Source organism: Ranitomeya imitator, chromosome 2 (assembly GCF_032444005.1).
Source record: "Ranitomeya imitator isolate aRanImi1 chromosome 2, aRanImi1.pri, whole genome shotgun sequence".
Classification (NCBI taxonomy): Eukaryota; Metazoa; Chordata; class Amphibia; order Anura; family Dendrobatidae; genus Ranitomeya; species Ranitomeya imitator.
Window position 1 is genome coordinate 487937354 of NC_091283.1, and position 144179 is coordinate 488081532.

Consider the following 144179-nt stretch of genomic DNA (forward strand, 5'->3'; position numbering starts at 1 on the left):
GTAAATTGCCGCTCTAGTTATGTAGTTATCTGATCGAATGTGGTTGTGGGCTGCAATATGTTGGGCGGACGATACAGGCTATGCATGCAGGGATGAATAAGCACCGTCAGAACATCCGGAATGGGTATTTAATGCATAGTCTGTCAAAACACTTCCTTGCAGTACATAATAGGAACCTAAGTTCACTAAAGCTTACCATCATAGATCAGATACCAAATGATATGCCTGATCGCTTTACCAATTTAGTAAGAAGAGAAAGATATTGGATTTTTAAACTCGGCACACTGGCACCTGAGGGGTTAAATCTCATCATTGAAAAGGTCACATAATGGCTGCATTTTTGCCCCATTCTTTTATTATTTTTATGCATTTTAGTGGTTTTATTTTAGTTGATTTTATATTATGCTATATCCGTTTTTTTAATCTTTTTTGATGTTTTTAAAGTGCGTTTGCGACTTGTATCTTAATCATGTGATTCCATCTAATCATGTGTTCTGAACAATTGCTCCTTAAATCTCATTGGTTGGTGCTCCTTTATATACTCACTCTGGCCCACTCTCTGTATACTGTCACCTGATGAAGACGGAGCTGTTCCGTCGAAACGCGTTGTGGATTTCAATAAACAAAGAAACTTTTAATCCTTTCATCTGTGTCCTGTGCGCTCCCATGTGACCGGAGTATTTTGCAACTCACTGTTTATTCCTCTCCTGAGGCACCCGGCAGGAGCTGCATCGGACCTCTCTCAATCAACTTCTCCCCTGACCGCCAGGCTCCGTTAGCCTGTCTTTTCTGTATCTATTTGCTGATATCAGGCTACACACCCAGGTCAGTATTGGTAATCTTCAACCAGCCTACCCCCACTGGAGTCGGCAGTCATTGGGGCAGTTTAAAACACTCTGAGGAGCCTCCAAACATGGCCCCGTACCTCTTTTCTTCCTCTCATCCCACTTGGCTCAGTCCCTGGAAGGCTTCCTTTGACCTGGCCGTACATGTGGATGCTACTGCTGGTCTCAGGGATCCGGACATCTCCCATGCCCCCTTAAGGAACATGTCTTCCTTCTTATCTACAGGGTGTTTTAGGTTCCCCAGGTGCCAAAAAGGCAACAAGGATTTTTTTTTTGATGCCTTCGCCACTGCTGCATCAAGCTTTGGGGCTTTATCCCAAGTGTTGGCTACAGGATCCCCAAAGAGGTATCTTCTCTTAAATGCCAGAGGAAGAGAGCCCCTCTTCTCCAGCCTCTTCCACTCCCAGCATACCAGAGCCTGCATTTTTACATTCAAGGGGAAGGACCTGCGCTTCCTTTGATCCAGCCCCCCAAACATGCTATCCTGAACAGAACATTCTAGCCTAGACTCCACTATCCCCATAGTGCGCCAGAGTCCTCCTCCGAAGAGGAAGATGATGAGTCAGAAGAGTCCTCATTTCCCATATAATCAAAAGAGGAGTCTGACTTAGCACCCCGTTTTACGTCCTTTCCTTCCCTTTGGGGCATTCTCCCCGAGACATGGACCTCACGGACTCACTTCCGCTCTAATAATCTTTCAGGCTTGAGGCAAAGGTAGGCGTCGTCTCTACTACAGTCTGCTGGATATAGGAGTGAATCTTTTTGAACAGGAGTCCGGCAAGGGGGACCTGCAAAGGGCACATTCCTTGCATTTTGAGTTCCCTGTACACTTCTTCCCTGGCACGAGGACAGGAGAAATAAGGGGAAGACTGCATCACCGATTGAACATTCAATATCACTTACCAGTGTTGCAGTGAGTAGGTACCAGATTATGAGTGGGGCACATCTCAGCCGATGCTGCTGACTCGTCCACTCTTGAGGAGATCCTGCGGCTGGATAGATCACTTGCCCGGCCATTACCTGTATCGTCATGGGTCTTTTGCCAGGCTGTACGGGGTTTCTGAACAGGTTGTATCTGCAACTGTGCAGGGATTACCTGCTCCTGCTGCACACTTGCTTACAATCTCAGAAATGAGCTCAAGCACTGGAGCCTGGACAGCGTTCCGGATATCTGGGGGAGGATAAAGGGGATCAGCAGGTCCTGGCCCAGGCCCCTCTCTCTCCCAGACCTGTCACGCCCCCAGCGCAGCGTAACCATCCCAACACCCCGCAGACCTTGCCACTGGTCCTGGGTGCCCCCCAGACACTGGCCGCAGCCCACCGGCTGTACAGTGTGCGCGACCACAGCACCGTCATCCGGCCGGCATCCCGGACACATTGCTATAGTGATCCCAGCCATGTCACCAGGGATGCCGACCGCATAATAGGGCCCACCCAGGACATGTCACCTGGTACGCCGCCGGCCCCAGGACACCACAGCCCCGGCAGCACGCCTGGCAGCACCATGCTGGAGACAATCTTCAGAGGCACTCACCTTTCAGCGCTGGCCCTCCGAAGTTGGTAATCCACCGGACACTACTCAACCTGCCCCACTCCCTGTCATGCAGTCCACCCTGAACCCACTGTGGCGCTTCCAGGCACCCCCGCTACCTGAACTAACCGGCCGGGCCTGGGATCCGTCAAACCTGACTTCACAGGTATGTCTGTAGGAAAAGGTTCTGGTCAGGGACAGGAAACCAACTGATGCATGGGAGAGATGCCACCCTTTTATATCTATAGGTTTCCTGTCCCTGAAGGGCAGATCCCCACTCTCGTGGTGCAGTCATAGGAGACCGAATAAACAAAAATTTTATAGATTTTATTGACTCCATTTTGAAAGGTTGTTATATCATGAATTTGATCAGACTCTTCAAATTGACAATGCTTCTCAAGGTGTCATCTAGCGCATCAAGAAAGGGGGACAGGGAATAGAATACTTTTGCATCCAGGACTAACTGTTCAAGATTTCCGAGAGGGACATTACTGCAAATGTTTGGAGGAACAGTCTGAAATTCCACCCCCATACCCAATTCCACTATCCCTAGAATACAGCCATTGGCTGAAATTTTTGCCTAGGCAGGGGAGGAATGGGGGAAAAAAAAAAAAAAAAAATGTTTCCCCCTACCTGGGAAATGGCATCATTGGGAAACCTTCCATCCAGAGTCGGCTGTACAAGTCAGATCGCTTTTTTAAGGGCTCCCAGGCACTATATCCAGAGGGTATTTCAGGATGCCTATGTCTTTCAAGAGCAACAGACTTTTTTGAAGATTTGGCTGTTGCTATGTCCATCTTTGGAACTTCATCCCAGGGGGACTTTTTGTCAAAGGGACATCTTATCTGTTTTTTCCCCATTCTTTGATGAGACCTTGAATTCTTATTTATTGGAAATCATCATCTCTTCTGTTTGAACCACCAAACATAATATTCTGTACCGATCTATGATGCCCATGGTAACCCTTACAGCCTTAACCAACTTTATCTTCTACAGGGAAGCATAGTCTTACCATGTACTACATAGTAACAATTAGTAAGGCCGAAAAAAGACATTTGTCCATCCAGTTCAGCCTATATTCCATCATAATAAATCCCCAGATTTACTTCCTTCTACAGAACCTAATAATTGTATGATACAATATTGTTCTGCTCCAGGAAGACATCCAGGCCTCTTGAACCCCTCGACTGAGTTCGCCATCACCATCTCCTCAGGCAAGCAATTCCAGATTCTCACTGCCCTAACAGTAAAGAATCCTCTTCTATGTTGGTGGAAAAATACCGGATTACTCACCGGTAATGCTCTTTTATAGAGCCCACGATAGCACCAACGAGAGAGGGGATCCGCCCCTAGGAACAGGAAACCTACAGAGAAATAAAAGGGGCGGCCCCCCCTCGCTCCTCAGTTGTTTTACAGAGAATAGGAGGAACCGCCGCCAGGTTTTAGTTAATAGGTTCAGAATATTATTATACATATATATACATATATATACACACACATATATACACATATATACACACACACACACACACATATTTACAACCTTACACTATTTTTCTAATATTTACACCTCACCAAAAAGCACCACGTGCAACTATATAAAGAAAAGGGAGGGATGTGAATGGGTGCTGTCGTGGACTCTATAAAAAAAGAGCATTACCTGTGAGTAATCCGGTATTTTCTATTCGCCACGACAGCACCCACGAGAGATTTACAGAGACTATAGATTGGGTGGGTTAACTGAGTCAAGAACCAAAACTCCAAAGGTGAGAAGCAGCAGATAGGTCTAATCTATAGTGCCTATAAAAGGTACCAGGCGAAGCCCAAGTTGCGGCCTTACATATAAGGTCTATTGGCACGTTCCCCCTTTCTGCCCAGGAAGTCGATAAGGCCGTTGTAGAATGCGCCTCCACATGCATTGGAGGATCTCTTCCTTTGGCTCTATATGCCAAGATTATGGCTTCTCTGATCCAGCGAGATAACGTGCTTTTCGTGACTCTGGATCCCTTGGTTTTACCCTGGAAAGACAAAGAGAGCCCTACTCTTCCTCCAGTCCCTAGTTCTCTCTAAATAGGCCAGAATAGTCCTCTACATCTAGGGTATGAAGTCTTACTTCCTCTGGAGTTGAGTGGTCTTTATAAAAAGTAGGCAATAGGATCTCCTGGGATCTATGAAAACTAGTGGCTACCTTAGGCAGATAACATGGGTCTGTTTTCAAAACTATTCTATCAGGTGTTACCGATAGGAATGGAGGATCTATTGACAAGGCCTGTAGGTCGCTCACTCTTCTAGCAGATACCAATGCTACTAATATCGCTTTTAACGAGATGTTCTTTAATGAGGCTGCATGAATAGGCTCAAACGGGCTTTGTGTCAATGCATCCAGGACCAAAGATAGATCCCACTGGGGCACCTGTGGTATATTTATTGGTTTCAACCGTTCACATGCAGATATAAAACGGGATATCCATCTATCACCTGCGACATCATAACTGAAGAGGGCCCCTAACGCCGAAACTTGAACTTTCAACCTATTAACCGAAAGTCCCAATTCTAGTCCTTTTTGCAAAAACTCTAGTATTGAAAATATAGGCACCTCTGAAGAAATTTGTGTGGTATGAAACTCAAGAAATTTTTTCCAGACTATCATAAATTTTGGTAGTAGAAGGCTTTCTACTCTTCATGGGGGTATCTATCAACCCACTGGAAAAACCCCTCCTACTTAGTAACTGCCTCTCAAATTCCAGACAGTTAAGTTCATGCCTTTCACCGGAGGATGGAAAAATGGACCCTGAAACAGCAGGTCCTTGGTCTGAGGCAGAATCCAAGGGTCTGTAATTGACATGGCTCTGAGCTATCAATATCCATCCAGTTCAGCCTATATTCCATCATAATAAATCCCCAGATCTACGTCCTTCTACAGAACCTAATTGTATGATACAATATTGTTCTGCTCCAGGAAGACATCCAGGCCTCTCTTGAACCCCTCGACTGAGTTCGCCATCACCACCTCCTCAGGCAAGCAATTCCAGATTCTCACTGCCCTAACAGTAAAGAATCCTCTTCTATGTTGGTGGAAAAACCTTCTCTCCTCCAGACGCAAAGAATGCCCCCTTGTGCCCGTCACCTTCCTTGGTATAAACAGATCCTCAGCAAGATATTTGTATTGTCCCCTTATATACTTATACATGGTTATTAGATCGCCCCTCAGTCGTCTTTTTTCTAGACTAAATAATCCTAATTTCGCTAATCTGGGTATTGTAGTTCTCCCATCCCCTTTATTAATTTTGTTGCACTCCTTTGTACTCTCTCTAGTTCCATTATATCCTTCCTGAGCACCGGTGCCCAAAACTGGACACAGTACTCCATGTGCGGTCTATCTAGGGATTTGTACAGAGGCAGTATAATGCTCTCATCATGTGTATCCAGACCTCTTTTAATGCACCCCATGATCCTGTTTGCCTTGGCAGCTGCTGCCTGGCACTGGCTGCTCCAGGTAAGTTTATCATTAACTAGGATCCCCAAGTCCTTCTCCCTGTCAGATTTACCCAGTAGTTTCACATTCAGTGTGTAATGGTGATATTGATTCCTTCTTCCCATGTGTATAACCTTACATTTATCATTGTTAAACCTCATCTGCCACCTTTCAGCCCAAGTTTCCAACTTATCCAGATCCATCTGTAGCAGAATACTATCTTCTCTTGTATTAACTGCTTTACATAGTTTTGTATCATCTGCAAATATCGATATTTTACTGTGTAAACCTTCTACCAGATCATTAATGAATATGTTGAAGAGAACAGGTCCCAATACTGACCCCTGCGGTACCCCACTGGTCACAGTGACCCAGTTAGAGACTATACCATTTATAACCACCCTCTGCTTTCTATCACTAAGCCAGTTACTAACCCATTTACACACATTTTCCCCCAGGCCAAGCATTCTCATTTTGTGTACCAACCTCTTGTGCGGCACGGTATCAAACGCTTTGGAAAAATCGAGATATACCACGTCCAATGACTCACCGTGGTCCAGCCTATAGCTTACCTCTTCATAAAAACTGATTAGATTGGTTTGACAGGAGCGATTTCTCATAAACCCATGCTGATATGGAGTTAAACAGTTATTCTCATTGAGATAATCCAGAATAACATCCCTCAGAAACCCTTCAAATATTTTACCAACAATAGGAGGTTAGACTTACTGGCCTATAATTTCCAGGGTCACTTTTAGAGCCCTTTTTGAATATTGGCACCACATTTGCTATGCACCAATCCTGCGGAACAGACCCTGTCGCTATAGAGTCCCTAAAAATAAGAAATAATGGTTTATCTATTACATTACTTAGTTCTCTTAGTACTCGTGGGTGTATGCCATCCGGACCCGGAGATTTATCTATTTTAATCTTATTTAGCCGGTTTCGCACCTCTTCTTGGGTTAGATTGGTGACCCTTAATATAGGGTTTTCATTGTTTCTTGGGATTTCACCTAGCATTTCATTTTCCACCGTGAATACCGTGGAGAAGAAGGTGTTTAATATGTTAGCTTTTTCCTCGTCATCTACAACCATTCTTTCCTCACTATTTTTTAAGGGGCCTACATTTTCAGTTTTTATTCTTTTACTATTGATATAGTTGAAGAACAGTTTGGGATTAGTTTTACTCTCCTTAGCAATGTGCTTCTCCGTTTCCTTTTTGGCAGCTTTAATTAGTTTTTTAGATAAAGTATTTTTCTCCCTATAGTTTTTTAGAGCTTCAATGGTGCCATCCTGCTTTACTAGTGCAAATGCTTTCTTTTTACTGTTAATTGCCTGTCTTACTTCTTTGTTTAGCCACATTGGGTTTTTCCTATTTCTAGTCCTTTTATTCCCATAAGGTATAAACCGCTTACACTGCCTATTTAGGATGTTCTTAAACATTTCCCATTTATTATCTGTATTCTTATTTCTGAGGATATTGTCCCAGTCTACTAGATTAAGGGCATCTCTAAGCTGGTCAAACTTTGCCTTCCTAAAGTTCAGTGTTTTTGTGACTCCCTGACAAGTCCCCCTAGTGAAAGACAGGTGAAACTCCTTGATGAAGAGTGTGACGGCTGAGGAAATCGGCCCGAAAGTTGTCTATGCCTCTTATGTGTACCGCTGACAAGGACAACAGTGGCGCAGGGGTTAGCACAGCAGCCTTGCAGCGCTGGAGTCCTGGGTTCAAACCCCACCAAGGACAACATCTGCAAAGCGTTTGTACGTTCTCTCCGTGTTTGCGTGGGTTTCCTCTGGGTTCTCCGGTTTCCTCCCACATTCCAAAGACATACTGATAGGGAATTTAGATTGTGAGCCCCATCGGGGACAGTGATAATGTGTGCAAAATGTAAAGCACTGCGGAATATGTTAGCGCTATATAAAAATAAAGATTATAAAAATAAAGATTATATTTTCGGCTAACACTATGATGTGTGATGCCACCTCCATGAGTGTCCGACCGTGTACCTCCTTGACGGTTTAGATAGGCCACCGCAGAGATGTTGTCGGAGAGGACCCTTGTGTGAGAGCCTCGCAGCTGAGGAAGTGGAGCAGGGAATAATATATAGCTCTTAATTCTTTAACATTAGAAGAATTATTATACTCTGATCTGGACCAGAGACCTTGAACCATCTGATCCCGAAAATGTGCTCCCCAACCTTCAGGACTAGCATCCGTGGTAACTATATTTGAAGGAGTGATTACCCATAGGACTCCTTTTGACAGATTTTCCCAATCCAACCACCATGTAAGGGAGTGTACCACTTCTGACGGTAGAAAAACTATCTGATCTAAACGTCCCTGATTTTTAGTACTCTCTTGTAACACAAATCTTTGCAGCTGCCTGGTATGGAACTGTGCCCACTCAACTGCAGGAATACAAGAAGTCAAAGACCCCAGCACTGACATGGCACTTCTTAAAGACATACTACGCCTATTAATTGCTAAGCTCACTTTATTAATTATGGAGGTTTTTTTTATTATCTGGCAGCCAACAGACTTGATTAACCGAATCTAAAAGGACACCAAGGAACTTCTGACATGTAACAGGACGGAGCCTGGATTTTTCCCAATTAATAATCCAACCCAGTGATTGTAAAGAAAATACTACTTCCTCTAATCTTTGCTCACACTGTAGAGTCTTTCCGCACTATTAGAAGATCATCTAGATACGGGATGACTAGTGTGTCTTTTAATCGCAAAAATGACATTACCGCAAACAATAATTTAGTGATCACCCTCGGAGCCATTGATAGGCCAAAGGGCATTGCCCTGTATTGTAGATGACAAACCTGACCATCCATTACAACTGCTACCCTAAGAAACTGCTGGTGTAACTGGTGTATAGGCAGATGGTATTAAGCATCCTCAAGATCCAGTACCACCATGTAATAGTTGGGAAATAAATTTTTAATGGCTGACCGAATGGACTCCATCTTAAAGGCTTTAGGTCTTATGAAGGTGTTCAACTTCCTCAAATTTAATATAGTCCTAAAGGACCCATCAGGCTTTGTAATTAGAAATAAGGGAGAATAAAAGCCCTTTCCCATTTCAGATGATGGAACTTTTATTAGAACTCGTTTGGACAAAAGAGATTTGATTTCAGTCTCCAGTGCCTGTTGCTGTAACCTGGATTTTAGGGAGGTGAGAAGAAAAGAATCCGGAGGTGTCCGGATGAAGTCTAAGGTGAGACCTGACCTGACGAAATTAAATCTAAGGCCCATGTATTAGCCGTTATTTCTTTCCACTGTTCAACAAACTGTAGTAGTCTACCGCCCACCGGTGGAATAGGGTTCTCGGGAACTTATCCGATGGTCTGAAGGGACGCTTATTGAACAAATTGCCCTTCTGCCTGAATTCCCTGTTACTCCAGCGGTCTTTAAAGCCTCCTTTCCTTCCAAATGGCGGCTTCCTGAACGCCCTTCTATAGGAAGAAATAAAGGGATTAGGAAACCCCTTTTTCCTTTTGCCCGCCTTAGTGAGTATGTCATCCAGGACAGCTCCAAAGAGGTACTCACCCTGGCAGGGTATGGCACACAACTTAGACCTGGATTGGGCATCTCCGTTCCAGTTCTTTAGCCATAATGTCCGACGAGCCGTATTAGAGAAGTTAGCTGATCTAGCCGCTAGGCGGAGAGAGTCTATTGAGGCATCGGATATATACGCCGCAGCCCCCTTAATCAATGGAATAGAGGCTCTTATCTTCTCTCTGGAAACGCCACTTCTGATGTTTTGATCTAGTTGTTCCAGCCAGACCAACATGGATCTACTATTACATGTGGCCGAGATTGCTGGTTTAAATGCCGTAACACAGGCTTCCCATGATTTTTTAAAAAGCGCATCAGATTTTCTGTCCATTGGGTCGGACAAAGAACCCGCATCCTCTACTGGCAAAGAGGAACGGCAAGCGGTAGCTGCTACAGCTGCATCAACTTTCGGTACTTTAGCACAGGTGGCCAAGTACTCGTCATCAAAGGGGTAGCGTCTTTTACAGGACACTGGCACAAACCCCTTCTGACCTTTTCCCCATTCTTTCTTGACAAGGTCTTTTATAGCCTGGTTTACTGGAAACACATGGCCTTTCTGTTGAGAAAGGCCCGCGAACATCACCTCCTGCTGAGTTTGAGGTTCTTTTGACTCCGAAACCCCCATGGTACTCCTTACTGCTTTAACCAGGTTATTTATGCCATCAGTAGGAAAGCAGACAGTCGTCTTCATCTGATGAACCCGATAATTGAGAGACATCTGACTCGACCTCCCCACTCTCTGCCGATGTGTCAGCTTTAGGCGAGGATACTCTGTTAACTCTCCTCTCAATATTTACGGATGGACCGCTTCCTAAATTCTGAAGCTCCTCCCGAATCATAAGGCGTATTTCATTCATTTTAACTGACTCTTCCTGTTGCAGGGTGTCCTCTATACAAGCCTGACAGTTTTTTACTATACGAGTCAGGCAAGGGCTCGGTACAAACTGCACACTGCTTGTGCTTGGTCTTCCCAGTCCTCTTCGCCTATGAAACATAAGGAGGGGAGACCCATAAGCGTCCATGAGGCTAAATAAACACTCACCCTGAAGTATCCTTATATACCGGGCCTCGGCTCTTTTGCTCGGTCTGGGGTGTGCCACGGGACGACCTCCTTCCTGACTTGTCAGTGGAGTCGCTCACTTTTGATAGTCCACTGCTTCTCTAACATGGTCACTGGGTGCCAGTAACTCCTCCACAGGGCGCTCACAGACTTCCTCATGGGACGGCATGCTGACGCACCTTGTGCCCAGCTGAGCTGTAATTTATAGCGCCAGAGGCACACACCCCTTCCCTTCTTTTTTTTTTTACCTGCGCAAAGACCTTGCTTCAGCAGCGTCAGGGGATGACAACCACCTAGAGGAAACCAATATGGCGGTTCCCCCGGAAATGAAACGCCGACCTCAGAGGTTCAGGGAACTACATCCGGGAACCGCCTGTACTGCGCATGCGCCGGCGTCCCTGCGGCCTGCCGGCAGAAGCGCTACACTGCACCATGCGCCATCATACCTGAGGGACTGGGGAAAGCTCCACATCAATCGGAGGCCACCGCTACCTGACCTAGGTCCGGGTCGGACCAGGTACATGCCGCTCCTTCGGCCGTCCCATACAACGATGTCCCAGCAGGGAGATCGTTGCTAAACTTTAGGCCTCGCAGCAGGCCGCAGCAGAAGAGGGGGGAGCCAGCAGGAACCCCCGACTGTCTACCCGCTCTGGAGCCCCTGTCGCTCAGAGACGCACAGGCGGCATCCAGGCGAGTTCTCCTCTTCTTTAGTAACTCCATGGAGTCTTCTCTGTGGGTTCCCTTCCAGGAACAGGAAACCAACTGAGGAGCAAAGGGGGGCCGCCCCTTTTATTTCTCTGTAGGTTTCCTGTTCCTATGGGCGGATCCCCTCTCTCGTGGGTGCTGTCGTGGCGAATAGAAAACCTCTCCTCCAGACGCAAAAAATGCCCCCTTGTGCCAGTCACCTTCCTTGGTATAAACAGATCCTCAGCGAGATATTTGTATTGTCCCCTTATATACTTATACATGGTTATTAGATCGCCCCTCAGTCGTCTTTTTTCTAGACTAAATAATCCTAATTTTGCTAATCTATCTGGGTATTGTAGTTCTCTCATCCCCTTTATTAATTTTGTTGCCCTCCTTTGTACTCTCTCTAGTTCCATTATATCCTTCCTGAGCACCGGTGCCCAAAACTGGACACAGTACTCCATTTGTGGTCTAACTAGGGATTTGTACAGAGGCAGTATAATGCTCTCATGTGTATCCAGACCTCTTTTAATGCACCCCATGATCCTGTTTGCCTTGGCAGCTGCTGCCTGGCACTGGCTGCTCCAGGTAAGTTTATCATTAACTAGGATCCCCAAGTCCTTCTCCCTGTCAGATTTACCCAGTGGTTTCCCGTTCAGTATGTAATGGTGATATTGATTCCTTCTTCCCATTTGTATAACCTTACATTTATCATTGTTAAACCTCATCTGCCACCTTTCAGCCCAAGTTTCCAACTTATCCAGATCCATCTGTAGCAGAGTACTGCCAGAGTATGAAGAAGAGTCAGATTCACCATCTGACTTCAGAATGTTGTCATCTGATTCAAATTAATCTGGTTTTATTTTGCCTTCTTTATGGATTAGGGTTTTAAGGGAATCTTACTTCTGCCCTAATAACAGATTTTGAAGTCCATGGTGAAATTTGAGGATTCTTTAAATAGTTTTCTGGATACATGAGCAGAGTTTCTTCTGCCATGAGGTGGGAAATGTATGCCTGCAAAGCACACACTCGTTATTTAAGCTTTGTGCTATATTTTAGGCCTAAAAAGGACCTAGTTACCATGGAGAACTTTCACAAAGATCAATCAGTTTAGTAAGGGATTCAGAGGATGGATCAAATCACACAATTGTTCTCTCTGGAGGTGATAGATCCATGATCCACTGTTTCTCTGGCTGGCTTTGCCATCACTTCTGTTAATTGTGCAACTGTCATGCTCACCGACACCGATGTTGCTACTGCAACATAACCACATCCTTCCACATGGATGCCTGCTCTGGACCCCCTGGAAGTGAAGCTACTACTTTTGGGTCAGAAGTCACTAGTGCTTGCCATGAAGCTGCATACAGACACGAGGACAAGGTGGCCAGCAGACACAGAGTCTCCGCTGCTTGCATCTGCACAATTCCCACTAGATATGGTGGTGCTTCCAGGACCTGGCCCAGGAAAGATTTTTCTGTTCCTTTCTACACCTGATACTTCAAATACAAGTTCCATCACTGACAGGAAACCAACTGATGCAGGAAGGGTTGAGGAAACTTTCCTGTCCTTGATTAGCAGGTCCCCTCTCATGTAGCGCTGTCATAGGGGAAAGAAAAATTTAGCTTACAGTGGTCAGCCACGAGAAAAGTTTTGGAGAAATTAAGAGCCAGAAAAGAATAGGAATGTAGCCACAAAGGCACTTTGCTACAAAAGCAGTTTGAAGAAAAAAAAACAGAAGCACACACCCACACCATAATTTTGCATCAATCAGGCAACCAAAAAAAAAGGTAGTGTCTAGTTTCACTCTACAATTCCATAGACGATAAGTCCTGATGTGTAAATGCCTGTAGTGGAAAAAAAAATAAAAATTTTAACTTCAGTGCAGAAAGATTTATAGAACACACACAAGACTTGATGTCCGACAAAGATCTGTACACACACACGTAGCAAAATAGATGAAGCATGAATACAGAGAAAATGCCAATACTCATCCCAATAAGTTTAAAATCGCCATAGTTAAGTTGTAGCAGCAAAATACGTAGGGTTCCCTCCTGTGTGTCCGATTCTTAATTTATTTGGATGTGTATTTAGCATTTTTTACTTTGCATTATTTCTGCTTTTATCCATTAATTTTTTTTTTTTACTAGTGGAGTCATGAGAAAGCAGTTGTAGCTCATGATCTAGTCAATACGTGCATGGACGTCTGTCTGAGGTCCACAGGTTAGAAATAGTTTTTAGTGCTTTGATTAATGGCCTTTTGTACAGTCTTAAAAAATTTCTGACCAATTTAAACTAAGCAGTCTAAAATAGTGCCACATTTATCAAAAATCCTCATGTGCTTTTTCAAATTTGGTGCATCTTTAGACTCAAGTCTATGCCTGGAAATTAGGCAGTATTACCGTATATACTTGAGTATAAGCGGAGATTTTCAGCCCATTTTTTTAGGCTGAAAGTGCCCCTCTCTGCTTATACTTGAATAATTTTCCCAGGGGTTGGAGGGGGAGCAGCAGAAGTGGCAGCTGTCACATCATACTCTCCCTCCCGGCGCGGTCTCTGCACCTCCCTGCTTCTCAGATGGTCTCTGGTGCTTGCAGCTCTTCCTGTGTTCAGCAGTCATGTGGTACCACTCATTAAAGTACATATGGATGCGACTCCCCTCCCATAGATGGAGCGCATATTCATTACTTTAATGAGCGGTACCATGTGACTGCTGAACACAGGAACAAGCTGCCGGCACGCGCCAGAGACCAGAGAAGCAGGGACTTAGAGACCGCACCAGGATAGGGCGAGTAGGACAGTGGAGGGTGAGCCATGCGATATTCACCTGTCCCCGTTCCACTGCCTCGCTGTATCTTCCACGTCCTCTGGCTGTGACGTTCAGGTCAGAGGGTGCGATGATTTGTTTAGTGCGCGCCCTCTGCCTGAACAGTCACTGCAGAGACCCGGAAGACACAGTGGCGCACGGCGGAGCCAAGGACTTGAGCCTGTGGCGACACCAGCACCTGACCCACATAGCGCACCAGTGTCCCCATTTGCTCAGGACCCCGGCACCCAGCGATGAGGCGAGTTTTTTTTTTTTTTTTTTTTATATATAATCGCAGCAGCATATGGGGCATATGCTATGGAGCATCTTATGGCGACATCAACCTTTATGGAGCATTATAAGGGGCATATTATATGGAGAATCTTATGGGGCCATTATTAACCTTTGTGCAGCAATATATGGGGCATTTTTTTTTTTATGGAACATCTTATGGGGTTCCTGATTCAATATGGATATTCGAAAACATTTGACCTACTTATGTCTCAATCAATTTTACTTTTATTGGTATTTATTTTTATTTTTGAAATTTACCAGTAGATTCTGCATTTCCCACCCTAGGCCTATACTTGAGTAAGTTTTCCCAGATTTTTGTGGCAAAATTAGGGGTCTTGGCTTATACTTTAGTATATACGGTAGTTTATCTGCCCATTGTACGTAGCAGAAGCCCCACATTTTCAGTCTGATGCCCACAACGTGCATTATGCTGGCATAACTGGGCATGTTTTGCACAGCTGAAATTGGTTTGTATATGCTACAACATGCCCAGTTGTGGACCGGTTACAGTCAATTTCTAATGTATGGTGTTTGTCCTTGAAATGGAGGGGGTGGGTGAAGCTTTGTTTACATCGCAAAATAAATCACATCATCATTCATTGGTTTAAATACAAAATTTTATTCCAGTGTTCAGATTGCATGATTGGATGTGTTTAGTGCAACGATACAGACAAAAGGAAAATAACCCCTCAAGTTTCTCACAGCCGAGACTTCTGCTCTCTCCATATGAGATCCCACCGCAGACCTTCACTACGACTACACTGTGCTCCATAGTTTAGACATACATGGCCATAAGGACAGCAGTGCAACCTATCAGGACAGCACACACCCTGCAAAAAAACAAACAAAAACACAACATGTGCCAACGTCATGAGAAACGGCTACGTATGATCATCAAGATTGCAGTAATGTTGCCCAAATACTCACATTAGGGAAAGGGCAGCATGCCCAATCTGCATAAGGTCCTCTGCAACAAGTCTGCCCATCAGGGCAATAATGACCTGCGTCACACCACACATAGCCCAATGGTTGGATTGGAGAAGCCTTTTTGAGGGCGTCAGATGGTTTATTGCAGCTGGCCGTTGCCACATCACAGGTGTATCCAGAAGGACAACAGTGGAGGTGGTCTGAACAGCACACCGCCTTACAAGGGTGAGAAGAGTCAGAAGGTCAGTGGGAGCAGTGCACGGATGTAGTCAGAACATGGACCAAGACAAAATGTGGCTTGTACATGTCGCAAGTACTGAACAGATGGTCTTCTCATGGCTCCATAGAAAAAAAGTGAAGACTCCGTTTGTAAGCAAACAGACAATACCAAGATTACAAAGGGAGATTAAAAACCTGCCCCCGCAGGCCAGTAGTGTCAGTACAGGTGAAAAGTGGAAGATTTCATTATGAAGCAAGACAGAGAAGATTAAGGACAAAGTGCAAGATCAGGATACATGTGTGCAGTGGCATGTAGAAGTCTGGGCACCCTTGGTCAAAATTACGGTTATTGTGAACAGTCAAGTTGAAAGCTAAAGGAATCACAAAAAGGACTAACGTTAATGACTCATTTTAGGCAAAAATAATAATTTCACATTTTCATTTTTTACATTTTAAAAAACTACAAAAAGGAATAATGAGGTGATGCAAAAAGCTTGGGGAACCTGCATGGTTAGTACCTAGTAGCACCCCCCTAAGCCTAGCCCGACAAGAGTCTTTCAATCCTTTGAGGGATTTTCATCCATTCCTCCTTTGTTCTGAGAGATTCCTGGGTCGTCTTGCATGCACAGCCATTTTATTCCCTTTCTGACCTTGGATGTACACAGTACATCATGGTAGACTGGTACTTACTGACCTTGGACATACAAGCATGGCCAGGTGAATTTTCATGCACAGAGGCTGTGGCAGCGGATTCTGACAGCTGACACTCCCTGCAGGAATGGTGCATGCCCTGCTCCTGGCACTTTAGCAGGTGTGCAGAGGCAGGGAGGACCCTTTGCACTCTGATCAGCTCCCCCGAGATTTGCACTGTGCCTGAAAAGTAGCTTTTATTTACTTGTAGGATATTGGTGCACTCAGGAGAATTTTAACCTCCTAAGGTACATTTTTTCCCCATTAGCCTTTAGAAAAATGTGAAACTTGGAGCCAAAACATTTTAGTAGTAAAAAGATTATTCTTTCTTCACCACCCAATAGTATAAAAATCTGATGCACATGGTGTCAATATGATCACTGCACCCCTGGATGAATTCACTGGGGAGCGAAGATTATAAAACGAGTTCATATATGGGGAGGGTTCTGTTCGGCATGTGCATGGCACCCTCAATCCATCCTGCAAAATCTGAACTCTATGGTGTTTCTTCCCTTCTGAGCTTTGCATTGTGCCTTTAAAGTAGTATTCCCCCACATATGGTTATCTGCATGCTCATGAGAAATTGCACAAGTTTTGGGCCTCATTTTGTTTTATTACCCTTGTGAAAATAAAAATTTGTGGTCATTTTTTCCTTCCACATTTTAAAAATTCCAGTGAAGCACCTGAAGGGTTAATCAACTTCTTGACTGTGGTTTTGAGCACCTTGAGGTGGTACAGTTTAGAACCCTGACACTCTGGGGGATTTTCTGTCATATAGACCCCCCCCTCAAAGAAACTTTAAATGTAATGTGGCACATTAAAAAAGGGTTTGCAAACATGAGACATGTCATGAAAAAAAAAATTTCAGAATCATAAAGTCATAAAGTGTCACTTGTCTGAACTGTAAAGTTATACCTGGTTTTGAAAGGTGCAAACAGCATTGGGAGGGGTAAAGCACTAGCCATGGATTTTCAAAGATGTCCAGATCATGGGACTGAATGCCATTAGAAAACCTTCAGTTTGCACCTCTTGAGGTAGTGCATTGTGGATTTTTATGTGTTTAGGATCAGTGTCCATTTGTAGAAGCTATCCTCTTTTCTATTTCAGCTTTTTTTGTACAGATTGTGTTTCAGTGAGTATCCCTCACTAATGTTTTGCTTGGTCTTCCACTGTTCCCATTAACTGCCATTCGTTAATTACATTTCAAACTGAGGAAAGGGCAACTTTATAAATTTAATAAAGCTGGGAAATTGTCATCAACTGGTCTATCACAACGATGATTGTGAACAAGCCTTAACTGTTACAGGCTAAGATCTGAAGACTTGGTCAAGGTTATGAGCACACAAACCTCAAAGTATGCTTAAACTTTTACATTGGCTTATTTTTTTGGTAATTTTTAAAGTGCAAAAGATATTTATATGTTTGCCTAATATACAAAGGAAATGTGTCATTTTTAATTTTAGACCAAGTTTAGATTAAATTGATTGTTTACAATAACTAATTTTGACCAATGGGGTTTAAACTTTTACCTGCCACTATAGATTTATATAACAGCTGAACACCCAATCACTGGTCGGTTTAAATATTCACCAATTTAAGAGGCACTAGGTACAATGCCACCTCTTCTGGTCACCTTGGTAAACATTTCAGTGTGCTCACCTCCTCCAGTGGGCAGCATGCCCAGCCTCCACCCTCTGTATGGCAGCATGTGGTCCCCTGGGCACAGCTGTGAGACTTATCACACTTTACCTCAGGGGCATGTGCATTGTTCTTGCCAGGCCATGGGGATGAGAACTGACCTAACACACAGGGAGCCTGTTCAGGACAAGTCAACCCACTGGGACAGCAGGTGGCCTATTTAGGGGAAAGACACATGAACTATAGAAATGCAGAAGACAGAAGCAGAGAAGATTAGTCAGTGTTGGGGGCAGTTTATTACACAACACAGGACATGATACCTGCTCATAGGGGCAGCAACCCCATTCCCCAGATTCAAGTCGGCAACAAGTTGTCCCATCAGGACAAGCGCTTTCATCATCACAATCGACGTCGGTACCTATAAGAGTAGAAGCTTGGTGGTGACTAGTGCACATAACCAAGCTCATAACCTGCATGGTGCTACAGGTGATATTTGCATACATTTGACACAACCATTAGGCCTTTTAACCATAGAAAATAATTGAGAGACAAAAGCTAGCACTCATCTAAAAGTGCTTCTTGACAGAACGTTCAGCTTAGTTCATTAGTAATTAAACTTACTTTTCGCTTTCATTGCTGGAATCTTCTCAGACCAAGGGATTGACAACGCCTCTTGCTGACATTGTCCCTGGATACAGGTGTACCCATTTGGACAGCAGTGCTGATGATCATCACAACACACGCCCTGGGGGTGGGAGGAAAAAACAAAAAAACACTAAAATGTAACTGTTCCTTTACTATCAACTCTGCAAAGATACTGGTAAAAACATGTTCACATGTTACCTTCTCGTAAGGACAACAACCCCATTCTCCAGAGGCCAGACGACAGCAGGTGGCAGTGCCAGGACAGGAGGCTGTATCATCACATTTAACAGTGGCTGCCGAAGAGGTGAGAAGGATGTAAAAAACAAAAATAAAACCATTGTCAACTTGACTTTGCCCATTAGGTATCTCCAGTCTGATCCTAGCTACTGGTCAGTATGATAACCCACATTAACAGTAATTTTTAAGTGTGTTTTGACATATCTGGGACATTGTATATGGGGGAGGGGCACATGTTCTTGAAACAAAAAGGTGACTGTCAAAGTGTCTACAGAATTATATTTGGAATCCAGACTTGCCTTCCTCCTTAATTGCTGGTGTCTTCTCAGACCAAGGGATGGACAGCACCCCTAGCTGACATTCACCATGGACACAGGTGAACCCATTGGGACAGCAGTGCTGATGATCGTCACAGCACACAGCCTACAGAGAAAGAGTTCAAGTGCTCCATAGCGAGTTAAAACTCCCTACCTATCCCCCAAAAGCTACTGGTACAAACCTTCTCGTAAGGACAACAACCCCATTTTCCAGAGGCCAGGCGGCAGCAGGTGGCAGTGCCAGGACAGGCGGATGTATCATCACATTTAACAGTGGCTGCAGAGGTAGAGCATATTAAGACATGTCCATTAAACATCTTTATCAAAAAACTGACCGCCACATCCAAACACTAAATGTGAACAGGTGCTAACCTAGACCAACTCATGTACAATAAAATGAATAAGGCAGCACACTGTAGCACCAAAACTCGCAAAAATGAAATATGAAGAGTGCTGCCTTATACATTTTATTGTACACGAGTTGGTGACTAGGTTAGCACCTGTTCACATTTAGTCTATGTTTGGATGTGACGGTCAGTTTTTTGATGATATTTGTATTCATTAGCCTTCTAACTGAGCACTCCACCTCTTCACTTCAGATGTTTTTAATCAAGACAGGACCCTACCCCTCCACAGAGATGTAGATTTTTAGTCAAAGAGGACAGGTTCCCATACAGATGAAGACTTTTCTAAGTGAGGATGGCATTGCTAGGTCCTTGGTAAACAAGAAACGCCTTACTGTGGCTACCAGCTCCACATGAATTGGCCAGTTTATGCACTAAACTCCATTTTTCATGTTTCCAGTGCAGTAATGCAATTCAATTTTCAAATTTCTTGTTTGCAAGTTTTGGCGCTACCTTATTCATTTCATTAAACATCTTTAGTCTGAACCCCGATTGACTGTCCTGTGACTATACAGAATTTGAGGATAAAGGCTCTAACCCATTGTGCAATTTAGAAACCAGACTTGCCTTCCTCCTTAATTGCAGAAATCTTCTTAGCCCAAGGGATTGACAGCTCCTCTTGCTGACATTGCCCCTGGACACAGGTGTACCCATTGGGACAGCAGTGTTCATGATCACCACAGCACACAGCCTAGAACGAAGAGATCAAATATTCCAGAGCAAGTCCTCAAAACACAATCTACCCAAAAGCTACTGGTACAAACCTTCTCATAAGGACAACAACCCCATTCTCCAGAGGCCAAGCGGCAACAGGTGGCAGTGCCAGGGCAGGAGGCTGTATCATCGCATTTAACAGTGGCTGCAGAGATGGGAAAAGTCACTTTGAATTGTAAATTCAGCACTTTGATATCTGCAGCCAATCCCTGCTAATTGGGATTGGACATTAGACTAGTAAACCCAAAATCAGGCTTAATTTGACCTAGCAGAGATCTCCCTTGTAGAAATCTGCTTTGTGAGTACACAAGCTTCTAGAAAAGAGCAGTCCCAGAGCTAAAACTCAGCTGCAGTAAGTGGAAGATTATTAATAAAATCTGGCTACAAAGAATTGGGGTACAGACATCTATGAGAGGTTCTGAAAATATGTTAATGTGATTTTTTTCAATAACTCCTTGCTATTCTATTCATCAGGAGACAATGTAATTACAGATGTTGGAGGTTGCCATTAATGTGGCATGTTACATATGGAGCACTAATCTCATTATACCAATCTAGTACAATATTCACAGACAGGAGAGTTTATTACCTTCCTCACGTAAAGCTGGGATCTTGCTGTACATTGGAATCTCAAAGATCGCATTCACACACTTCTTATGGAGAACATCACATGTGGTCCCAGAAGGACAGCAGTGGACAAGGTCACTACAGCACACAGCCTGCAACAGTCTGACATGGATTAGCAAAACGAGATCTACCCATTATAGAGATATTTGTAGTAACCACAATTATACTTACAGACAGGAAGGGGCAGCACCCAAAATGCTTATCCTCAGTTTGGCAGCAGGTTGTTCCATCAGGACAAGAAGATCCATCAAGACAATTTATATCTTGGACAATTTCTGTGAAGTCAATTAAGAAAGTTTTAAACATGTCGTTTAGTCAGAGGCTTAGCAAAAAGTGCGCAGCTGTTATTGGAAGTAAAGCAAAAGTTTGGTGTGTAAAAAACAAACAAACCAAAAACGACCATTTATCTCTTCCATGTTGAAGTGGAAACACTTAAAAGGAACCTGTCAGCAGGATTGTGCACAGTAACCTACACAGTGTCAGGTCAGCACCGTTATGCTGATTACAATGATACCTGGGTGATGAAATCAGTCTTGTGGTGGTTTAATCTTTATCAGTTTTCAGTTAATGATATGCCCGTACCCCGGGTGGCCTGTGGTGGGATGGGTGTCTTCATGTGGTGCTCTGCTTAGGTATTCATAATTGAGACTGCCGACAGGTCACTGACCTGCCCCATAGTTTGAAGTGATTCATACGAGAAAAAAAAAAAAAAAAGCTGGGGAAAAGTTCCAGCTCCTTCTTGATAAAAGAAATCTTTAATCCAGAATCATTAAAGTACAAACAGGCTCCTTAGACATCACCATGGCCCTAGTGAGGAAAGCGACGCGTTTCGACTGTTGCTGCGGTCTTTGTCAAAGCTAAACTACCATAGATACAATAGAAATAAATAGGATCTCAGTATTAATCAAATGTCAAAGTCATGTCACATGATCGAACGTCCTAGTGCATATAAAAACATGTATACCATATATACTCGAGTATAAGCCGAGAATTTCCAGCCCATTTTTTTAGGCTGAAATTGCCCCTCTCGGCTTATACTCGAGTCATACCCAGGGGTCGGCAGGGGAGAGGGAGCAGCAGCTGTGTAATCATACTCACCAGCTCCTGGTGTGGTCCCTGCACGTCCCTGGTTCTCCAGGCGCTGACCACTTCTTCCTGTATTGAGCGGTCACATGGTACCGCTCATTACAGTAATGAATATGGACCCGACTCTACTCCTATAGGGGTGGAGCTGCATATTCATTACTGTAATGAGCGATACCATGTGACCGCTCATTACAGGAAGAAGCTGCCAGCGCTGGGAAACAGACGTGCAGGGACGGCGCCAGGAGCAGGAGTGTATAGCGCAGTGCGTGATATTCACCTGTTCCCCATTCCACCGACGGCCGTCACTGCGTCTTCCCCGTCCTCTGCAGTGATGCTCAGGTCAGAGGGCGCGGTGACGCAATTTGTGTGCGTGCCGCCCTCTGCCTGAACAGTCAGTGCAGAGAATGTGGAAGACAGCAGTGGCAGTCGGTGGAATGGGGAACAGGTGAATATAGCAAGTGCTGGGGGCCTGAGGCGAGTAGGTCTTTTTTTTTTAATCGCAGCAACAGTATATGGGGCAAATATCTGTATGGAGCATCTTATGGGGCTATAATCAGCATTTGTGCAGCATTATATGGGGCAAATGTCTGTATGGAGCATCTTATGGGGCCATAATCAACATTTGTGCAGCATTATATGGGGAATATTTTAATATGGAGCATCTTATGGGGCCATCATGAACTGTATGGAGCATTATATGGGGCTCCTGATTCAATATGGATATTCAAAAACACTTAACCTACTGAAGTCTCAATTTTACTTTGATTGGTATCTATTTGTATTTTTGAAATTTACCAGTAGCTGCTGCATTTCCCACCCTAGGCTTATACATGAGTCATTAAGTTTTCCCAGTTTTTGTGGCAAAATTAGGGGCCGGCTTATACTCGGGCCGGCTTATACTCGGGCCGGCTTATACTCGGGCCGGCTTATACTCGGGCCGGCTTATACTCGGGCCGGCTTATACTCGGGCCGGCTTATACTCGGGCCGGCTTATACTCGGGCCGGCTTATACTCGGGCCGGCTTATACTCGGGCCGGCTTATACTCGGGCCGGCTTATACTCGGGCCGGCTTATACTCGGGCCGGCTTATACTCGGGCCGGCTTATACTCGGGCCGGCTTATATAGTTTAGAAGAATTAGACCAAAAAAATTGAAACAAAAAACAATAATGTATAAAAATATACAATACAGGCTGCATTATGTCATTGTTCTCAATGAAACATGATCTCATTTCGTCTATTCAATCCATCAGGGAACCTGGTTCCTAGATTTAAAATCCAATATGCTTCCTGGTTTAACAGGACTACTGATATTGCCACCACAAAGCGATTTTTTTATTTTTTCTAAACCTGTGATTATCAATGAATTGATGTTACGTGAGTGGTGATCTATAAAATATTTGGCTGCGGAAGATATATTACGATTGTGGTTTCTGATATTGGAGTTGTCATAAGTGCTCGGTAATGCGAGTTTTTAATTTCCTAGTGGTGCACCCTACATAGGCTTTATTGAATGTAATACAGTCAATTTTGTATATGACAAGTCGTGTATTACAATTGATAAAATCATGAATCCTGGATGTATTGGTATTAGGATTACTAAATTATTTAGTTACTACAGTTTGTTTGCAAGTAGTGCAATTTGTTGTACCGCATTTGTAACTACCGTTACAGTCTAGCCAAGTTCCTTGATGTTTGTTGGAACTTAGCATGCTGGGAGATCAAACATTCCGGAGCGTGGGTGTGCCCTTCTTGCTACAATATTGCAACCTTTTTGTAAAACTTGCCAGCATAGGATCTTCATATAAAATTGGGATAGATTTGTTGATAATAGTTTTGATTGCATTAAACTGGGGACTATTGTAAACATACAAATGGTTTGTCAGAAATCTCATGTTGTCTTTTGTTCTTGTTGTAACATACCTGTGACGAAATAAGATCCTGCTCATCCTTGATGGAAACTAATGTTGAGCCGTCTATTTCTATTGGATCTATGGTCGTTTAGCTTTGACAAAGACCACAGCAAAGGTCGAAACGCGTCGCTTTCCTCACTAGGGTCATGGTGATGTCTAAGGAGCTTCTTTGTATTTTAAGGATTCTGGATTTAAGGTCTTTTATCAAGAAGGAGCTGGAACATATCCCCTTTTTTTCTCGTATGAATCACGTCTCATCAAGAGGGAGTCCTGGGAGCCTTCATAGGAACGGTGAGCTGGCCATTTCTTTTCAATTTTTGTAGGTTACCTGCTCACAGGTTCACCAAGAAAAAAAAAGTTGGTGATGACAAGATAGTGAGATGGGAATACCTCAAGTGGTGGCCATTACTGCTAGGATACGATATACACTATGAACTATGGGGGTCACACTACATCTTTGACCACTGATACCAAGAATAAAAAATGCACCAGGGAGTCTTGTGCCTGGCCTTTAGTCTCCCACTTTGCAGGGGAACTGAAGCACAATTCCATTTAATGGGGTTTTCCCACCCCTTTCCGACATTGGGCGTAATACGCCAGTGTCGGACACCATTCCTTTGATGTGGGCTCCTGTGGTGAGCCCACATCTTTTCTGGCACATGTCAGGTGTTTGGAACAGCCGACATGTGTCACTAACAGCCACGTGAGGAATTGCGATCCACCCATGGTTGTTAATCCATTTTGACAGTGGCATTTAACGCACTTCCAGCCAGCGCCGGTTTGCTATGAGTGCCGCTCGGTGTTCAGCGCTCATAGCAAGTGAGCAATTCTGCTACATACAGGCAATCTGTTAATCGCCTGTATGTAGCAGATCCGATTGGGTTATGGCAGCTTCTAGTCTCCCATGGAGACTATTGGAGCATGCCAAAAGTTAAAAAAAAAAAAAAAAAAAAAAGTTCAAATCACCCACCTTTTGCCCCATTCACAATAACAAAAAAAAAAAAAAAACACATTTGGTATCGCCGTGTTCAGAATCACCTAACCAATATAAAGAATTCACCCAATCGCTAACTACGTAGCGAGAATTAAAAAAAAAAAAAGTGAAAACACCATAATTACTTTTTTGGTCACAGCGACATTGCATTAAAATGCAATAATGGGCAATCAAAGGATCGCATGCATCAAAATGGTATCCTTAAAAACATCAGCTCATCAGGCAATAAAAGATAAGCCCTCACCCAACCTGAGATCACGAAAATGGAGACACTATGGGCGTTGGAAAATTACGCAATTTTTTAGCCAAGTTTGGATTTTTCTTCACCACTTCGATCAAAAAATAAAGCTAGACATGTTTGGTGTCTATGAACTCATAATGACCTGGAGAATCATAATGGCAGGTCAGTTTTAGCATTTAGTGAACCTAGCAAAAAAGCCACCCAAGAAAAAAAAATATAACTCTGGGATTGCACTTTTTTGCAATTTCACCGCACTTGAATTCCCCTCCCCCATTTTCCAGTACAAAACATGTTAAAACCAATGGTGTCATTTAAAAGTACAACTCATCCCGCAAAAAAAAAGTCAAGCCCTCACATGGTCATATGACCGAAAAATAAAGTTATGGCTCTGGGGAGAAGGGGACCAAAAACCGAAAATGCAAAAGTGAAAATACCTCCTGTCATTAAGGGGTTAATCAACATTTTTATCAATGGATCTTTGAAAAGTAAGTTCCACAACTGTATGTGTTAAAAAAAAGTTCCTGTGCTGAGAGTTTCAGGCTATGTGCACACGATGCGGATTTTGCTGCGGATCCGCATCAGTTTCCCATGCATTTACAGTTCAATGTAAGTGTATGGAAAAAAAAAAAATGCTCTGCACATGCTGCAGAAAAGGCTACTTTCACACTAGCGTCGTACTCGGCCCGTTGCAGTGCGTCAGGCCGACGTACTGATGCTAGCAGTGGATGCATTTTTCCAGTGCATCCGCTGCCCCATTGTGAGGTGCGGGGAGGTGGGGGCGGAGTTCCAGCCGCGCATGCGCAGTCGGAAATGGCGGACTGTCGGCAACAAACAACGTTACATGTAACGTTTTTTGCAGCCGACGGTCCGCCACAACACGGTGCAACCCGTCGCATGACGGTTGCGACGTGTGGCAAAGTATCGCAATGCGACGCTAATGCAAGTCAATTGAGAAAAAAACGCATCCTGCAAGCACTTTTTTGCAGGATGCATTTTTTCTACAAAACGACACATAGCGACGTGCAGTGCACGACGCTAGTGTGAAAGTAGCCAAAAACCGCGCGGAAACAGCGGTTTACATTCCGCAGCATGTCACTTCTTTTGTGCGTTTTCTGCAGCGGATTTACAACTGCCCTTATGGAAAACCGCAGTTGTAAATCCGCAGTGGAAACTGCAGGAAAACCGCGGTAAATGCGTGACAAATCCACAGCGGTTTTCCACTCAAATCTGCTGGAATCCGCTGCAGAAAAATCCGCAGTGGACCCAGACTACGTGTGCACATAGCCTCATACATGTGCCCCCACTGTGTACAGGGGCTAGTGTAGCACTTCTGGCATACAAAATGTTGACATTTGATGGGCACCTGCCATTTTTCTGACAAAAACATTGATGACTTGTCCCATCTAACTCAAGCTACCTCCACCATCAAGTCTGGCTAACAAATGTATACTCAACATGCTAGTAATAGAAGAGAAAATTTAAAAAACAAGTCAGATTGAATGACACTAACTGGCACGGATCAGCTTCACCCTGGCTGGAACCTTCTTCAGCAAAGGAACATCCCCATTCTCAGACACACATCTGCCATGTTCCAAGTCGCACACAGAAGAGTGTGGGCAGCAGTGCAGGTGATCATTACAGCACGTTGCCTACAAATATAAAGTTAGTTAAGCATCCATGTCAGAAGCAAGGTTTGTTATACATACTGGACCTGTTCACAGGTTGTTTCTGCTGCTGATAAACCTCATTTACATCAATGAAGCCAAGATGCAGTGTCAATGAAGCCAAGATGCAGGCATGGCTAGGACATGGGCAAGACTAACACAACCCTTTAAATGGTCTCTCCTAAAATTAATGCACCATTCAAGGCTACATTACTATTCATCTGTGATAAGGATTTTGCTCAAATCAGGCCTATAAAACCAAAGTTTAGGAACAGTAAGTGTTCAGAATATGGCCTTCACATTCTGAAGAATTAGAAGCCCCAACAAAAGTCACCCATCTCCTCACCTGCGGCATAGGGCAACAGCCCCAGGTTTGGTCAGAAATTTGACAGCAGGTTGCATCAATAGGACATTCTGATTTTCCATCAGGACAGACTATGGCTGATATGTTTGAAGCTGAAAGAAGCAGAACATGAGCCAGAGCAGAAAAGCCATGCCGAAACAAGTCATTGAGAGACTTCTCACCTGGGACACAATGATGACCATCTTCAGAGCAATGGCTGCCGGAAGGACAGCAGTGATGTCCATCATGGCAAGATGTTCCCTGGTTATACAGAGAAACTCATTTATAATTGTGGTAGACTAAAGTCAGCAGAAAGAAGCATACATTCACATGAGATTCAGTGGTAACATTTGTGCATTTGCAGTGGAATCCACTAATCATTCTATGCCAATGCTCAGATTTCTGCAGTTTATACTTCCATGGGTCTACACATGGACTTGCCACATTCAATGAAGCCAATTCATGAGCTGCTTACCTATGATCCCAATTAAGTAACATCGCTTAAAGCAGTTTTCAAACCCATCGCTTGCATGGCAATGCAGACTTCCCACTTAACAGTTGGTTGTGTGTCAATCTCAGATTTGTGCACGAACTTAAAATTAGGTTAACTGCACCCTGAGAGTACCTGTTGCCAGGATTTCCCAGTAACCTACAGTGTCAGGTCGACACCATTACACTGATTAAAGTCATACCTTGGTTGATGAAATCAGTCTTGTGGTTGTTTAATCTTTGCTTGAAGTTTTCAGTTAGATTCTTGTGCCTTGGGATGGCCTGTGGGGGGGGGGGGGGGGGGGTTTACATATGCAATCTTAAGGGCTTATTACTGGTCACACTGATCCTTTAGTGACCTGCCCCCCATCCATTTTACATAATATTGCATTGCTGGCTTTAAAGGAAAAAAATGTTTACTTCAGCAAAATGGCGCTGGCGCAGTAGCATCTATCACTTTCCAATAAATGTTACTGCGCAAGCGCCACCATATTTTTTCCTCCCCCCCCAAAAAAAATGGTGCCAGCACTTGTTATGCTTTGCTTATATAGCGCTGTCTTATTCCACAGCGCTTTACATATATCACTAAACGATATTTACATATATCGGCAAACGATGGCAGCGCATGCGCAGTTGCATCTATTTTGCTAAAGTTACTTTTTTTTCCCCAAGCCATTATATTCATTATGTGCAACAGAGGCATGTTAGTGAGGGATCAGTGACCTATAAAGCCAAACAGATGCATATGTAATAAGCACCACATGAAGACCCCCCCCCCCCCCCCCCCCACACACACACACACACACACACACACACACACACACACACACGCCACCCCGAAGCAAGGGAATCTGATTAATCTGTATTTGTAGTTTTCAGTTAAGATTACATCAACCCAGATATTGTAATCAGTATAACGGTGCTGACCCGACAGTGTATGTAGGTTACTGTGCACAATCCTGCTGACAGGATCCCTTTAAAATAACACTACTTGCTACAGATCTCAAGTGCCATCAACTCCTTGGGCAGCACATGCACGGATTAATCATCTGGGTCTAGCTAAGCCCCGCAAGACTTTACTGTGTATGCAGGACAGCAGGGAATGACAGCACCTGCAAGAGATCTCTGCAGGTCCGAAGAGCGACCCCAAACTGAGGCAGAGCCAGAGTCCTGTGATTGCAGGGCCAAGCACCCTGTACTTGCACATCAGTTCCATAACAATTGGAAAAGCAATTAAGGAATGGAATAAAGAATCGAGAAAAAGATTTGGATTTAATCCACATTACAACCTAACAGAATAGATCAGTTGGGGTACTAAAACCTGCTGACTTTAAAATACCATACATTGTCCAATAGGTCACATGTCTACAGTAGCCATGTCTGAACATTGGTGGCCTGATTATTGCCCCTTGTATTAACACAAGGATTATAGCTGCAGAGCATTACCACTGCCTCCTCCATACAGGAATTTTGCAAAATTATTACCTGAGTAAAAGGACAGCAGGCGGATTCTCCCTGCGGAGTGACAACACATGAATATTCGGCAGGACAACCCTCATCATTGGAGCAGGAAACCCCAGATGTGATCATTGGGAGGGAACGAGTCACGACCTGAAAACAATGAGAACCTTTCTGGATTATTACAGATAAAACCAAATGCCGGTCATTAACCTGCAACATGACCAATACTGTCATGTGAACTGTGCCGGGCATACTAGGGAACCCATTTCCCAATGCTGGGGATACTGATTGTGATCTGTTACTCCTGTGAGGTTCTCCACCATGTTTAAGGGTCTAGCATCCATTAAAAGGGTTCTCCAGGCTAGGAATAGGTTCTAGTCACTTGGTTCAGATGCCTGTGATGCCCCTGTATCTGCAGCACAAGTGGGGAACATGACCATATCAGACTTGTGGCCACATACAGATTAGACTCCGGTGCTTCGCAATAGATCATTGAGAGAAGCAGATGAGAATTCAATTCGCACGTACCTCAAGTATGGAAGTCTCAGACGTGGTCATGTGGCTCCACTCGCACGTCACATACCCGGGACTGTGTGCAATGTTCACACTCAATCAGGATTAACAAGTCACATAGTACAGCTGGAGACTTCCGTGCAAATAAAGATGCCAAATCTGATCAAAAACTGGATTGGGTTTTAATACATTGCAGCCATGGCTTTTTCTATGTATGAGAAGTGACAGATCATATGACAGAAGTCTCAGATTTTGCTGCAGACCCAGTGATCATTTTCTGACAATCATTAACCAAGTCAGCCATGTTTTACCCCAAGAGAAGCCTGTTTAAAGCTATGGCAAAGGCACAGGGACAACAAGGCTTCCTCCCGCAGTCTAATCTGATGACTGCCACCCCATCTTACCTCATTCTCTGGACAGCACCCATAGCTCTTCCCATCTGACAGCTCACAGCACAGCGTTTCTTCACCACAGGCTGTCCCATCAGGGCATCGTAATGCAACAGTGGAGGCGACCAACAACAGGAGAGACCAAGGAGGAACCATTCTGCAATAAAAGAAATATGCATAGATAATCTGATCACCATCTGCAGTTACTGCTTTATCTACTTCCTGTTAATTTCACTTTCACTGCTGAGACTTGTCACTTCCCATCCTGGTGACAAACCGCTGCCACCGCTACCAGCAGATTTCTTCCTCTATTATATCACTATCAGCTCGGCCGCTGCGCTGTGGTTTTTAGATTAATTCTCGCAGACAATCACTGCAGCAATAGATGCTATGGCGCCAATATAGTACCTGTTGCCATACACACCATTGTATACTGGGGCTTCTTTTTTGGTCGGAAAGTGGAGAAGGTGGGGACTTAAATATCAGCCTTTAGTTTTCCGCATTTGGAAAAGTAGACGACCACCATGTTTGTTCATTAATATTTTCAGAAGGCAAAACCAGGACATAAAACAGACCTGTATTGCAGGATCTGGATAATATAATAGCCCATAGTGGGCACTGTGAGAATCTGCAGTGGGCATACAGTTCTACCTGAAGCCATTACAGCAGTGCACGACCACACATCCCTCCATTCCCTGTATATTAGCATGGCGCAGTATGTTACATAAGGTCAGATATTGTATAAAGCTCTATATAGCAAGTCAGCGCTGTATAAATCAGACTGACTGCTGGGTTCTCATTTTAGTGGCCATGCAGAAATCTCACATGAGGATTTCTTGAGCAATAGGCTTTGAGTCATTTCCTTTTACTTATATATCCTGAATTGCACAAACCCAATCACTAGTCTCCTCTCCCAACACCATCAGCACTTTCCAAAAATATTCACACAAGCACCAACACTGTCCCAAAGCTCCTTCCTTATATTAAAATGCTTCTCTGGGTAACAATGGTTTCTTCTAATACAGTCCGTGACAAGTTCCCCTTCTACAAATGAACATGAATCATTCATGCCCCTGCCCACCCCCCACAAAATAGACATGATCCACATATGCCGGCCCTCACACCGCCATAGACAGTCTATGTAGTAGAATACAGGTAAATTGATAGGTTTAACATTTGGGAAAAAGAAAAGCTTAACCTGTGCAGGGACCTGGAATGATCATACCACAACTCTGGGCAGGAGAGGAAGCAAAAGAGTATACAGACAGGTCAGCAAGGGATCGCAGCAGATTATGTGGGGAAAGACAGGTCACTGGCTGTTTTTAAGCAAGGTTTTACCTTAAAGAATCCACTGCGACCCCCTTCTGTCCTGTCTGTATCCTCTTTTGCTTCCTCCCCTGCCCAGGGGCTGCGATATGATCAGACTATGTCCCTGCATGGTCAGACACGGCCATTACACAGCAGGGGCACATTTATAAGGTTCTCAGTGCAGGAATATTTTATTTATCCCATTCAACGATGAAACTTCTAACAAGATCCATTAATTAAAATTAACTTTTTTGATAGGAAAACCCCTTTAACTTGCCCACACCAATAAAGTTTCAGCTGTAATTTTTCACATGTCTGCTGGATAATGAAAGTAGCAACCTGGTTGATGTTATCAGCAGCAAGAGCAGATTTTGGATGAAATAAGATCTTTGTGTTTTCCCAAATGAAAATAGATTTTTCCCACATTACCTGGATATTCCCAAAATAAGGACAACATCTGAGGGGAAACCGCTGCGCCGATTACAGACTTGTAGCTTAGCACTGCGTGTTACCAGTACAAACACTAAAATGTGGCCCCGATCCTGACACCGCTGCGCACCAGGAGTCACCTATAGCAATGAGTGTGCAAGTGTTCCAGACCAGACATATGTAGGACCCCCACAACTACAAACTCTGGTGGAGTGTATACCCCATAAGCCATCTACATACAAAAACTTTAAAGCACCACCAAGCTCCTCACCCCTAGCCTACTTACCAGTTGTCATTTTCATCTTTATCGGTCATCTTCTGCAGATTGTGACCTGCTGGATCGCTCCAGTCAACCCCATGTAAGTCAATGAGGGCCAGGACGAGGCTCACAGACTTACCCAGAGTTTGTGACCAGTACCTCTGACTTCTCTGGTTAGTCAGAAGCTGTGGTCACAAGATGGTGGAGATGTACCAGAGCAGGGCCGGGAATAGCTTACTTTAGTGCCACCATTCCAGCACTGACATCCAATAATACCCTGGAGTGGTGCTGTAAGGATGCCCCCTGTGTAAACACTGGTTCTACACTTCAGGTGCCCCCAGGTGTCCTTCCCATTCCCACCTCTGGTTTCTAGTCCTGACTGTCACATTCGTAGCAGCTGCAGCGATTCCTGCTACTGTACAGGCCAGACAGTGACATGTCCATGTTTATCAAGCAAAGTTCTGACAAACTGGAAAAACATTAGCCCATCATTGACGCTACAGAGCAGCCCCCTAACCCATCAGCAGACTGTGCTACCAAATTATAGCAGACAAGCCTAAAAGGCAGCCTGTACTCTGCAGGTCTAAGAAAAACCAAGAAGTGAGGGATCTTGAAGGGTTATTGCTACAATTCAGCTTCCCATGAAATGTTACTGTAACCAGTGCCCCCTCCCTCCATCATACTTTCCTCTTCCCCAAATTCACTTAGCCCCTGTACACGAGCCAGTCAAAATCCCATATTTTTAATATTTAAGCACCATTAATTCCATGGTGCAGCACGTGAGGACAAGAAGCCAGCAGTGACAGACAGGTACACAGGGGAGAGGCCCTGATCTTGCACTTTAGGAATAAGTGACCTGTTTTACAAATGGATGCAGATGACCCATCCACTACTTGGATTATTTAAGGGTTAAAAACCCCAAACACAAACAGCATCTATCTGGCAGTTAAGTTCTTTTTAAGTCCTATTGTACATTACAACTATGAGCCGTGGCCGGCACAGGAGTGGCGCAGTACAAACTCCAGCAAGGCGCCATCTGACCACATTCTGCCCATGGTGCTGAGCAAACAAGGAAGTGAAAGAAAACTTAAAACCAAGTCACCCGTCCTCTCCAGCAGGAAACCCCCCGCCCACAGCCTGATCCGTTTTCATAAAGCAATTAAAACTACAGAACAGCAGACATGAACAGAATGGTCTGTAATTCGGAGAATCTGGAACTTGTAGTTCCTCAAACTGGTAGCATAGAAAGTTTGTTGCCACCCATCTTTCCCAGACTGGGAAATCAGAGGAGAGAGATCATGAAGAATTTGCAAAGTTTAGAGCAGACATCAAGGAGGGTCTGGCAAATACTATGGCTGCTTGAAACAGATAGTAGGAAACTACTAGAAAACCCTACCCAAACCCAACAGCCCCTGTGGGAAGTACTAACGCCAGGAAGAGCGCACACCCACGTCCTGCAGCCGATCCACCCTTTCTTAGGCCAAAGTCACTTCCACATTCACTTTTGAGGAACAGAAACTGAATTCATGTGCAAGATGGATCCTTTGTGTAAATGATGCCGGAGGGGGGCCATTTCATTACGGGGTCAATCTGGATTCAGGACTTAAGAGCCTTCAATCCCAAAAGCTGACAACAGAACCGAGCCAGACCCCCACAAAGAAGAGCCAGACCCCCACAACGAAAAGCCAGACCCCACAACGAAAAGCCAGACCCCACAACGAAAAGCCAGACCCCACAACGAAAAGCCAGACCCCACAACGAAAAGCCAGACCCCACAACGAAAAGCCAGACCCCACAACGAAAAGCCAGACCCCACAACGAAAAGCCAGACCCCACAACGAAAAGCCAGACCCCACAACGAAAAGCCAGACCCCCACAACGAAAAGCCAGACCCCCACAACGAAAAGCCAGACCCCCACAACGAAAAGCCAGACCCCACAACGAAAAGCCAGACCCCCGCAGCAGTTGTGCAACAGATCCTTCTGCACATGAACGGTTTGTTCTTCTAAACAGACAGCTAGGACCCCCAATCATTAAGAACAAGGGGGCCTCAGAGGCAGTTGTATAAATGACCGTGCACCAATCACTTCTATGGGACACCGCAGTCTGGGATTACAGGGTGTCAGCCACTACAGGGCAGGCTCAGCACTGTCAGATTGTAAGAGAACAGCGCCAATTAACCCCTCCCAGGTCACAGTCTGGCCCCAGGCATTCCACAGCACAGGCATGGAATGGGGCGCCCACACGGAAGTCAGAGCGAAAAACAAGACAACAGGCGGCACCTATAGGGCACAAAAGGCTGATCGCTGGGGGGCAACCTAACAGTATGGGGGGGAGCAGTCAACACTGCATGTAGAGGCTCAGCAGCCCCAGTGTCTCCCTACACCCTGCACCCCTCTAACCGCAGGGCACCATGCAGACTGGTCAGTACTGCGACTGCCTGTGCGCTGGGGACAGTCACGGGAAAGCAGCTGCGTGTAAGGAGATTTTCCCTAGAGCAATAGTGCACAGCCCCGGATATCTGCAATACAGAGCCCTGCCTGTCATGGAGGAGACACCCCCAGCTAGAGTAATGGCAGAGGTGAGACACCTGCACTGAGAGGAGCCAAGAGACAAACTCAGCTCTGCTACACCTGGGCCGCACTACACACAGCTCCTCACCTGTCCGCAGCGTCAGAGTCGCAGCCTGCCCTCCGCCAGTGTACGGCCTCTTATAAACCTTGCCCCGCCCACTCCAAACTCCCATTGGCTGATTCTCGTAAGTACGTTTCAGTCACAAGCTTCAGGCGTCACGTGATCAAGCAGTCACATGACTGCACATACACACGTGACTGCTGGGAAGCCGACGGAGGGCTGGGGCTTGGTCTGAGGTCGGCTCTCTCTGTGGCTCGCAGGGCATGATGGGAAATGCGATGTCACGGCAGACTGCGACCCCCCCAAGTATACAGTGTAGGTAATAGGTAATGTGTACTGTCTGCTGCTGTGTAATCAAGTTTATTTAAAGGGGGAGATTGATGAAAGCTGGATAAAATAAAAGCTTATGGAGTCCATAGCAACCAGTCTCCATGCTTGGTTACTGTAGACACCAAAGAGTTTTACTGTGAAGGGTTATTCCTCACTTCACAGATGGGCATTGTTCGATAGTGCACCGCTGTCATTTACTATTTATTACAATTTGCAGCTCTTCTTGAGAAATAATACAGCTCATTGCCTAGGAGACCGACCACCGCTGCGGTTTAACAGCGGTGACCAAATATACACAGTTCTTGAGCCATTATCACTTTGTCTTTCTAGAGAGCTGATTTCTTAGGAGACCGACCACCGCTGCGGTTTATCCGAACGTGCCCAATGCTTACAAGCTCTTTTCCACTGAGCCTGTGTCATGTCGGACACTATTCACACTAGGGCGTCCGACAGACAGCGGTAATTACATTTACGTCCACTATACGCTCAGTGGCGCCGGCTAGACTTTATCCAGGTTTCTCGGGGTTAATTTAGTTGGTAATCGGGTTGGAGGTTGGGTTATGCCCATGGCCTTTAACCCCTTTCTGCCATTAGACGTACTATTGCGTCCATGTGGGGTGGGCTTTACTTCCCAAGGACGCAATAGTACGTCATATGCGATCGGCAGCGCTCACGGGGGGAGCGCCGCCGATCGCGGCCGGGTGTCAGCTGTTTATCGCAGCTGACATCCGGCACTATGTGCCAGGAGCGGTCACGGACCGCCCCCGGCACATTAACCCCCGGCACACCGCGATCAAAGATGATCGCGATGTGCCGGCGGTACAGGGAAGCACCGCGCAGGGAGGGGGCTCCCTGCGGGCTTCCCTGAGCCCCCCGCAGCAACGCGATGTGATCGCGTTGCTGCGAGGGTCTCACCTCCCTCCCTGCTCCCTCCAGCCCCGGATCCAAGATGGCCGCGGATCCGGGTCCTGCAGGGAGGGAGGTGGCTTCACAGAGCCTGCTCAGAGCAGGCACTGTGAAGCAGCCTGCACTCCTATCAGATCAGTGATCTGACAGAGTGCTGTGCAAACTGTCAGATCACTGATCTGTGATGTCCCCCCCTGGGACAAAGTAAAAAAAAAAAAATTTCAAATGTGTAAAAAAAATAAAAAAAAATATTCCAAAATAATGAAAAAAAAAAAAAATATTATTCCCATAAATACATTTCTTTATCTAAATAAAAAAAAAAAACAATAAAAGTACACATATTTAGTATCGCCGCGTCCGTAACGGCCCGACCTATAAAACTGGCCCACTAGTTAACCCCTTCAGTAAACACCGTAAGAAAAAAAAAAAAAAAACGAGGCAAAAAACAACGCTTTATTATCAAACCGCCGAACAAAAAGTGGAATAACACGTGATCAAAAAGACAGATATAACTAACCATGGTACCGCTGAAAGCGTCATCTTGTCCCGCAAAAAACGAGCCGCCATACAGCATCATCAGCAAAAAAATAAAAAAGTTATAGTCCTGAGAATAAAGTGATGCAAAAATAATTATTTTTTCTATAAAATAGTTTTTATCGTATAAAAGCGCCAAAACATAAAAAAATGATATAAATGAGGTATCGCTGTAATCGTACTGACCCGAAGAATAAAACTGCTTCATCAATTTTACCAAACGCGGAACGGTATAAACGCCTCCCCCAAAAGAAATTCATGAATAGCTGGTTTTTGGTCATTCTGCCTCACAAAAATCGGAATAAAAAGCGATTAAAAAATGTCACGTGCCCGAAAATGTTACCAATAAAAACATCAACTCGTCCCGCAAAAAACAAGACCTCACATGACTCTGTGGACCAAAATATGGAAAAATTATAGCTCTCAAAATGTGGTAACGCAAAAAATATTTTTTGCAATAAAAAGCGTCTTTCAGTGTGTGACGGCTGCCAATCATAAAAATCCGCTAAAAAACCCGCTATAAAAGTAAATCAAACCCCCCTTCATCACCCCCTTAGTTAGGGAAAAATTTAAAAAATGTATTTATTTCCATTTTCCCATTAGGGCTAGGGTTAGAGTTAGGGCTAGGGTTAGGGCTAGGGCTAGGGTTAGGGCTAGGGTTAGGGCTAGGGTTAGGGTTAGGGCTAGGGTTAGGGTTAGGGCTAGGGTTAGGGCTAGGGTTAGGGCTAGGGTTAGGGTTAGGGCTAGGGTTAGGGCTAGGGTTAGGGCTAGGGCTAGGGTTAGGGCTAGGGCTACAGTTTGGGTTGGGGCTAAAGTTACAGTTAGGGTTTAGATTACATTTACGGTTGGGAATAGGGTTGGGATTAGGGTTAGGGGTGTGTCAGGGTTAGAGGTGTGGTTAGGGTTACTGTTGGGATTAGGGTTAGGGATGTGTTTGGATTAGGGTTTCAGTTATAATTTGGGGGTTTCCACTGTTTAGGCACATCAGGGGCTCTCCAAACGCGACATGGCGTCCGATCTCAATTCCAGCCAATTCTGCGTTGAAAAAGTAAAACAGTGCTTCTTCCCTTCCGAGCTCTCCCGTGTGCCCAAACGGGTTTACCCCAACATATGGGGTATCAGCGTACTCAGGACAAATAGGACAACAACTTTTGGGGTCCAATTTCTCCTGTTACCCTTGGGAAAATACAAAACTCGGGGCTAAAACATATTTTTTGTGGGAAAAAAAAAGATTTTTTATTTTCACGGCTCTGCGTTATAAACTGTAGTGAAACACTTGGGGGTTCAAAGTTCTCACAACACATCTAGATTAGTTCCCTGGGGGGTCTAGTTTCCAATATGGGGTCACTTGTGGGGGGTTTCTACTGTTTAGGTACATTAGGGGTTCTGCAAACGCAATGTGACGTCTGCAGACCATTCCATCTAAGTCTGCATTCCAAATGGCGCTCCTTCCCTTCCGAGCTCTGCCATGCGCTCAAACGGTGGTTTCCCCCAACATACGGGGTATCAGCGTACTCAGGACAAATTGGACAACAACTTTTGGGGTCGAATTTCTCCTCTTACCCTCGGGAAAATACAAAACTGGGGGCTAAAAAATAATTTTGGGGGGAAAGATTTTTTTTTTTAATTTTCACGGCTCTGCGTTACAAACTGTAGTGAAACACTTGGGGGTTCAAAGCTATCACAACACATCTAGATGAGTTCCTTAGGGGGTCTAGTTTCCAAAATGGTGTCACTTGTGGGAGGTTTCTACTGTTTAGGTACATTAGGGGCTCTGCAAACGCAATGTGACACCTGCAGACCATTCCATCTAAGTCTGCATTCAAATGGCACTCCTTCCCTTCTGAGCCCTCCCATGTGCCCAAACAGTGGTTCCCCCCACATATGGTGTATCATCGCACTCAGGACAAATTGGGCAACAAATTTTGGGGTCCAATTTCTCCTGTTACCCTCAGGAAAATACAAAACTGGGGGCTAAAAAAATAATTTTTGTGGGAAAAAAATTTTGTTTTATTTTTACGGCTCTCCATTATAAACTTCTGTGAAGCCCTTGGTGGGTCAAAGCGCTCAGCACACATCTAGATAAGTTCCTAAGGGGGTCTACTTTCCAAAATGGTGTCACTTGTGGGGGGTTTCTACTGTTTAGGTACATTAGGGGCTCTGCAAACGCAATGTGACACCTGCAGACCATTCCATCTAAGTCTGCATTCAAATGGCACTCCTTCCCTTCTGAGCCCTCCCATGTGCCCAAACAGTGGTTCCCCCCACATATGGTGTATCATCGCACTCAGGACAAATTGGGCAACAAATTTTGGGGTCCAATTTCTCCTGTTACCCTCAGGAAAATACAAAACTGGGGGCTAAAAAAATAATTTTTGTGGGAAAAAAATTTTGTTTTATTTTTACGGCTCTGCATTATAAACTTCTGTGAAGCACTTGGTGGGTCAAAGTGCTCACCACACCTCTAGATAAGTTCCTTAGGGGGTCTACTTTCCAAAATGGTGTCATTTGTGGGGGGTTTCAATGTTTAGGCACATCAGTGGCTCTTCAAACGCAACATGGCGTCCCATCTCAATTCCTGTCAATTTTGCTTTGAAAAGTCAAACGGCGCTCCTTCCCTTCCGAGCTCTCCCATCCACCCAAACAGTGGTTTACCCCCACATATGGGGTATCAGCGTACTCAGGACAAATTGTACAACAACTTTTGGGGTCCAATTTCTTCTCTTACCCTTGGGAAAATAAAAAATTGGGGGCAAAAAGATAATTTTTGTGAAAAAATATGATTTTTTATTTTTACGGTTCTACATTATAAACTTCTGTGAAGCACTTGGTGGGTCAAAGTGCTCACCACACCTCTAGATAAGTTCCTTAGGGGGTCTACTTTCCAAAATGGTGTCACTTGTGGGGGGTTTCAATGTTTAGGCACATCAGTGGCTCTTCAAACGCAACATGAGGTCCCATCTCAATTCCTGTCAATTTTGCATTGAAAAGTCAAACGGCGCTCCTTCCCTTCCGAGCTCTCCCATCCGCCCAAACAGTGGTTTACCCCCACATATGGGCTATCAGCGTACTCAGGACAAATTGTACAACAACTTTTGGGGTCCAATTTCTTCTCTTACCCTTGGGAAAATAAAAAATTGGGGGCGAAAAGATAATTTTTGTGAAAAAATATGATTTTTTATTTTTACGGTTCTACATTATAAACTTCTGTGAAGCACTTGTTGGGTCAAAGTGCTCACCACACCTCTAGATAAGTTCCTTAGGGGGTCTACTTTCCAAAATGGTGTCACTTGTGGGGGGTTTCAATGTTTAGCCACATCAGGGGCTCTCCAAACGAAACATGGCGTCCCATCTCAATTCCAGTCAATTTTGCATTGAAAGTCAAATGGCACTCCTTCGCTTCCAAGCTCTGCCATGCGCCCAAACAGTGGTTTACCCCCACATGTGGGGTATTGGCATACTCAGGACAAATTGTACAACAATGTTTGGGGTCCATTTTCTCCTGTTACCCTTGGTAAAATAAAACAAATTGGAGCTGAATTAAATTTTTTGTGAAAAAAAGTTAAATGTTCATTTTTATTTAAACATTCAAAAAATTCCTGTGAAGCACCAGAAGGGTTAATAAACTTCTTGAATATGGTTTTGAGCACCTTGAGGGGTGTAGTTTTTAGAATGGTGTCACACTTGGGTATTTTCTATCATATAGACCCCTCAAAATGACTTCAAATGAGATGTGGTCCCTAAAATAAAATGGTGTTGTAGAAATGAGAAATTGCTGGTCAACTTTTAACCCTTATAACTCCCTAACAAAAAAAAATTTTGTTTCCAAAATTGTGCTGATGTAAAGTAGACATGTGGGAAATGTTATTTATTAAGTATTTTGTGTGACATATCTCTGTGATTTAATTGCATAAAAATTCAAAGTTGGAAAATTGCGAAATTTTCATAATTTTCGCCAAATTTCCGTTTTTTTCACAAATAAACGCAGGTACTATCAAATAATTTTTACCATTGTCATGAAGTACAATATGTCACGAGAAAACAATGTCAGAATCACCAGGATCCATTGAAGCGTTCCAGAGTTATAACCTCATAAAGGGACAGTGGTCAGAATTGTAAAAATTGGCCCGGTCATTAACGTGCAAACCACCCTTGGGGGTAAAGGGGTTAAATAGTTCTGCTGGACTTTGGGCATCACCGATTATAGCTTGTGCCTCGTGCCTAGTGATTCCGGTCTGGAGTCGTGGTCTAGGAGAAGGAATATCGTATCTGGTGGTGTATTATCCTTTGTCATATTTCTCCTTCCTATATTTGTGTTTATTTTTGCCCTGTGCACATTATAGTGTTTTCCTGTGTGTCTGCGGCGTGGTGCGTTTTTAGTTTTCCCTGTCTGTACTTTCTGTGTAGGTTGGTGTGCGGTCTCTTCACTGGGTGGCGGGAGGTGGTTTCAGCATAGGGCTGAAACAGGAGTTAGGGCCAGGTCTGGCGGCCCAGACAAGCACACCATCAGTGTAAATTCTGGGAGAGGGACAGACAAGGTTTTCCCTAGTCTGAGGAATATCGCAGGGGCCCGGGTAATCAGCTTTAGTCTACCCAATACCCCCGTGACATTATAATCGACCTAAATAAATTTTGGATGCCATGGATCCCATGACTTCCATTACCCGCCAGTTGGAGGCGCTGTCCTTACAGGTCACTGAGTTGAAGGGGGCAGTTCAGCAACAGGGTCTTGTAGTATCTAATGTGCAAGCTGAAACTGCAGGTAGAGTCGCAGAGCCAAAGATCCCTTTACCTGAGAGGTTTGCTTGGGAACGCAGTAAATTTGTTGTTTTCCGTGAAGCTTGCAAATTATATTTTTGTATGCGTCCGGTTTCCTCAGGTAATGAGGCTCAGCGTGTGGGCCTGGTATTGTCATTACTGAACGGAGACCCCCAAGCATGGGCGTTTTCATTACCATCTGATTCAGCTGCATTTAACTCAGTGGAGAGTTTTTTTTCTGCTCTTGGACTCATATATGATGATCCTGACAGACTGGCTCTAGCAGAGTCTAAAATACGCGCTCTCCGCCAGGGGGAGAGAATGGCGGAGGATTACTGTTTTGAATTTCGCCGCTGGGCAGTGGACACACAATGGAATGACCCTGCGCTGCGGAGTCAATTTGTACATGGGGTTTCGAAAAGGGTTAAACAAGCCCTCGTTATGTATGAGACTCCTGCTTCTCTAGAGTCTGCCATGAGTCTTGTGGTCCACATTGATCGCCGCTCCGTTTGCGTCAGGGGGCGCAAGAGACGCCGCCTATGGGGGAGATCGTAGGTGCACGTGTGGTTGCTGCAGGTGAGCCCACGGAGCCTATGCAAATCGCAGGGGTGTCACATCATCTTGCCTCCTCACTCAGGAAGAAGGGAGCCTGTTTTTGCTGTGGTAAAAAGGGGCATTATGTAAATGCTTGTCCTCTGTTTTCTAAGAAAAGCGCAACGGCTGAAAACTTCTAAGCTCAGAGGGTGTGGAGGAGGCCAATCTGAGCTTATGCATATCCTCCATGGTGGTCTCTCAATGTATGCTCCCTGCCAGAGTTATTGTCGCTGGCAGAGAGCTGCCAATCACTGTTTTTGTGGATAGTGGGTCGGCCACTAATCTCATTGATGCGGAGTTTGCGTGCACGGCCGGGTTCACGTCGATAAACTGCCTTATCCTATCCGGGTGGTCACCATCAATGCTACTCCACTCCCACAGGGGGAGATTACTGAGTTTGTGGCTGAGGTTAAACTCCACATTGGGGTCCTACATTCTGAGCAGGTTACATGTAGGGTGCTCAGTAATCTTACTGCACAAATGGTTCTGGGTTTTCCATGGTTGTCTATGCACAACCCGGTGACTGACTGGAAAACTCAGGATATAATTCAGTGGAGCGGATTCTGCCAGGAGAATTGCCTGGCCACATGTGTGTCCGCTGTGTCTCCAAGCATTCCTGAGTCACTGCTGGATTTCGCGGATGTGTTCTCTGAGAAGGGTTGCTCTGAATTGCCACCACATCGCCCCTATGACTGTACTATTAGGTTTAAACCAGGGGCCAAGTTGCCGAAAGCTAGGATGTTTAACATCACTGGTCCTGAGAGGCAAGCCCTAAAGGACTACATTGCTGAGAGTCTGAGCAAAGGGCACATCAGGCCTTCATCCTCGCCGGTGGCAGCTTGGTTCTTCTTCGTTAAGAAGAAAGATGGCGGACTACGCCCGTGTCTTGATTTCAGGGAGTTAAACCAGATTACGGTTAGTGATCCATACCCTATGCCACTGATACCTGAGTTGTTCAACCAGGTGGCTGGTGCTAAGTGGTTTTCCAAGCTTGACCTCAGGGGGGCGTACACCCTCATAAGAGTCCGTCAAGGTGATGAGTGGAAGACGGCTTTTAATACTCCTGAGGGTCATTTTGAAAATTTGGTGATGCCATTTGAGTTGACAAACGTGCCTGCTGTATTCCAACATTTCATAAATGATGTGTTCTCGCATGTACTGGGGAAATTCGTTATTGTGTACCTAGATGACATTCTCATTTATTCATGCGACCATGATACTCATTTAGAGCATGTGAGGCAGGTGTTACAGCTACTCAGAGAAAATAAGCTTTATGCAAAACTTGAGAAATGTGTTTTTTCGGTTCAGGAGTTGCCTTTCTTGGGTTATATTGTGTCTGCTTCAGGGTTTAAAATGGACGCCGCTAAGGTGCAAGCGGTGCTGCATTGGGAACGGCCTGATAACCTAAAAGCACACCTAATACGATCTCCGGGTCCGGATGGCATACACCCACGAGTACTAAGAGAACTAAGTAATGTAATAGATAAACCATTATTTCTTATTTTTAGGGACTCTATAGCGACAGGGTCTGTTCCGCAGGATTGGCGCATAGCAAATGTGGTGCCAATATTCAAAAAGGGCTCTAAAAGTGAACCTGGAAATTATAGGCCAGTAAGTCTAACCTCTATTGTTGGTAAAATATTTGAAGGGTTTCTGAGGGATGTTATTCTGGATTATCTCAATGAGAATAACTGTTTAACTCCATATCAGCATGGGTTTATGAGAAATCGCTCCTGTCAAACCAATCTAATCAGTTTTTATGAAGAGGTAAGCTATAGGCTGGACCACGGTGAGTCATTGGACGTGGTATATCTCGATTTTTCCAAAGCGTTTGATACCGTGCCGCACAAGAGGTTGGTACACAAAATGAGAATGCTTGGTCTGGGGGAAAATGTGTGTAAATGGGTTAGTAACTGGCTTAGTGATAGAAAGCAGAGGGTGGTTATAAATGGTATAGTCTCTAACTGGGTCGCTGTGACCAGTGGGGTACCGCAGGGGTCAGTATTGGGACCTGTTCTCTTCAACATATTCATTAATGATCTGGTAGAAGGTTTACACAGTAAAATATCGATATTTGCAGATGATACAAAACTATGTAAAGCAGTTAATACAAGAGAAGATAGTATTCTGCTACAGATGGATCTGGATAAGTTGGAAACTTGGGCTGAAAGGTGGCAGATGAGGTTTAACAATGATAAATGTAAGGTTATACACATGGGAAGAAGGAATCAATATCACCATTACACACTGAATGGGAAACCACTGGGTAAATCTGACAGGGAGAAGGACTTGGGGATCCTAGTTAATGATAAACTTACCTGGAGCAGCCAGGCAGCAGCTGCCAAGGCAAACAGGATCATGGGGTGCATTAAAAGAGATCTGGATACACATGATGAGAGCATTATACTGCCTCTGTACAAATCCCTAGTTAGACCGCACATGGAGTACTGTGTCCAGTTTTGGGCACCGGTGCTCAGGAAGGATAAGAAGAGAGAGTACAAAGGAGGGCAACAAAATTAATAAAGGGGATGGGAGAACTACAATACCCAGATAGATTAGCGAAATTAGGATTATTTAGTCTAGAAAAAAGACGACTGAGGGGCGATCTAATAACCATGTATAAGTATATAAGGGGACAATACAAATATCTCGCTGAGGATCTGTTTATACCAAGGAAGGTGACGGGCACAAGGGGGCATTCTTTGCGTCTGGAGGAGAGAAGGTTTTTCCACCAACATAGAAGAGGATTCTTTACTGTTAGGGCAGTGAGAATCTGGAATTGCTTGCCTGAGGAGGTGGTGATGGCGAACTCAGTCGAGGGGTTCAAGAGAGGCCTGGATGTCTTCCTGGAGCAGAACAATATTGTATCATACAATTAGGTTCTGTAGAAGGACGTTGATCTGGGGATTTATTATGATGGAATATAGGCTGAACTGGATGGACAAATGTCTTTTTTCGGCCTTACTAACTATGTTACTATGTTACTCCAGCGGTTCTTTGGATTTTCTAATTATTATAGAAAATTTATCAAAGATTTTTCTACCATTGCTAAATCGCTTACTGACATGACGAAAAAGGGTACCGATTTCTCCGCCTGGCCTGAGGCTGCTGTGCGTGCATTCAAATTTCTGAAGAACAGTTTTGCTTCAGCCCCCATTCTGGTGCAACCGGACATATTGAAACCGTTTATCGCGCAAGTCAATGCGTCTGAGGTTGGAGTGGGGGCAGTGTTATCACAAGTCTCATCATTGGGCGAGTTGCGTCCATGCGCCTACTTCTCCAAGAAGCTGTCGCCCGCCGAACGTAACTACGATATCGGCAACAGGGAGTTGTTGGCTATCAAGTTAGCTTTTGAGGAATGGCGTCACTTCTTGGAGGGATCAGTCCACCAGGTTACAGTTTTCACTGACCATAAAAATCTACTTTATTTGGAGTCAGCCAAGCGTCTGTCCCCCAGGCAGGCTCGTTGGGCATTGTTTTTCACACGTTTCTACTTTGTTGTTACTTACCGTCCTGGGTCTAAAAACACTAAGGTGGACGCCTTATCCAGGTGTTTTCCAGGGGGAGAACCTCGGGAAGATCCGGTACCTATCCTCCAAAAGGGTGTAGTGGTCTCGGCTCTCACGACCGAGGTTGAGGCTGAGATTGCCGAGGCTCAGGAGGAGGTACCACCAGGGCTTCCCATTAACAAATCATTTGTACCGCTCCATCTTCGCCTAAAGGTGTTGGGTGAGCATCATGATGCTGTTCTGGCCGGCCATCCGGGGGTGAGGGGTACCTTGGAGTTGGTGTCGCGTCGGTTTTGGTGGCCTAAAATCCGACAAGACGTGGTCTCGTATGTGTCAGCATGCACCACGTGCGCTAGGGCTAAGACGCCCCGTTCCCGTCCTGCTGGCACACTCCATCCTCTCGGGGTACCTAGTAGACCATGGACGGAGATCTCCATGGATTTTATCACAGATTTGCCCTCCTCAGCTGGGAGCACGGTCATTTTGGTGGTTGTTGATCGTTCTCAAAGATGTCGCACTTTGTGTCCTTGCCTTCGTTGCCTAATGCTAAAACTCTGGCTCAGGTATTTGTGCAGGAGGTGGTCAGACTTCACGGGGTCCCGTCTGACATCGTGTCTGATAGGGGTACTCAGTTTGTGGCAAAATTTTGGAAGGCATTTTGCTTACGGTTGGGGATCAAGTTGTCGCATTCTTCGGCGTTTCATCCTCAGTCAAATGGTCAGACCGAGCGTATGAACCAAAAACAGTATTTACGCTGCTTTGTTTCTGACAACCAGGAGGAGTGGTCGACGTTCCTTCCTTTGGCTGAGTTTGCCATAAATAATCACCGCCAGGAATCGTCTGGGGTGTCCCCGTTCTTTTGTGTTTACGTGCACCATCCTCAATTTTGTACTCTACGTCAGGGGGGCTCTGCTGGCGTTCCGGAGGAGGACCAGCTAGGAGCACAACTGTCATCCGTCTGGAGGAGAGTGAAACAGCGCTTGCTAAGCATGAGTGCAAGGTACAAATGTATGGCTGACAGCAGACGTGTGCCAGGTCCGGACCTGAGTGTGGGTGACTGGGTGTGGTTGTCCACAAAAAACATAAAACTCAAAATACCATCTTTGAAATTGGGTCCAAGGTTTATTGGTCCATTTAGGGTCGCCGCCATCATCAACCCGGTAGCCTACCGATTGGAGCTTCCTACGGTATATAAGATACACAACGTGTTTCACAGATCTTTATTAAAAAAGGTGCCGATGCCACCTCCAGTCTTGGTGGATGGCAATTTGGAATTTGAAGTCTCCAAGGTGGTTGACTCTCGAGTAGTGCGTCGCACATTACAGTACCTGGTACACTGGCGTGGTTATGGATCAGAGGAGAGGTCCTGGGTACCAGCCTCGGACATACATGCAGACCGGCTGGTCAGTATGTTTCACCGCCGTCATCCAGACAAGCCGGGTCCTATAAGTCGTGAGGGCCCTGGGGTCCCTCGTAGAAGGCGGGGTACTGTCATGTCGGACGCTATTCACACTAGGGCGTCCGACAGAGAGCGGTAATTCCATTTACAACCACTATACGCTCAGTGGCGCCGGCTAGACTTTATCCAGGTTTCTCGGGGTTAATTTTGTTGGTAATCGGGTTGGAGGTTGGGTTACGCCCATGGCCTTTAAATAGTCTTGCTGGACTTTGGGCGTCGCCAATTATAGCTTGTGCCTCGTGTCTAGCGATTCCAGTCTGGAGTGGTGGTCTCGGAGAAGTAAGGCTACTTTCACACTAGCGTCGGAATCTCCCCGTCGCAATGCGTCGGGCAGAGATTCCGACGCTAGCGTTTGACACACTGCACAACAGGTGCAGCGGATGCATTTCTCCGGCGCATCTGCTGCCCCATTGTGAGGTGCGGGGAGGTGGGGGCGGAGTTCCGGCCGCGCATGCGCGGTCGGAAAAAGCGGTCCGTCAGGAGCAAAAAAACGTTACATTTAACGTTTTTTTGCTCCCGGCGGTCCGCCACAACACGGTGCAACCGTCGCACGACGGTTGCGACGTGTGGCAAAGCGTCGCAATGCGTCGCCAATGTTAATCTATGGGGCAAAAACGCATCCTGCAAACAACTTTGCAGGATGCGTTTTTTGCCATAAATGACGCATTGCGATGTCTGGCAAAAAACGCCAGTGTGAAAGTAGCCTAATATCGTATCTGGTGGTGTATGATCCGTTGTTATATTTCTCCTTCCTATATTTGTATTTGTTTTGCCCTGTGCACATTATTGTATTTTCCTGTGTGCTTGCGGCGTGGAGCGTTTTTAGTTTTCACTGTCTGTGCTTTCTGTGGGGGATTGGTGTGTGGTCTCTTCACTGGGTGGCGGGTGGTGGTTTCAGCATAGGGCTGAAACATGAGTTAGGGCCAGGCCTGGCGGCCCAGACACGCACACCATCAGTGTAAATTCTGGGAGAGGGACAGACAGGGTTTCCCCTAGTCTGAGGGATAACGCAGGGGCCCGGTTAACCAGCCTTAGTCTCTCTTGGCAGCCCCGTGACAGCCTGTAAGCTCTACTTGGGAGCTGGCCAGAATGGCTGGAGCACGCTGTTAACTCCTAAATATGCTAGACTGCAACGGTGGTCGGTTTCCTAGGTAACAACATGTAAACAAAAGGGAAAAAATGTAAATGGGTTGTCCACTTCCAGGAAGCTGCACAAAATGCATGAAAAACTCCGCTTAGGCCTCATTTTTCTGAAAGTTGGCAACCCTTTTAACATGACTTTTTTCTTTTGTAGCCCGTTGACTGAGAGACTGACCACCACTGCTCTCTAGCTTGTAAGCGCTGCACTGAAGCTGGCCAGAATCTGGATGTACCAGGAGCACTCTGGCTATTCTGGTCAGCTTCATTGCAGTGCTTACAAGCTCAATAGAAACGAGCTTGTAAGCACTGCGCATGTTCAGGCAACCGCTGAAAGACAGCAGCAGTGGTCGGTCTCCCAGGCAAAAAGCTCCATAAAAAAGTGTTAATATCTCAAAAACGAAAAAAAAATGTAGTAAACAGTAAATTGCAAAACTTCTTGTTTTCCTAAGCACTATCCAACTATACCAATCTATGAGATGGGACTAAGTCTTCATCCCCTTCCCACCTATTCCAGGTTTACCTTATTGCATTTTTACTTTTTTTTCCTCGTCTTCCAAGAGCCATAACTTTTTTATTTTACCGTCAGTGTAACCGTGTGAGGGCTTATATACATGTCATGTGCTGGAACATGGAGACAAAAAATTCCAACTGTGTTGAAAACTTGAAATTCTGGTATTTTTTGTTTTGTTTAAGTGGCTTTATTTTGTGGTAAACATGCCCCGGCAGCCAGTACAATTACATTATTAGCAAACGTAGGGGTTTTTGTTATCATTTTAGTCGTTATAAAATTCAGAACTTTGGAAAAAAATGGTGTCTTTTCTGAGACTTTAATTAAACGTTTATTTTTTTTTTTTTTCATATATTCATTTTTCCTTTTATTTTTTACTCCTCCAAGAGGACTTGAATTGATGTTCTCATATGACGCCAAACCACGGGCTGAGCTCATAGCAGGACTGAGATTGCAGGTACGGGAGCCTTCGGTAGGCTTCTGGCTGCCAAGGCAACCCACTATAATCTATGATTATCGGTGGTATCTAAATGGTTAAACAGCAGCATAACACAGCGGGCACCTTCACACGGTCACCCTCACTGTGATGGACCGGTATGTCATAGGGCTCAAAAGGGTTAAGGGGGTAGAAAAACATGGCTGCTTTATCCCAAAAATAGCACCAAACCTGTCTGCCGGTCTTTTGGTACTGTTCCTATGCCATTTTTATTTCAGTAAAGCTCAGCTGCAATACCAGACACCACCCATTGGCAGCCGTGGCGCTGTTTTTGTAAGAAAGCTGCCATGTATCCTGTGGAACAAATACCTGTCATTTTCTTCCCCTTTGCATTAGGCAGAACCGTGTAGCATTTTTGCATGGAGTAAATAGTTAAATAAATTCACTACGATTTATCTTGTGAAAAATACATTTGGACATGTCAGAAACCTGCGGCTCTCTAGCTACTTCTCCAGGCTGTCAAGGCATGCTAGGACTTGTAGTTTCAGTGCTGCAGTTTGATGACTCATGGTAGTTGGTTTCACGTTTATTGCAGCAAATAACAGACACAGTGATAGAAAATCTGTCCTGCTGGTGACGTACTGTCCATGTATTTACCTGGAAAAGCCAAAAAGTTGTCAATAACAAAGTCACAGATCTATATACACTGCTCAAAAAAATAAAGGGAACACTTAAACAACAGAATATAACTCCAAGTAAATGAAACTTCTGTGAAATCAAACTGTCCACTTAGGAAGCAACACTGATTGACAATCAATTTCACATGTTGTTGTGCAAATGGAATAGACAACAGATGGAAATTATTGGCAATTATCAAGACACACTCAATAAAGGGGTGGTTCTGCAGGTGGGGAGCACAGACCACATCTCAGTACCAATGCTTTTTGGCTGATGTTTTGGTCACTTTTGAATGTTGGTTGTGCTTTCACACTCGTGGTAGCATGAGACGGACTCTACAACCCACACAAGTGTCTCATGTAGTGCAGCTCATCCAGGATGGCACATCAATGTGAGCTGTGGCAAGAAGGTTTGCTGTGTCTTTCAGCGTAGTGTCCAGAGGCTGGAGGCGCTACCAGGAGACAGACCAGTACACCAGGAGACGTGGAGGGGACCGTAAGAGGGCAACAACCCAGCAGCAGGATCGCTACCTCAGCCTTTGTGCAAGGAGGAACAGGAGGAGCACTGCCAGAGCCCTGCAAAATGACCTCCAGCAGGCTACAAGTGTGCATGTGTCTGCACAAACGGTTAGAAACCGACTCCTTGAGGATGGTCTGAGTGCCCGACATCAACAGATGGGGGTTGTGCTCACAGCCCAACACCGTGCAGGACACGTGGCATGTGCCACAGAACACCAGGATTGGCAAATTCGCCACTGGCGCCCTGTGCTCTTCACAGATGAAAGCAAGTTCACTCTGAGCACATGTGACAGAGTCTGGAGATGCCGTGGAGAGCGATCTGCTAGCTACAACATCCTTCAGCATGACCGGTTTGGCAATGGGTCAGTAATTGTGTGGGGTGGCATTTCTTTGGAGGGTCGCACAGCCCTCCATGTGCTCGCCAGAGGTAGCCTGACTGCCATTAGGTACTGAGATGAGATCCTCAGACCCCTTGTGAGACCATATGCTGGTGCGGTTGGCCCTGGGTTCCTCCTAATGCAGGACAATGCCAGACCTCATGTGGCTGGAGTGTCTCAGCAGTTCCTGCAAGATTAAGGCATTGAAGCTATGGATTGGTCCGCCCATTCCCCAGACCTGAATCCGATTGAACACATCAGGGACGTAATTTTTCTCTCTCTATCCACCAACGTCACATTGCACCACAGACTGTCCAGGAGTTGGCGAATGCTTTAGTCCAGGTCTGGTAGGAGAACTATCAGGAGACCATCCGCTGCCTCATCAGGAGCATGCCCAGGCGTTGTAGGGAGATCATACAGGCACGAGGAGGCCACACACACTACTGAGCATCATTTCCTTGCCTTGAGGCATTTCCACTGCAGTTGGATCAGCCTGTAACTTCATTTTCCACTTTGATTTTGAGCATCATTCCAACTCCAGATCTCCGTGGGATATTAGTTGTGATTTACGTTGATCATTTTTAGGTTTTATTGTTCTCAGCACATTCCACTATGTAATGAATAAAGATTTACAACTGGAGTATTTCACTCAGTGATATCTAGGATGTGGGATTTTAGTGTTCCCTTTATTTTTTTGAGCAGTGTATATTGTAAATGATAAGAAAAATAACAACTAGATTCTATCTAAAATAGCTAAGAAAAGGAGACAGAGGTAGCATTCTCAGTATAATCACCCAGGCAGCATTTCAGCTAACAAGCTTAACTAAGGCCTCATTCACACGTTCTCATTAAAATCTTTGGTGCTATTCACAGATCCATGTTCTTTCATGGTGTGTCTGTGTAAGGCCGGTTTCACACGTCAGTGGCTCTGATACGTGAGGTGACAGTTTCCTCACGTACCGGAGCCACTGACACACGTAGATGCATTAAAATCAATACATCTGTGCAGATGTCATTGATTTTTTGCGGACCGTGTCTCCGTGTGCCAAACACGGAGACATGTCAGTGTTCGTGGGAGCGCACGGATTACATAGACCCATTAAAGTCATTGGGTCCGTGTAAAACACATACCGCACAAGGACATTGTCCGTGTGCAGTCCGTGTGCCGTGCAGGAGACAGCGCTACAGTAAGCGCTGTCCCCCCACTGGTGCTGAAGCCGCTATTCATATCTTCTCTTCAGCAGCGTTTGCTGTAAAGAAGATATGAATAATCCTTTTTTTTTTTTTGTTTCTCGTGTTTAAAATAAAGGTCCATGTCCCCGCCCGCTGTTCTTAAAATACTCACCCGGCTCCCTTGCTGTCTGGCACTGTGGGACTGCCCTAAAACTCCATTTTTTTTTTTCTGGGATCACAGATGAGAAGTGCCAATACAAGTCTAAGGGTCAGTGAAAAACACGTCCAGCACATAGATGGCAGCAGGGTACAGTCTGTGCTGTCTGTATATAACACTGCAAAGGGAAGAGGAAGCCTGGTCATTACTTATCCACTAATAAGACTGATGGTAAGAACGGATACATATATGCTAGCCACCTTAGGGAGAGACCCAAGTTGGGCTAAATGTAGCGGGACGAAAGAGACCGAAAAGCCCTCTACTTAACCCCTTAGTGACAGAACCAATTTGGTACTTAACCCCTTCCCGACCTTTGACGCCACGTAGGCGTCATGAAAGTCGGTGCCAATCCGACCCATGACGCCTATGTGGCGTCATGGAAAGATCGCGTCCCTGCAGGCCGGGTGAAAGGGTTAACTCCCATTTCACCCGATCTGCAGGGACAGGGGGAGTGGTAGTTTAGCCCAGGGGGGGTGGCTTCACCCCCTCGTGGCTACGATCGCTCTGATTGGCTGTTGAAAGTGAAACTGCAAATCAGAGCGATTTGTAATATTTCACCTATTATAACGGGTGAAATATTACAATCCAGCCATGGCCGATGCTGCAATATCATCGGCCATGGCTGGAAACACTAATGTGCCCCCACTCCACCCCACCGATCGCCCCCCCCAGCCCCCCGATCTGGCCGGTCCTCTGCTCCGGCTCCCCTCCGTCCAGTGCTCCGCTCCCCCCGTGCTTTTGTCCGCTCCCCCCGTGCTCCAATCACCCCCCCGTGCTCCAATCACCCCCCCTGCACTCCGATCCACCCCCCCGGTGCTCCGTTCCACCCCTCCGTGCTCCGTTCCACGCCCCCCGTGCTCCGTTCCACCCCTCCCGCGCTCCGATTCCCCCCCCCGTGCTCCGATCCCCCCCCACCGTGGTCCCCCCCACCCCATCATACTTACCGATCCAGCCGGGGTCCCGTCCGTCTTCTCCCTGGGTGCCGCCATCTTCCAAAATGGCGGGCGCATGCACAGTGCGCCCGCCGAATCTGCCGGCCGGCAGATTAGTTCCAAAGTGCATTTTGATCACTGAGATATAATCTATCTCAGTGATCAAAATAAAAAAAAAATAAATGACCCCCCCCCCTTTGTCACCCCCATAGGTAGGGACAATAAAAAATAAAGAAATTTTTTTTTTCCACTAATGTTAGAATAGGGTTAGGGGTAGGGTTAGGGTTAGGGGTAGGGTTAGGGTTTCGGTATGTGCACACATATTCTGTTCCTCTGCGGATTTTTCCGCTGCAGATTTGATAAATCCGCAGTGCTAAACCGCTGCGGATTTATGGCGGATTTACCGCGTTTTTTTCTGCGCATTTCACTGCGGTTTTACAACTGCGATTTTCTATTGGAGCAGTTGTAAAACCGCTGTGGAATCCGCACAAAGAAGTGACATGCTGCGGAATGTAAACCGCTGCGTTTCCGTGCAGTTTTTCCGCAGCATGTGTACAGCGATTTTTGTTTCCCGTAGGTTTACATTGAACTGTAAACTCATGGGAAACTGCTGCGGATCCGCAGCGTTTTCCGCAGCGTGTGCACATACCTTTAGAATTAGGCTATGTGCACACGGTGCGGATTTGGCTGCGGATTGGCCGCTGCGGATTCGCAGCAGTGTTCCATCAGGTTCAAAGTACCATGTAAACATATGAAAAACCAAATCCGCTGTGCCCATGGTGCGGAAAATACCGCGCGGAAACGCTGCGTTGTATTTTCCGCAGCATGTCAATTCTTTGTCGGATTCCGCAGCGTTTTACACCTGTTCCTCAATAGGAATCCGCAGATGAAATCCGCACAAAAAACACTGGAAATCCGCGGAAAATCCACAGGTAAAACGCAGTGCCTTTTACCCGCGGATTTTTCAAAAATGGTGCGGAAATATCTCACACGAATCCGCAATGTGGGCACATAGCCTTAGGGTTAGGGTTGGAATTAGGGTTGTGGTTAGGGTTGTGATTAGGGTTATGGCTACAGTTGGGATTAGGGTTAGAGGTGTGGGGGGGTTAGTGTTGGAGGTAGAATTGAGGGGTTACCACTGTTTAGGCATATCAGGGGTCTCCAAACGCAACATGGCGCCACCATTGATTCCAGCCAATCTCGTATTCAAAAAGTCAAATGGTGCTCCCTCACTTCCGAGCCCTGACGTGTGCCCAAACAGTGGTTTACCCCCACATATGGGGTACCAGCATACTCAGGACAAACTGCGCAACAATTACTGGGGTCCAATTTCTCCTGTTACCCTTGTGAATCTAAAAAAATGCTTGCTAAAACATAATTTTTGAGGAAAGAAAACGTATTTATTATTTTCACGGCTCTGCATTATAAACTTCTATGAAGCACTTGGGGGTTCAAAGTGCTCACCACACATCTAGATAAGTTGCTTTGGGGGTCTAGTTTCCAAAATGGGGTCACTTGTGGGGGGTTTCTACTGATAAGCCACATCAGGGGCTCTGCAAACGCAACGTGACGCCCACAGAGCATTCCATCAAAGTTTGCATTTCAAAACGTCACTACTTCACTTCCGAGCCCCGGCATGTGCCCAAACAGTGATTTACCCCCACATATGGGGTATCAGCGTACTCAGGAGAAACTGGACAACAACTTTTGGGGTCAAATTTCTCCTGTTACCCTTGGGAAAATAAAAAATTGCAGGCTAAAAGATCATTTTTTTGAAAATAATTTTTTTTTTTTTTTCATGGCTCTGCGTTATAAACTTCTGTGAAGCACTTGGGGGTTCAAAGTCCTCACCACACATCTAGATTAGTTCCTTTGGGGGTCTAGTTTCCAAAATGGTGTCAATTCTGGGGGATCTCCAATGTTTAGGCACACAGGGGCTCTCCAAACGTGACATGGTGTCCGCTAATGATTGGAGCTAATTTTCCATTTAAAAAGCCAAATGGCGTGCCATCCCTTCCGAGCCCTGCCGTGCGCCCAAACAGTGGTTTACCCTCACATATGGGGTATCAGCGTACTCAGGACAAACTGGACAACAATATTTGGGTTCCAATTTCTCCTATTATCCTTGGCAAAATAGGAAATTCCAGGCTAAAAAATCATTTTTGAGGAAAGAAAAATTATTTTTTATTTTCATGGCTCTGCGTTATAAACTTCTGTGAAGCACCTGGGGGTTTAAAGTGCTCAATATGCATCTAGATAAGTTCCTTGTTCTAGTTCTAGTTTCCAAAATGGGGTCACTTGTGGGGGAGCTCCAATGTTTAGGCACACAGGGGCTCTCCAAACGCGACATGGTGTCCGCTAGCAATTGGAGCTAATTTTCCATTCAAAAAGTCAAATGGCGCTCCTTCCCTTCCAAGCCCTGCCTTGCGCCCAAACAGTGGTTTACCCCCACATATGAGGTATCAGCGTACTCAGGACAAATTGGACAACAACTTTCATGGTTCAGTTTCTCCTTTTACCATTGGGAAAATAAAAAAATTGTTGCTAAAAGATAATTTTTGTGACTAAAAAGTTAAATGTTCATTTTTTCCTTCCATGTTGCTTCTGCTGCTGTGAAGCACCTGAAGGGTTAATAAACTTCTTGAATGTGGTTTTGAGTACCTTGAGGGGTGCAGTTTTTAGAATGGTGTCACTTTTGGGTATTTTCAGCCATATAGACCCCTCAAACTGACTTCAAATGTGAGGTGGTCCCTAAAAAAAATGGTTTTGTAAATTTCGTTGTAAAAATGACAAATCGCTGGTGAAATTTTAACCCTTATAACTTCCTAACAAAAAAAAATTTTGTTTCCAAAATTGTTCTGATGTAAAGTATACATGTGGGAAATGTTATTTATTAACTATTTTGTGTCACATATCTCTCTGGTTTAACAGAATAAAAATTCAAAATGTGAAAATTGCGAAATTTTCAAGATTTTCGCCAAATTTCCGTTTTTATCACAAATAAACGCAGAATTTATTGACCTAAATTTACCACTAACATGAAGCCCAATATGTCACGAAAAAACAATCTCAGAACCGCTAGGATCCGTTGAAGCGTTCCTGAGTTATTACCTCATAAAGGGACACTGGTCAGAATTGCAAAAAACGGCAAGGTCTTTAACCCCTTTACCCCCAAGGGTGGTTTGCACGTTAATGACCAGGCCAATTTTTACAATTCTGACCACTGTCCCTTTATGAGGTTATAACTCCGAAACGCTTCAACGGATCCTGGTGATTCTGACATTGTTTTCTCGTGACATATTGTACTTCATGATAGTGGTAAAATTTCTTTGATAGTACCTGCGTTTATTTGTGAAAAAAACGGAAATTTGGCGAAAATTTTGAAAATTTTGCAATTTTCAAACTTTGAATTTTTATGCAATTAAATCACAGAGATATGTCACACAAAATACTTAATAAGTAACATTTCCCACATGTCTCCTTTACATCAGCATAATTTTGGAACCAATTTTTTTTTTTGTTAGGGAGTTATAAGGGTTAAAAGTTGACCAGCAATTTCTCATTTTTACAACACCATTTTTTTTTAGGGACCACGTCTCATTTGAAGTCATTTTGAGGGGTCTATATGATAGAAAATGCCCAAGTGTGACACCATTCTAAAAACTGCACCCCTCAAGGTGCTCAAAACCACATTCAAGAAGTTTATTAACCCTTCAGGTGTTTAATAGGAATTTTTGGAATGTTTAAATAAAAATGAACATTTAACTTTTTTACACAAAAAATTTACTTCAGCTCCAATTTGTTTTATTTTACCAAGGGTAACAGGAGAAATTGGACCCAAAAAGTTGTTGTCCAATTTGTCCTGAGTACGCTGATACCCCATATGTGGCAGTAAACCACTGTTTGGGCGCATGGGAGAGCTCGGAAGGGAAGGAGCGCTATTTGACTTTTCAATGCAAACTTGACAGGAATTGAGATGGGACGCCATGTTGCGTTTGGAGAGCCACTGATGTGCCTAAACATTGAAACCCCCCACAAGTGACACCATTTTGGAAAGTAGACCCCCTAAGGAACTTATCTGGATGTGTGGTGAGCACTTTGACCCACCAAGTGCTTCACAGAAGTTTATAATGCAGAACCGTAAAAATAAAAAATCATATTTTTTCACAAAAATTATATTTTTGCCCCCAATTTTTTATTTTTCCAAGGGTAAGAGAAGAAATTGGACCTCAAAAGTTGTTGTCCAATTTGTCCTGAGTACGCTGATACCCCATATGTGGCAGTAAACCACTGTTTGGGCGCATGGGAGAGCTCGGAAGGGAAGGAGCGCAGTTTGACTTTTCAATGCAAAATTGACAGAAATTGAGATGGGACGCCATGTTGCGTTTGGAGAGCCACTGATGTGCCTAAACATTGAAACCCCCCACAAGTGACACCATTTTGGAAAGTAGACCCCCTAAGGAACTTATCTAGAGGTGTGGTGAGCACTTTGACCCACCAAGTGCTTCACAGAAGTTTATAATGCAGAACCGTAAAAATAAAAAATCATATTTTTTCACAAAAATTATATTTTTGCCCCCAATTTTTTATTTTTCCAAGGGTAAGAGAAGAAATTGGACCTCAAAAGTTGTTGTCCAATTTGTCCCGAGTACGCTGATACCCCATATGTGGCAGTAAACCACTGTTTGGGCGCATGGGAGAGCTCGGAAGGGAAGGAGCGCCGTTTGACTTTTCAATGCAAAATTGACAGGAATTGAGATGGGACGCCATGTTGCGTTTGGAGAGCCACTGATGTGCCTAAACATTGAAACCCCCCACAAGTGACACCATTTTGGAAAGTAGACCCCCTAAGGAACTTATCTGGATGTGTGGTGAGCACTTTGACCCACCAAGGGCTTCACAGAAGTTTATAATGCAGAGCCATAAAAATAAAACAAAATTTTTTTCCCACAAAAATTATTTTTTAGCCCCCAGTTTTGTATTTTCTCTAGGGTAAGAGGAGAAATTGGACCACAAAAGTTGTTGTCCAATTTGTCCTGAGTACGCTGATACCCCATATGTGGGGGGGAACCACCGTTTGGGCGCATGGGAGGGTTCGGAAGGGAAGGAGCGCCATTTGGAATGCAGACTTAGATGGAATGGTCTGCAGGCGTCACATTGCGTTTGCAGAGCCCCTAATGTACCTAAACAGTAGAAACCCCCCACAAGTGACACCATTTTGGAAAGTAGACCCCCTAAGGAACTCATCTTGATGTGTTGTGAGAGCTTTGAACCCCCAAGTATTTCACTACAGTTTATAACGCAGAGCCATGCAAATAAAAAATATTTTTTTTTCCACAAAAATTATATTTTAGCCCCCAGTTTTGTATTTTTCCAAGGTTAGCAGGAGAAATTGGACCCTAAATGTTGTTGTCCAATTTGTCCTGAGTACGCTGATACCCGATATGTGGGGGGGAACCACCGTTTGGGCGCATGGGAGGGCTCGGAAGGGAAGGAGCATCATTTGGAATGCAGACTTAGATGGATTGGTCTGCAGGCGTCACATTGCGTTTGCAGAGCCCCTAATGTACCTAAACAGTAGAAACCCCCCACAAGTGACCCCATATTGGAAACTAGACCCCTCAATGAACTTATCTAGATGTGTTGTGAGAACTTTGAACCCCCAAGTGTTTCACTACAGTTTATAACGCAGAGCCGTGAAAATAAAAAATCTTTTTGTTTTCCCACAAAAATTATTTTTTAGCCCCCAGTTTTGTATTTTCCCAAGGGTAGCAGGAGAAATTGGTCCACAAAAGTTGTTGTCCAATTTGTCCTGAGTACGCTGATACCCCATATGTTGGGGTAAACCCCTGTTTGGGCACACAGGAGAGCTCGGAAGGGAAGGAGCACTGTTTTACTTTTTCAACGCAGAATTGGCTGGAATTGAGATCGGACGCCATGTCGTGTTTGGAGAGCCCCTGATGTGCCGAAACAGTGGAAACCCCCCAATTATAACTGAAACCCTAATCTAAACACACCCCTAACCCTAATTCCAACGGTAACCCTAACCACACCTCTAACCCTGACACACCCCTAACCCTAATCCCAACCCTATTCCCAACTGTAAATGTAATCTAAACCCTAACCCTAACTTTAGCCCCAACCCAAACTGTAGCCCCAACCCTAACCCTAGCCCTAACCCTAACCCTAGCCCTAATCCTAGCCCTAACCCTAGCCCTAACCCTAGCCCTAACCCTAGCCCTAACCCTAGCCCTAACCCTAGCCCTAACCCTAGCCCTAACCCTAGCCCTAACCCTAACCCTAGCCCTAACCCTAGCCCTAACCCTAGCCCTAACCCTAGCCCTAACCCTAGCCCTAATGGGAAAATGGAAATAAATACATTTTTTTTTATTTTTCCCTAACTAAGGGGGTGATGAAGGGGGGTTTGATTTACTTTTATAGCGAGTTTTTTAGCGGATTTTTATGATTGGCAGCCGTCACACACTGAAAGACCCTTTTTATTGCAAAAAATATTTTTTGCAATACCACATTTTGAGAGCTATAATTTTTCCATATTTTGGTCCACAGAGTCATGTGAGGTCTTGTTTTTTGCGGGACGAGTTGACGTTTTTATTGAAAACATTTTTGGGCACGTGACATTTTTTTATCGCTTTTTATTCCGATTTTTGTGAGGAAGAATGACCAAAAGCCAGCTATTCATGAATTTCTATTGGGGGAGGCGTTTATACCGTTCCGCGTTTGGTAAAATTGATAAATCAGTTTTATTCTTCGGGTCAGTACGATTACAGCGATACCTCATTTATATCATTTTTTTATGGTTTGGTGCTTTTATACGATAAAAACTATTTTACAGAAAAAATAATTATTTTTGCATCGCTTTATTCTCAGGACTATAACTTTTTTATTTTTTTGCTGATGATGCTGTATGGCGGCTCTTTTTTTGCGGGACAATATGACGCTTTCAGCGGTACCATGGTTATTTATATCTGTCCTTTTGATCGCGTGTTATTCCACTTTTTGTTCGGCGGTATGATAATAAAGCGTTGTTTTTTGCCTCGTTTTTTTTTTTTTTTTCTTACGGTGTTTACTGAAGGGGTTAACTAGTGGGCCAGTTTTATAGGTCGGGCCGTTACGGACGCGGCGATACTAAATATGTGTACTTTTATTGGTTTTTTTTTTTTATTTAGATGAAGAAATGTATTTATGGGAATAATATTTTTTTTTTTTTTTCATTATTTTGGAATATTTTTTTTTATTTTTTTTACACATTTGGAAATTTTTTTTTTTACTTTTTTACTTTGTCCCAGGGGGGGACATCACAGATCAGTGATCTGACAGTTTGCACAGCACTCTGTCAGATCACTGATCTGATAGGAGTGCAGGCTGCTTCACAGTGCCTGCTCTGAGCAGGCTCTGTGAAGCCACCTCCCTCCCTGCAGGACCCGGATCCGCGGCCATCTTGGATCCGGGGCTCGAGCAGGGAGGGAGGTGAGGAGACCCTCGCAGCAACGCGATCACATCGCGTTGCTGCGGGGGGCTCAGGGAAGCCCGCAGGGAGCCCCCTCCCTGCGCGGTGCTTCCCTGTACCGCCGGCACATCGCGATCATCTTTGATCGCGGTGTGCCAGGGGTTAATGTGCCGGGGGCGGTCCGTGACCGCTCCTGGCACATAGTGCCGGATGTCAGCTGCGATAAGCAGCTGACACCCGGCCGCGATCGGCCGCGCTCCCCCCGTGAGCGCGGCCGATCGGCTATGACGTACTATCCCGTCCAGGGTCAGATAAGCCCAGGGCACCTCGACGGGATAGTACGTCTAAGGTCACAGAGGGGTTAAGGTCAAAATAGGCTGGGTCATGAAGGGGTTAATGACCGAGCCAATTTTTGCAATTCTGACCACTGTCACTTTATGAGGTTATAACTCTGGAACGCTTCAACGGATCCCGCTGATTCTGAGATTGTTTTTTCGTGACATATTGTACTTCATGTTAGTGGTAACATTTCTTCGATATTACTTGCGATTATTTATGAAAAAAACGGAAATATGGCGAAAATTTTTAAAATTTTGCAATTTTCAAACTTTGTATTTTTATGCCCTTAAATCAGAGAGATATGTCACGAAAAATAGTTAATAAATAACATTTCCCACATGTCTACTTTACATCAGCACAATTTTGGAAACAAAATTTTTTTTTGTTAGGGAGTTATAAAGGTTAAAAGTTGACCAGCAATTTCTCATTTTTACAACACCATTTTTTTTTTAGGGACCACATCACATTTGAAGTCATTTTGAGGGGTCTATATGATAGAAAATAATGAAGTGTGACACCATTCTAAAAACTACACCCCTCAAGGTTCTCAAAACCACATTCAAGAAGTTTATTAACCCTTTATGTGCTTCACAGGAACTGAAACAATGTGGAAGGAAAAAATGAACATTTAACTTTTTTTTGCAAACATCTTAATTCAGAACCATTTTTTTTATTTACACAAGTGTAAAAACAGAAATATAACCATAAATTTTGTTATGCAATTTCTCCTGAATACGCCAATACCCCATATGTGGGGGTAAACCACTGTTTGGGCGCACCGCAGAACTTAGAAGTGAAGGAGCGCCGTTTGACTTTTTCAATGCAGAATTGGCTGGAATTGAGATTGGATGCCATGTCGCGTTTGGAGAGCCCCTGATGTGCCTAAACAGTGGAAACCCCCCACAAGTGACCCCATTTTGGAAACTAGACCCCTTAAGGAACTTATCTAGATGTGTGGTGAGCACTTTGAACCCCCATGTGCTTCACAGAAGTTTATAATGTAGAGCCGTGAAAAAAAAAAAAAATCGCATTTTTTCTACAAAAATTATCTTTTTGCCCACAAATTTTTATTTTCACAAGAGAAATTAGACCACTAAAGTTGTTGTGCAATTTCTCATGAGTACGTTGATACCCCATATGTGGGGGTAAACCACTGTTTGGGCGCACCGCAGAGCTTGGAAGAGAGAGTGCCGTTTTACTTTTTCAATGTAGAATTGGCTGGAATTGAAATCGGACGCCATGTCGCGTTTGGAGAGCCCCTGATGTGCCTAAACAGTAGAAATCCCCCACAAATGACCCCATTTTGGAAACTAGACCCCCAAGGAACTTATCTAGATGTGTTGTGGGAACTTTGAACGCCCAAGTGCTTCACAGAAGTTTAGAATGCAGAGTCGTGAAAATAAAAAATATTTTTTTTTTTCACAAAAAAGATTTTGTAGCCCCCAAGTTTTTATTTTCACAAGGGTAACAAGAGAAATTGGACCCCAGAAGTTGTTGTCCAATTTATCCCGAGTACGCTGATGCCCCATATGTGGGGGTAACCCACTGTTTGGGCGCACGGCAGAGCTCAGAAGGGAGGGAGCACCATTTGATTTTTTGAGCGCAAAATTGGCTGTCGTGTTTGGAGACCCCCTGATGTACCTAAACAGTGGAAACCCCCCAATTCTAGCTCCAACCCTAACCCCAACACACCCCTAACCCTAATTCCAACCTGATCCATAATCCTAATCACTAACCCTAACCATAATCACAACCCTTACCCCAAAACAACAATAATGTCAACCCTAACCATAACCCTAATCAAAACCCTAAATCCAACACACCCCTAATCCTAATCTCAACCCTAACCTCAAACCTAACCCTAATCCCAATACACCCCTAATCACAACCCTAACCTTAACCCTAATCCCAAACCTAACCCTAATCCCAAGCGTATCCCTAATGCCAACCCTAACCCTAATACCAACCCTAATCCAAACCCTAACCCTAATCCCAACTCTAACCCTAACTTTAGCCCCAACCCTAGCCCTAACTTTAGCCCCAACCCTAACGCTAGCCCTAAGGCTACTTTCACACTTGCGTCATTTGGCATCCGTCGCAATCCGTCGTTTTGGACAAGAAACGGATCCTGCAAATGTACCCGCTGGATGCGTTTTTTGCCCATAGACTTGTATTGCCGACGGATCGTGACGGATGGCCACACGTCGCGTCCGTCGTGCACTGGATCAGTTGTGTTTTGGCGGACCGTCGACACAAAAAAAGTTCAATGAAACTTTTTTTTTGTACGTCGCATCCGCCATTTCTGACCGCGCATGCGTGGCCGTAACTCCGCCCCCTCCTCCCCAGGACATAGATTGGGCAGCGGATGCGTTGAAAAACTACAGCTGCTGCCCACGTTGTGCACAATTTTCAAAACATGCGACGGTATGTCGGGCCGACGCATTGAGACGGCCCCGTACCGACGTAAGTGTGAAAGAAGCCTAACCCTAAATTTAGCCCCAACCCTAACCCTAAATTTAGCCCTAGCCCTAACCCTAGCCCTAAACCCTAACCCTAGCCCTAACCCTAATTTTAGCCCCAACTGCTGTTCTCCTGCCGGCCAGCAGATGGAGACAGATGGCGGGCGCACTGCGCATGCGCCCGCCATTTTCTTTTGCCGGCGGCCAGGAGGAGCAGCAGGAGGATCCAGGGACACAGGTGAGTATGATAGGGTCCCCGAATCCCCCTATTTCTCTGTCCTCTGATGTGCAATCACATCAGAGGACAGAGAATTACACTTTACTTTTTTTTTTTTTTGCGGCCGCCGGTAAACCGTTAATTACCGGCGATCGCAAAACAGGGGTCGGTTAAACCGATCATGCTCTTTGGGGTCAAAGATTCTCGCGGGGCCGGCTGGCGGGCGCACTGCGCATGCGCCCGCCATTTTGAAGATGGCGGCGCCCACCGGGAGCCACAAGGAGCACCGGGGGAGATAGGTGAGTATTGGGGGGCTACCTGGGACCCCTTTTCTCTGTCCTCCGATGTGCGATCACATCGGAGGACAGAGAAATTAAAAAGAGATCGCGGTTTTGTTTTGTTTTTGCGATCGCCGGTAAACGGTTAATTACCGGCGATGGCAAATGCGGGGTGGGTAAAAACCTCTCCCGAATCATGTTCTCTGGGGTCTCGGCTACCCCCGGCAGCCGAGACCCCGGAGAAAATCCGACTCTGGGGGGCGCTATTTACTTTTTCCACAGCGCCGTTAATTAACGGCGCTGTGGTTTAAGTACCCTTAGCGGCCGCCGTTAAAAGGCGTATCGGCGGTCGCTAAGAGGTTAAAGGAAATACATAGTGGATGCTTTCCTGAAACGGAAAGTACTTGCAAGCAGCATAATACAAAGAATAGCAGGTTTACCCAGAATCCTTTGCAGTAGGAGGAGCTATGCAAATCATCTCTTTCCACCCCAGTCTAATCCACAGCGCTTGGAACCGCCAAGCGTGCAATGCTGCGGATTAGTTTCTAAATTTACACAAAGAGCAGATGTGAATCTGCAGCATTTTTGTACCCATTCCATTATAGAAAACCGCAGGGGTAAAAACCGCAGCAAATCCGCAAGAAAACCACAGCAAAAACGCACAAAAAACGCTGCGGAACCGCACAAAAAAACACTGCGGACCCGCTGGTGCATTTTCTGCCAGGAGAGGCAGAATCCGCACCAGAAATTCTTAAGCCTAATCTGCAACGTGTGCACTTAGCCTATGTGTTTAAACAGCGACGTGTGAATGACACCTAACAGTGTATAAGGTGACCGATTTATACTCCCCCTTGTGCACCATTTATAATTAATTAGTGATTAATTGAACAGACATTTCCAAAAATATCCAGGATCATGTGTCATACAGTATATTTCACTATATAAAACTACAAAGTCACACAGTAAGAACGTGTGATAAGTGAATTATATAATATGGATTCATAAACAATAAATGTGCTCATAAACATCTTGTGTCAAAAGTGTTACCCAAACAGTGCTCAGGCGCTTCAACATTTTTGCAAAAATTGCATTTAAAAACTTTGCTTGAAAACCCCCATTAGCCTCGCAGTGTCTGTCACCGCATAGGGCTCATGTCAGACACATTCTCTTGTGTACACACACTCCTCTATCAACTGGCTGTGTGTGCAAACGTGCACCTGCCCAGCAATAAAAGGTGGTAAATCACAGCCATCTCTAGATATAGAAAGAAGAAACGGTATCCCGCCACCTCCTCGCTGCCTTCTTTACTATGGTGATGACATTTTTTATGCTTGTGTTCATTGTTATTGGTCACTGGCTGTGTTTGGCTATGTGCACACGTTGCGGATTCTCTGTGGATCCGCAGCATTTTTTGCAGTGCAGAAACGCTGCAGATCCGCAATTGATTTACAGTACAATGTAAATCAATGAGAAAAAAAAAGCTGTGCACAGGTTGCGGAAAATCCGCTGCGGAAATGCTGCGGTTTAAAAGAAGTAGCATGTCACTTCTTTTTTGCGAATCTGCAGCGTTTTTGTACCCATTCCATTATAGAAATTCCCAGGGGTAAAAAACACACCAAAATCCGTAAAAAACGCAGCAAAAATGCTGCGGATCCGCACAAAATCCGCAGCTGCGTTTTCTGCCAAGAGAGGCAGAATCCGCACCAGAAATTCCTAAGGCTAATCCGCAACGTGTGCACATAGCCTTTAAAGGTATTTTCTCATTTTGGAAAACCCCTGTTCCCTGGCTCCATTTAGTTTTTTTTAAAAACAAACAAAGTTGTTCTTTACCCACCCACCCTCCCCAGGTTTATCGCTGAGCCTCCACTGCTGCTCCAGGTGTCGATTGCAGCGCTGACATGAAGACATGAACAGCACTGCAGCCAATCATTGAGTGTATCTGCTCTACATGCCTTGTTGTTGTGAATTCTGTTGTCGGGCTCCCTCCTGTGGTCATGAATGGTACTTCGGCTGGTTCTGTCCATGGACTTCCTCTGGTGGGTGTTTCTGAGTTTCCTTTCACAGGTGACGAGGTTAATTCGTTAGCTGGCTGCTCTATTTAACTCCACTTAGATCTTTGCTCCATGCCACCTGTCAATGTTCCAGTATTGGTCTAGTTCACTCCTGGATCGTTCTTGTGACCTGTCTTCCCAGCAGAAGCTAAGTTCCAGCTTGTATTTCTTTGGTTTGCTATTTCTGTCCAGCTTGCTATTTTTATTGTTGTCTTGCTTGCTGGAAGCTCTGGGACGCAGAGGGAGTGTGTTTGATAGGATTAGGGATTGCGGTCAGCAGAGTTCCCACGTCCCAGAGCTCGTCCTTTATTATCAGTAACTATCAGGTCATTCCGTGTGCTCTTTACCACCAGGTCCATTATTGTCCTGACCACCAGGTCATAACAGTACAGGTGGCCCAAAGTACTAATGCATCCCAATAGAGGGATAAGAGAAGTTCTGAGACCATTTTTTTTTCTTTGCAGTGTGTTTTGTCTCTCTTTTCCCCTTTACCTCTGGGTGGTTCAGGATACAGGTGTAGATATGGACATTCAAGGTCTGTCCTCTTGGATGGATAATCTCACTACAAGGTTACAAAACATTCAAGATTTTGTGGTTCAGAATCCGATGTCAGAGCCTAGAATTCCTATTCCTGATTTGTTTTTTGGTGATAGATCTAAGTTCTTGAATTTCAAAAATAATTGTAAATTGTTTCTTGCCTTGAAACCTCGCTCCTCAGGTGACCCTGTTCAACAAGTAAAGATCATTATTTCTTTGTTACGTGGTGACCCTCAAGACTGGGCATTTTCCCTTGCACCAGGAGATCCGGCATTGCGTGATATTGATGCATTTTTCCTGGCGCTTGGATTGCTTTATGACGAACCTAATTCAGTGGATCAGGCAGAGAAAATCTTGCTGGCTCTGTGTCAGGGTCAGGATGAAGCGGAGATATATTGTCAGAAGTTTAGAAAGTGGTCTGTGCTCACTCAGTGGAATGAATGTGCCCTGGCGGCAATCTTCAGAAAGGGTCTCTCTGAAGCCCTTAAGGATGTCATGGTGGGATTTCCCATGCCTGCTGGTCTGAATGAGTCTATGTCCTTGGCCATTCAGATCGATCGACGCTTGCGTGAGCGTAAAGCTGTGCACCATTTGGCGGTACTATCTGAGCATGGGCCTGAGCCTATGCAATGTGATAGAACTTTGACCAGAGCTGAACGGCAAGAACACAGACGTCGGAATGGGCTATGTTTTTACTGTGGTGATTCCACTCATGCTATCTCCGATTGTCCTAAGCGCACTAAGCGGTTCGCTAGGTCTGCCACCATTGGTACGGTACAGTCTAAATTTCTATTGTCCGTTACTCTGATTTGCTCTTTGTCATCCTATTCTGTTATGGCATTTGTGGATTCAGGCGCTGCCCTGAATTTGATGGACTTGGAGTATGCTAGGCGCTGTGGTTTTTTCTTGGAGCCCTTGCAGTATCCTAGTCCATTGAGAGGAATTGATGCTACGCCTTTGGCCAAGAATAAGCCTCAGTACTGGACCCAATTGACCATGTGCATGGCTCCTGCACATCAGGAGGATATCCGCTTTCTGGTGTTGCATAATCTGCATGATGTGGTCGTTTTGGGGTTGCCATGGCTACAGGTTCATAATCCAGTATTGGACTGGAAATCTATGTCTGTGTCCAGCTGGGGTTGCCAGGGGGTACATGGTGATGTTCCATTTTTGTCTATTTCGTCTTCCACTCCTTCTGAAGTTCCAGAGTTTTTGTCGGATTACCGGGATGTATTTGATGAGCCCAAAGCCAGTGCCCTACCTCCTCATAGGGATTGCGATTGTGCAATTAATTTGATTCCTGGTAGTAAGTTTCCTAAGGGCCGATTGTTCAATTTATCTGTGCCAGAACACGCCGCTATGCGGAGTTATATAAAGGAATCCTTGGAGAAAGGCCATATTCGCCCGTCGTCATCACCGTTAGGAGCAGGGTTCTTTTTTGTGGCCAAGAAGGATGGTTCTTTGAGACCTTGTATTGATTACCGCCTTCTTAATAAAATTACAGTCAAATTTCAGTATCCTTTGCCGTTGCTATCTGATTTGTTTGCTCGTATAAAAGGGGCTAGTTGGTTCACCAAGATAGATCTTCGAGGGGCGTATAATCTTGTGCGTATTAAACAAGGCGATGAATGGAAAACAGCATTTAATACGCCCGAGGGCCATTTTGAGTACCTGGTTATGCCATTCGGGCTTTCCAATGCTCCATCAGTATTTCAGTCCTTTATGCATGACATCTTCCGAGAGTACCTGGATAAATTCCTGATTGTGTATTTGGATGATATTTTGGTCTTTTCGGATGATTGGGAGTCTCATGTGAAGCAGGTCAGAATGGTGTTCCAGGTCCTTCGTGCGAATTCCTTGTTTGTGAAGGGGTCAAAGTGTCTCTTTGGAGTTCAGAAGGTTTCATTTTTGGGGTTCATTTTTTCCCCTTCTACTATCGAGATGGACCCTGTTAAAGTCCAGGCCATTTACGATTGGACTCAGCCGACATCTGTGAAGAGCCTGCAGAAGTTCCTGGGCTTTGCTAATTTTTATCGGCGCTTCATCGCTAATTTTTCTACTGTTGCTAAACCGTTGACTGATTTGACCAAGAAGGGTGCTGATGTGGTCAATTGGTCTTCTGCAGCTGTAGAGGCTTTTCAGGAGTTGAAGCGTCGTTTTTCTTCTGCCCCTGTGTTGTGCCAGCCAGATGTTTCGCTCCCGTTTCAGGTTGAGGTTGATGCTTCTGAGATTGGAGCAGGGGCTGTTTTGTCGCAAAGAAGTTCTGATGGCTCGGTGATGAAGCCATGTGCTTTCTTTTCTAGAAAGTTTTCGCCTGCTGAGCGTAATTATGATGTTGGTAATCGTGAGTTGTTGGCCATGAAGTGGGCATTCGAGGAGTGGCGTCATTGGCTTGAAGGAGCCAAGCATCGCGTGGTGGTCTTGACAGATCACAAGAATTTGACTTATCTTGAGTCTGCCAAACGGTTGAATCCGAGACAGGCTCGATGGTCGTTATTTTTCTCCCGTTTTGATTTTGTGGTTTTGTACCTTCCGGGCTCTAAGAATGTGAAGGCTGATGCCCTGTCAAGGAGTTTTGTGCCTGACTCTCCGGGTGTTCCTGAGCCGGCGGGTATTCTCAAAGAGGGGGTAATTTTGTCTGCCATCTCCCCTGATTTGCGGCGGGTGCTGCAAAAATTTCAGGCTGATAGACCTGACCGTTGCCCAGCGGAGAAACTGTTTGTCCCTGATGGACTAGTAGAGTTATCTCTGAGATTCATTGTTCAGTGTTGGCTGGGCATCCTGGAATCTTTGGTACCAGAGATTTGGTGGCTAGATCCTTTTGGTGGCCTTCTTTGTCACGGGATGTGCGTTCTTTTGTGCAGTCCTGTGGGACTTGTGCTCGGGCTAAGCCCTGCTGTTCTCGTGCCAGTGGGTTGCTTTTGCCCTTGCCGGTCCCGAAGAGGCCCTGGACGCATATTTCTATGGATTTTATTTCGGATCTCTCAAAAGATGTCGGTCATTTGGGTGGTTTGTGATCGCTTTTCTAAGATGGTCCATTTGGTACCTTTGTCTAAATTGCCTTCCACCTCTGATTTGGTGCCATTATTTTTCCAGCATGTGGTTCGTTTACATGGTATCCCGGAGAACATCGTTTCTGACAGAGGTTCCCAGTTTGTTTCGAGGTTTTGGCGATCCTTTTGTGCTAGGATGGGCATTGATTTGTCTTTTTCCTCGGCTTTCCATCCTCAGACAAATGGCCAAACCGAACGAACTAATCAAACTTTGGAAACATATCTGAGTTGCTTTGTTTCTGCTGATCGGGATGATTGGGTGTCCTTTTTGCCGTTGGCTGAGTTCGCCCTTAATAATCGGGCCAGCTCGGCTACTTTGGTTTTGCCGTTTTTCTGCAATTCTGGTTTCCATCCTCGTTTCTCTTCAGGGCAAGTTGAGTCTTCGGACTGTCCTGGTGTAGATACTGTGGTGGATAGGTTGCAGCAGATTTGGACTCATGTGGTGGACAATTTGACATTGTCCCAGGAGAAGGCTCAACGTTTCGCTAACCGCCGGCGCTGTGTGGGTCCCTGACTTCGTGTTGGGGATTTGGTTTGGTTGTCGTCTCGCTATGTTCCTATGAAGGTTTCCTCTCCTAAGTTTAAGCCTCGTTTCATTGGTCCGTATAAGATTTCTGAGGTTATCAATCCTGTGTCATTTCGTTTGGCCCTTCCTGCTTCTTTTGCCATTCATAATGTGTTCCATAGGTCGTTATTGCGGAGATACGTGGCGCCTGTGGTTCCATCCGTTGATCCTCCTGCCCCGGTGTTGGTTGAGGGGGAGTTGGAGTATGTGGTGGAGAAGATTTTGGATTCTCGTGTTTCGAGACGGAAACTCCAGTACCTGGTCAAGTGGAAGGGTTATGGTCAGGAAGATAATTCCTGGGTTTTTGCCTCTGATGTTCATGCTGCCGATCTGGTTCGTGCCTTTCATTTGGCTCATCCTGGTCGGCCTGGGGGCTCTGGTGAGGGTTCGGTGACCCCTCCTCAGGGGGGGGTACTGTTGTGAATTCTGTTGTCGGGCTCCCTTTTGTGGTCATGAATGGTACTTCGGCTGGTTCTGTCCATGGACTTCCTCTGGTGGGTGTTTCTGAGTTTCCTTCCACAGGTGACAAGGTTAATTCGTTAGCTGGCTGCTCTATTTAACTCCACTTAGATCTTTGCTCCATGCCACCTGTCAATGTTCCAGTATTGGTCTAGTTCACTCCTGGATCGTTCTTGTGACCTGTCTTCCCAGCAGAAGCTAAGTTCCAGCTTGTATTTCTTTGGTTTGCTATTTTTCTGTCCAGCTTGCTATTTTTATTGTTGTCTTGCTTGTTGGAAGCTCTGGGACGCAGAGGGAGCGCCTCCGCACCGTGAGTCGGTGCGGAGGGTCTTTTTTGCGCCCTCTGCGTGGTCTTTTTGTAGGTTTTTGTGCTGACCGCAAAGTAACCTTTCCTATCCTTGGTCTGTTCAGTAAGTCGGGCCTCACTTTGCTAAATCTATTTCATCTCTGTGTTTGTATTTTCATCTTTACTCACAGTCATTATATGTGGGGGGCTGCCTTTTCCTTTGGGGAATTTCTCTGAGGCAAGGTAGGCTTTATTTTTCTATCTTCAGGGCTAGCTAGTTCCTTAGGCTGTGCCGAGTTGCATAGGGTGCGTTAGGCGCAATCCACGGCTATTTCTAGTGTGTTTGATAGGATTAGGGATTGCGGTCAGCAGAGTTCCCACGTTCCAGAGCTCGTCCTTTATTATCAGTAACTATCAGGTCATTCTGTGTGCTCTTTACCACCAGGTCCATTATTGTCCTGACCACCAGGTCATAACACCTTGTGCAATCAGCTCCTGCAAAGCTGCCGAGCTTAGTTATTGGCAGCAGGGCTGTTTATGTGATGTTAACGCTGCAGACAATAGCAGACACCAAGAACAGTGGTGGAGACTCAGCGTTTAGCCCTGGATGGTGAGTAATGCACAGTTTATTTTTTTAAACAAATTGCAGCCAAAGTTCAAATCACTTTTCCCAAACTGGAAAACACCTTTAAACACAGCCAGCAATTAAAGACAATGAACGCGAGCATAAAATTGTCACCACCAGTCCCAAAGACAGAAGTATATAATAAGTAAAATGATATATTTGTCGAAAAGGAAAAAGAGAAACAAAATTATAACATAATGTACTATCTTGAAGCACTATTTATTGTTACATAGTCATATATACAATGCTTATCATAAATGAGTACACCCCAACAGATTTGTCACAACCTTTAGTTTTAATTTTGTGGTCATCATTTTCTATGGAATACCATACTACAAAATACACAAATGTGGGCTATTGATTGCAAACAAGATTTGTTCTTTTGCACACTCACAGATTGAATTTTTCTAACAAATTAACTCACGACCCTGTTGCAAAAATGAGTACATCCCAATGAAAGTCTTAGGAGCAAATATAAAGTTTAGACTGCAAAATTCCAATTAAAAGAAATTCAACCACAGGTAAGTATAGTTATTCACTGGACAGTTGACTATAACAGGAGTTTATCTAACAAATAAAACCCCTTCCAAATTCATGCTGTTAGCAATGGCACCACATGGAAGAGAAATGTCATAAAACCTGAGAAAGAAAGTAAGAAAGGTGGAGGCCATGAGAAAATCAGCAAAGCTTTACTAATCAGTCAGAATACTGCAGCAAACGTGACCCACTTGTGACGTGGTGCTACATTTCATTGATGAAATTCAAAGATGCTGCCATCACTTTGTGCCCTTGGTAGATGTACAATTTTTGAAAAATGACAAGGATTCAAAACACACATCTAAGGGAATGTGCACAAGTTCAGTAATTGGCAGCGCTTTGGACGCAGCACCCGTTCACTGCGTCCAAAGCGCTATCGGCTATTGAACACAGGTGAATCCGCATGTGATCACTGAACCGTGTGGAATCACTGCGTCCAATACATTGTACAGGTGAAACTTATCTTGCGAAGGCTCGCGTCTCTGCAAGATAAATAGACATGCTGCGGTCTGGAAAGACGCGCCGAATGTCCGCCTCCGCGGGTGAGCCACGGACGTCTCTGAATGCATAATGGACATGGAATTTCTTGAAATCCCATCCATTATGCTGTAACATCTGGACGCTGCCGATTGGACGCTGCACAAGTACACAGCGTCCATCCCGCAGCGTTTACTGACTGTGTTCACATACCCTAAGGCAACTGTTGCCTTTCTGAAGAATTAGGTGAAAGTGGTTCAGTGGCCAAGTATGTCTCCTGATCTAAACTCAACTGAACAGTGACACCTATGGCAGAAAACACCGACACCTACAGAAAAAAAAGAAAAGAGAAAGTGCCAGCCGACACCACACCCCAGGAATATTAAACCGCGTTGGAGAAGGAGATATTCTTACTTACAGCACAGGGGGAGGAAGGAAGCCGCCTTACCCCCCAATCCTAGTGAATCTTGTGAGCCCCCAGGTCAGGTCCCTCACCGTTCCATTCCACAGACCTCACAAACTCACTCTCGGCTCTTACGGATTATCTCACCCGATCTCCATTCCTCAGGTGGATGACAACTCCACCATGAGCTGAGCTGCTGTGATGGACCTCTCTCTCTAGGAGAATGTATGTGAATACTAAGAAAGGGGTTTGTTTATTGCTAAAAAACAACAACCATAAAAGCAACAACCTTGGTACGCATTTCAGGATTAACCCTCCTTCAGGCATTTTAACAGTATGGCTAATCCTCTTCTATACACTCCCTTCTATCCCAGAAGTCACTTGAACCTATTAACCCATTCTAATCCCCTCCTATTTTAACATATATAAAATATAAAAACAGTACGAAAAAATACAAATCCTCCAATATATATAATCTAAAAGAACCATTTTTGTCTCCCCTTTTCCTCATAGTCTGTAAGCTTGCGAGCAGGGCCCTTATTCCTCCTGGTATCTGTTTTGAACTGTATTTCTGTTATGCTGTAATGTCTGTTGTCTGTACAAGTCCCCTCTATAATTTGTAAAGCGCTGCGGAATATGTTGGCGCTATATAAATAAAAATTATTATTATTATATTTTTGGGTATTCTACCAATCCATTTACCAAACGCATAATGAAAGCATAAAATGCATTCATTTAAAAGGAATCGTCACCCTATTGAGTTTTTAGTATGGGCATACAGGTTGTACTGTATACAGCTGACATAAGCCACACCTGTATGCCTCCTGGATGATGCCTAGACCAGTAAAAATCATCTTTTATAGTTTTGATCTTCCAGGCTATGGGGGTACACTGCCTGCAATATAAGACTGGCTCCGGTCTTCATTATAAAAGATTTCTGTTGCCCTTCCCTTCTGTATCCCATTAACATCATGTGTGCAGCTGGAAATCCCACACCTGCGCATTCTGTGGGAACTGTCTTTAATTTTGACGTGCGCAGGCGCTGGAGAGTTGCTGTAACTTCCGGTCCCAATGATCTCTGGTGCACAGTGAAGGTGAATTCCCCATGGTGCAGAGATGTGACTTTTATTGTGCTTTAATCACCAGTATTTACCATAGAATAATGATGTGATATGCTGTAATTTTTTATATGTCTGATGTTATATCCATGCTTCTTAATCCTTTCCCTCAGTGTCATGGTTGTTCTGTCCACATATTGCAAGCCACATGGACATTCCAACATACAGTGGGTACGGAAAGTATTCAGACTCTTAAATTTTTCACCCTTTGTTTCATTGCAGCCATTTGGTAAATTCAAAAAAGTTCATTTTTTTCTCATTAATGTACACTCTGCACCCCATCTTGACTGAAAAAAAACAAATGTAGACATTTTTGCAAATTTATTAAAAAATAAAAGCTGAAATATCACACGGTCATAAGTATTCAGACCCTTTGCTCAGTATTGAGTAGAAGCTAGAACAGCCATGAGTCTTCTTGGGAATGATGCAGCAAGTTTTTCACACCTGGATTTAGAGATCCTCTGCCATTCTTCCATGCAGATCCTCTCCAGTTCCATCAGATTGGATGGTGAACCTTGGTGGACAGCCATTTTCAGGTCTCTCCAGAGATGCTCAATTGGGTTTAGGTCAGGGCTCTGGCTGGGTCAATCAAGAATGGTCACAGAGTTGTTCTGAAGCCACTCCTTTGTTATTTTAGCTGTGTGGTTAGGGTCATTGTCTTGTTGGAAGGTGAACCTTCAGCCAAGTCTGGGGTCCAGAGCACTCTGGAAGAGGTTTTCATTCAGGATATCTCTGTACTTGGCCGCATTCATTTTTCCTTCAATGGCAACCAGTCGTCTTATCCCTGCAGCTGAAAAACACCCCCATAGCATGATGCTGCCACCACCATGTTTCACTGTTGGGATTGTATTGGGCAGGTGATGAGCAGTGCCTGGTTATCTCCACACATACCACTTAGAATGATAAAAAAAGGTCTATCTTCATCTCAGCATACCAGAAAATCTTATTTCTCATAGTCTGGGAGTCTTTCATGTGTTTTTTAGCAAACACTATGTGGGCTTTAATATGTCTTGCACTGAGGAGAGGCTTCCGTCGGGCCACTCTGCCATAAAGGCCCGACTGGTGGACGGGCTGCAGTGATAGTTGACTTTGTGGAACTTTCTCCCATTTCCTTACTGCATCTCTGGAGCTCAGCCACAGTGATCTTGGGGTTCTACTTTACCTCTTTTACCAAGGCTCTTCTCCCACGATTGCTAAGTTTGGCTGGACGGCCAGGTCTAGGAAGACTTCTGGTGGTCCCAAACTTCTTCCATTTAGGGATTATGGAGGCCACTGTGCTCTTAGGAACCTTGAAGTACTACAGAAATTCTTTTGTAACCTTGGCCAGATCTGTGCCTTGCCACAATTCTGTCTCTGAGCTCCTTGGCCAGTTCTTTTGACCTCATGATTCTCATTTGGTCTGACATGCACTGTGAGTTGTGAGGTCTTATATAGACAGGTGTGTGCCTTTCCAGATCATGTCCTATCAGTTTAATTAAACACAGCTGGACTCCAATGAAGGAGCTAAATACAAAGCCAACGCCAGGATGAAAATTCGTAGTGAAAGCCGGAGGTCAGGAGAATCGGGATTAAGCCCCGCCAATCGGACCGGGGTGATTGACAGCAGAAAACGACGAGATTACTACGATATTTTCTCTGCAAAGGTGGGGAATCAGGGGATAATAAAAGCACTCTTGTAAAGCAGAGCTCAGGCCCTATTGAACGATATTTTTATCTCATATCGCAAAAACAGGGTGACAGGTTCCCTTAAATGAGAAAAAAATGAACTTTTTTTAATTTACCAAATGGCTGCAATGAAGCAAAGAGTGAAATATTTAAAGGGGTCTGAATACTTTCCGTACCCACTGTATAAATGACAAATTCACTCCCACAATTAAACCCTTTCCTGACATGCACCATACTAGTACTGCTCTGCGGGAAACTGCAGTACTAGTATGGCGGCACGATCGCGCGGTCTCAGTGTGCGCCGCGGTGATCGCGTACGGGTGTCAGCTGCATGTGACAGCTGACACCCAGCAGCAATGCACACGGTCGATGCTAGCGCCGATCGTGAGCATTTAACCCCTCTGATGTTGCTGTCAGTAGTGACAGCGGCATAGAATACAATCGTGCAGGGAGGGGGCTGCTTGCGCTCTCCCACCGGAACAACGCGATGCGATCGCATTGTTCCGGTGGTCTCCATGGAGACCCTGGATCCAAAATGGCCGCGGGGTCCTTCCGAGTCCTTCAGTGAGGTGGCTGCTCATCTCCTGCTCAGAGCAGGCATCGGCAAGCCTCCTACACTGCCTGTCAGATCGTTGATCTGACACAGTGCTATGTAAAGTGTCAGATCACTGACTTTATATAGTAATGTCCCAACCAGGGACAATGTTATAAAGTTAAAGTTAAAAAAAAATTAGAATGTATAAAAATATATTTTACCATTATGTATTTATGTAAATAAAAAAAAACAATATAAGTACACATATTTGGTATTGCCTCGTCTGTAACGACCCGCTCTATAAAACTAAACCACTAGTTAACACCTTCAGTGAACTCTGTAAAAAAAAAAAAAAAAAAAAAAAGGGGCAAAAAACAATGCTTTATCATCATACTGCCGAGCCATAAGTGCAATAAAACATGATCAAAAAGACAGATGTAAATAAAAATGGTACTGCAGAAAATGTCATCTTGTCCTGCAAAAAACAAGCTGCCATACAGCTCCATCAGCAGAAAAATAAAAAAGTTATAGCTCTCAGAATAAAGCGATGCAAAACAATTATTTTTTTTAAATAAAATAGTTTTTATCGTGTAAAAGTGCCAAAACATAAAAAAACTTAGATTCATCTCCACATTCAATCACAAGTGGGATACCATGAGATCCATATTGGACCGTCATTGGCCGATACTAAAAACTGACCCTGTCCTGTGGGGATGCCTACCACATAGACCTCTGATGACCGCACGGAGGAGTCGAAACCTTAGAGACATCGTAGTAAAAAGTCATTATATACAGAAACAACCTAATATTTTTGGAGTTGGTAATCCCAGAACGGACTTCTACCCATGTGGTGGATGTTTGGCCTGTAGGAATTTGAGACGTGCCACATCCTTCATGTCATCGGACGGAAAGAAGGAATATACTATAAGGGACCACATTACCTGTACCACAATGAATGTAGTGTATTATGCAGTGTGCCCCTGCAATTTGGTGTATGTAGGTCTTACGTCCAGAGAGCTGCGTGTTCGCATACGCGAGCACGTGAGGGACATAAAGGCCGCACGTGACATGGAGGATGTGGCTACGTTGAAACCAATTCCAAAACATTTTCGTCTCAAGCATAATAGTAATCCAGATGGCTTTATGGCTTGGGGGATCGACAGAATCCGTGTGGGCATCAGGGGTGGTGACGTAAAGCGCCTGCTGGCCCAGAGGGAGTGCCGGTGGATCACGGTACTTAATACCGTGGCGCCGGCAGACCTGAATGAACAGGTGAGCTTTGGCTCATTTTTGTAAGTTTTTGTGCAGCATCCCAGTTTTGGTTTTTAATATTGTGTGTCTTTTGTGGTTTATGTCTGTTATGTTTTGGATAGTAATTTTGTCTTTTTATTCACAGTTTTGTTCTAATTTTATTATCATCCCCTTGATGTGTGAAATGCATAACCACCTGGGCCATATAGTTATGCTGGAAATAACATTCTAGGAGCAGGAAGTGGAAATTCGGAGGATGGGCTGAACTGCTGAACACGCTATAATTAACTACTTCAATAATATCACTGATTATGTTATATTTATATTTATTTTGGTTTATATTTATTTAATTATTTTTGTCAATTAATATTTAGGCATTGTATGATTATTTTTAGACACGTACACAGTTGTTGAATATAATTATTAGTATATATGATGTGTTTCACTGTATTTACTGTAAAATTGTACATTTTTATATATGTTACACTTATCAGTTTGTCTGACCCGACCTCTGATCTGACATCTTCTATTGCTTCACCGGATCCTGTAGTGCGCATGTCTGATGTGGCACGGCCTGGAGCATTGCCAAGGGCGAATTGGGATGACACATGCGTTCCAATGACGTTATATCGTCATGGACGCTGACACGCAGTGTTGCCCCTCCCGCCGGAAGTGATGCGTACCACGGCGTGCAGGACAGAGGACATGCGCCGACTATACAGTTTCCGGCGCGGATTGTTATTTAGTGCGCATGTCTGATGTGGCACGGCCTGTAGCATTGCCAGGGGCGAGTTGGGACGACACATGCGTTCCAATGACGTCACATCGTCATGGACGCTGACACGCAGTGTTGCCCCTCCCGCCGGAAGTGATGCATACTACGGCGTGCAGGTCAGAGATATGCGCCGACTATACAGCTTCCGGCGCTGACTGCTATTTAACCCCGGCCCTATCACACAATACCACCGCACCTTGAAGAAGAACTGCGAAACGCGCGTCGGTGGCGGTGCAACACAGACCCGGTCTTTTACCACATGATGGGTAAGCCCCCTTAAAGAGTACTATCACTCTATTGGGCTACAAGTGTGTAGCAATCTCCAATCCCTGACTCTAGTGGGTATACATTATTGGGGAAGCTTCCCATCCAAATTTAGAGCACTATGCACTTTACGTTGTGATATATGATTGTGCCGGTGTAACTGTGACTACCCTAACCCTCTAATTATGTAATGTTGTTATACATGTTTCTACAAGTGATGTAATAAAGTACTATATACGTTTATATGAAATATCTGGACTGAGTACTCCTAGTTTCTTCTGGGTTTATGACCCGATGAATAAAACTGCTTTATCAATTTTACCAAACACGGAACGGTGTAAACGCTCCCCCCAAAAGAAATTCAGGAATTGCTGGTTTTTGTTCATTCTGCCTCCAAAAAATCAGAATAAAAAGCGATCAAAACATGTTATGTGCCCGAAAATATCAACTCTTCCCACAAAAAAAAAGACCTCACATGACTCTTTGGGCCAAAATATGGATAAATTATAGCTCTCAAAATGTGGTGATGCAAAACCTATTTTTTGTAATAAAAAGCGTTTTTTAGTGTATAACAGCAGCCAAACATAAAAGCCTGCTATAAATAGTAAATCAAACCCCCCTCTAAAACCCCTTAGATATAGAAAAATAATAAAATAAAAAGTATTTATTTCCATTTCCCGTTAGGGTTAGAGTTAGGGTTTGGGCTAAAGTTAGGGTTAAGGTTGGGGCTAAAGTTAGGGTTAGGGTTGGGGCTAGAGTTGGGGTTAGAGTTTGGATTATATTTACGATTGGGGTTAGGGTTGGGATTAGGGTTAGGGGTGTGGGGTTAGGGGTGTGTCAGGGTTAGGGGTGTGGTTAGAGCTATGGATAGGGTTGAGAATAGGGTTAGGGGTGTGTTGGGGTTAGAGGTGTGGTTAGGGTTGGGATTAGGGTTAGGAGTGTGTTCATGTTAGTGGTGTGGTTAGGGTTATGGTTAGGGTTGGGGGTGTGTTGGGGTTAGGGTTGGAGGTAGAATTGGGGGATTTCCACTGTTTAGGCACATCAGGGACTTTCCAAACGTGGCATGGCAATTCCAGCCAATTCTGCGTTGAAAAAGTAAAATGGTGCTCCTTCCCTTCCGAGCTCTGCCGTGCGCCCAATCAGTGGTTTACCCCCACAATATGGGGTATCAGCTTACTCAGGACAAATTGGACAACAACATTTGATAAGTTGCTCGCAGGGATCTATTTTCCAATATGGGGTCACTTGTGGGAGGTTTCTACTGTTTAGGTTCCTTCCTCGCCATCACTGAAACCTGGCTCACCCCTTCTGAAACCTCTCCTGCTGCACTTTCCTATGGTGGCTTCCACCTTTCTCACACACCCAGCCCCAGCAGCAAGCATGGTGGAGGAGTTGGTTTTCTCCTGTCAGATTACTGCTCCTTCACCCCAATCCCACTGCCACCCTCTGTTACCCTCCCTTCCTTTGAGGTGCACTCTGTGTGCATCTATGCCCCCACCAACCTCCAACTGGCTGTCATTTACCGCCCCCCCAGGGCCAGCCACCACCTTCTTTGCCCACTTCACAACCTGGCTACTTCATTTCCTTTCTGCGGACATCCCCACTATCATCATGGGCGACTTCATCATACCCATTGACATTTCCCTCTCCGCTGCCACTAAACTTCTATCTCTCACTTCCTCCTTCATCCTCACTCAATGGTCTTCTGCAGCCACTCACAAAGATGGTCACACATTGAACCTCATTTTCACCCGCTTCTGCTCCCTATCTAACCTCTCTAACTCACCTCTTCCTCTTTCTGACCACAACCTACTCACATTCTCTTCCCGCTCCACTCCTTGTCTACAATCCCCACCCCACAAACTTGCACACTCTCGCAGAAATCTTAAACACCTTGATCTACATTCACTCTCTGAATCCCTCCTCCCTCTCACAGACATAAGTTCCCTATGTAACACCACAATAGCTGCAGCTTTGGAATCTCTTGCCCCTCTCACACGTACCAAAGCTCGCAAAATCAACAGACAGCCCTGGCACACCAGCCTGACCAAAGAACTGAGGCGAACTTCCAGGGCTGCAGAGCGGAGATGGAAAAGATCCCACTCCAACGAGCACTTTATCGCATTCAAACAGTCCCTCACTACTTTCAAGACCACACTCGCCACAGCTAAACAAACCAACTTCTCATCTCTCATATCCTCCCTGTCTCACAACTCTAAACAGTTATTCAACACCTTCAACTCTCTCCTCCGTCCCCCAGCACCTCCTCCCTCCCCACTCATCTCAGCTGAAGACTTTGCCTCGTTTTTCAAGCAGAAGATTGAAAACATCAGACGGTTTTAGTCAACAACCCCCAGAGCCCATCCTCCCAACTACCCAGCCCTCCACCTCGAAAACCAACTTCTCCAACATTACAGAAGATCGACTCTCCACTCTACTCTGAAGATCGCATCTCACCATCTGTGCAATTGACCCGATCCCTTCCCACTTCATCCCAAACCTCGCCACAGTCTTCATCCCAACTCTAACCCATCTCTTCAACCTATCACTAACAACTGGTGTTTTCCCCTCAAGCTTTCAACATGCCTCAATCACACCTATCCTCAAAAAGCCCTCTCTTGACCCATCCTCTGTATCTACCTATCGCCCTATATCACTTCTCCCCTATGCCTCAAAACTACTGGAACAACACGTCCATCTTAAACTGTCCTCCCATCTATCTTCCTGCTCAATTTCGACCACTTACAATCAGGCTTCCGGGCACACCACTCCACTGAAACTGCCCTAACTAAGGTCACCAATGACCTATTAACCGCCAAGAGCAAGCGACACTACTCTATCCTCCTGCTCCTGGACCTGTCCTCTGCCTTTGACACAGTGGACCATTCCCTATTACTACAGACCGTCTCATCCCTTGGCATCACATACTTGGCCCTATCCTGGATCTCATCATACCTAACTGACCAAATATTCAGCGTCTCCCATTCACACACCACCTCCTCACCTCGCCCCCTATCTGTCGGAGTCCCGCAAGGTTCAGTTCTAGGGCCCCTGCTCTTCTCCATTTACACTTTTGGCCTGGGATAGCTTATAGAATCTCACGGTTTTCAGTATCATCTCTGCTGATGACACACAGATGTACATCTCTGGACCAGATATCACCACCCTACTAACCAGAATCCCTCAATGTCTATCCGCTATTTCATCCTTCTTCTCCGCTAGATTTCTTAAACTTAACATGGACAAAACAGAATTCATTGTCTTTCCCCCATCTCACACGACCCCCCCAACGAACCTATCCATTACAGTAAACGGCTGCCCACTCTCCCCAGTCCCACAAGCTTGCTGTCTCGGGGTAATTCTTGACACTGATCTCTCCCTCAAACCGCATATCCAAGCCCTTTCCACTTCCTGCTGCCTTCAACTCAAAAATATTTCATACATTCCTAAACCAAGAATCTGCAAAAACCCTAGTCCATGCCCTCATCATCTCCCGCCTCAACTACTGTAACCTACTGCTCTGTGGCCTCCCCTCTACCACTCTCGCACCCCTCCAATCTATTCTAAACTCTGCTGCCCGACTAATCCACCTGTCCCCCCGCTATTCCCCGGCCTCTCACCTCTGTCAATCCCTTCACTGGCTCACCATTACCCAGGGACTCCAGTACAAAAGCCTAACCATGACATACAAAGCCATCCACAATCTGTCTCCTCCATACATCTGTGACCTCGTCTCCCGGTACTTTCCTGCATGCAACCTCCGATCCTCACAAGATCTCCTTCTCTACTCCCCTCTTATCTCCTCTTCCCACAATCGCATACAAACTCTCTACCACACCACAACATATCAGACTCTCACCTACCATCGAAACCTTCAAAAAGAACCTGAAGACCTACCTCTTCCGGCAAGCCTACAACCTGCAGTAACCACCGATAGACCAAACCACTGCACGACCCGCTCTATCCTCACCTACTGTATCCTCACCCATCCCTTGTAGATTGTGAGCCCTCGCGGGCAGGGTCCTCTCTCCTCCTGTACCAGTTGTGACTTGTATTGTTCAAGATTATTGTACCGGTTTTTGTTATGTATACCCCTCCTCACATGTAAAGCGCCATGGAATAAATGGCGCTATAATAGTAAATAATAATAATAATCAGGGGCTCTGCAAAAGCAACGTGATGCCTAAAGACCATTCCATCAAAGTCTGCATTCCAAAATGGTGCTCCTTCTCTTCCGAGCGCTGCCATACGCCCAAACAGTGGTTTACCCCCACACATGGGGTATCAGGGTACTCAGGACAAATTGTACAACAACTTTGGGTCCATTTTCTCCTGTTACCCTTGGTAAAATAAAAAAAATCAAAACAGCTGACATATCCCGGCTTTGATGCGGGCTCACTGCCGGAGCCCGCATCAAAGCGGGGGTTCTGACCTCGGACTTCCTATCCCGTCCGAGGTCAGAAAGGGGTTAAAGATTTTTCTGTATTTTCATGACTATGAAAATTGTACATTCACACTGTAGGCATCAAAACTATGAATTAACACGTGGAATTATATACTTAACAAAAAAGTGTGAAACAACTGAAATTATGTCTTATATTCTAGGTTCTTCAAAGTAGCCACCTTTTGCTTTGATGACTGCTTTGCACACTCTTGGCATTCTCTTGATTAGCTTCAAGAGGTAGTCACCGGAAATGTTCTTCCAACAATTTTGAAGGAGTTCCCAGAGATGCTTAGCACTTGTTGACCCTTTTGCCTTCACTCTGCGGTCCAGCTCACCCCAAATCATCTCGATTGGGTTCAGGTCTGGTGACTGTGGAGGCCAGGTTATCTGGCGTAGCACCCTATCACTTTCCTTCTTGGTCAAATAGCCCTTACATAGCCTGGAGGTGTGTTTGGGGTCATTGTCTTGTTGAAAAATAAATGCTGGTCCAACTAAACGCAAACTGGATGGAATAGAGTGCCGCTGCAAGATGCTGTGGTAGCCATGCTGGTTCAGCATGCCTTCAATTTTGAATAAATCCCCAACAATGTCACCAGCAGTGCACCCCCACACCATCACACCTCCTCCATGCTTCACGGAACCAGGCATGTAGAGTCCATCCGTTCAAATTTTCTGCGTCGCACAAAGACACGGTGGTTGGAAACAAAGATCTTAAATTTGGACTCATCAGACCAAAGCACAGATTTCCACTGGTCTAATGTCCATTCCTTGTGTTCTTTAGCCCTAACAAGTCTCTTCTGCTTGTTGCCTGTCCTTAGCAGTGGTTTCCTAGCAGCTATTTTACCATGAAGGCCTGCTGCACAAAGTCTCCTCTTAACAGTTGTTGTAGAGATGTGTCTGCTGCTAGAACTCTGTGTGGCATTGACCTGGTCTCTAATCTGAGCTGCTGTTAACCTGTGATTTCTGAGGCTGGTGACTCGGATAAACTTATCCTCAGAAGTAGAGGTGACTCTTGGTCTTCCTTTCCTGGGGCAGTCCTCATGTGAGCGAGTTTCTGTGTAGCGCTTGATGGTTTTTGCCACTGCACTTGGGGACACTTTCAAAGTTTTCCCAATTTTTCAGACTGACTGACCTTCATTTCTTAAAGTAATGATGGCCACTCGTTTTTCTTTACTTAGCTGCTTTTTTCTTGCCATAATACAAATTCTAACAGTCTATTCAGTAGGACTATCAGCTGTGTATCCACCAGACTTCTGCACAACACAACTGATGGTCCCAACCCCATTTATAAGGCAAGAAATCCCACACCTGTGAAGTTAAAACAATTCCCGGTGACTACCTCTTGAAGCTCATCAAGAGAATGCCAAGAGTGTGCAAAGCAAGCAGTCATCAAAGCAAAAGGTGGCTACTTTGAAGAACCTAGAATATAAGACATAATTTCAGTTGTTTAACACTTTTTTGTTAAGTATATAATTCCACATGTGTTAATTCATAGTTTTGATGCCTTCAGTGTGAATGTACAATTTTCCTAGTCATGAAAATACAGAAAAATCTTTAAATGAGAAGGTGTATCCAAACTTTTGGTCTGTACTGAATATACAGTTACGTCCATAAATATTTGGACAGAGACAACATTTTTCTAATTTTGGTTATAGACATTACCACAATGATCTTTAAACAAAACAATTCAGAGGCAGTTGAAGTTCAGACTTTCAGCTTTCATTTGAGGGTATCCACATTAAAATTGGATGAAGGGTTTAAGAGTTTCAGCTCCTTAACATGTGAAACCCTTTTTTTAAAGAGACCAAAAGTAATTGGACAATTGTCTCCAAGGCTATTTCATGGACAGGTGTGGGAAATCCCTTCGTTATGTCATTCTCAATTAAGCAGATAAAAGGCCTAGAGTTGATTAGAGGTATGGTGCTTGCATTTGGAAGGTTTTGCTGTGAAGTAAACATGTGATCAAAGGAGCTCTCCATGCAGGTGAAACAAGCCATTCTTAAGCTGCGAAAACAGAAAAAACCCATCCGAGAAATTGCTACAATATTAGGAGTGGCAAAATCTACAGTTTGGTACATACTGAGAAAGAAAGAAAGCACTGGTGAACTCATCAATGGGAAAAGACCTATGCGCCCACTGAAGACAACAGTGATGGATGATCGCAGAATAATCTCCATGGTGAAGAGAAACCCCTTCACAACAGCCAACCAAGTGAACAACACTCTCCAGGAGGTCGGCATATTAATATCCAAATCTACCATAAAGAGAAGACTGCATGAAAGTAAATACAGAGGGTTCACTGCACGGTGCAAGCCACTCATAAGCATCAAGAATAAAAAGGCTAGACTGAACTTTGCTAAAAAACATCTAAAAAAGCCAGCACAGTTCTGGAAGAACATTCTTTGGACAGATGAAACCAAGATCAACCTCTACCAGAATGATGGAAAGAGAAAAGTATTGCGAAGGCGTGGTACAGCTCATGATCCAAAGCATACCACATCATCTGTAAAACACGGCGGAGGCAGTGTGATGGCTTGGGCATGCATGGCTGCCAGTGGAACTGGGTCACTAGTATTTATTGATGATGTGACACAGAACAGAAGCAGCCGAATGAATTCTGAGGTATTCAGAGCCATACTGTGTGCTCAGATCCAGCCAAATGCAGCCAAACTGATTGGTCGTCGTTTCATACTACAGATGGACAATGACCCAAAACATAAAACCAAAGCAACCCAGGAGTTTATTAAAGCAAAGAAGTGAAATATTCTTGAATGGCCAAGTCAGTCACCTGATCTCAACCCAATTGAGCATGCATTTCACTTGTTAAAGACTAAACTTCAGACAGAAAGGCCCACAAACAAACAGCAACTGAAAACCACCACAGTGAAGGCCTGGCAGAGCATCAAAAAGGAGGAAACACAGCGTCTAGTGATGTCCATGAGTTCAAGACTTCACGCAGTCATTGCCAACAAAGGGTTTTCAACCAAGTACTAGAAATGAACATTTAATTGAAAATTATTTAATCTGTCCAATTACTTTTGGTCCCTCTAAAAACAGGGCGGCACATGTTAAGGAGCTGACACTCCTAAACCCTTCATCCAATTTTAATGTGGATACCCTCAAATGAAAGCTGAAAGTCTGAACTTCAACAACATCTGAATTGGTTTTTTTTTAAATTCATTGTGGTAATGTCTATAACCAAAATTAGAAAAATGTTGCCTCTGTCCAAATATATATGGATCTAACTGTATATATAATAATAATAATAATAATTTTTATTTATATAGCGCCAACATATTCCGCAGCGCTTTACAAATTATAGACGGGAATTGTACAGACAATAGACATTACAGCATAACAGAAATATAGTTCAATACAGATACCAGGAGGAGTGAGGGCCCTGCTCGCAAGCTTACAAACTATGAGGAAAAGGGGAGACACGAGAGGTGGATGATAACAATTGCTTTAATTATTCGGACCGGCCATAGTGTAAGGCTCAGGTGTTCATGTAAAGCTGCATGAAGCAATTATCTGCCTAAGTATGTAGCAGTACAGACACAGAGGGCTAATACTGCATAAAGTGTATGAGAACATGATGCGAGGAACCTTTTTTTTTTTTTTTTTTTTAAATAGGCCACACAGGGATCGTTAGGTTAATGCATTGAGGCGGTAGGCCAGTCTGAACAAATGAGTTTTTAGGGTACGCTTAAAACTGTGGGGATTAATCGTATTAGCCTATATGTATATATTATATATTTATTTACATATAGCACAGTGGTTAGCACTGCAGCCTTTCCGTGCTGGAGTTCTGGGTCTAAATCCCACCAAGGACAAAATTTGCAAGGAGTTTGGAGATTTTCCCTGTGATTGCCTGGGTTACCTCCAGGTTCTCTGGTTTCCTCCCACACTCCAAAGACATACTGATGGGGAATTTACATTGTGAGCCCCCAATGGAGACAGCAATAATGTCTGTAAAGTGCTGTGGAATTATTGGTGCTATGTAGCCAAGTAAAATAAATAACCATATAAACATTACATACACTCCATAACATTTAAATTGTAATACCAAGATGGAAGAGGCGTGGAATGATGTAAATTACAGAACTAATGTTACTGATATGCAAATGATTATAAAATGTGAACAGTTTTCAAACATCTTGGTGTATTCAGTATTGAGTATGTGCACACACTAAGTATTTGGTGCAGAAATTACCGCATCTCTTGGCAGGAAAAACTCTTCATAAAATAGGTGTTTTTTTAATGTGTTTTTTTTTTTTTTTACATGCGTTTAGGTGTTGATTTTTTCCCACTCATTACTATGAGTAAAATCGGCAGCAAAAATGCTGAACAAATCGACATGGTACAGATTTAAATCTGCACCAAACCTGCAAGTCAAAAATAAGCAACGTGTGCATGACACTTCAGGATTCTCATTCACTTTGCTGGCATCAGGAAACTCAGGTTTTTTTACATATCTGAGAAGAAAAAAAGCGACAAATCTTAAACATGTGAATAAGCCCTAACAATGTTACTCACAGAAATCCCCACGCTTATGGAGCGCCCCCAGACACAGGGCCACAGGTTACTCGGTACCGGTCCTCTCTGTCTCGGTGCTGGGGTTGTCACGGTGGCTGGACCCGGTCTGTGACCCTGCTAAGGGGCGTCCAATAAAAGGGGTGATGGTAGTTTGTCAAGGATTCGTGACGCCACCTGTGGTATTCGGTCAGGGTGACTAACGCTGCTTAGGGGTCCGCTGGGGTGATGGAATGGCAGCTAGATGGTATACCTTCCCACAGGTGAAGTATATCCCCAGGGCTTCCCAGTAGTGTAGGTGGCGATGATGTGAGGCGCAGTTAATAACGAGGACACAGGGTTGCAGTCTCTTTACCTTTTACTGAAGACTTCGGGATCCTCAATCCAGAACACTGTTAACAGGGCTGTCTGAGACCGGCCGGTCCGAAGGCACATCCAGAGTTCCCTTTGCAGGTGGAAATCAGTGCCTGCCAGGATCTTGAACGCTGACTGCGGGGCCTTGCGCTGCGGCGTTGTCATCTCTGTTTGCAGTGTCTTGCTTTCCGGCAGGGCCTTGCTTTCTGGCTTCGGAGCGCTGGAACTTCTTTCTTGCTCCGGACCAGACGAGGCTGCCGACAGACGTCTGGCGAGGCCCCCGATGACGGTCTCCTTCCACCCGGCCTCAGTGCTCAGCTGCGTCCGCCGGAGTTGATCGCTGAGCTCGTCCACTCCGGCCTGCAGGAAGTCGGGGCCAACGGGTGACGCCTGGCCGCGGTATCTCTCTGGGTAGCTGGGGGAGTCCTCGGCTCCGACCCCACGCTCTGATCCCGGGCGGCTGGCCATGGCGTCTCCCACGTGGCTCACTTCTTCTCCCTCCTTGTCCTTTTCCCGCTCTCTCCTCCGTGGGCAGTTTTGTTTCTTTGGTCTCCGCCCCCCATTGAGGATCAGGAGGTAGATCTCGGCTGCTGACGGGCACGTCGTCAAGTTACAGAAATATTTAGACTGGGCGGCCATTACTTTTCGCGCTTCTCAGTCCGTTCACGCCCACAACTCCACACCCTTCTTCTCCTGCGCTCCTCGTAGCGCGGCAATGGCAGCGGTTTTGGCGGGAATCTTTGCGGCAGTTAGCAATACACAGTCTTTGCAATAAATCACAGTTCAAGCACAATTCAATCACAGTTCCAAGGCACACATGACCTGATTCTTCAGGCTTAAGTATATCCTGTTCGTGACGCCAAGTTGGAGCGCCCCCAGACACAGGGCCACAGGTTACTCGGTAGCGGTCCTCTCTGTCTTGGTGCTGGGGTTGTCACGGTGGCTGAACCCAGTCCGTGACCCTGCCAAGGGGCGTCCAATAAAAGGGGTGATGGTAGTTTGTCAGGAATTCATGATGCCACCTGTGGTATTCGGTCAGGGTGACCAACGCTGCTTAGGGGTCCGCTGGGGTGATGGAATGGCAGCTAGATGGTATACCTTCCCACAGGTGAAGTATATCCCCAGGGCTTCCCAGTAGTGTAGGTGGCGATGATGTGAGGCGCAGTTAATAATGAGGACACAGGGTTGCAGTCTCTTTACCTTTTACTGAAGACTTCGGGATCCTCAATCCAGAGCACTGTTAACAGGGCTGTCTGAGACCGGCCGGTCCGAAGGCACATCCAGAGTTCCCTTTGCAGGGGGAAATCAGTGCCTACCACTAGAGCCTGTGTGTTGTAGTTCTTCCCTGCTGAGCATTCGGGATAGTCCTCACAACTCTCGTGTTCGTTCTTTCTCTCTCTCTTTCTCCATCCCCCAAGTTTCTCTGGATAGGATGCACCCATTTGACGGGAAGGCTCGGAGCTATTCTGGGACCCTAGAGATGCCCCTCTCCACGCTTGCCCCCTATGTCTTCTTAGGTGATGTATGGTAGACAGCCAACCTATAATCAACTGTCCTGCAGTATTTGAAGTAATGCTTGAAGTCAGTTACTCCCTCGGTGTTGCGGTCACCAGCTACGCGCCTCAGTAGGATGTTGCCGTTCACGGGGCACGACTCCTACTGGCTCTCCTTTGTGCTTTGATCTTGTTTCTCGCTTTTCCACAATATCCTTCTCTTCGTGTCCTTCCTTGGGATACCGCCGCAAGGTAGTGCAGACGCGGTTCCGTCACTCTCTATCCTTTCTGCTAGGCCCCTGTCAGGAACCCACCCCTGACAGGTCCTCCCTGGAGCTCTCCCAGGCTGCGTTCTCTCTAACTTCCTGTCCAACCCCCAGTTTTACCAGAGTGTGAGGAGTGGCCTAATACATAGAGCCTTTTGCTCCCCATGGTGGCTGCAGTGTGAAGTGTAATGTGTGCTTGTGATACCTGGTCAGGTGAACTCCTTTAGTGCAATCAGACATAACATCACTCCCCTTAGTGGTAGAGCGACATTACTTCAACGACCAGGACTCTGGGGCGCTGCACTTACATGCCTTGGCTGCAATCAATGAGGTTATTACTGGTTGTCTGAGGAATGTTCTGCCACGATGAATGCACTTGGGGCAAATCATCAAGATCCACTGCTGGCAGCTGTCTTTTCAATTGCCGACCAATGACGGCTCGGGGACTGCGTGGTTCTCCTCCCAAAATTCTGGTCTATGTATTACCACTGGTTTCTTGCACATCTGTTCCTTTTCCCAGGGTGACATATCTTCTTCATGTTCATCTATTGTTTATTACGTTTAAATTTTGTGATCGATAAAATTGATTATATACATCTGACATCAGCACTCCAATTTCTTAGTTTTTTATTTCATTGAGTAGGAGTTTCTTCTATACTAAATCCAGAATTGTAATACTGATAGGGTACCATGTTATTTGCATAATGAATGTGCTTACAGCCTATTATCAGCTTTTCTGTGAACTAGTTAATTCTCATTCACTTTGCTGGCATCAGGAACTCCTTCAGGTCTCTTGACAAATCTGAGCAGAAATAAAAGCGACAATTCTTAAACATGTGCATAGGCCCTAAGGGTGTTACTCTAAGAAAATCCATACACTTGTGTGCCTTTGTTGCAATCAATGAGATTATTACTGTTTGTCTGAGGAATGTTCTGCCACGATGAATACACTTGGGCAAATCATCAAGATCCACTGCTGGCAGCCGCCTTTTCAATTTCCTTCCAATGACAGCTCGGGGACTGTGTGGTCTGCCACCATGGACGGTATACCTCTGAGATAGATATACACACAAACATATTATATACTTTTACGCACCTGTCCTCGCCTCCTACACCTGGTGCTGCTGTCCTCTTTTAAGTTCCAGCCTGGTTTTTCGAAGATGCTTGCCATAGCTCTATGATATCATCTCCCTAGGCCTCTTAAGGCCCACTAACACATATACCTGTGTCTTTGGATTAAGATTCCTAGTCCTGTGTTTGGTATGCTCTCACTCTGAAAGACCTCTGAGTTGCTGCACTTCTTTGGCCTTCGTCTACCTGTCAAGTGTAATCTCTTGGATTATCCTTCAGCCGCATTAGCTTTCACACTATATTGGACTTTGTTCAATCTATTCACTAAGCCATGCTACATATCTGTGGTTCCTTTGCCTATCCCTGAGTGCTGCTTCCGACTGACTATGTCCTCTCTACATTTGTACTACAGTAGTCTTCAGTGTGCAAAGTCCTTGCTCCCCACGCACCTACCTGTCTTCTGCAGCAATGCCTGGGGTCTGTGTGCCCACCCAGACCTAAGGCTTCATGGATCCACCTCACCAGGTGAGTCTAACAATTACTATATAAAACATACACTTCAATACATATTTGATATACCGTATAGTATAATAACACTAAATACTGCACTGGCTAAGGCTACATTTCATTTAGTGCGTATTCTAAACTCAGCTGCCCGACTAATCCACCTGTCCCCCCGCCATTCCCCGGCCTCTCCCCTCTGTCAATCCCTTCACTGGTTCCCCATTACCCAGAGACTCCAGTACAAAAGCCTAACCATGACATACAAAGCCATCCACAACCTGTCTCCTCCATACATCTGTGACCTCGTCTCCTGGTACTTTCCTGCACGCAACCTCCGATCCTCACAAGATCTCCTTCTCTACTCCCCTCTTATCTCCTCTTCCCACAATCGCATAGAAGATTTCTCTCGCACATCACCCCTATTCTGGAACTCTACCACAACATATCAGAATCTCACCTACCATCGAAACAGTCAAAAAGAACCTGAAGACCCACCTCTTCCAACAAGCCTACAACCTGCAGTAACCACCGATCGACCAAACCAATGCACAACTAGCTCTATCCTCACCTATTGTATCCTCACCCATCCCTTGTAGATTGTGAGCCCTCGCGGGCAGGGTCCTCTCTCCTCCTGTACCCAGTTGTGACTTGTATTGTTCAAGATTATTGTACTTGTTCTTATTATGTATACCCCTCCTCACATGTAAAGTGCCATGGAATAAATGGCGCTATAATAATAATAATGGGCCCACAGCTCTCCTATACACAGTATGATGGACCCACAGCTCCCTTATACATTGTATGATGGGCCCACAGCTCCCCTATATACAGTACGATGAGCCCACAGCAACTCCTATATGCAGTGGGGTGGGACCATATCTCCCCTATACACAGTATGATAGACGAACAGCTCTCCTATGCACAGTATAATGGGCACGCAGCTCCGCTATACACAGTATGATAGACCAACAGCTCCCCTATACAAAATATAATTGACCCACAGCTCCTATACAGTATACACAGTATGATGCTCCTACAGCTCCCTTATACACAGTATGATGCCCCCACAGCTCCACTATACACAGTATGATGTCCCCACTGCTCCATCAAAACACAATATATTGGTCACCAATAGGGTTGAGCGAAACGGATCGGACAAATTGAAAAATCGCCGACTTTCGGCAAAGTCGGGTTTCATGAAACCCGACCTGATTCTAGTGTGGGATCGGCCATGAGGTCGGCGATCAGTGAGCAAAAGTCGCGTTTCGTATGATGCTTTCAGCACCATTTTTCAGCCAATGAAGGAGGACGCAGAGTATGGGCAGCGTGATGACATAGGTCTCGGTCCCCACCATCTTAGAGAAGGGAATGACAGTGATGGGCTTGCTTTCTGCGGCATCACAGGGGCTATAAAGGGGCGTGCACGCCAACCGCCATCTTCTGCGATCATCTTAGCATAGGGAGAGGTTGCATCAGAAGAAGGGATATAGTTAGGGAGGGAAGATTAACCCCCAAACTGCTTGTGCTGTAGCGATTTCCACTGTCCAACACCACCATTTTTTTTTGCAGGGACAGTGGAGGCTATATTTTTGTGCATCAGCTCTGTAGCTTATTAGGCTGCCTTATAAGACTCCCTGATAGCTGCATTGCTGTTTGCACGCTGCTGTGCAAACCAACTGCTTTTTTAAAAGCAAAAATCCTGTTGTTCCTTTCTGCACAGTTATCTTGTTTATTTGTCCACACTTTTGTGTGCAGCAGTCCTTTTTATTGCTGCCATACTTTTCCTGAGATTATTGTAGGGAGATTAAAATTGTACTACAGTCCTTGTATTTTTTCATATATCTTCCAGACACTTTCTGCCACTTACATTGTGTTGGTTTATGCACTGGGCCTGAGATTTGGTTCAGTCTCCCCCCAAAAAAGTGAGATTCAAATTCTCACAAAGTGGATATACTGCAGTCCTGTTAGTTTGTCGTATGTCAGCCAGCCACTTTCTGCCACTTAGATTACGTTGTTATATACATTGGGCCTGAGTTTTGGTTCAGTCTCCCAAAAAAAAAGGGAGATTTATATTCTCAACAAGTTTATATACACCTTCTACCTTGTTTTACAGTATCATATAATGGTTGTTATTTTGGTTAGATTTTCTAAAAAATGAGGAAGTCTGGTGGAAGGGCCCGTGGGCGGTGGTTGCCAGCTGGTACTGATGGTGGTGGTGCATCTGGTGGTAGTGGCAAAAGCACAATAGCACCTAAGGCTGGAGGTGTTGAGCCAGCGTCATCGTCTGGCTACACAAGGCCTCGAAGGCTGCCTTATCTGGGAGTAGGAAAACAGCTCTTAAAGCCGGATGATCTAACCTTTAATAAAATGAACCAATCATGGATTTCAAATTATTTTGCCCCACCTTCTCCTGCTGACACTTAGCTTGCCTGAAAAATGTCTTGCTTTTGGCCTCCTCTTACTGACTTCTCCAATTCCTCCATTTGCAGCTGCTGAATGTCCACCATAGGCCATTTTTATACCTCCCTAAATGGGCTGACTCCCCCCACAGGGCCGTGGTCACCACCTGGCGCAAGCACCCGTGCGAGTGCCGTTTGCCTGGACAGGTGGGTGTGCCCACTCTTGGGCGACGGCACTGGCACAGGGTCCCTCATAGTACAATGAAGTGTCTCTGACGGTGGTGGTGCACAACCAACGTCAGACACACCGTCGTAATATGAGGGGCCCTGTGCCAGTACCGCCGCCCACGAGAGAGTGTTCTCCCCCAGCTCGAACAGTGCTCTACCACTTGCAATACTTACCCCTCCCTGCTCCACCACTGTGTAGTCTGTGCTGTTAAATCCTTCAATTGCACTGCCAATGCAAATTTGTTGAAATGATAGATGATAGTTAAAATATACAGGGATCCTGGCCTCCATTTAGACCAGTTTAAACTTTGCGCCAACCACCACTGTCTGCTACTCAGCAGAGGAGCCCACCCCTGTACCTAGCTATGCCACCTGTTTAGTCCTGTTACCAATTTTGAACTGCATTTAGCCTACTTTATTATTTGGGCCTACTAACTGTGTCTGCCATTCATTACAGTTGTCCTCCACTGAACAAAGCAATGCCGCCCATTTAGTCCTATTACCAATTTTGAACTGCATTTAGTTTACTTTAGTATTTGGGCCTACTAACTGTGTCTGCCACTCATTACAGTTGTCCTCCACTGAACAAAGCAATGCCGCCCGTTTAGTCCTGTCACCAATTTTGAACTGCATTTAGCCTTCTTTAATATTTGGGCCTACTAACTGTGTCTGCCACTCATTACAGTTGTCCTCCACTGAAAAAAGCAATGCCGCCTGTTTAGTCCTGTTACCAATTTTGAACTGCATTTAACCTACTTTATTATTTGGGCCTATATCTGTGTTTCCTCCTCATCCTGCCCATTGCCCAGCCACTGCTAGATGAGCCTGCTGGTACATTGACCCAGACCACTACATTTCCCTTGCACTCTACACAGCCAGAATCTGACCCTGCTGAAAGTCAGGTTCCCCTTCCCGCATACTATACCACCTTACACGGGGGCAAAGAGGAAGGTGCAGATGAAAGTGCAGGTTCCTTCATCAGGTGGGGGGCATACTCGTTTGAGACGTCACTGGCACAGGGCCCCTCATAGTACGCAAAAGTGTCTCTGCCAGTGGCAGGCGCCACCTGCCATCAAACACACCGCCGTACTATGAGGGGCCATGTGCCAGTGCCAACAAGTAGGCCCCCCCATGCTTGCTCTGGATCATAGCACTTGCAAAGTTGAAATACTTACCTCTACCTGCTCCACCGCCGTGACGTATTCCGTGTTTCCTGGGCCCACGAAGATCTTGAGCCAGCCCTACCCCCCACAACTTTAGCCAAATGACCCCCAGTTTTCAATTCCTAACTATTATTATAAAGTAAATTAAGATTGACAAGCTTAAGTAATAAGAATTTATATTTTTGGCATTAAAATGGGCACTGTAGGTGTTTTACTGTCCACTCACTGCCGACTTTGATTTCCCATTGATTTGCATTGGGTTTTGTGTTTCAGTCGGCCCCCGACTTTTCGCAATAATCGGCCGATTTCACCCGACCCGACTTTTGACAAAGTCGGGTTTCGCGAAACCCGATTTGATCCGAAAAAAGTAAAAGTCGCTCAACTCTAGTCACCACAGTAGCCCCCGCAATGTACGATGGTCTCTACAGTAGCCGCCACACTGTATAATTGTCTCTCATTATCTCCCACGCTGTATAATGGCCTCATATTGGCTCCCACCCTGAATAATTGCCTCGCATTGGCTCCCATGGTATATAATCATCCCACATTGGCTCCTACGCTGTATGATTTCCGCATATTGGCTCCCACTCTGTGTAATGACCCCATATTAGCTCGCACTCTGTATAATGGCTGCACATTAGCTCCCACACTGTTTATTGGCCCCACATTAGCTCCCATGCTGCATAACGGCCACACATTAGCTCCCACTCTGTATAATGGCCCCAAGGGCAATTCATTGGGACTCTGATGTCCTGTGTGTGGACCCATGTCTCGGAAAGTTCTGTAGATCGCAGGATTAACCCCTTTGTGACATGTGCCATAGTATTCTCTCTCTTTGATGTGGGCTTCGGCGGTGAGCCTACATCTTTCCCAGGACATGTCAGCTGTTTTAAACAGCTGACGTGCCCGGAAAAGCCCCTGGTGGAATCGCGATCCACCCGTGCCTATTAACCAGTTAAATGCCACTGTCTAACTCTGACAGCGGCATTTAACATGCACTTCCGGACATCGGGCCAGAAATCCACCAACCCCCCGTCATGTGATCACGAGTCACTGGTGCATTGGCATGACAACCAGAGGTCTCCTGGGGACCTCTATGGTTGTCACTGCCAGCTTGCTGTGAGCATCACCCCGTGGTCGGCGCTCATAGCAAGTGAGGTATTTGCTCCATAGAGGCGATCTGGTCATCTCCTCTATAACAGAGCCGATCGGGTTATGTCAGCTTCTAGTCTCCCATAGAGACTATTGAAGCATGCCTCAAGTAAAAAAAAATGTTTTTAAAAATATTGAAAAAATAAAAGTTTAAATCACTCCCCTTTTACCCCATTCAACATAAAACAATAAAAAAATAAAACATACATATATTTGGTATCGCCGCGTTCTGAATCGCCCGATCTATCAAAAAAAAAAAAGGATTAACCTGATCGCTAAATGGCATAGCAAGAAAAAAAGTAAAAACGCCAGAACTATGTTTTTTTGGTCGCCACGACATTGCATTAAAATGCAATAATGGGCAATCAAAATCAGGGCTGTGGAGTCGGAGCCCATTTTGGTGGAGTTGGAGTCGGTGTTCTGTCTCCGCCATCTAATATTGTTACCCTGATTATCTGTTTGCGTAATTGCAGGTTTCTCAGTATGGATGTTCATATATTTATTTGTTTTTAGTGCTTTGGCTCCCTCTAGCGGTCAGAGTTATGTTGGCAGTTCAATCTTGTTTTTGTATTATACATGTCTGATTCTCCTCCTCCTTTGCAATGCATTATGGTAGCTCAGCCTCCATTTCCCTCCATTTTTCCTTTCACTTTCTTCGGTTTGCCTTCAAGGAAAGACGCTTCACTTCATCCCCCTTGCGATTGCATTGCCAGTATGTCTATATGCTTCCTATAGATATTTCTGCTCTATATTAGCTTAGTTTAACCAGTTGTACTCCTAGTTTAGTCACTAGCTTTCTAAATGTTATGCATAATGTATATCATGTGTATTATGTATCTGTTCTATGCCATGCACTGATACTATGTATATCATTGTTCAGTTTCACCGCATCAATATACCACTACGTTTAATAAAGCACAGACTCAACCACAGTCTCCTTATTGGACCTCCGGTATAGCGGTTTAGCTGACTGTATAACTAAGTATGAGCCTGCCTCATTTAGTGAGGACAGAACAGTAAAACGGCAGCCATCCAACTAGTGGGATTCAAGTCACCGGCTACTCAGAGACTAAATACAGCTACAGCAATCTCTGCACAGCCAAGCACTTTCCCAAGACACCATGTCTCACAAATCGCATAGGACAAGATCTGTTACTTCCGTCTCCTCAAAAACAACATCCATCAGCAGCGCTGTCGCCATTGCCCGCGCAAATGCTGAAGCTGCCAAAATACGAGCGAGCTTTGCTGACCAAGAGATGCAACTTAAAGGGAACCTGTCACCTGAATTTGGCGGGACCAGTTTTGGGTCATATGGGCGGAGTTTTCAGGTGTTTGATTCACCCTTTCCTTACCCGCTGGCTGCATGCTGGACGAAATATTAGATTGAAGTTCATTCTCTGTCCTCCGTAGTACACGCCTGCGCAAGGCAAGATTACCTTGCGCAGGCGTGTACTACGGAGGACAGAGAATGAACTTCAATCCAATATTGCGGCCAGCATGCAGCCAGCAGGTAAGGAAAGGGTGAATCAAACACCTGAAAACTCCGCCCATATGACCCAAAACTGGTCCCGCCAAATTCAGGTGACAGGTTCCCTTTAAATTAGAAAAAGCACGCCTAGATGACGAAGAGAGAAGGTCGCGCTTAGAGAGAGCCAATCAAGAGAGAAGGTTGCAGTTAGAAAAAGCACGCATAGATGATGAGAGAGCCGATCAAGAGAGAAGGTTGCAGTTAGAGAAGGCACATGTGGATGCCACCTTAGAAAGCCTAGCAGCAAAAAGGGAAGCTGCCGCAGCCCTCGCTGGAGCAGAATCGCTAGAAGCCGCGCAAAATCCCAAGCTGCATAGCCAAAGCAGTACGTCGAGTCTGGAGTTTCCACTGCAAGACTCACCACAATGCACATCTCAGTATGTTAATGACCTTCCTGATCCAAACTATAACCCTGAACCAGTACCAAAACCAGAATACGACACCTCCAGCGAAGTGAGCGAGAGTCGTCACGAGGCTCAGGACAGAAACAAACTCGAAAATGTGAGGCAAAACAACTCTGCTAATGACTACCTTGCCCCTCATCAGGTAACCAACGTGGATCACCCTGCTGACGCACCGTACATCAGGCCGAAGCAATACGACACCGGCTGGCGCCACCATGAGGACACTAACAGGTACGAACGCACCTCACATCACTATCAGGGCGACCCATCACCAGTATACTCTGCTGACAACCGGTTCACGACAGAATTTGCCAAGTTCTTCACACGACGTGAACTGGTTGCCAAGGGACTCATGAAATTCACTGACCGAGCTGAAGGTTACAGAGCTTGGAAAGCTTCCTTCCAAAATGTCATTAGAGACTTGGGGCTACAACACAGGGAAGAGATAGACCTGTTAGTCAAATACCTGGGAGAAGAGTCAGTCAAACACGCAGTAAGGATCAGAGACATTAATATAAACCGCCCTGAGACTGGCCTCAAAGAGATCTGGAAAAGGCTGGATGAGTGTTACGGCTCAGCAGAAGTAATAGAAAGAGCCTTGTTCAAAAGAATCGATGACTTTCCTAAAATATCTAACAAAGGTCTCCAGAAACTTAGAGAGCTAAGCGACTTGCTAAAGGAAGTCCAAGTTGCCAAATACGAGGACGACCTACAGGGACTTGCATTTCTCGACACAGCCAGAGGTGTTAACCCTATAGTCCAGAAGTTGCCCTACAATCTACAGGAGAGGTGGCTCACACATGGTTCCACGTACAAATACAAACACAGCGTTCCATTCCCTCCATTCTCCGTTTTTGTAGACTTCATACACCAACAAGCGAGAATTAGAAACGATCCCAGCTTTGACTTTGCAATACCATATGCCACACCATCACCACCTGCAAATCCACGCAGAACATCTGTAGCAGTACACAAGACTTATGTTTCTCCTCCAGATTCTAATTACAGGTCTGCTGGCTGCTCCCAATCAGAGACAAAGGTGCAGGACCCTGACAAGCAGTGCCCTCTTCATCAGAAGCCTCATTCTCTCCTGAAATGCAGAGCCTTCAGAGGAAAATCTATGCCAGATCGCAGAAGCTTCCTGAAAGAAAACGGTATCTGCTACAAGTGCTGCTCGTCCACAGCTCATCTCGCCAAGGATTGCAAGGTCAGTGTAAAATGCACAGAATGTGGCACCACAGACTATAACACCGCTCTACACCCTGGCCCAGCTCCATGGAGTACACAAAACACGCCAGCTGACAGTGAGCATGGCGGGGAGGAAAGGAGCACTGATACAGCTACGCCACAGATCACTTCACAATGTACCGAGGTCTGCAAAGGGACAATAGACAGTAGGTCCTGTTCAAAAATATGCCTCGTCAGAGTATACCCGAAGGGCCATAGAGACCAAGCTGTAAGACTGTATGCTATCTTTGATGATCAAAGTAATCGATCCTTGGCTAGATCAACGTTCTTTGACCTATTCAACATCAAAGGGCCAAACACTCCCTACTCCTTAAAGACGTGTGCAGGTACTGTGACAACAGCAGGCAGGAAAGCTACTGACTACCAGATCGAGTCTTTAGATGGACAATTCTGCCTACCACTACCTACGATCATCGAATGTAACCAGATCCCAGACAATAGATCTGAAATCCCTACACCAGATGTAGCAATCCATCACGCTCACTTAAAACGAATAGCACACCTTATACCAGAACTCGACCATCAGGCCCAGATAATTCTGCTGTTGGGGAGAGATATCCTGCAGGTTCATAAAGTGAGACGTCATATCAATGGACTCCACAATGCTCCCTATGATCAAAGGCTAGACCTAGGATGGGTCATAATTGGCAACGTATGCTTGGGACGCATGCACGCCCCATCTTCTGTGACAAGCATGCTGACAAATACATTGGAGAAAGGACGTCCATCTCTGTTTCAACCTTGTAACAATGAGTTCCATGTCAGGGAACTGCCACACAGCATCCAACTGCCCAACCATTTAATAGACTTTACTCACGACAGCAGTATAGTGTCGGGAAGCTATGAGGATCAGTTAGGGTGCACAGTCTTCCAGAGAACTAAGCAGGACAACCAAGTGGCAATGTCGGTAGAGGACAAGTTGTTCTTAGAGGTAATGGACAAGGGACTCGTTAAAGATGAGACCAACAGCTGGGTCGCACCTCTTCCCTTCAAAACCCACAGACCACGTCTACCGAACAACAGAAATCAGGCATTACAACGTTTCTCCTCTCTCATTCGTAATCTGCAAAAGAAACCAGAGATGAAAGATCACTTTTTCTCCTTCATGTCAAAGATTTTTGAAAACTGTCACGCAGAACTAGCTCCCACTCTAAAAGACTCTGAAGAATGCTGGTTCCTACCCATGTTCGGAGTATACCACCCTAAGAAACCAGGCCAGATCAGAGTCGTGTTTGATTCCAGTGCTAAATTTAATGATGTCTCCCTGAATGACGTTCTGCTGACAGGACCAGACCTCAATAACAAACTACTGGGTGTACTTATGCGCTTCCGTAAGGATTCCATTGCCTTCATCGCTGACATCCAGCAAATGTTCCATTGTTTCTTTGTGAGAGAGAGAGAGACAGGAACTTCCTAAGATTCTTCTGGTACAGAGACAATGATCCTACTAAAGAAGTCACAGAGTATCGCATGAGACTGCACATCTTTGGCAACAGTCCTTCACCTGCAGTCGCCATTTACGGACTCAAAAGGTCGGCTCAGGAAGGAGAAGCAGAATACGGAGCAGATGTCAGACAATTCATAGAAAAGGACTTTTATGTCGACGACTGTCTAAAAGCCATGCCTTCAAATGAGACTGCCATCAGTCTTCTCAGGAGAGCTCAGGAAATGCTTGCCTGCTCGAACCTTAGGCTTCATAAAATAGCCTCAAACAGCCAAGAACTGATGGAAGCGTTCCCTTCTCAGAACCTATGTAATGGTCTCAGAGACCTGGACCTGGGGTCAGACCCCGCACCAATGCAACGCAGCCTCGGGCTTCTCTGGAATCTACAATCAGACACTTTCACCTTTCAGGTCAGCCAGGAAGAAAGGCCTTTCACACGTAGAGGCGTCCTGTCTACCATCAACAGTCTGTACGACCCCTTGGGTTTCGCAGCTCCTGTTACTATACAAGGCAAGGCCCTACTAAGAGACTTAACTAGGGAAACATCTGACTGGGATGCACCTCTGCCACCTGATAAGAGGATCCAGTGGGAAGAGTGGAAGAACTCGTTAGCGGCACTCTCCAACTTGCATATGCCAAGACCATACACCCCTGTGCCATCTACTGAGATACAGAGCTGTTGTGGATTCTGTTTTTGGGCTCCCTCTGGTGGTTACAGATGGTACTGGGTGACTTGTGTTCTCTGCGGTCTCTGGTGTCCACCTGTTCTATCAGGATATGTTAGTTTCCTATTTAACCTGGCTTTCTTGTCATTTCCTCGCCGGCGAACAATGTAATCAGTGTGTCTTGTTACCTCTGCTTCCCGCTTCTGTAATCTTCAGGACAAGCTAAGTTTTTGATTTTCCTGTTCCACGTTTTGCTATATTTTTGTTTTAGTCCAGCTTGCAGTTATGTGATTCCTTGTTGCTGGTTGCTCTAGTGGGCTGATATTACTCCTCATGTTCCATGAGTTGGCACATGAGTTCAGGTAATTTCAGGATGGTTTTTTGTAGGGTTTTTCGCTGACCGCGCAGTTCACTTTTGTATCCTCTGCTATCTAGTTTTAGCGGGCCTCATTTTGCTGAATCCGTTTTCATTACTACGTATGTGCCTTCCTCTCATTTCACCGTCATTACATGTGGGGGGCTGCTATTTCTATGGGGTGTTTCTCTGGAGGCAAGAGAGGTCTTTGTTTCTTCTAATAGGGGAAGCTAGTCCTTCGGCTGGCGCGAGACGTCTAGAATCATCGTAGGCACGTTCCCCGGCTACTGCTAGTGTTGTGAATTAGGTTCAGGATCGCGGTCAGCTCAGTTTCCAGAGCTTGTTCTGTTTTTTTGTGTGCTTGTCCTTTTGTGATCCCCTGCCATTGGGATCATGACAGTATCGCCGGCCCAAAAGTGGTAATCGTATTGGCTGAAGTAGGAGGAAAAGTAGTCTGAGGAAGTTTTTTTGTTTTTTTTTTTCCTTCCCTCAGAGTTTGCTGCCTAGCCTTAATTGCAGTCTGGCTGCGTCTTACCTCCTCTTAATCCTTGAATGGCTCTGACCTCAGCTGTTTATCATGGACGTCCAGAGTTTGGCTTCCAGCCTGAATAATCTTGCTGCTAAGGTTCAAAATATACAAGATTTTGTTGTACATGCTCCTATGTCTGAACCTAGAATTCCTATCCCAGAGTTTTTTTCTGGAGATAGATCTAGTTTTCTGAATTTTAGGAACAATTGCAAGTTGTTTCTTTCTTTGAAATCTCGCTCCTCTGGAGACCCTGCTAAGCAAGTCAAAATTGTAATATCTTTCCTGCGGGGTGACCCTCAGAATTGGGCATTTGCATTGGCACCAGGGGATCCTGCGTTGCTCAATGTGGATGCGTTTTTTCTGGCATTGGGTTTGCTCTATGAGGAACCTAACCTAGAGATTCAGGCTGAAAAAGCTTTATTGGCTCTCTCAGGGGCAAGATGAAGCAGAAATATATTGTCAGAAATTTCGGAAATGGTCGGTGCTTACTCAGTGGAATGAGTGCGCTCTGGCTGCAAAATTCAGAGATGGCCTTTCTGAGGCCATTAAAGATGTTATGGTGGGGTTCCCGGCGCCTACAGGTCTGAATGAGTCTATGACTATGGCTATTCAGATTGATCGGCGTTTACGGGAGCGCAAACCTGTGCACCATTTGGCGGTGTCTTCTGAACAGGCACCTGAGACAATGCAATGTGATAGAATTCAGTCCAGAAGTGAACGGCAAAACTATAGGCGGAAAAATGGGTTGTGTTTTTATTGTGGTGATTCAGCTCATGTTATATCAGCATGCTCTAAACGCACAAAAAAGGTTGATAAGTCTGTTGCCATTAGTACTTTACAGTCTAAGTTCATTCTGTCTGTGACTCTGATTTGTTCATTATCAGCCATTTCCGTCGATGCCTATGTAGATTCAGGCGCTGCCCTGAGTCTTATGGATTGGTCATTTGCCAACCGCTGTGGGTTTAGTCTGGAGCCTCTGGAAGTCCCTATTCCTTTGAAAGGAATTGACTCTACACCTTTGGCTAGGAATAAACTTCAGTACTGGACACACGTGACCATGCGTATGACTCCCGTTCATCAGGAGGTGATTCGCTTCCTGTTACTGTATAATTTACATGATGTCTTAGTGCTTGGTCTGCCATGGTTACAAACTCATAACCCAGTCTTGGAGTGGAAGGCGATGTCTGTGTTAAGCTGGGGATGTCAGGGGGTTCATGATGATGCACCTCCGATTTCTATCGCTTCATCTACTCCTTCTGAGGTTCCTGTATTTTTGTCTGATTATCGGGATGATGTTTTGTTTTTTTCTGATGACTGGGAGTCCCATGTTCAGCAGGTCAGGAAGGTGTTTCAGGTCCTGCGGGCCAATTCTTTGTTTGTAAAAGGTTCAAAGTGTCTCTTTGGAGTCCAGAAGATTTCTTTTTTGGGGTATATTTTTTCCCCTTCTACTATTGAGATGGATCCCGTCAAGGTTCAAGCTATTTGTGACTGGACGCAGCCTACATCTCTTAAGAGTCTACAGAAGTTCTTGGGCTTTGCTAATTTTTATCGTCGTTTCATAACTAATTTTTCTAGTGTTGTTAAGCCTTTGACGGATCTGACTAAGAAGGGTGCTGATGTTGCTGATTGGTCTCCTGCGGCTGTGGAGGCCTTTCAGGAACTTAAGCGCCGGTTTTCTTCTGCTCCTGTGTTGCGTCAGCCAGATGTTTCGCTCCCTTTTCAGGTTGAGGTTGATGCTTCTGAGATTGGAGCGGGGGCGGTTTTGTCACAGAGAAGCTCCGATTGCTCGGTGATGAAGCCATGTGCGTTCTTTTCTAGAAAGTTTTCGCCCACTGAGCGGAATTATGATGTTGGTAATCGGGAGCTTTTGGCCATGAAGTGGGCATTTGAGGAGTGGCGTCATTGGCTTGAGGGTGCTAGACATCGTGTGGTGGTCTTGACTGATCACAAAAATCTGATTTACCTTGAGTCTGCCAAGCGTCTGAATCCTAGACAGGCTCGTTGGTCACTGTTTTTCTCCCGTTTCGATTTTGTGGTTTCATACCTGCCAGGTTCAAAGAATGTGAAGGCGGATGCTCTTTCTAGGAGTTTTGTGCCTGATTCCCCTGGAAATTCTGAGCCCACTGGTATCCTTAGGGATGGGGTGATTTTGTCGGCTGTCTTCCCAGACTTGCGACGTGCTTTGCAGGAGTTTCAGGCGGATAAACCTGATCGTTGTCCGCCTGAAAGACTGTTTGTTCCGGATAATTGGACCAGTAGAGTCATCTCCGAGGTCCATTCTTCTGCGTTGGCAGGTCATCCTGGAATATTTGGTACTAGAGACTTGGTGGCCAGGTCTTTTTGGTGGCCTTCCTTGTCGAGGGATGTGCGTTCTTTTGTGCAGTCTTGTGAAGTTTGCGCTCGGGCTAAGCCTTGCTGTTCTCGGGCCAGTGGATTGTTGTCACCTTTGCCTATCCCGAAGAGGCCTTGGACGCACATTTCCATGGACTTTATTTCGGATCTCCCTGTCTCTCAAAAAATGTCCGTCATCTGGGTTGTGTGTGACCGCTTTTCTAAGATGGTTCATCTGGTCCCCTTGCCTAAGTTACCTTCCTCCTCTGAGTTGGTCCCTCTGTTTTTTCAGAACGTGGTTCGTTTGCATGGGATTCCGGAGAACATTGTTTCTGACAGGGGATCCCAGTTTGTGTCTAGATTTTGGCGGACGTTCTGTGCTAAGATGGGCATTGATTTGTCCTTTTCGTCTGCATTCCATCCTCAGACGAATGGCCAGACGGAACGAACTAATCAGACCTTGGAAACTTATTTAAGGTGTTTTGTTTCTGCTGATCAAGATGACTGGGTTACCTTTTTGCCGCTTGCCGAATTTGCCCTTAATAATCGGGCTAGTTCTGCTACCTTGGTTTCTCCTTTCTTTTGTAATTCGGGGTTTCATCCTCGTTTTTCCTTTGGTCAGGTAGAGCCTTCTGATTGTCCTGGAGTGGACATGGTGGTGGATAGGTTGCATCAGATTTGGAGTCATGTGGTGGACAATTTGAAGTTGTCCCAGGAGAGGGCTCAGCAGTTTGCTAATCGCCGTCGCCGCGTGGGTCCTCGACTTCGTGTTGGGGACTTGGTGTGGTTGTCTTCTCGTTTTGTTCCTATGAAGGTCTCTTCTCCTAAGTTCAAGCCTCGGTTTATCGGTCCCTATAGGATCTTGGAAATTCTTAACCCTGTGTCGTTTCGTTTGGATCTCCCGGCATCGTTTGCTATTCATAATGTGTTCCATCGGTCGTTGTTGCGGAAGTATGAGGTACCTGTTGTTCCTTCGCTTGAGCCTCCTGCTCCGGTGCTGGTGGAGGGAGAATTGGAGTATGTTGTGGAGAAGATCTTGGATTCTCGTGTTTCCAGACGGAAACTTCAGTATTTGGTCAAGTGGAAGGGTTATGGTCAGGAGGATAATTCTTGGGTGGTTGCCTCTGATGTTATGCTGCTGATTTGGTCCGTGCATTTCATAGGGCTCATCCTGGTCGCCCTGGTGGTTCTCGTGAGGGTTCGGTGACCCCTCCTCAAGGGGGGGGTACTGTTGTGGATTCTGTTTTTGGGCTCCCTCTGGTGGTTACAGATGGTACTGGGTGACTTGTGTTCTCTGCGGTCTCTGGTGTCCACCTGTTCTATCAGGATATGGGAGTTTCCTATTTAACCTGGCTTTCTTGTCATTTCCTCGCCGGCGAACAATGTAATCAGTGTGTCTTGTTACCTCTGCTTCCCGCTTCTGTAATCTTCAGGACAAGCTAAGTTTTTGATTTTCCTGTTCCACGTTTTGCTTTATTTTTGTTTTAGTCCAGCTTGCAGTTATGTGATTCCTTGTTGCTGGTTGCTCTAGTGGGCTGATATTACTCCTCATGTTCCATGAGTTGGCACATGAGTTCAGGTAATTTCAGGATGGTTTTTTGTAGGGTTTTTCGCTGACCGCGCAGTTCACTTTTGTATCCTCTGCTATCTAGTTTTAGCGGGCCTCATTTTGCTGAATCTGTTTTCATTACTACGTATGTGCCTTCCTCTCATTTCACCGTCATTACATGTGGGGGGCTGCTATTTCTATGGGGTGTTTCTCTGGAGGCAAGAAAGGTCTTTGTTTCTTCTAATAGGGGAAGCTAGTCCTTCGGCTGGCGCGAGACATCTAGAATCATCGTAGGCACGTTCCCCCGGCTACTGCTAGTGTTATGAATTAGGTTCAGGATCGCGGTCAGCTCAGTTTCCATCACCCTAGAGCTTGTTCTGTTTTTTGTGTGCTTGTCCTTTTGTGATCCCCTGCCATTGGGATCATGACACAGAGCCAAAGACTGTACGTATTTGCAGATGCTTCTGTCAAAGCAATTGCCGCTGTTGCCTACCTCAAAACTGTAGACTCCAAATGTCAGTGCCACATTGGTTTCGTCATGGGAAAGGCCAAACTCGCACCACAACCAGAGCACACTATACCCAGGTTAGAGCTTTGTGCCGCAGTCTTAGCCGTTGAGTTAGCGGAGTTCATCGCATCCGAAATGGATATCGACCTGACACAGGCCAAGTTCTACTCAGACAGCAAAGTAGTCCTGGGATATATCCACAACGAAACCAGGCGATTCTACGTTTATGTCAATAACAGAGTGCTACGAATCAGGAGATCAGTTCACCCACAGCAGTGGCATTACATACCCACAGACCAGAATCCCGCAGATCATGCAACTAGAGCAGTTGACGCAAGTCGACTAGGAAGCACAACATGGCTCTCTGGACCAAAACTATTGTACATTGAGGAATGTTTTCCAGACACCTTCGAACTTGTAGGAGAGGACTCAGATGCTGAAATCCGCCCTCAGGTGTCTACACTACATACAATGACCTGTTATCCAGCTTGGATCTTGCAGGTTCGACAGATTCTCAAGTTGGAAGTCACTTACTCGAGCCATTACCTGCCTGACACATATAGCTCGCTCATTCATGGCTACCAGAACTTGTGGCACAGAAAAATGTAAAGGTTGGCATCTTTGTAAAAATACCTACGTTACCTCCGACTTAGAGTTCTCTAGAAATCACATCATCCTCACTGTTCAAAGAGAAACCTACTTTGCAGAAATCCAATGTCTTACTAACAAAGCTCCAATACCAGCGAGCAGCGTATTGAGAAAACTCGACCCATTCATCGACAACAGCGGCTTGCTGAGAGTAGGAGGCCGAATCAAAGAAGCTGAGATGGAGTTTGTGGAGAAATTCCCTCTTATACTTCCCGGAAAATGTCATGTTGCCTACCTAATCGTACAACATTACCACAATCTGGTCAAGCTCCAAGGAAGACTATTTACAGAAGGAGCCATCAGATCTGCTGGCTTGTGGATCATCGGTGCAAAAAGACTCATCAGTAGTGTCATCTACAAATGTGTTACCTGCCGTCAGCTTCGTGGTTCAACTCAAACCCAAAAGATGGCTGACCTACCAGCAGATAGACTCAGCCCAGACCCTCCCTTTACTAGCGTTGGTCTCGATGTGTTTGGGCCTTGGTCAGTTGTTACACGTCGAACGAGAGGCGGCCAAGCCAATAGTAAACGTTGGGCAGTCATGTTCACTTGCATGTCAATCAGAGCCATCCACATAGAGGTCATCGAGTCCCTTGACACGTCAAGCTTCATCAATGCCTTAAGACGTTTTATGGCCATCCGTGGTCCTATCAAGCACATACGTTCAGACAGAGGTACTAACTTCGTTGGTGCAGCAAAGGAATTAGGAATACCCTCAAATCTAAACTGTAAGACTCTCGAGAGGTTCCTCAGTGACCAAGGCTGCACATGGTCATTCAACCCACCTCACTCTTCACATATGGGAGGATCTTGGGAACGAATGATTGGTCTAGTACGGAGAATTCTTGACTCCACTCTTCTTCAAGAAGGAGCAGCGAGACTCACCCACGAAAGTCTCATAACCTTCATGGCTGAAGCTGCAGCTATAATTAACGCAAGACCCCTGGTTCCAGTTCCTAACAACCCTGAGGAGCCTTTGTTATTGACTCCAGCTACTTTACTTACCCAGAAAACAGGACTGTCCAGTGCCCCTCCAGGAGGATTTGACGCGAAGGACCTCTACAAGCGTCAATGGAGACAGGTACAAAGTCTTGCAAATACTTTCTGGGACAGGTGGCGCAAACAATATTTGTCTACCCTGCAGCCACGGACGAAGTGGCAATCTACTAAACCTAATCTGAACATAGGTGACGTTGTTCTTGTGAAAGACTGTCAGATTCACCGGAACCAGTGGCCACTTGGTCTAGTTACCGCAACGTTCCCGAGCAAGGACGGCAACGTCCGCAAAGTTGAGCTAAGGATGACCAAAGGGAATGAACCTAAGACATTTTCCAGACCGGTATCTGAACTGGTCCTATTGTTGCCTTCGGAAGAAAGGAGTAGTGACATCCGTTGATGCCAGACGGGGAGTGTTCTGTCTCCGCCATCTAATATTGTTACCCTGATTATCTGTTTGCGTAATTGCAGGTTTCTCAGTATGGATGTTCATATCTTTATTTGTTTTTAGTGCTTTGGCTCCCTCTAGCGGTCAGAGTTATGTTGGCAGTTCAATCTTGTTTTTGTATTATCCATGTCTGATTCTCCTCCTCCTTTGCAATGCATTATGGTAGCCCAGCCTCCATTTCCCTCCATTTTTCCTTTCACTTTCTTCGGTTTGCCTTCAAGGAAAGACGCTTCACTTCATCCCCCTTGCGATTGCATTGCCGGTATGTCTTTATGCTTCCTATAGATATTTCTGCTCTATATTAGCTTAGTTTAACCAGTTGTACTCCTAGTTTAGTCACTAGCTTTCTAAATGTTATGCATAATGTATATCATGTATATTATGTATCTGTTCTATGCCATGCACTGATACTATGTATATCATTGTTCACAGTTTCACCGCATCAATATACCACTACGTTTAATAAAGCACAGACTCAACCACAGTCTCCTTATTGGACCTCCGGTATAGCGGTTTAGCTGACTGTATAACTAAGTATGAGCCTGCCTCATTTAGTGAGGACAGAACAATCGGTGTCATAGCAATTGAGGAGTCGGAGGTTTGGCTTACCGACTCCACAGCCCTGATGAAAAGATCGTATCTGCACCAAAATGATATCAATAAAAAGTCAGCTCGGCACGCAAAAAATAAGCCAACCCGAGATCACGAAAATTGGAGACGCTGCGGGTCTTGGTAAATGGTGCAATTTTTTTTTTTTCACAAATTTTAGATTTCTTTTTCACCACTTAAAAATAAAAAAGAACCTAGACATGTTTATGGTGTCTTGTTTTAGCATTTAGTGAACATGATAAAAAAAATCCCCAAAAAGTTGTGGAATTGCACTTTTTTTTGCAATTTCACCGCACGTTTTTGAGTACATGATATAGTAAAACCAATGGTGTTGTTTAAAAGTACAACTTGTTTTGCAAAAAACAACCCCTCACATCATGGCCATATTGACGGAAAAATAAAGAAGTTATGGCTTTGGGAAGAAAAATGGGCTGTGGCACAAAGGGGTTAAAGTGACCTGCAGTTTACAGAAAGGAAAGCAGTAGTGCTGGTAATGTCCAGTTTGCTCTCCCCTTATAGGGAATCTGTCAGCAGGTTTTTGCTACCTCATCTGAGAGCAGCATGATGTAGGCAAAGATAAACTGAATCCAGTGATGTATAACTTAGATTACTGGGTGCAGCAGTTCTCACACAGAGATTATACAGAGATTATATCTTTTCAGATTATAGCAGGTCACAATACTAATGAAATACAGCAGGTTGGCAAAACATATGCCGCATGCTGCCAGCTGAACGATGTGCGGCCTTTGGAGCTGTCCGGGAGACACTGCTCCTTCCAATATTCAAATATATTTCCGTCTTTCTGACATAAATATATTTGAACACTACAGCGCTGGGACTAGGGCAGAGCAGCTTGCGTCTGATCTTGTACACATGTAGCAATCCATCACGCGTTTCATGGTAATGTTAAAACTTGGTGTCAACACTTAGATTTGAGATTATGAGGATGATTTTTTTTCTGCTAAAAAAAAACCCAAATCCTTCTAAAATATTCAAAATTTGGTTCTGGTGATGTGTTAATGTACTGATGGCAATTCTGATGATGTACTGTAACTCCCCCTTTAAAAAAAATTGCGGCTCTTGGGATTGTTTCAGTGTTGCGATGTAGCCCTTGGACCAAAAGATGTTGTGCACCGTTGTAATACGGGATGCAGCAAGACCCCAAGATCAAAAATAGAGGGAGCACATTTACAAAATACTGCTAAAACAACCACTCACACACCTATCAATGCTGAGAAAAATAGGTCGATACTTACCCATAATGCAGTACCATCAGGAGGTAGTTGAGTGGCTCCAAATATTGTTATAGAATATTCAGTGATGTAGATTTATTGTTAGTTCATTCACTTTGCATTTTTTTAATTGATAAAAATAAACTGTTAACACTATTTATAGAAGCATTCTTACTTTGCAGCATTTTTTTCTACACCTTGCCAAAACTTTTGCAAGCAACTAGGTCTTAAGGTTTGTAAAAATGAAATAAATGCTGCTTAGGGAAGAGTCAGACGGCTGTATAACTTGGATTGCATCACAATGCTCGGACTGGCTGGCGGCTCTCCCGACTCGAGCTTGACAGCATGTATTTCTATGCAGCTGTAACGCCCAGGTCAGGAGAGCTGCCAGCCATTCCAAATATTGCATTGTGATTCTGAGTTCTACGGTTGTCTGATTCTTCCCTTAGTATGAGCAGACACAAGGGTGTATCTAATTGGGCCTTAAAAGGCCTTGGTAAAGGCAAAGGGTGGAAGCCATAGGGAAAGGGAGAGGAGCCCTGCTCTGAAGATGAAGCAAGTGCGTAGAAAGACGTTTGCCTAAGCTGAATCTTTATTTTTTACATACTGCATCTCTGCTGCTAGAAACCACAAAATTAGCCACAACAAGTCTTTGGCAGTAACTGAAAAGCTGAATTTGTGTGCATGTTTGTCTACCTAAGATGTAGCCAGGTCCTTTACAATCGAGACCCACAAAAGACCAACCCACCCAAGCTCATCTTTCAATGCTGACACTGGAACCAGGCAGTCAGCTAATGCTGTAACAAGTTTCCAGCCAATTATTTATAGCCTTTACCAAATGTAAATCCTTACCAACAAGATAGAAGAGGTCGGGATACACATGGGCCTACTACATCATGATATGTATACCCTGAGGTACCCACTACTTGGACAACCCTTTCACCATCTTCATGATTCCCTCTTGTAAGACAATAACACTTCTACTCTCCTCTTGTCTCGTCACTGGCTCTGCTAGGGATCAAGTGACATTGTTGTCATGTGATCCCTGTGGCCAATCAGAGGCTACTTGAGTCTTACCGCCTTCTGATGAAAAACGAACATCCGGCGGAAGTGACAGAGCGGCCGCAGCCACTTCCTAAATAAATTTCCTCCTTGCAATGGAGCTCTGGCACAAAAAGTCAGATGATTTAGAGAACCAGAACAATTTCCATATTCTTAGGCTCCCAAAAAGTGCTTAATCCTATAGCTCCATTTTCAGCAGCTAAACTTTATGAGGTTAATCAGAATCACTGTAAATGATGACAGCTGTGTACTGACTACTATTTAACATGAGTGTAAGGCTAGGGTCACACAACCATCTCTCTCCATCTGAAAAAATCAGTCCAATTACACTAATCACACAGCTATGTTTTTTTGCTTCGGACCACTCGGTCTTAAGAAAAAAATTGGATGCGTGCACAGACCCATAAATCAACATGAGTATGAGTGCTATCAGTCAAAACCACAGATAGTACTCTTCCGATTCTAAATGTGATTGCCTAATTCTGACCACCACCACATCTCCAACTACAAGAGGGTGTTCACACTTATGTCTCCACATTATTTTAGTTCTGTATATTTATTTTACCACGCAAAAAGATTTCAGTTCATTTTTCAATTGAATCGTACAGGTTATGAGTGACAGTAAAAAGTTCTGCAATGATTCTTAATGGTATTTTTTATATTTGTATGAAAAAAAATGGTATTTTAACTGGTTTTAACTGGTAGACTTTTTATATTCCCTATATATATCATGGGGCAGTGAAGAGGGCATCACAAACCTTGACTAAAACCTTTGCAAAATCACAGTTCCCACTGAAATTTTCAGAATGTGATTTAAGACCTCTGAAATGTTATAGAACTGCTACTTACATCTGGAGGTAATGGGGAAACTGTACAATGTAACATCTCGTGTTATACCTTCCATCCACAGAAGTCTAAACATACCCACAGATTACATGTGATTGAACGGTCTCTCCCCGACATCATCTGTTGGGTCAGAGTGGGGTGGCCACCATACACAATTGTCTGTCAGTTGAGCCTGCAGATACTGGGAGGTTCGACTGAGTTTTAGCCAACTTTGAAGTGGTCACGTTCTTAGCCAGCAGAGCCAAAGTTTTACAGTACAGACTTCCCTCAACATTAAATATAAACACGTGGCTATTTTACTCTGTGTGTTATTGGTTTAAAGCACGAATTGTAGGCCATGATGCAAGTGTCGTATCAGATATAAAATTATGTTTTTTTCAAGCTTCTTTATGGCTTTACTATTTGAGGCATAAATGATCTAGTGTACACAGTAGTATCACTTCCCCTGTATAATTTGCAGAAGGGTAAAATGGAGAAATCAGTTTGTGCTGTGTCAAGTTCATGCACAATGTGGTAATGGTAAAATGTCACAGAATGTGGTGGTTGGACTCTCCTAGAAAAAGAATGACAGTGTTCCTGCCTTTTATGCTTCTTTTACACTTACCGTTTTTTGTTTTTTTTTTAATATTGCATGCCTCAACGCCTCACTTTTCAGTTTTTGAATTTCCACAAAAATTTTAAATAACCAATAAATTTCTTTCAACTTCACAATTGTATTCCACTGGTTGTTGATTCTTCACCAAAATTTTACATTTGGTATCTTTATGTTTGAAGCATGATATGTGGGAATAGGTTGAAAAGTTCCAGGGAGCCGAATACTTTCGCAAGGCACTGTATATATATATATATATATATATATATATATATATATATATATATATATATATATATATATATATATATATATATATATATATATATATATATAGAGAGAGAGAGAGAGAGAGAGAGAGAGAGAGGGGGGGAAATAAGTATTTGATCCCTTGCTGATTTTGTAAGTTTGCCCACTGACAAAGACATGAACAGTCTATATAATTTTAAGGGTACGTTAATTTTAACATTGAGAGATAGAATATAAAATATCCAGAAAATCACATTGTATAAGTAATATATATATTTATTTACATTTTACAGTTAGAAATAAGTATTTGATCCCCTACCAACCATTAAGAATTCAGACTCTTACAGACCAGTTAGATGCTTCTAATCAACTTGTTACCTGCATTAAAGACAGCATTAAATTACAGACTTTTCATGTCTTTGTCAGTGGGCAACCCTGCAAAATCATCTTATTTCCCCCCACTGTATATGCATACGTATATATATATATATATATATACAGTGGGGCAAAAAAGTATTTAGTCAGTCAGCAATAGTGCAAGTTCCACCACTTAAAAAGATGAGAGGCGTCTGTAATTTACATCATAGGTAGACCTCAACTATGGGAGACAAACTGAGAAAAAAAAATCCAGAAAATCATATTGTGTGTTTTTTTATAATTTTATTTGCATATTATGGTGGAAAATAAGTATTTGGTCAGAAACAAAATTTCATCTCAATACTTTGTAATATATCCTTTGTTGGCAATGACAGAGGTCAAACGTTTTCTGTAAGTCTTCACAAGGTTGCACACACTGTTGTTGGTATGTTGGCCCATTCCTCCATGCAGATCTCCTCTAGAGCAGTGATGTTTTTGGCTTTTCGCTTGGCAACACGGACTTTCAACTCCCTCCAAAGGTTTTCTATAGGGTTGAGATCTGGAGACTGGCTAGGCCACTCCAGGACCTTGAAATGCTTCTTACGAAGCCACTCCTTCGTTGCCCTGGCGGTGTGCTTTGGATCATTGTCATGTTGAAAGACCCAGCCACGTTTCATCTTCAATGCCCTTGCTGATGGAAGGAGGTTTACACTCAAAATCTCACGATACATGGCCCCATTCATTCTTTCATGTACGCGGATCAGTCATCCTGGCCCCTTTGCAGAGAAACAGCCCCAAAGCATGATGTTTCCACCACCATGCTTTACAGTAGGTATGGTGTTTGATGGATGCAACTCAGTATTCTTTTTCCTCCAAACACGACAAGTTGTGTTTCTACCAAACAGTTCCAGTTTGGTTTAATCAGACCATAGGATATTCTCCCAAAACTCCTCTGGATCATCCAAATGCTCTCTAGCAAACTTCAGACGGGCCCGGACATGTACTGGCTTAAGCAGTGGGACACGTCTGGCACTGCAGGATCTGAGTCCATGGTGGCGTAGTGTGTTACTTATGGTAGGCCTTGTTACATTGGTCCCAGCTCTCTGCAGTTCATTCACTAGGTCCCCCCGCGTGGTTCTGGGATTTTTGCTCACCGTTCTTGTGATCATTCTGACCCCACGGGGTGGGATTTTGCGTGGAGCCCCAGATCGAGGGAGATTATCAGTGGTCTTGTATGTCTTCCATTTTCTAATTATTGCTCCCACTGTTGATTTCTTCACTCCAAGCTGGTTGGCTATTGCAGATTCAGTCTTCCCAGCCTGGTGCAGGGCTACAATTTTGTTTCTGGTGTCCTTTGACAGCTCTTTGGTCTTCACCATAGTGGAGTTTGGAGTCAGACTGTTTGAGGGTGTGCACAGGTGTCTTTTTATACTGATAACAAGTTTAAACAGGTGCCATTACTACAGGTAATGAGTGGAGGAAAGAGGAGACTCTTAAAGAAGAAGATACAGGTCTGTGAGAGCCAGAAATCTTGATTGTTTGTTTCTGACCAAATACTTATTTTCCACCATAATATGCAAAAAAAAATGATAAAAAAAACAGACAATGTGATTTTCTGGATTTTTTTTTCTCAGTTTGTCTCCCATAGTTGAGGTCTACCTATGATGTAAATTACAGACGCCTCTCATCTTTTTAAGTGGTGGAACTTGCACTATTGCTGACTGACTAAATACTTTTTTGCCCCACTGTATATATATACCTACACCCCATTGAAAACCTCTGGAATGTAATCAAGAGGATGATGGATAGACACACGCCATCAAACAAAGAAGAACTGCTTATTGCTTGGAACTTTGGAGACATGTTGTCAGACGTTTATAGAATAAGGGAACAATTTACAGTTTACTAAAAAATATACCTTGTGAGGATACGCTACCTGAGTGTGTTGGGGGACACTCGCTTGTCACAAGATTCAAGCACTCAGGCACGGTACCTCACATGAGTCTGGTTTATTAAACTGCATAAACCATATTATGTACAGTCCATTGCAATCCAGCCACGGAACATTAAAGGACATCAGACAGTTCATGTAGCAGATAGGCTTCTCTGCTGTATATTACAATTCCGCCAGTCCGGGGTTACCTTTCAGGAGTCCACTCCTCACACTGACTTCACGTCAGTCCCAGGTCCTCAACACAGATCATCCAGGTCTACGGTCTCCAGGTGCTTCCAGGAGGACTCCACTCCTAGGAGCCTCCAACACCGACCGTCCAGGACCTTGCAGCACCCAGGCCACTCTGTAGTGTCCAGCCAGGACACATGGAAGTCTGTCCACAGTTGCAGTCTCCCAAACACTCCCACCGTGTGCTACACACACCTACTTTTCATAGGTGTAACCACACCCAGGTACCTGTCACATGGCTAGTCAGGTGAGTGTGACATCACCACAGGTCCTTCAACACAAAACCCACTTACGTATTCAGACACGCCTCTTTGGGTGGGTTTGTAGGTGACTAGACCCACCCATCTCTCCAATCACCTGGAAGCCTTCCCAATGTAAACAAATCCCTCAGTAGTAGATCTGCTTGAGCAAAACATACCCAGGCTTCCATCACAGGGCCACCTACCTCTGTGATACATAGCGTCCATCAATCACATGACCAGTTGCTGTTTCAACCCAATTATGTCTCCATGTGCATCCCGAAGTGCACATGCAGCGCCCCCTGGCTGCAACACTTGTCACTGCACCACAACCTATAAAGAGGAAAATCAGACAAACTGAACATTTTGCAGTGGTCTCTTAATTTTTGTCAGAGCTGTGTATGTATATATAATATATATATATATATACATATATATATATATACACAGCCTGTACATATATACATATATATACATACAGTCCTGTGTCTACCTCTGTGAGCAGCTGAGTAAGCCAATCTACCACACTACCACAATATATACAGTTGTGAAAATAAGTATTTCATACATGGCCGATTTTACAAGTTTTCCCACCTACAAAGAATGGAGAGGTCTGTAATTTTTATCGTAGGTACAGTACAGACCAAAAGTTTGGACACACCAAATTTAAAGATTTTTCTGTATTTTCATGACTATGAAAATTGTACACTCACACTGGAGGCTTCAAAACTATGAATTAACACATGTGGAATTATATACTTAACAAAAAAGTGTGAAACAACTGAAATTATGTCTTATATTCTAGGTTCTTCAAAGTAGCCACCTTTTGCTTTGGTGACTGCTTTGCACACTCTTGGCATTCTCTTGATAAGCTTCAAGAAGTAGTCACTGGGAATGGTTATCAATTCGCAGGTGTGCCCTGTCAGGTTCAGTAAGTTGGATTTCTTGCCTTATAAATGGGGTTGGGACCATCAGTTGTGTTGAGCAGAAGTCTGGTGTATACACAGCTGATAGTCCTACTGAATAGACTGTTAGAATTTGTATTATGGCAAGAAAAAAGCAGCTAAGTAAAGAAAAACAAGTGGCCATTGTTACTTTAAGAAATGACTGGTTTTCAATGGGGTTTAGGTCTATATATATATATATATCAGTCACTCCGAAAAATTTAGCAAACTTTGAAAGTGTCCCCAAGTGCAGTGGCAAAAACCATCAAGGGCTACAAAGAAACTGGCTCTCATGAGGACCGCTGTTGTGAATTCCGCTCTTGGGCTCCCTCCGGTGGTTGTAAGTGGCACTTTTGTGAGTTCTGCTCTTGGGCTCCCTCTGGTGGTTTTAAGTGGAATGGCTGCTCCTTGGATTTAGCAGTCTGCTGCTGCTTCCACTGATTGTCTTTCTGCTCGGCTATTTATGCCTGGCTCTTCCCTTCAGCCAGTGCCACTTGTCAATGGTTCCTGGTTGGATTCACATCTCTGCTTGGATTTCCCTGATATCCTGACCAGTTCAGCAAAGATAAGTCCTTGTTTTGCTCTTTTCTGTCCACATGTTGTGGACTTATTCGTTCTGTGCATTCTATGTTTTGTTCAGCTTGTCAGTATAGATTAATTCAGTTAAGCTGGAAGCTCTGGGAAGCAGATTTACCCTCCACACCTTTAGTCAGGTGTGGAGATTTTTGTAAACTCTGTGGGGATTTTTGTAGTTTTTAATACTGACCGCACAGTATTCTATCCTGTCCTATCTATCTAGCTAGACTGGCCTCCTGTGCTACATCCTGGTTTCATTCTGTGTATGTCTTTTCCCTCTCCACTCACAGTCATTACTTGTGGGGGGCTATCTATCCTTTGGGGATTTTCTCTGAGGCAAGATAGTTTTCCTGTTTCTATCTTTAGGGGTAGTTAATTCTCAGGCTGTGACGAGGTGTCTAGGGAGTGACAGGAACATCCCACGGCTATTTCTAGTTGAGCTTAGGGACTTGTTATGACCTGGTGGATAGGAGCACCCGGAATGACCTGATAGTTAAACCTCATACAGGACGAGCTCTGGGGTGTGGGAACTCTGCTGACCGCAAGCCCTAATCCTATCACACACACTAGAAATAGCCGTGGAGCGCTCCTGACCAGACCTAGGCGCCTCGTCACAGCCTAAGAACTATCTAGCCCTAGAGATGGAAAATAAAGCCTACCTTGTCTCAGAGAAATTTTCCAAAGGTAAAGGAAGCCCCCCACATATATTGACTGTGAGTAAAGATGAAAGTCACAAACGCAGAAATGAAACAGGTTCAGCAAAGGGAGGCCAGACTTACTAAATAGACAGAGGATAGGAAAGGTAACTTTGCGATCAGCACAAAAACCTAAAAAAGACCACGCAGAGTGTGCAAAAAAGACCTCCGCACCGACTCATGGTGCGGAGGGCCACTCTGCATCCCAGAGCTTCCAGCTAGCAAGACAAAATCATGATAACCAGCTGGACAAGAAAACAGTGAACAAATAATGACTATCAGGAACTTAGCTTCTGCAGGAGAAGGCAGGTCACCAGAGAGATCCAGGAGCGAACTGAACAAATGCAAAAACATTGACAGCTGGCATGGAGTAACGATCTGAGAGGAGTTAAATAGAGCAGCCAAGCAAAGGATAAACCACATCACCTGTGTAAGGAGCCTCAGAAGCCGCAGCTTCACTCATAGCCACCAGAGGGAGCCCATAGACAGAACTCGCCGAAGTACCATTCACGACCACAGGAGGGAGTTCGACAACAGAATTCACAACAGTACCCCCCTTGAGGAGGGGTCACCGAACCCTCACCAGAGCCCCCAGGCCGATCAGGATGAGCCAGATGAAAGGCACGAACAAGATCGGCAGCATGAACATCAGAGGCAAAAACCCAGGAATTATCTCCCTGACCATAACCCTTCCACTTGACCAGTTACTGAAGTTTCCGTCTCGAAACACGAGAATCCAAAATCTTCTCCACCACATACTCCAACTCCCCCTCAACCAACACCGGGGCAGGGGGATCAACGGAGGGAACCATAGGCGCCACGTATCTCCGCAACAACGACCTATGGAACACATTATGGATGGCAAAAGAAGCTGGAAGGTCCAAACGAAATGACACAGGATTAAAAACTTCAGAAATCTTATAAGGCCCAATGAAACGAGGCTTAAACTTAGGAGAGGAAACCTTCATAGGAACGTGACGAGATGACAACCAAACCAAATCCCCAACACGAAGTCGGGGACCAACACAACGCCGGCGGTTAGCGAAACGTTGAGCCTTCTCCTGGGACAATGTCAAATTGTCCACCACATGAGTCCAAATCCGCTGCAACCTGTCCACCACCGCATCCACACCAGGACAGGCTCAACCTGCCCTGAAGAGAAACGAGGATGGAAACCAGAATTACAGAAAAAAGGAGAAACTAAAGTAGCCGAGCTGGCCCGATTATTGAGGGCGAACTCAGCCAAAGGCAAGAAGGACAACCAATCATCCTGATCAGCAGAAACAAAGCATCTCAGATATGTCTCCAAGGTCTGATTAGTTCGTTCGGTTTGGCCATTAGTCTGAGGATGGAAAGCCGAAGAAAAAGACAAATCAATGCCCATCTTAGCGCAAAAGGACCGCCAAAACCTCAAAACAAACTGGGAACCTCTGTCCGAGACGATGTTCTCTGGAATGCCATGCAAACGAACCACATGCTGGAAAAACAATGGCACCAAATCAGAGGAGGAAGGCAATTTAAATAAGGGTACCAAATGGACCATCTTAGAGAAGCGATCACAAACCACCCAAATGACCGACATCCTTTGAGAAACAGGGAGATCTGAAATAAAATCCATGGAAATATGCGTCCAGGGCCTCTTCGGGATCGGCAAGGGCAAAAGCAACACACTGGCACGAGAACAGCAGGGCTTAGCCCGAGCACAAGTCCCACAGGACTGCACAAAAGAATGCACATCCCGTGACAAAGAAGGCCACCAAAAGGATCTAGCCACCAAATCTCTGGTACCAAAGATTCCAGGATGACCAGCCAACACTGAACAATGAATCTCAGAGATAACGCTACTAGTCCATCTATCAGGGACAAACAGTTTCTCCGTAGGACAACGGTCAGGTCTATCAGCCTGAAACTTTTGCAGCACACGCCGCAAATCAGGGGAAATGGCAGACAAAATTACCCCTTCTTTAAGAATACCTGCCGACTCCGGAACACCCGGAGAGTCGGGCACAAAACTCCTTGACAGGGCGTCAGCCTTCACATTATTAGATCCCGGAAGGTATGAAACCACAAAATCAAAACGGGAGAAAAAGAGTGACCATCGAGCCTGTCTAGGATTCAACCGTTTGGCAGACTCGAGATAAGTTAAATTCTTGTGATCCGTCAAGACCACCACGCGATGTTTAGCTCCTTCAAGCCAATGTCGCCACTCCTCGAATGCCCACTTCATGGCCAACAACTCCCGATTGCCCACATCATAATTGCGCTCAGCAGGCGAGAATTTTCTAGAAAAGAAGGCACAGGGTTTCATCACCGAGCCATCAGAACTTCTTTGCGACAAAACAGCCCCTGCTCCAATTTCAGAAGCATCAACCTCAACCTCAAAAGGGAGCGAAACATCTGGCTGGCACAACACAGGGGCAGAAGCAAAACGTCGCTTCAACTCCTGAATAGCCTCTACAGCCGCAGAGGACCAATTGACCACATCAGCACCTTTCTTGGTCAAATCAGTCAACGGTTTAGCAATACTGGAAAAATTAGCGATGAAGCGACGATAAAAATTAGCAAAGCCCAGGAACTTCTGCAAGCTCTTCACAGATGTCGGCTGAGTCCAATCGTAAATGGCCTGAACTTTAACAGGGTCCATCTCGATAGTAGAAGGGGAAAAAATTAAACCCAAAAATGAAACCTTCTGAACTCCAAAGAGACACTTTGACCCCTTCACAAACAAGGAATTCGCACGAAGGACCTGGAACACCATTCTGACCTGCTTCACATGAGACTCCCAATCATCCGAAAAGACCAAAATGTCATCCAAATATACAATCATGAATCTATCCAGGTACTCTCGGAAGATGTAATGCATAAAGGACTGAAACATAGATGGAGCATTAGAAAGCCCGAATGGCATAACCAGGTACTCAAAATGGCCCTCGGGCGTATTAAATGCCGTTTTCCATTCATCACCCTGTTTAATTCGCACAAGATTATACGCACCACGCAGATCTATCTTGGTGAAACAACTAGCCCCCTTAATCCGAGCAAATAAATCAGACAGCAGCGGCAAAGGATACTGAAATTTGACTGATCTTATTAAGAAGGCGGTAATCAATACAAGGTCTCAAAGAACCATCCTTCTTGGCCACAAAAAAGAACCCTGCTCCCAAATGGTGACGACGACGGACGAATATGACCCTTCTCCAAGGATTCCTTTATATAACTCCGCATAGCGGCGTGCTCTGGCACAGATAAATTAAACAGACGGCCCTTAGGAAACTTACTAGCAGGAATCAAATTAATAGCACAGTCGCAATCCCTATGAGGAGGTAGGGCACCGGATTTGGGCTCTTCAAATACATCCCGGTAATCTAATAAAAACTCAGGGACTTCAGAAGGAGTGGAAGGCGAAATTGACAGCAATGGAACATCACCATGTACCCCCTGACAACCCCAGCTGGACACAGACATAGATTTCCAATTCAACACTGGATTATGGACCTGTAGCCATGGCAACCCCAAAACGACCACATCATGCAGATTATGCAACACCAAAAAGCGAATATCCTCCTGATGTGCAGGAGCCATGCACATGGTCAATTGAGTCCAGTACTGAGGCTTATTCTTGGCCAAAGGCGTAGCATCAATTCCTCTCAATGGAATAGGATACTGCAAGGGCTCCAAGAAAAAACCACAGCGCCTGGTAAACTCCAGGTCCATCAAATTCAGGGCAGCGCCTGAATCCACAAATGCCATTACAGAATAGGATGACAGAGAGCAAATCAGAGTAACGGACAAAAGAAATTTAGACTGTACCGTACCAATGGTGACAGACCTAGCGAACCGCTTAGTGCGCTTAGGACAATCGGAGATAGCATGAGTGGATTCACCACAGTAAAAACACAGCCCATTCCGACGTCTGTGTTCTTGCCTTTCAGCTCTGGTCAAAGTCCTATCACACTGCATAGGCTCAGGCCTATGCTCAGAGAACACCGCCAGATGGTGCACAGCTTTGTGCTCACGCATGCGCCGATCGATCTGAATGGCCAAAGACATAGACTCATTCAGACCAGCAGGCGTGGGAAATCCCACCTTGACATCCTTAAGGGCTTCAGAAAGACACTTTCTGAAAATTGCTGCCATAGCACATTAATTCCACTGAGTAAGCACAGACCACTTTCTAAACTTCTGACAGTACACCTCCGCTTCATCCTGACCCTGACACAAAGCCAGCAAGATTTTCTCTGCCTGATCCACTGAATTTGGTTCATCATAAAGCAATCCAAGCGCCAAAAAAAAACGCATCAACATCACGCAATGCAGGATCTTCTGGCGCAAGGGAAAATGCCCAGTCTTGAGGGTCACCACGCAACAAAGAAATAATGATTTTTACTTGTTGAGCGGGGTCACCAGAGGAGCGGGGTTTCAGAGCTAGAAACAGTTTACAATTATTTTTGAAATTCAACAACCTAGATCTATCCCCAGAAAATAAGTCAGGAATAGGAATTCTAGGCTCTAACATAGGATTCTGAACCACAAAATATTGAATGTTTTGTACCCTTGCAGTGAGATGATCCACACAAGAGGACAGACCTTGAATGTCCATATCTACACCTGTGTCCTGAACCACCCAAAGGTCTAGGGGAAAATAAAAACAAATCACAGTGCAAAGACAAAAAAATGGTCTCAGAAGTTCTCTTATCCCTCTATTGAGATGCATTAATACTTTGGGCCAGCTGTACTGTTATGACCTGGTGGTTAGGAGCACCCGGAATGACCTGATAGTTAAACCTCATACAGGACGAGCTCTGGGATGTGGGAACTCTGCTGACCGCAAGCCCTAATCCTATCACACACACTAGAAATAGCCGTGGAGCGCTCCTGACCAGACCTAGGCACCTCGTCACAGCCTAAGAACTATCTAGCCCTAGAGATGGAAAATAATGCCTACCTTGCCTCAGAGAAATTCCCCAAAGGTAAAGGAAGCCCCCCACATATATTGACTGTGAGTAAAGATGAAAGTCACAAACGCAGAAATGAAACAGGTTCAGCAAAGGGAGGCCAGACTTACTAAATAGACAGAGGATAGGAAAGGTAACTTTGCGATCAGCAGAAAAACCTACAAAAGACCACGCAGAGTGTGCAAAAAAGACCTCCGCACCGACTCACGGTGCGGAGGGCCACTCTGCATCCCAGAGCTTCCAGCTAGCAAGACAAAATCATGATAACCAGCTGGACAAGAAAACAGTGAACAAATAATGACTATCAGGAACTTAGCTTCTGCAGGAGAAGGCAGGTCACCAGAGAGATCCAGGAGCGAACTGAACAAATGCAAAAACATTGACAGCTGGCATGGAGTAACGATCTGAGAGGAGTTAAATAGAGCAGCCAACCAAAGGATAAACCACGTCACCTGTGTAAGGAACCTCAGAAGCCGCAGCTTCACTCATAGCCACCAGAGGGAGCCCATAGACAGAACTCGCCGAAGTACCATTCACGACCACAGGAGGGAGTTCGACAACAGAATTCACAACAGGGACTGCAGTCAGTACAGGTACCACCTCCTTCAGAGCTCGTCCCATGTTGCTCCGAAACCACCAGTTCATAACAGTACAAGTGGCCAAAAATGAATTACATGCATCTCAAAAGAAGGAAAAAAAAATTCTGAGCCATTTTTTTTCTGTGCTCTGTTTTGTCTTTTTTTTCCTCTTGATCTCTGGGTGGTTCAGGATTTATGCTCTGGCATGTAGGGTTGAGCGAAACGGGTCGTTCATTTTCAAAAGTCGACGACTTTTGGCAAAGTCGGGTTTCATGAAACCCGATCCGACCCCTGTGCGGGGTCGGCCATGCGGTACGCGACTTTCGCGCCAAAGTCGCGTTTCAATGACGCGAAAAGCACCATTTCTCAGCCAATGAAGGTAAACGCAGAGTGTGGGCAGCGTGATGACATAGGTCCTGGTCCCCACCATCTTAGAGAAGGGCATTGCAGTGATTGGCTTGCTGTCTGCGGCGTCACAGGGGCTATAAAGGGGCGTTCCCGCCGACCGCCATGTTACTGCTGCTGATCTGAGCTTAGGGAGAGGTTGCTGCCGCTTCGTCAGAAGCAGGGATAGCGTTAGGCAGGGTCCATTAACCACCAAACCGCTTGTGCTGTAGCGATTTCCACTGCCCAACACCACCTTCGGTGTGCAGGGACAGTGGAAGCTACATTTTTTTTTTTCCCCCTCAGCGCTGTAGCTCATTGGGCTGCCCTAGAAGGCTCCCTGATAGCTGCATTGCTGTGTGTACGCCGCTGTGCAAACCAACTGCTTTTTTCAAAGCACAAATCCTCTTGTTCCTTCCTTTCTGCACAGCTATCTTTTTGGTTTGTACACACTTTTTATTTAATTTGTGCATCAGTCCACTCCTTATTGCTGCCTGCCATACCTGGCTGAGATTACTGCAGGGAGATAGTAATTGAAGGACACTCCCTGTTTTTTTTTTTTTTTTTTTGTGGGAGATTAAGATTGACATTTCTGCTAGAGTGCCATCCCTGTCTGTGTCATCTCTCACTCAGTGGGCCATAGAAAGCCTATTTATTTTTTTGCTTGATTTTGGTTCTAAAATCTACCTGAAAAAATCACTACATCAATCAGTGGGAGAAAAATATTGGCCTCAGGGCTTGTGTGCCACTCCTGACTCCTGTGTGCATCATCACTCACTCAGTGGGCCATAGAAAGCCCATTTTTTTTTTTTTTTTTTGCTTTATTTGGGTTCTAAATTCTACCTGAAAAAATCAATAAATCAATCAGTGGGAGATTAATATTGGCCTTTGGGCTTGTGTGCCAGTCCTAAGCGTGCCATCTCTCTCTCTCAGATAGTGGGCCATAGAAAGCCTATTTATTTATTTTTTTTTTTATTGGGTTTATAAATTTTCCCTGGAAAAAAAAAAAAAAAAGTGGGAGATTAATATTGGCCTCTGGGCTTGTGTGCCAGTCCTGAGCGTGCCATCTCTCTCACAAATAGTGGGCCATAGAAAGCCTATTTATTTTTTTTTTTTTTGGTTTTATAAATTCTCCCTTAAAAAAAAAAGGGAGATTAATATTGGCCTTTGGGCTTGTGTGCCAGTCCTAAGCGTGCCATCTCTCTCTGTCTCTCAGATAGTGGGCCATAGAAAGCCTATTTATTATTTTTTTATTGGGTTTATAAATTTTCCCTGGAACAAAAAAAAAAAGTGGGAGATAAATATTGGCCTCTGGGCTTGTGTGCCACTCCTGACTCCTGTGTGCGTCATCTCTCACTCAGTGGGCCATAGAAAGCCTTTTTTTGTTTTATTTGTTTTCTAAATTCTCCCTGAAAAAATCATTTTATTTTCTTTGGTTTCTAAATTCTTCCTGAAAAAATCATTTTATTCTATTATTTTTTTTCCTAAAGTCTCCCTTAAAAAAAAAAAAAAATCAAATCAGTGGGAGATTAATATTTACATTTGTGCTTCAGTGACAGTCCTGCGTGTGTGGCATCTCTCTCATTTGTTGCCACCAACAACAGAGTGTGTAACATTGTGCCTGATTTTCGTTGTGGTCTCACTCACCTGTAAAGGGGTAGCTAAATCATACTGAAGTTATAGCTCACCGTGTAATTTGTGTGACAGCAACAAATACCGTTAGTTTGTTTACGTTTTTAAAACAATGAGGAAGTATGGTGGAAGAGGTCGTGGCCGGGGGCGTTCATTGTCAGCTGGTAATGAGGGTAGTGGTAGTGGTGGAGCATCAGCTGGTCGTGGGAAAAAAAATATTGCACCTAAGTCTGGAGCTGTGGAGCCAGGTTCGTCGTCTGGCTACACAAGGCCTCGAACGCTCCCTTTTCTGGGAGTAGGAAAACCGCTTTTAAAGCCGGAGCAGCAAGAGCAAGTTTTGGCTTATCTTGCTGACTCAGCCTCTAGCTCTTTTGCCTCCTCTCGTGAAACTGGTAAATGTCAAAGCAGCGCGTCGTTAGTGGATGTTCACGGTCAGGGACAAGTCGCTTCCTTGTCCTCTTCAGCAAAAACAACAACAGAGAAGAATGCAGCAGGCGACACAACGGGTTACTCCATGGAGCTCTTTACACATACCGTCCCTGGCTTAGAAAGTGAAGCAGTTAACAGTCCATGCCCATTACAAGTTGAATCTGACATGGAGTGCACTGATGCACAGCCACAGCCAGACTACTATGCTGGTCCTTTGACTCAGACCACAACATTGCCCTCGCAGGGTGCTGATCAAGAATCAGACCCTGATGAGACTATGTTGCCCCATCACGAACGCTATACCACCGACCGACACGGTGACACAGATGAAGTTGCACACGAGCTACAAGAAGAGGTAATAGATGACCCAGTTCTTGACCCCGATTGGCAGCCATTGGGGGAACAGGGTGCAGGCGGCAGCAGTTCTGAAGCGGAGGAGGAGGGGCCGCAGCAGGCATCAACATCGTAACAGGTTCCATCTGCCGGGCCCGTATCTTGCCCAAAACGCGTGGCAAAGCCAAAACCTGTTGGAGGACAGCGTGGCCATCCGGTTAAAGCTCAGTCTGCAATGCCTGAAAAGGTATCCGATGCTAGAAAGAGTGCAGTCTGGCATTTTTTTAAACAACATCCAATTGATCAGCGCAAAGTCATCTGTCAAAAATGTTCAACTACCTTAAGCAGAGGACAGAATCTGAAAAGTCTCAATACAAGTTGCATGCATAGACATTTAACCACCATGCATTTGCAAGCCTGGACTAACTACCAAACGTCCCTTAAGGTTGTAGCACCCTCGGCCAATGAAGCTAGTCAGCAACGCAACATCCCTTCCGGCAGTGTAGGGCCACCATTTTCCGCACCACCTGCAGTATCTGTGCAGGTTTCTTTGCCAGGCCAAAGCAGTCAGGGTCAGGGAATCACCAGTTTCGTAGTAGGAAACACTGCATCTAGGGCACCGGTGGCAACAATACCATCTCCCACCGTCTCTCAGTCTGCCATGTCCACCGGCACCCCCGCTAGTTCCACGATCTCCAGCTCTCCAGTCCAGCTCACCCTACATGAGACTATGGTTAGAAAAAGGAAGTACTTAGCCTCGCATCCGCGTACACAGGGTTTGAACGCACACATAGCTAGACTAATCTCGTTAGAGATGATGCCCTACCGGTTAGTTGAAAGCGAAGCTTTCAAAGCCCTGATGGACTACGCTGTACCACGCTACGAGCTACCCAGTCGACACTTTTTTTCCAGAAAAGCCATCCCAGCCCTCCACCAGCATGTTAAAGAGCGCATCGTCCATGCACTCAGGCAATCTGTGAGCACAAAGGTGCACCTGACAACAGATGCATGGACCAGTAGGCATGGCCAGGGACGTTACGTGTCCATCACGGCACACTGGGTAAATGTGATGGATGCAGGGTCCACAGGGGACAGCAAGTTTGGGACAGTTCTGCCTAGCCCACGGTCTAGGAAACAATTGGCTGTAGCCGTTCGCACCCCCTCCTCCTCCTCTTCGTCCTCCTGCAGAAGCGAGAGCTCGTCCACAGACCGCAGTCGCACAACCACTCCATCCGCAGCTGCCACTGTTGCACACCAGGTCTCCCATTATGGGGCAGCTACTGGCAAACGTCAGCAGGCTGTATTGGCTATGAAGTGTTTGGGCGACAACAGACACACCGCGGAAGTTCTGTCCGAGTTCTTGCAGAAAGAAACGCAGTCGTGGCTGGGCACTGTAGATCTTGAGGCAGGCAAGGTAGTGAGTGATAACGGAAGGAATTTCATGGCTGCCATCTCCCTTTCCCAACTGAAACACATTCCTTGCCTGGCTCACACCTTAAACCTGGTGGTGCAGTGCTTCCTGAAAAGTTATCCGGGGTTATCCGACCTGCTCCTCAAAGTGCGTGGACTTTGCTCACATATCCGCCGTTCGCCTGTACACTCCAGCCGTATGCAGACCTATCAGCGTTCTTTGAACCTTCCCCAGCATCGCCTAATCATAGACGTTGCAACAAGGTGGAACTCAACACTGCACATGCTTCAGAGACTGTGTGAACAGAGGCGGGCTGTTATGTTTTTGTGGGAGGATACACATACACGGGCAGGCAGTAGGATGGCAGACATGGAGTTGTCAGGTGTGCAGTGGTCGAAGATTCAAGACATGTGTCAAGTCCTTCAGTGTTTTGAGGAATGCACACGGCTGGTTAGTGCAGACAACGCCATAATAAGCATGAGCATCCCCCTAATGCGTCTGCTGATGCAAAGTTTGACGCACATAAAGGATCAGGCGTCTGCAGCTGAGGAAGAGGAAAGCCTTGATGACAGTCAGCCATTGTCTGGCCAGGGCAGTGTACAGGACGAGGTAGCGGGCGAAGAGGAGGAGGAGGACGAGGAGGATGATGGGGATGATTATATTTTTAATGAGGAAGCTTTTCCGGGGCCACTGGAAATTGGTGGCGCGGCAAGGCCGGGTTCTGGTTTTTTGAGGGACACAAGTGACGTGGATTTGCCTGAAACTGCCCCTCAACCAAGCACAACCGCAGATTTGAGAACTGGAACTTTGGCCCACATGGCGGATTATGCCTCACGTATCCTCAAAAGGGACACACGCATAACTAAAATGATGAATGATGACGATTACTGGTTGGCCTGCCTCCTTGATCCTCGCTATAAAGGCAAATTGCAAAATATAATGCCACATGAGAACTTGGAACTAATATTAGCAACCAAACAATCAACTCTTGTTGACCGTTTGCTTCTGGCATTCCCTGCACACAGCGCCCGTGATTGTTCTCACACGAGCTGCAGGGGCCAGCAGACCAGAGGAGTTAGAGGGGCAGAAATCAGAAGTGGCGTTGGCCAGAGGGGTTTTCTGACCAGGTTGTGGAGTGATTTTGCTATGACCGCAGACAGGACAGGTACTGCAGCATCAATTCAAAGTGACAGGAGACAACATTTGTCCAGTATGGTTACAAACTATTTTTCATCCCTTATCGATGTTCTCCCTCAACCGTCATTCCCATTTGATTACTGGGCATCAAAATTAGACACCTGGCCAGAATTGGCAGAATATGCATTGCAGGAGCTTGCTTGCCCGGCAGCTAGTGTCCTATCAGAAAGAGTATTCAGTGCTGCAGGTTCAATACTAACAGAAAAAAGGACTCGTCTGGCTACCCAAAATGTAGATGATCTAACCTTCATTAAAATGAACCACAACTGGATTTCGAAATCTTTTGCCCCACCTTGCCCGGCTGACACCTAGCTTTCCTATGAAAAGGTCTTGCCTGTGGACTATTCTGAATGCCTTTTCCAATCTCGTAATTTTCTGCACCTGATTGTCCAGCATACGACATGTTTACACCTCACTAAATGGCCAAACTCCCCACACGGGGCCGTGGTATCGACACTTGGCGACAGCACCCGTGAGAGTGCAGTTTGTCTGAAGAGGTGGGTGAGCCCGCTTTTGGTCGACGGCACTGCCACTGGGTCCCTCCTAGTACAATAAAGTGTCTCTGGCGGTGGTGGTGCGCACCCAACGTCAGACACACCGTTGTAATATGAGGGGCCCTGGGCCTGTACCGCCGGCCACAAGACAGTTTCCCCCCACCCCAGCTCAAACAGTGCTCTACCACTTGCAAAATTATCTCACAGCTCCACCAATGTTTAGTCTATGCGCTGACATCCTTCAATGCCTGCCACTGACAATACCATTGTATTGACATTTTTGTTATGTTAGGCCTTCGATGCCTGTCTGTGGTCACTCCTTCCACTAGGCCTCCACTGACCACACCACTGCTGCCCGTGTACCCCTGTAACCAATTTAAAATTGCCTACAGCCATGTGTTATTATTTTAGGCCTTCGATGCCTGTCTGCGGTGACTCCTTCCACTAGGCCTCCACTGACCACACCACTGCTGCCCGTGTACCCCTGTAACCAATTTAAAATTGCCTACAGCCATGTGTTATTATTTTAGGCCTTCGATGCCTGTCTGCGGTGACTCCTTCCACTAGGCCTCCACTGACCACACCACTGCTGCCCGTGTACCCCTGTAACCAATTTAAAATTGCCTACAGCCATGTGTTATTATTGTAGGCCTTCGATGCCTGTCTGCGGTCACTCCTTCCACTAGGCCTCCACTGACCACACCACTGCTGCCCGTGTACCCCTGGAACCAATTTAAAATTGCCTACAGCCATGTGTTATTATTTTAGGCCTTCGATGCCTGTCTGCGGTCACTCCTTCCACTAGGCCTCCACTGACCACACCACTGCTGCCCGTGTACCCCTGGAACCAATTTAAAATTGCCTACAGCCATGTGTTATTATTTTAGGCCTTCGATGCCTGTCTGCGGTCACTCCTTCCACTAGGCCTCCACTGACCACACCACTGCTGCCCGTGTACCCCTGTAACCAATTTAAAATTGCCTACAGCCATGTGTTATTATTTTAGGCCTTCGATGCCTGTCTGCGGTCACTCCTTCCTTTAGGCCTCCACTGACCACACCACTGCTGCCCGTGTACCCCTGGAACCAATTTAAAATTGCCTACAGCCATGTGTTATTATTTTAGGCCTTCGATGCCTGTCTGCGGTGACTCCTTCCACTAGGCCTCCACTGACCACACCACTGCTGCCCGTGTACCCCTGGAACCAATTTAAAATTGCCTACAGCCATGTGTTATTATTTTAGGCCTTCGATGCCTGTCTGCGGTGACTCCTTCCACTAGGCCTCCACTGACCACACCACTGCTGCCCGTGTACCCCTGGAACCAATTTAAAATTGCCTACAGCCATGTGTTATTATTTTAGGCCTTCGATGCCTGTCTGCGGTCACTCCTTCCACTAGGCCTCCACTGACCACACCACTGCTGCCCGTGTACCCCTGGAACCAATTGAAAATTGCCTACAGCCATGTGTTATTATTTTAGGCCTTCGATGCCTGTCTGCGGTCACTCCTTCCACTAGGCCTCCACTGACCACACCAATGCTGCCCGTGTACCCCTGGAACCAACATCAGAAAATATAAAAATAAGTATTTTGCTTATAAAAAAGAAAATACTGGAGAGATATCAAATGCAGACATTTTAACATTAAAAACAAACACATAAAAACAAAAATCTGGTACAGTACTAAAAATGGCCACCAGCTACAATAACTTTCTCCTGCAAGTAGTTAACTGAAAGGTTTTTTCAATTTTAAACACAGATATGGCATCCACCGAGTGTTGTCCTGTCGCGTCTTCTTTATATTATTGCCAAGAAGATGCAAAACAATGAAAATAATAAAATCATTATTTACCAAAAAAATAGAGTAAGTCAAAACCACATTGCAAATAAACATTCATTACAAATAAAGAAGCAGGGCGCGTCCGAGGGTGAGTATATACCTAATAAGAATATAATCACCCTCGGACGCGCCCTTCTTCTTTCCGACAGCCTTCCTTCCTAAGAATCAGCCCTTCCGTGGTGTAGAGAGAGGGTTTGTTACACTCCAAGGTGTTCCCCAGGTTGCCTTTCCTGAGCTTCGATCTTCCGGCTCTCGTTTAGTAGTTGTTGGAAACTACGCTGCATTGGGCCTACAAATTGGGTATGGGGTGTAGAGAGATGGTGTGTTCCACTCCAAGGTGTTCCCCAGGTTGCCTTTCCTGAGCTTCGATCTTCCGGCTCTCGTTTAGTAGTTGTTGGAAACTACGCTGCATTAGGCTTACAAATTGGGTATGGGGTGTAGAGAGATGGTGTGTTCCACTGTAGAGAGATGGTGTGTTCCACTCCAAGGTGTTCCCCAGGTTTCCTCGCCAATGCTTCGATCATCATGCTTTCGTTTAGTAGTTGTTGGAAACTACGCTGCATTAGGCCTACAAATTGGGTATGGGGTGTAGAGAGATGGTGTGTTACACTCCAAGGTGTTCCCCAGGTTTCCTCTCCATTGCTTCGATCTTCATGCTCTCGTTTAGTAGTTGTTGGAAACTACGCTGCATTAGGCCTACAAATTGGGTATGGGGTGTAGAGAGATGGTGTCTTACACTCCAAGGTGTTCCCCAGGTTTCCTCTCCATTGCTTCGATCTTCCGGCTCTCGTTTAGTAGTTGTTGGAAACTACGCTGCATTAGGCCTACAAATTGGGTATGGGGTGTAGAGAGATGGTGTGTTACACTCCAAGGTGTTCCCCAGGTTTCCTCTCCATTGCTTCGATCTTCCGGCTCTCGTTTAGTAGTTGTTGGAAACTACGCTGCATTAGGCCTACAAATTGGGTATGGGGTGTAGAGAGATGGTGTGTTACACTCCAAGGTGTTCCCCAGGTTTCCTCTCCATTGCTTCGATCTTCCGGCTCTCGTTTAGTAGTTGTTGGAAACTACGCTGCATTAGGCCTACAAATTGGGTATGGGGTGTAGAGAGATGGTGTGTTCCACTGTAGAGAGATGGTGTGTTCCACTCCAAGGTGTTCCCCAGGTTTCCTCGCCAATGCTTCGATCATCATGCTCTCGTTTAGTAGTTGTTGGAAACTACGCTGCATTAGGCCTACAAATTGGGTATGGGGTGTAGAGAGATGGTGTGTTCCACTCCAAGGTGTTCCCCAGGTTTCCTCTCCATTGCTTCGATCTTCATGCTCTCGTTTAGTAGTTGTTGGAAACTACGCTGCATTAGGCCTACAAATTGGGTATGGGGTGTAGAGAGATGGTGTGTTACACTCCAAGGTGTTCCCCAGGTTTCCTCTCCATTGCTTCGATCTTCCGGCTCTCGTTTAGTAGTTGTTGGAAACTACGCTACATTAGGCCTACAAATTGGGTATGGGGTGTAGAGAGATGGTGTGTTACACTCCAAGGTGTTCCCCAGGTTTCCTCTCCATTGCTTCGATCTTCCGGCTCTCGTTTAGTAGTTGTTGGAAACTACGCTGCATTAGGCCTACAAATTGGGTATGGGGTGTAGAGAGATGGTGTGTTCCACTCCAAGGTGTTCCCCAGGTTGCCTTTCCTGAGCTTCGATCTTCCGGCTCTCGTTTAGTAGTTGTTGGAAACTACGCTGCATTAGGCCTACAAATTGGGTATGGGGTGTAGAGAGATGGTGTGTTCCACTGTAGAGAGATGGTGTGTTCCACTCCAAGGTGTTCCCCAGGTTTCCTCGCCAATGCTTCGATCATCATGCTCTCGTTTAGTAGTTGTTGGAAACTACGCTGCATTAGGCCTACAAATTGGGTATGGGGTGTAGAGAGATGGTGTGTTCCACTCCAAGGTGTTCCCCAGGTTTCCTCTCCATTGCTTCGATCTTCATGCTCTCGTTTAGTAGTTGTTGGAAACTACGCTGCATTAGGCCTACAAATTGGGTATGGGGTGTAGAGAGATGGTGTGTTACACTCCAAGGTGTTCCCCAGGTTTCCTCTCCATTGCTTCGATCTTCCGGCTCTCGTTTAGTAGTTGTTGGAAACTACGCTGCATTAGGCCTACAAATTGGGTATGGGGTGTAGAGAGATGGTGTGTTACAATCCAAGGTGTTCCCCAGGTTTCCTCTCCATTGCTTCGATCTTCCGGCTCTCGTTTAGTAGTTGTTGGAAACTACGCTGCATTAGGCCTACAAATTGGGTATGGGGTGTAGAGAGATGGTGTGTTCCACTCCAAGGTGTTCCCCAGGTTGCCTTTCCTGAGCTTCGATCTTCCGGCTCTCGTTTAGTAGTTGTTGGAAACTACGCTGCATTAGGCCTACAAATTGGGTATGGGGTGTAGAGAGATGGTGTGTTCCACTGTAGAGAGATGGTGTGTTCCACTCCAGGGTGTTCCCCAGGTTTCCTCGCCAATGCTTCGATCATCATGCTCTCGTTTAGTAGTTGTTGGAAACTACGCTGCATTAGGCCTACAAATTGGGTATGGGGTGTAGAGAGATGGTGTGTTCCACTCCAAGGTGTTCCCCAGGTTTCCTCTCCATTGCTTCGATCTTCATGCTCTCGCTTAGTAGTTGTTGGAAACTACGCTGCATTAGGCCTACAAATTGGGTGTTGGGTGTAGAGAGATGGTGTGTTACACTCCAAGGTGTTCCCCAGGTTTCCTCTCCATTGCTTCGATCTTCCGGCTCTCGTTTAGTAGTTGTTGGAAACTACGCTGCATTAGGCCTACAAATTGGGTATGGGGTGTAGAGAGATGGTGTGTTACACTCCAAGGTGTTCCCCAGGTTTCCTCTCCATTGCTTCGATCTTCCGGCTCTCGTTTAGTAGTTGTTGGAAACTACGCTGCATTAGGCCTACAAATTGGGTATGGGGTGTAGAGAGATGGTGTGTTACACTCCAAGGTGTTCCCCAGGTTTCCTCTCCATTGCTTCGATCTTCCGGCTCTCGTTTAGTAGTTGTTGGAAACTACGCTGCATTAGGCCTACAAATTGGGTATGGGGTGTAGAGAGATGGTGTGTTCCACTGTAGAGAGATGGTGTGTTCCACTCCAAGGTGTTCCCCAGGTTTCCTCGCCAATGCTTCGATCATCATGCTCTCGTTTAGTAGTTGTTGGAAACTACGCTGCATTAGGCCTACAAATTGGGTATGGGGTGTAGAGAGATGGTGTGTTCCACTCCAAGGTGTTCCCCAGGTTTCCTCGCCAATGCTTCGATCATCATGCTCTCGTTTAGTAGTTGTTGGAAACTACGCTGCATTAGACCTACAAATTGGGTATGGGGTGTAGAGAGATGGTGTGTTCCACTCCAAGGTGTTCTCCAGGTTGCCTTTCCTGAACTTCTATCTTCAGGCTCTCATTAAATTGTGGTTAAACGGAACAACTGCATTTGGCGTACTAGTTGGTTTGGGGCCTACTATCGGTGTCTGCCGCTCCTTGCTGTTCTCCTGGTTTCCTGTCCTTAAATTCCGTTTTCAGGCGCTCGTTAAGTAGTTGTTAATGTTAGACTGCATTTGGCCTACTAGTTGGGTTGGGGCCTACTATCGGTGTCTGCCACTCCTTGCTGTTCTCCTCCACTGAACAAAGCTGTGCCGCCTGTTTACTACTGTTGCCAATTTTGAACTGCATTTCGACTACTTACTGATTTGGGCCTACTCTCTGTGTCAGCCTCTCATTCCAGTTGTCCTCCACTGCAATGCCCCCTGATTAGTCCTGTGTTACCAATTTTGAACTGCATTTAGCCCACTTTATTCTTTGGGCCTATATCTGTGTTTCCTCCTCATCCTGCCCATTGCCCAGCCAGTGATAGATGAGTCTGCTGGTACATTGACCCATAACGCAACATTTCCCGTGCACGCTACACTGCAAGATTGTGACCCTGCTGAAAGTCAGGTCCCCTTTCCCGCATACCATACCACCTTACACGGGGACAAACAGGAAGGTGCAGATGAAAGTGCAGGTTCCTTCATCAGGTGGGGGGAGGAATACTAGTTGGCGACGTCACTGGCACAGGGCCTCTCATGGTACGCAAAAGTGTTGCTGCCGGTGGGAGGCGCCCCCGCCGTGCAAACACACTGCTGTACTTTGAGGGGCCCTGTGCCAGTGCCAATGCCAACGAGTGGGCCCCCCCTGCTTGCTCAGGTTCACAGCACTTGCAAAGTTGAAATACTTACCTCTCCCTGCTCCACTGCCGTGACGTGGTCCAGATTTCCTGGGCCCACTAATTACTTGAACCAGCCCTACCCACCACAACTTTAGCCAAATGACCCCCAATTTCAAATGCCTTCCAATTATTATAAGGTAAATTACGCTTGACAAGCTTCATTCAGAAGAATGGATGGTTTTGACATTAAAATGGGCACTCTAGGTGTTTTCCTGGCCCCCACTCACTGCCGATTATGCTGCCCCATTGACTTGCATTGGGTTTCGTGTTTCGGTCGATCCCGACTTTACGTCATAATCGGCCGATTTCACTCGACCCGACTTTTGAGATAGTCGGGTTTCGCGAAACCCGGCTCGACTCTAAAAAGGTCAAGGTCGCTCAACTCTACTGGCATGGATGTTCAGGGTTTGTTTTCTCGTGTGGATCAACTTGCTGCAAAGAGTACAGAGTATCCAAGATTATGTTCTCCAGACTCCGGCTTTGGAGCCTAAAATTCCTACTCCTGATTTGTTTTTTGAGGACAGATCCAAGTTTTTGAACTTTAAAAATAACTGCAAATTGTTTTTTGCTTTGAAACCCCGTTCTTCTGGTGATCCCATTCAGCAAGTTAAAATCATCATATCCTTGCTGCGTGGTGACCCTCAGGACTGGGCATTCTCCCTTGAATCAGGGGATCCGGCATTGCTGAATGTAGACGCATTTTTTCAAGCGCTCGGATTATTGTATGACGAACCTAATTCTGTGGATCATGCAGAAAAAACCCTGTTGGCCCTGTGTCAAGGTCAGGAACCGGCAGAATTATACTGCCAGAAATTTAGGAAATGGTCTGTGCTCACTAAATGGAATGAGGATGCTCTGGCTGCTATATTCAGAAAAGGTCTTTCTGAAGCCCTTAACCCCTTCATGACCCAGCCTATTTTGACCTTAAAGACCTTGCCGTTTTTTGCAATTCTGACCAGTGTCCCTTTATGAGGTAATAACTCAGGAACGCTTCAACGGATCCTAGCGGTTCTGAGATTGTTTTTTCGTGACATATTGGGCTTCATGTTAGTGGTAAATTTAGGTCAATAAATTCTGCGTTTATTTGTGATAAAAACGGAAATTTGGCGAAAATTTCGCAATTTTCACATTTTGAATTTTTATTCTGTTAAACCAGAGAGTTGTGTGACACAAAATAGTTAATAAATAACATTTCCCACATGTAAACTTTACATCAGCACAATTTTGGAAACAAAATTTTTTTTTGCTAGGAAGTTATAAGGGTTAAAATTTGACCAGCGACTTCTCATTTTTACAACGAAATTTACAAAACCATTTTTTTTAGGGACCACCTCACATTTGAAGTCAGTTTGAGGGGTCTATATGGCTGAAAATACCCAAAAGTGACACCATTCTAAAAACTGCACCCATCAAGGTACTCAAAACCACATTCAAGAAGTTTATTAACCCTTCAGGTGCTTCACAGCAGCAGAAGCAACATGGAAGGAAAAAATGAACATTTAACTTTTTAGTCACAAAAATTATCTTTTAGCAACAATTTTTTTATTTTCCCAATGGTAAAAGGAGAAACTGAACCACGAAAGTTGTTGTCCAATTTGCCCTGAGTACGCTGATACCTCATATGTGGGGGTAAACCACTGTTTGGGCACACGGCAGGGCTTGGAAGGGAAGGAGCGCCATTTGACTTTTTGAATGAAAAATTGGCTCCACTCTTTAGCGGACACCATGTCACGTTTGGAGAGCCCCCGTGTGCCTAAAAATTGGAGCTCCCCCACAAGTGACCCCATTTTGGAAACTAGACGCCCCAAGGAACTTATCTAGATGCATAGTGAGCACTTTGAACCCCCAGGTGCTTCACAAATTGATCCGTAAAAATGAAAAAGTACTTTTTTTTCACAAAAAAATTTCTTTTAGCCTCAATTTTTTCATTTTCACATGGGCAACAGGATAAAATGGATCCTAAAATGTGTTGGGCAATTTCTCCTGAGTACACCAATACCTCACATGTGGGGGTAAACCACTGTTTGGGCACTCGGCAGGGCTCGGAAGGGAAGGCGCGCCATTTGACTTTTTGAATGGAAAATTAGCTCCAATTATTAGCGAACACCATGTCGCGTTTGGAGAGCCCCTGTGTGCCTAAACATTGGAGCTCCCCCACAAGTGACCCCATTTTGGAAACTAGACCCCCCAAGGAACTTATCTATATGCATATTGAGCACTTTAAACCCCCAGGTGCTTCACAGAAGTTTATAACGCAGAGCCATGAAAATAAAAAATAATTTTTCTTTCCTCAAAAATGATTTTTTAGCCTGGAATTTCCTATTTTGCCAAGGATAATAGGAGAAATTGGACCCCAAATATTGTTGTCCAGTTTGTCCTGAGTACGCTGATACCCCATATGTGGGGGTAAACCACTGTTTGGGCGCACGGCAGGGCTCGGAAGGGATGGCACGCCATTTGGCTTTTTAAATGGAAAATTAGCTCCAATCATTAGCGGACACCATGTCACGTTTGGAGAGCCCCTGTGTGCCTAAACATTGGAGATCCCCCAGAAATGACACCATTTTGGAAACTAGACCCCCAAAGGAACTAATCTAGATGTGTGGTGAGGACTTTGAACCCCCAAGTGCTTCACAGAATTTTATAACGCAGAGCCATGAAAATAAAAAAATATTTTCTCAAAAATGATCTTTTAGCCTGCAATTTTTTATTTTCCCAAGGGTAACAGGAGAAATTTGACCCCAAAAGTTGTTGTCCAGTTTCTCCTGAGTACGCTGATACCCCATATGTGGGGGTAAATCACTGTTTGGGCACATGCCGGGGCTCGGAAGTGAAGTAGTGACGTTTTGAAATGCAGACTTTGATGGAATGCTCTGTGGGCGTCACGTTGCGTTTGCAGAGCCCCTGATGTGGCTTAACAGTAGAAACCCCGCACAAGTGACCCCATTTTGGAAACTAGACCCCGAAAGGAACTTATCTAGATGTGTGGTGAGCACTTTGAACCCCCAAGTGCTTCATAGAAGTTTATAATGCAGAGCCGTGAAAATAATAAATACGTTTTCTTTCCTCAAAAATAATTATTTAGCCCAGAATTTTTTATTTTCCCAAGGGTTACAGAAGAAATTTGACCCCAATATTTGTTGTCCAGTTTCTCCTGAGTACGGTGATACCCCATATGTGGGGGTAAACTACTGTTTGGGCACATGCCAGGGCTTGGAATTGAAGTAGTGACGTTTTGAAATGCAGACTTTGATGGAATGCTCTGCGGGCGTCACGTTGCGTTTGCAGAGCCCCTGATGTGCCTAAACAGTAGAAACCCCCCACAAGTGACCCCATTTTGGAAACTAGACCCCGAAAAGAACTTATCTAGATGTGTGGTGAGCACTTTGAACCCCCAAGTGCTTCATAGAAGTTTATAATGCAGAGCCGTGAAAATAATAAATACGTTTTCTTTCCTCAAAAATAATTATTTAGCCCAGAATTTTTTATTTTGCCAAGGGTTACAGGAGAAATTGGACCCCAAAAGTTGTTGTCCAGTTTCTCCTGAGTATGCTGATACCCCATGAGTGGGGGTAAACCACTGTTTGGGCACACGTCGGGGCTCAGAAGGGAAGTAGTGACTTTTGAAATGCAGACTTTGATGGAATGGTCTGCGGGTGTCACGTTGCGTTTGCAGAGCCCCTGGTGTGCCTAAACAGTAGAAACCCCCCATAAGTGACCCCATTTTAGAAACTTGACCCCCCAAGGAACTTATCTAGATATGTGGTGAGCACTTTGAACCCCCAAGTGCTTCACAGACGTTTACAACGCAGAGCCGTGAAAATAAAAAATCATTTTTCTTTCCTCAAAAATTATGTTTTAGCAAGCATTTTTTTAGATTCACAAGGGTAACAGGAGAAATTAGACCCCAGTAATTGTTGCGCAGTTTGTCCTGAGTATGCTGGTACCCCATATGTGGGGGTAAACCACTGTTTGGGCACACGTCAGGGCTCGGAAGTGAGGGAGCACCATTTGACTTTTTGAATACGAGATTGGCTGGAATCAATGGTGGCGCCATGTTGCGTTTGGAGACCCCTGATGTGCCTAAACAGTGGTAACCCCTCAATTCTACCTCCAACACTAACCCCAACACACCCCTAACCCTAATCCCAACTGTAGCCATAACCCTAATCACAACCCTAACCACAACCCTAATTCCAACCCTAACCCTAAGGCTATGTGCCCACGTTGCGGATTCGTGTGAGATATTTCCGCACCAAATCCGCGGGTAAAAGGCACTGCATTTTACCTGCGGATTTTCCGCGGATTTCCAGTGTTTTTTGTGCGGATTTCACCTGCGGATTCCTATTGAGGAACAGGTGTAAAACGCTGCGGAATCCGCACAAAGAATTGACATGCTGCGGAAAATACAACGCAGCGTTTCCGCGCGGTATTTTCCGCACTATGGGCACAGCGGATTTGGTTTTTCATATGTTTACATGGTACTGTAAACCTGATGGAACACTGCTGCGAATCCGCAGCGGCCAATCCGCAGCCAAATCCGCACCGTGTGCACATAGCCTAATTCTAAAGGTATGTGCACACTGCGGAAAACGCTGCAGATCCGCAGCAGTTTCCCATGAGTTTACAGTTCAATGTAGACCTATGGGAAACAAAAATCGCTGTACACATGCTGCAGAAAAACTGCACGGAAATGCAGCGGTTTACATTCCGCAGCATGTCACTTCTTTGTGTGGATTCCGCAGCGGTTTTACAACTGCTCCAATAGAAAATCGCAGTTGTAAAACCGCAGTGAAATGCGCAGAAAAAAACGCGGTAAATCCGCCATAAATCCGCAGCGGTTTAGCACTGCGGATTTATCAAATCCGCAGCGGAAAAATCCGCAGAGGACCAGAATACGTGTGCACATACCGAAACCCTAACCCTAACCCTACCCCTAGCCCTAACCCTAGCCCTAACCCTACCCCTAACCCTAACCCTACCCCTAACCCTACCCCTAACCCTACCCCCAACCCTAACCCTAACCCTATTCTAACATTAGTGGAAAAAAAAAATTTCTTTATTTTTTTATTGTCCCTACCTATGGGGGTGACAAAGGAGGGGGGGTCATTTATTATTTTTTTTATTTTGATCACTGAGATATAATCTATCTCAGTGATCAAAATGCACTTTGGAACGAATCTGCCGGCCGGCAGATTCGGCGGGCGCACTGCGCATGCGCCCGCCATTTTGGAAGATGGCGGCGCCCAAGGAGAAGACGGACGGGACCCCGGCTGGATCGGTAAGTATGATGGGGTGGGGGGGACCACGGGGGGGGGATCGGAGCACGGGGGGGGGAATCGGAGCGCGGGAGGGGTGGAACGGAGCACGGGGGGCGTGGAAAGGAGCACGGGGGGGCTGGAATGGAGCACAGGGGGGGTGGAACAGAGCACCGGGGGGGGGTGGATCGGAGTGCAGGGGGGGTGATTGGAGCACGGGGGGGTGATTGGAGCACGGGGGGAGCGGACAAGAGCACGGGGGGGAGCGGAGCACTGGACGGAGGGGAGCCGGAGCAGTGTACCGGCCAGATCGGGGGGCTGGGGGGGCGATCGGTGGGGTGGGGTGGGGGTACATTAGTATTTCCAGCCATGGCCGATGATATTTCAGCATCGGCCATGGCTGGATTGTAATATTTCACCAGTTATAATAGGTGAAATATTACAAATCGCTCTGATTGGCAGTTTCACTTTCAACAGCCAATCAGAGCGATCGTAGCCACGAGGGGGTGAAGCCACCCCCCCTGGGCTAAACTACCACTCCCCCTGTCCCTGCAGATTGGGTGAAATGGGAGTTAACCCTTTCACCCGGCCTGCAGGGACGCGATCTTTCCATGACGCCACATAGGCGTCATGGGTCGGATTGGCACCGACTTTCATGACGCCTACGTGGCGTCATGGGTCGGGAAGGGGTTAAAGATGTTATGGTGGGCTTCCCTACGCCTGCTGGTTTGAGCGAATCTATGTCTCTAGCCATTCAGATTGATCGGCGTCTGCGTGAGCGCAAAGCTGTGCACCATATGGCAGTGTCCTCTGAGCAGAGTCCTGAGCCTATGCAATGTGATAGGATTTTGACTAGAACAGAATGGCAGGAATTCAGACGTCAGAATAGGCTGTGTTTTTACTGTGGTGATTCTGCTCATGTTATTTCTGATTGCCATAAGCATACTAAGAGGGTTCGGGTACCTTTGCCTAAGTTGCCTTCCTCCTCAGATTTGGTTCCATTGTTTTTTCAGCATGTGGTTCGTTTGCATGGCATTCCGGAGAATATTGTGTCTGACAGAGGTTCTCAGTTTGTCTCTAGGTTTTGGCGGGCCTTTTGTGCTAGGATGGGCATTGATTTGTCTTTTTCTTTGGCGTTTCATCCTCAGACTAATGGCCAAACTGAGCGAACTAATCAGACCTTGGAAACCTATTTGAGATGCTTTGTGTCTGCTGATCAGGATGATTGGGTGGCTTTCTTGCCGTTGGCCGAGTTTGCCCTTAATAATAGGGCTAGTTCGGCTACTTTGGTTTCACCTTGCTTTTGTAATTTTGGTTTTCATCCTCGTTTTTCTTCGGGGCAGGTTGAGCCTTCTGATTGTCCTGGTGTGGATTCTGTGGTGGACAGGCTGCAGCAGATTTGGACTCATGTGGTGGACAATTTGACGTTGTCTCAGGAAAAGGCTCAACGTCTTGCTAACCGCCGTCGGTGTGTTGGTCCCCGGCTTCGTGTGGGGGATTTGGTTTGGTTGTCTTCTCGTCATGTTCCTATGAAGGTTTCTTCCCCTAAGTTTAAGCCTCGGTTTATTGGTCCTTATAAGATTTCTGAAATTATCAATCCGGTGTCTTTTTGTTTGGCTCTTCCAGCCTCTTTTGCCATTCATAATGTTTTCCATAGATCTTTGTTGCGGAGATATGTGGTGCCCGTTGTTCCCTCGGTTGATCCTCCTGCCCCGGTGTTGGTTGAGGGAGAGTTGGAATATATGGTTGAGAAAATTTTGGATTCTTGTTTTTCGAGGCGGAGGCTTCAGTATCTTGTCAAGTGGAAGGGTTATGGCCAGGAGGATAATTCTTGGGTTGTTGCCTCCGATGTCTATGCCGCCGATTTGGTTTGTGCTTTTCACTTGGCTCGTCCTGATCGGCCTGGGGGCTCTGGTGAGGGTTCGGTGACCCCTCCTCAAGGGGGGGTACTGTTGTGAATTCCGCTCTTGGGCTCCCTCCGGTGGTTGTAAGTGGCACTTTTGTGAGTTCTGCTCTTGGGCTCCCTCCAGTGGTTTTAAGTGGAATGGCTGAAAGAGGTTCTCAGTTTGTCTCTAGGTTTTGGCGGGCCTTTTGTGCTAGGATGGGCATTGATTTGTCTTTTTCTTCGGCATTTCATCCTCAGACTAATGGCCAAACTGAGCGAACGAATCAGACCTTGGAAACCTATTTGAGATGCTTTGTGTCTGCTGATCAGGATGATTGGGTGGCTTTCTTGCCGTTGGCCGAGTTTGCCCTTCATATTAGGGCTAGTTCGGCTACTTTGGTTTCACCTTTCTTTTGTAATTTTGGTTTTCATCCTCGTTTTTCTTCGGGGCAGGTTGAGCCTTCTGATTGTCCTGGTGTGGATTCTGTGGTGGACAGGCTGCAGCAGATTTGGACTCATGTGGTGGACAATTTGACGTTGTCTCAGGAAAAGGCTCAACGTTTTGCTAACCGCCGTCGGTGTGTTGGTCCCCGCCTTCGTGTGGAGGATTTTGTTTGGTTGTCTTCTCGTCATGTTCCTATGTGATGTGATGCGATGTGATCGCGTTGCTGCGAGGGTCTTACCTCCCTCCCTCCCTGCTCCAGGCCCGGATCCAAGATGGCCGCGGATCCGGGTCCTGCAGGGAGTGAGGTGGCTTCACAGAGCCTGCTCAGAGCAGGCACTGTGAAGCCTGCAGTGCTGTAAGTGAGATCGGTGATCTGACAGAGTGCTGTGCAAACTGTCAGATCACTGATCTTTGATGTCCCCCCCGGAACAAAGTAAAAAAGTTAAAAAAAAAATTTCCAAATGTGTAAAAAAAAATTAAAAAAAATATTCCTAAATAATGAAAAAAAAATAATATATTATCCCCATAAATACATTTCTTCATCTAAATAAAAAAAAAAACAATAAAAGTACACATATTTAGTATCGTCGCGTCCGTAACGACCCGACCTATAAAACTGGCCCACTAGTTAACCCCTTCAGTAAACACCGTAAGAAAAAAAAAAAAAAAAAACGAGGCAAAAAACAACGCTTTATTATCATACCGCCGAACAAAAAGTGGAATAACACGCGATCAAAAAGACAGATATAACTAACCATGGTATCGCTGAAAACGCCATCTTGTCCCGCAAAAAACGAGCCACGATACAGCATCATCAGCAAAAAAATAAAAAAGTTATAGTCCTCAGAATAAATGGATGCAAAAATAATTATTTTTTCTGTAAAATAGTTTTTATCGTATAAAAGCGCCAAAACATAAAAAAATGATATAAATGAGGTGTCGCTGTAATCGTACTGACCCGAAGAATAAAACTGCTTTATCAATTTTACCAAACGCGGAACGGTATAAACGCCTCCCCCAAAAGAAATTCATGAATAGCTGGTTTTTGGTCATTCTTCCTCACAAAAATCGGAATAAAAAGCGATCAAAAAATGTCACGTGCCCGAAAATGTTACCAATAAAAACGTCAACTCGTCCCGCAAAAAACAAGACCTCACATGACTCTGTGGACCAAAATATGGAAAAATTATAGCTCTCAAAATGTGGTAACGCAAAAAATATTTTTTGCAATAAAAAGCGTCTTTCAGTGTGTGACGGCTGCCAATCATAAAAATCCGCTAAAAAACTCGCTATAAAAGTAAATCAAACCCCCCTTCATCACCCCCTTAGTTATGGAAAAAAAAAAAAATGTATTTATTTCCATTTTCCCATTAGGGCTAAGGTTAGGGCTAGGGTTAGAGCTAGGGTTAGGGCTAGG

General features: G+C 45.2%; 2 protein-coding genes across 3 annotated transcripts; one reads left to right on the forward strand and one right to left on the reverse strand.

Annotated features, from left to right (window-relative positions):
• Nucleotides 1-14860: 14860 nt before the first annotated feature.
• GRN (granulin precursor) lies at nucleotides 14861-115398 on the reverse strand. 2 transcript variants are annotated; one of them, XM_069751420.1, is made up of 17 exons: nucleotides 115182-115398; nucleotides 29787-29928; nucleotides 28894-29019; nucleotides 27102-27180; nucleotides 26923-27032; nucleotides 26423-26561; nucleotides 20851-20954; nucleotides 20642-20771; nucleotides 20103-20197; nucleotides 19906-20029; nucleotides 19117-19211; nucleotides 18917-19040; nucleotides 18579-18673; nucleotides 18357-18480; nucleotides 18056-18153; nucleotides 15189-15404; nucleotides 14861-15091 (listed from the first exon to the last, which is right to left on the reverse strand). In XM_069751420.1, the coding sequence occupies exons 2-17, from the start codon at nucleotides 29925-29927 to the stop codon at nucleotides 14960-14962; spliced, it is 1932 nt and encodes a 643-aa protein (XP_069607521.1). In that variant the 5' UTR covers nucleotide 29928; nucleotides 115182-115398; the 3' UTR covers nucleotides 14861-14959. The 2 variants fall into 2 exon arrangements, with proteins under 2 accessions (XP_069607521.1, XP_069607520.1); XM_069751419.1 differs by lacking the exon at nucleotides 115182-115398 and adding an exon at nucleotides 34429-34503.
• On the forward strand, nucleotides 101071-108571 carry LOC138664593 (uncharacterized). The gene is made up of 2 exons (XM_069751418.1): nucleotides 101071-101390; nucleotides 105824-108571. Exon 2 carries the CDS (start codon nucleotides 106575-106577, stop codon nucleotides 108042-108044), a length of 1470 nt encoding a protein of 489 aa, XP_069607519.1. The 5' UTR covers nucleotides 101071-101390; nucleotides 105824-106574; the 3' UTR covers nucleotides 108045-108571.
• Nucleotides 115399-144179: the final 28781 nt, after the last annotated feature.

Bases quoted from the DNA above. Each gene is read 5' to 3' on its own strand.
- GRN (XM_069751420.1), bottom strand. From the start codon at position 29,927: ATGGTTCCTCCTTGGTCTCTCCTGTTGTTGGTCGCCTCCACTGTTGCA. The intron at 27,033-27,101 runs GTGAGAAGTCTC...TGCTTCTTTCAG, and splicing joins TGGTCATCATTGTGTCCCAG to CTTCAAACATATCAGCCATA. The intron at 20,955-26,422 runs GTTAGTGTCATT...TTGACTTCACAG, and splicing joins GGTGAAGCTGATCCGTGCCA to AAATTGTCCAAGATATAAAT.
- LOC138664593 (XM_069751418.1), top strand. From the start codon at position 106,575: ATGGCTACCAGAACTTGTGGCACAGAAAAATGTAAAGGTTGGCATCTT.